The sequence below is a fragment of the Mauremys reevesii genome, linkage group 4 (assembly GCF_016161935.1).
Source record: "Mauremys reevesii isolate NIE-2019 linkage group 4, ASM1616193v1, whole genome shotgun sequence".
NCBI classification, from domain to species: Eukaryota; Metazoa; Chordata; order Testudines; family Geoemydidae; genus Mauremys; species Mauremys reevesii.
The window spans coordinates 141,401,515-141,540,607 of NC_052626.1; the positions used below are offsets into that span (position 1 = coordinate 141,401,515).

At 57.7% G+C, this 139,093-nt stretch overlaps 5 protein-coding genes across 12 annotated transcripts in view; 2 read left to right on the top strand and 3 right to left on the bottom strand.

The window, feature by feature from the left end:
- Window positions 1–8,278: 8,278 nt before the first annotated feature.
- LOC120405025 (bone marrow proteoglycan-like) lies at window positions 8,279–25,635 on the bottom strand. Of its 3 annotated transcripts, none has more exons than XM_039538212.1 (6): window positions 25,587–25,635; window positions 24,803–24,874; window positions 24,146–24,321; window positions 23,413–23,547; window positions 8,948–9,059; window positions 8,279–8,466 (listed from the first exon to the last, which is right to left on the bottom strand). In XM_039538212.1, the coding sequence occupies exons 2-6, from the start codon at window positions 24,861–24,863 to the stop codon at window positions 8,408–8,410; spliced, it is 543 nt and encodes a 180-aa protein (XP_039394146.1). In that variant the 5' UTR covers window positions 24,864–24,874; window positions 25,587–25,635; the 3' UTR covers window positions 8,279–8,407. The 3 variants fall into 3 exon arrangements, with proteins under 3 accessions (XP_039394146.1, XP_039394145.1, XP_039394144.1); XM_039538210.1 differs by lacking the exons at window positions 8,279–8,466; window positions 8,948–9,059 and adding exons at window positions 22,120–22,372; window positions 22,772–22,883; XM_039538211.1 differs by lacking the exons at window positions 23,413–23,547; window positions 24,146–24,321; window positions 24,803–24,874; window positions 25,587–25,635 and adding exons at window positions 9,531–9,665; window positions 11,111–11,292; window positions 11,735–11,818.
- Window positions 25,636–32,825: 7,190 nt separating this feature from the next.
- On the top strand, window positions 32,826–36,149 carry LOC120404982 (bone marrow proteoglycan-like). Its single transcript, XM_039538116.1, has 6 exons — window positions 32,826–32,909; window positions 33,587–33,661; window positions 34,069–34,244; window positions 34,739–34,873; window positions 35,417–35,528; window positions 35,913–36,149. The coding sequence occupies exons 2-6, from the start codon at window positions 33,607–33,609 to the stop codon at window positions 35,969–35,971; spliced, it is 537 nt and encodes a 178-aa protein (XP_039394050.1). The 5' UTR covers window positions 32,826–32,909; window positions 33,587–33,606; the 3' UTR covers window positions 35,972–36,149.
- A 658-nt stretch (window positions 36,150–36,807) lies between these two features.
- Window positions 36,808–74,181, bottom strand: SLC43A3 (solute carrier family 43 member 3). Of its 3 annotated transcripts, none has more exons than XM_039538586.1 (13): window positions 57,473–57,577; window positions 52,428–52,666; window positions 51,791–51,920; window positions 49,531–49,577; window positions 48,436–48,512; window positions 44,134–44,226; window positions 42,254–42,393; window positions 41,498–41,643; window positions 40,239–40,421; window positions 38,848–38,967; window positions 38,358–38,544; window positions 37,999–38,122; window positions 36,808–37,459 (listed from the first exon to the last, which is right to left on the bottom strand). In XM_039538586.1, exons 2-13 carry the CDS (start codon window positions 52,615–52,617, stop codon window positions 37,304–37,306), a joined length of 1,593 nt encoding a protein of 530 aa, XP_039394520.1. In that variant the 5' UTR covers window positions 52,618–52,666; window positions 57,473–57,577; the 3' UTR covers window positions 36,808–37,303. The 3 variants fall into 3 exon arrangements, with proteins under 3 accessions (XP_039394520.1, XP_039394518.1, XP_039394519.1); XM_039538584.1 differs by lacking the exon at window positions 57,473–57,577 and adding an exon at window positions 73,935–74,181 and having other exon boundaries at window positions 36,812–37,459; XM_039538585.1 differs by lacking the exon at window positions 57,473–57,577 and adding an exon at window positions 62,889–62,989 and having other exon boundaries at window positions 36,812–37,459.
- A 31,440-nt stretch (window positions 74,182–105,621) lies between these two features.
- RTN4RL2 (reticulon 4 receptor like 2) lies at window positions 105,622–113,027 on the top strand. Its single transcript, XM_039533658.1, has 3 exons — window positions 105,622–106,231; window positions 109,753–110,240; window positions 111,186–113,027. The coding sequence occupies exons 1-3, from the start codon at window positions 106,201–106,203 to the stop codon at window positions 111,978–111,980; spliced, it is 1,314 nt and encodes a 437-aa protein (XP_039389592.1). The 5' UTR covers window positions 105,622–106,200; the 3' UTR covers window positions 111,981–113,027.
- Window positions 113,028–130,109: 17,082 nt separating this feature from the next.
- The window catches only part of SLC43A1 (solute carrier family 43 member 1), a 17,693-nt gene continuing 8,709 nt past the window's right edge, over window positions 130,110–139,093 (bottom strand). For 3 of the 4 annotated variants that reach the window (XM_039539102.1, XM_039539103.1, XM_039539105.1), the window contains 8 exons: window positions 138,727–138,905; window positions 135,239–135,385; window positions 133,679–133,714; window positions 133,146–133,284; window positions 132,722–132,863; window positions 132,425–132,498; window positions 131,906–132,029; window positions 130,110–131,016 (listed from right to left, as the gene is read on the bottom strand). In XM_039539102.1, the coding sequence (XP_039395036.1) occupies window positions 130,822–131,016; window positions 131,906–132,029; window positions 132,425–132,498; window positions 132,722–132,863; window positions 133,146–133,284; window positions 133,679–133,714; window positions 135,239–135,385; window positions 138,727–138,905 (1,036 nt within the window). In that variant the 3' untranslated portion in view covers window positions 130,110–130,821. The remainder of the gene's footprint in view (window positions 131,017–131,905; window positions 132,030–132,424; window positions 132,499–132,721; window positions 132,864–133,145; window positions 133,285–133,678; window positions 133,715–135,238; window positions 135,386–138,726; window positions 138,906–139,093) is intronic. The other variant, XM_039539104.1, reaches the window with a different exon arrangement.

The window sequence follows — 139,093 nt, forward strand, 5'->3', positions numbered from 1 at the left end:
GGGGTGCTGGGTGTTTGGAGGTTGGAGGCTTTAGGGAGTGCGGGGGGCTGTAGATGACGGGGGAGTACACTGGGTGTGGGGGGTGCTGGGTGTTTGGAGGTTGGAGGCTTTAGGGAGTGCAAGGGGCTGTAGATGACGGGGGAGTACACTGGGTGTGGGGGGTGCTGGGTGTTTGGAGGTTGGAGGCTTTAGGGAGTGCAGGGGGCTGTAGGTGATGGGGGAGTACACTGGGTGTGGGGGGTGCTGGGTGTTTGGAGGTTGGAGGCTTTAGGGAGTGCGGGGGGCTGTGGATGATGGGGGAGTACACTGGGTGTGGGGGGTGCTGGATGTTTGGAGGTCGGAGGCTTTAGGGAGTGGGGGGGGGCTGTAGATCATAGAATTGGTTGGGACCTCGAGAGGTCATCTAGTCCAGTCCCCTGCACTCAAGACAGGACTTATCTAGGCCATCCCTGAAAGGTGTTTGTCCAACCTGCTTTTGTTCTCCCCGGGTCCTGGTGGCTCCGGATCCCTGGGCTCCTCCTCCAGAACGGAGCTGCTCTGCTCGGCTGGTACCTCCTGCTCCAGGACACCTTCAGCAGGGAGGCAAGAGAGACCAATGGGCCCTTCCAGCCCCATGGTGCACCCCAGACCGCAAACGACCGGGGAGAGGAGAGATGCCCCCATGGCTGCAGGGACCAGGGGGTACAATGGCAGGGGCTGGGGGGCACCTACACTGGGTCTGGGTCAGAGACAAAGCATGGCTGGGGGTCAGTAGGAGATGGGGGACCCAGGTGCCAGGACAGAAAAGAGTGGGGGTCAGAGGACCCAGTGTCCAGAATGCAGTGGGGCTGGGGGTCAGTGAGAGCACACGTCTGGGGATAACTGAGCCCTGTACTGTCCGGGCTGGGGTCTCACCCAAGCCTATGGGGCCCATGCAGTAGCCCTCTGTAGGGGGTCCCCTTTGGGGGCAGTGGCCTGTGGGTCAGGCTCCCCCCAGGGCTGAGTGAGGGGCTCCATCCAGGGGGCGCCAGGACTTACAGAGACAGCGACTAGAGACGGCCCCCAGCAGGGCAAGCGCCAGGAACAGCTTCATCCCAGGCAGACCTTGGGGGAGACACCATGAGACAGATTAACACCCCCTAACCCACATACAGCTAGTCACTGCCTAGAGCCACCCCCCGTGGAGCCCACACTGACCCCCCCAGCCTGGAGCCCCCCACCGAGCCCAGACTGACCCTCTGCACTTAGTGCCCCTCCCGCCTCACCTCTCATCTCTGACTTCCTCCTCCAGCCACCACTGCCCCTTATATTGGGCTGGAGCAGGAAGCTGGGGATGGGGAAAGAGCCACTATCAGCTCCCAGCCCCTTGTGCTTCCTGCCCCCTGCACCCCACGGCTTGTGACACCCCCACACCCAGCCTTGGCTGTGACCCAGAAGCTGCCCATGTCTCCTCCTAGGGGCCATCATAGAACCATAGACTATCAGGGTTGGAAGAGACCTCAGGAGGTCATCTAGTCCAACCCCCTGCCCAAAGCTAGCTGCCTCATGTCGCTCCCAAGGGGCCACCAGTGGGTAGGTCTACAAACAAGCTGTCTTCAAAGTGCCCCCAAGTCCCCACAGACCATACGGGGTTCTGGGTTCACCCGTGTGACGTTACTGACATAAACTGTGACCGTATAGATCATTGTCGTAACCACTGTTATATATTTTCAGTGAATATTGTACAAAAGTTGTCGTGTGAGGTGTCTATGGAAAGGTTATGATTTGCTGGTTATGATTAGGCTGTCTGTATGTGTGTATCATTACTGTAGTTGAAGTTATGAATATTGGCTCTGTACTTGTATCTCAATGTGTTTTGAGTCTAAGTAGCCTCAGTGAAGCATTTGGACAGCTTCTTGAGAAGGGACTATTCTCAGGAAGTGCCCAATCAAGAAATACTTAACTGACAATGGAGTTTGGGAGACGCCAACCCACATCTGAGCTTTCCTGGGAACTTCAAACTAACATGTAAACAATGGTGTCGGCCTGTAAAGAACTGAGTCATGCAAGGACATGTGACTTGCCCATGTGACTCCAAACTCCATCTTGCGGCTGTGATTTCCAAAGTAAGAAGGGAGGGGTGTCCTTCCACATGGCAGAAGGTATAAAAGGCCTTGAAAACCCCTCTATTTTGTCCTCAATCCGGCTTCTGACCTCTGGAGGAACCTTCCTACAAACTGAAGCTCTGAACAAAGGACTGAGTGACCCATCCCAGCGGGGGATGTACTCCAGAGACTTGATTTGAACCTGCAGCTTGTTCTATCACTGCTACCAGCCTGAGCCAAGAACTTTGCCATTACTGTATGTAACTGATTCCATTTAACCAATTCTAGCTCTCATCTCTATCTTTTTCCTTTTATGAATAAACCTTTAGATTCTAAAGGATTGGCAACAGTGTGATTTGTGGGTAAGATCTGATTTGTATATTGACCTGGGTCTGGGGCTTGGTCCTTTGGGATCGGGAGAACCTTTTTTCTTTTACTGGGTTATTGGTTTTCGTAACGATTTGTCCCCATGACGAGTGGCATTGGTGGTGATACTGGGAGACTGGAGTGTCTAAGGGAATTGCTGGTGTGACTTGTGGTTAGCCAGTGGGGTGAGATTGAAGTCCTCTCTATCTGGCTGGTTTGGTGCCTTAGAGGTGGAGAACCACCAGCCTGGGGCTGTGACTGCCCTGCTCTAAGCAATTTGTCCTAAACTGATACTCTCAGAAGTGTCCCACCAAAGGCAGCATCGTTACACCCCCCTCCTAATGGTAGCAGAGTGCTGGGCTCCCAGCCACTCGGGGACCCACTGTAGAGAGGCCCAGGATATAAAGGCTGGGCTAGCAGGGGGCTGTGGCTCAGGAAAGAGGGTCACCGGCAGAGCTGGTGCTGGGGGAGGTGCCCAGGGCTAGTCTAGTAGGGGGCTGTGGGTCTGGACTGAGGGGCACCGGCAAAGCTAGGGGGCAGGAGGAGCCAAGGGCTGGGCTAACAGGGGACTGTGGGTTGGGACTGAAGGGGAGCAGCAGAGCTGTTGGGGGGTGGGGAGCTCAGGGCTGGGTTATAAGGGTGTGGCGGGTCGGATTGAGGGGCACCAGCTAAGCTGTGGTCAGGGGAGCCTAGGGCTGGGCTAGCAGGGGGCTGCGGGTTGGGATTGAAGGGGAGCAGCAGAGCTGTTGGGGGGTGGGGAGCTCAGGGATGGGTTATAAGGGTGTGGCGGGTCGGATTGAGGGGCACCAGCTGAGCTGTGGTCAGGGGAGCCTAGGGCTGGGCTAGCAGGGGGCTGCGGGTTGGGATTGAGGGGCATCAGCTGGGCTCTCCGCAGTTCACCGCGGTGGTAGAGGGTGCATCCAAGAGGGATGGGCTGGGCTGGCTCTGAGGTGTGGTGCTGAGCTGGGGGAGGGAGGGGCTGGGACTGAGGGGCATTGTGTGAGCCGTGTGGGACCCTGACCCTGGGATCTGACTCCAGACCTGGTGTCCCTGGTGTTCTGGGCAGGGGGCAGCAGTGGCTGGGGGCCCCTGCTGTAGGTGATGCCAGGGACTGTAGCGGATGGTCCGAATTGGCCCTTCAGGTCTTAAATCCTACAGCCCTTTGATCTGACCTGGAGCCGCTCAGGAACCAGCCCCGGCACAGCAGCAGCCTCTGCCCAATGCACTGGGTGCCCAGCTGTGGAGGGGAATGTCACACACATCACAGCAACTCAGTGGGAGCCGCCCCAGTGGGAGGTTGGGGTCAACAGAGCTAAAGATGCTTTACACCAGCTGGGATCCGGCCCATTGACCCCAGCTGGGCTGATGCCCCATTTTGTCAGATGCGGGATTCTGGGGCTGACACGTCCCTTACAGCGCCAGTGTAGTTTGTGATTTGGCCAATTCCACAGCCTGAAGGATGGGGAGGGGACTGCCTTCTCTGGGGGCCTCAACACACTCCCCCCCACCCTCGGGAAACTCCCCCAGCAGGGAGAGTGCCACACTGGTCAGTGGGGCAGGACCCTGCCTGGAACCAGGCAGCATAGCACAGCGGGCAGTGGGCTGGAAGGACCCAGCTCATTGACCTGGCAATTCCTCAGTGCCCAATGCCCCAGGGTGCTGCGTGTCAGAGGCACTTCGGCAGAGCTGTGGGGTGGGGGAGGCCAGGGCTTCAGCTCAGGACTGAGAAGCGCTGCTGTCAGTTGCGTGCCCCTGCTCTCCTCTCCCCACACACATCCCCCTGCCCCTCCCCCCAGGGTCAGCCGGGCACTGGCTCAGGGCGTCCCTGCAGATAAGCATCTCCCCACCGTGCTGGGCAGGTTTCACAAGGTCATTTCACACAGTAACGGCCGCGCTGGGACCCCGCACCTGAGCCGTCCTGATAACCCTGGAGCCGTTTCACCGCAGGCCGCAGTGCTGGGTGCCTGGTCACAGGGAATGGGGCAGCAGCCAACGGGCTGGTGCCATCTACTCTCTGAGTGCCAGTGTTGGGGTTCCCTCCCCTGCCCCTTGGGGGCAACCTCTCAGAGCCAGGGATCCCCACACTGCCATGGGACCCTGCCCAGTGGGGCTGGGACTGAAGTGGGGCGATCACCCAGAGCCTGGCGTGTGGCCCTTCCTTGCCTGCGGTGAACAGGGGCGCTGGGACCCCTCAGCCTGGGGGGGACTGGCCAGTGCTGAGCCCTGGGGCACAAATGTGCTTCCTCCATTTCCCATAGTGTCCCCCAGCACACACACACTTGGCACTGGTGCCCATGGCAGAGTTCATCTGGCCCTGTGAGCCCCATTTCCAACCCTCTGGAGAACGTGGAGGCCTGGGGGCACCGAGTGGAGGCTGAGTGGGGCCTCTGCTGTGGAGCTGCTGTTAGTCCCAGCAGAGCTTCATAGACTCCAAGAGCAGGCAGCTCATTGTGCCCTCTGTCTGCGCTCCTGTGTCACACCGGGCACCGGCCCTGCCCAGGGGCTCCTGCCTCCCGCCCCGACCGAGCCAGAGCGCAGCCTCTGGAGGGAGACCCCAGTCTGGACTGAAAGTATCTGAGTGACGGAGCATCTCCCTGTTCCCCCCAGGGGAGTTGTCCCCAGGGCTGTGAGTGCCGGGGTTACCCCTGCACCTCCCAGCACCTCCCCGGTGAGTAGCCTGCTCAGGCTGGGCCTTGGCCTGGTGCATCCTGGGAGAATCGTCAAGCAGGGAGGTTAAGATGGGGTTTAGCTGGCTCAGTGGGCAGTACAGCAAGTGGGAGCCAGGACACCTGGGTTCTTCACCTGGTTTGCACCCACCTGTGATGTCACCATGGGTCGGTCACATCCCAGCCCTGTGTCTCAGTTTCCCCTGCCCACCGTTCTCCATATAGACTGTGAACTCTTTCACCTAGGGGCTATTTCTTGCTTGTTGTATATGCAGCACCCAGCACAATGGGGCCTGATCTCGGTCAGGGTCTGGGCAGTACCCAGCACCCAGCAGTTACAGCTCTCCATGGGGTCCTGTGTCCAGGCTCCTGGCAGTGCCCCTGTTCTTTGCCAGGCCCCAGGCTTAGCTTTTCCCCAGGGCAAGTTTCGCAGCTCTCTGAGCAGGCGCCTTCAGGCTGCAGAACCCCTACCCCCTCCCCATTTCGCTCTGTGGGGCAACAGCGAGTGAAAATGCTGCCACTGTTTAGAGCTTCCTGTACTGAATGGAGGAGAGCTTGGCTGCAACTGCTTGGCAGATCTGTGATGGTGACATGAGGTGCCCTGAGGAGCAGTGCCCCTCTAAGGTATATGTGAGCCACTCTCCCTGTTCCCGCCTCCTCCCCCCATGATCCACCAAACAGCCATCACGTGGTGTGGGCTTGGAGTTCCAAGCCTGGCTGGATTTGAACCTGTAATCTAGAGGCCAAGAGTCTTCTATGCCCATTAGTAACCGTGGACTCTTTGCTCCACATGGCCAGCTTGGGTTGAAGGCTGTTATATTCGCCAGTGAGGCCTGGTCTACACCTAAAACTTAGGTCGACTGAAATCACGTCGCTCAGAGGTGTGAAAAATTCAGGCGCGTGCGATACATAGTTAAGGCAGCCTAACCCCCGGTGTAGATACAGGGAGGCTGGTGGAAGAATTCTTCCGTCGATCTAGCTACCACCTCTCGGAGAGGCGGATTAACTCCAGCAACAGAAAATCCCTTCCATCCTTCTAGCAAGTGTCTACACTACAACACTACAGCAGCACAGCGTCTGGATCAGACTGTACCGGCCCAATCAGATTCGCCTCTGTCACCTGGGCAGGGGCAATACTGTGACAGCGTTCAAGGTGGTCAGGAGTAACGAAGCATGTGGGCTTGATTAGCTAAGCTCAGAGGTCGTTGTTCCTACATTGCCTGTTACTAAAACCTTCTCAGAAGCATTCTACAATCCCAGGGATTTACCCCCCACGTCCCTACCCCAGTCACCTTTCAGTGTTAGCAACCAATTGCTAACCGTGCCGAGATCTGACATCTGACAAGAGAAGGGAGAAGGGGGACAATTGTACCAGAGCCCCGTGATCAGGCAGCCCCCCCAGAACGTGTGGCGGGGAAACACCCTTGTTAACACCCTCAACAGTGTCACAGCTCGGAGCCCATATGAGCCCCAGGCAGGAGCAGGCTTGAGGGCCCTGGTTCCCATGTCGCCGGGGGCGGGGAGGGCAGTCGGAGACAGTCATCTCTGCAGCCTCCCCTATGAGCCCCGTGGCCCAGCCCCTGCTGCACTGCACCCCATGAGACACTCTGGCCCCAACACACCCCATCATCTCTATGCTCTCAGGCCTCCCCGACCCGACCTGTGGAGGGGAGACACTCTCTCCACACACGCACAAAGTTTCTGTGGTCTGAGCTAAGCCGCTGACAAACCACAGAGACTAGGTGAGTGTGGATCGGCGCCTCACTCCCACTGCCCTTTGGGTCTCCCTGTTTCCCTGGGAGATTCAAGCTCTATGAGAAAGTACCAGGAATCTTTCAGGGATAAAGATCCGCTCGGTCTCCCCACCCTATGCCACACTGCCTGTTGCCGGTGGCCAGAGATTCTCCCTAAACACATCACAAACACCCTCCCACAGCCCACCCTATGCTGCACACCACCACCATTGGTGGCCCGTCAAGAGTAGATCGTCTGGGGACTCCAGCTTCTGCACGATTATGCTTGGCAGGGTGTTGGGTCTGGCAGCTCTGATCCTGGGCTGGGTCCTGGAGTTGGGTTTCAGAGAACTTCCCTTTGGAGCCCAGTTTCTACAGTGAGTGAAACTTGAGTCCTGCTCAGCTGTACCTCACCCAGTCACTGTAAACGGAAGTCCTACAGAACGGTATTTTTCACCGATCCCAGCCCATTACGAAACAATTCTTCACCCAGTCGGACCCAACCACCTTAGCTGATTTAAATCTTGAAAAATTAGTTATGCAACAGACAGAAACAATCAAAGAACCAGACAGACCCTACAGATAAACAATAGAGAAGTGGGGACCCCAATGGCAAAACAAGAGACTTATCGATCTCACAACCACAACTGCTGCTAAGTGGTTTCTTGCCAGACAGAACATGTTGAACAAGGTTTTCTTTAGAGATCTGACGATCTGTTTCTTTAGCTGGTGATGGTGGGTGCTTTAGGACAGGAGCCTTCTTAACGGCCTGATACTACACTGCTTTGGTGTAATTTAGATGGAAGGGGACGACGTGGCTTTCTGCTTCTTACAGATCTTACAACACACCCAGCACCCCCCACACGCAGTGTACTCCCCCGTCATCTACAGCCCCCCGCACTCCCTAAAGCCTCCAACCGCCGAACACCCCACACCCCCCACACCCAGTGTACTCCCCCGTCATCTACAGCCCCCTGCACTCCCTAAAGCCTCCAACCTCCAAACACCCAACACCCCCCACACCCAGTGTACGCCCCCGTCATCTACAGCCCCTCGCACTCCCTAAAGCCTCCGACCTCCAAACACCCAGCACCCCCCACACGCAGTGTACTCCCCTGTCATCTACAGCCCCTCGCACTCCCTAAAGCCTCCAACCTCCCAACACCCCCCCCCACACACACACACCTCACACACACATCCCTGCATTGCCCCTGGCTCCCTTCTCTCAGACAGATGCCCCCACCTTGGGGGTGAAGCTGCTAGAGCCAAGGCAGATGCTGACAGCCCCAGCCTGGTCACGTCCTTCCCCACTTCCCTCTGGTTCAGCCCCATGGAGCGTGCAGGGCCCTCAGTATCTGGGAGCAGGAAGGAGCGACACCCGGGGGTGATGAGTGAGGGGCTGTTTTATTGTGGGGAGTCACAAGCAATGACCGAGAGCAGGGGATGGGGGCTGCCCCTCCTGGGGCAAGGCTGGGAACAGAGCCGAGTCCAGGGAGCAGGGGCGCCTCCAGCAAGGTGGAGCAAGGAGTCCCAGCAATTGCGGTGTGGGCAGCAGGACCCCCTGGGGGGAGCAGCCCCCTCAGTACTCGCAGATAAAGGGCAGGTGAGTCCCACAGCTGACACTTCTCCAATGACCATCTGGCAGAGAGAGAGGGGTTAGTGCCTGCCCGGCCAGCACCTGGCACCAAGTAAACCCCGGCTCCCCTCGGCCCCAGACCCCGGGGCCCCACTTATCCCCGGCGCCCCCGGCCCCAGATCCCGGGGCCTCACCTATCCCCGGCTCCCCCCCCGGCCCCAGACCCCGGGGCCCCACCTATCCCTGGCTCCCCCTGGCCCCAGACCCCGGGGCCCCACCTATCCCTGGCTCCCCCCAGACCCCGGGGCCCCACCTATCCCCAGCTCCCCCTGGCCCCAGACCCTGGGGCCCCACCTATCCCCGGCTCCCCCCCGGCCCCAGACCCCGGGGCCTCACCTATCCCTGGCTCCCCCCGGCCCGAGGTCCCACCTAGCCCTGTTCCACACACCCCCTCTCCACCCCAGCCCCCAGGGGCCCCCCCAACCCCGGCTCCCCCCGCCACCCCAGCCCCCAGGGCCCCGCCTAGCCCCAGCAGTCCCTGACCTGCGGTGCACAGGACGATACAGTTTTGCCCAGCACGGCTGGGGTTCCCCCTGGCCCAGTTTGTGTAGTTCCAAGGGCTGTGGTCCATCCAGCGGGAGAATGCGCGTCCACCCTGCAAGGGGGGGGGGCACTGGGTAGGATCAGTGTTGCCCCATTTGCAGGGCACCCCAGGGACCTTCCCAAGGGGCCGGGGCCATCTCTTAGCCGGCGGAGTCCAGGGGCTAGAGCCGGGGGCTGCGGGCTCACTGGGTGGGGGGCAGGACACTCCCAGGACACACTGGCACCAGTCTGTGCCCTGGCACTGGCCCCAGGCACCTCATGGGCAGCCAGGGTCAATGGCCCCCAAGGTGAGTCCCGGGCACGGAGAGGGCTGGGACCAAGCCCCGAACTGCCAGAGTCCCCCAGGGCTGGCTCACGGGGGGCGGGCGGGGCTTGGCCTGGGGCTGCCCAGAGCGGGGTCCTGGCTGGAGATGCAGAGCTGCAGTGGGGGATGGGTCATCCCCCCAAAACAGGGAGTTTGGGGGGCCCCGGGCTGGGCCCAAGCCGGGGTGGGTGGAGCAGCAGGGCCAGGCGATCACTTTACCGTGAAGGAGGTGATGCCCCCGACCCACACCTGGCCCCGGTTGGTGTGGGCGCGCGCTACTGCGCGCAGTTGCTCGTTGGCCGATTTGCTGTGGATGGAGGCTAGGTGGCCGCTGAAGATCCGACTGCACTCGCTCTGTGGGGAGAGAGAGGGTGAGGCGCAGCCACAGACCAGCCCACGGCTGCTGCTACATGCACCATCAACGACTGCCCCCCTGTCCTCCAGCCCCACGCACTATCCGCTGCCCCCATTCTCCAGCCCCACACATCATCCGCTGACATCCATCCTCCAGCCCCACGCATCATCTGCTACCCCCGTCCTCCAGCCCCACACATCATCTGCTGCCCCCCGTCCTCCAGCCCCACACATCATCTGCTGACATCCATCCTCCAGCCCCACACATCATCCGCTGCCCCTGTCCTCCAGCCCCACACAACATCCGCTGCCCCCCTCCTCCAGCCCCACACATCATCCGCTGACAGCCCCCCACCAGCCCCACACATCATCCGCTGCCCCCGTCCGCCAGCCCCACCTCCAGCCCCACACATCATCCGCTTCCCCCCGTCCTCCAGCCCCACACATCATCCGCTGACATCCATCCTCCAGCCCCACACATCATCCGCTGCCCCTGTCCTCCAGCCCCACGCATCATCCGCTTCCCCCCGTCCTCCAGCCCCACGCACCATCCGCTACCCCCGTCCTCCAGCCCCACACATCATCTGCTACCCCCGTCCTCCAGCCCCACACATCATCCGCTGCCCCTGTCCTCCAGCCCCACGCATCCTCCGCTTCCCCGTCCTCCAGCCCCACACATCATCCGCTGCCCCATCCTCCAGCCCCATGCATCATCCGCTGCCCATCCTCCAGCCCCACGCACCATCCGCTACCCCCCGTCCTCCAGCCCCACACATCATCTGCTGCCCCCCATCCTCCACCCCACGCATCATCCGCTGCCCCTGTCCTCCAGCCCCACATACCATCCACTGCCCCGGCCTCCAGCCCCATGCACTATCCGCTTCCCCCCTCCAGCCCCACACAACATCCGCTGCCCCCCTCCCCCACCCCCCCACCTCATCCGCTACCCCCCGTCCTCCAGCCCCACACACCATCCACTGCCCCCCGGCCTCCAGCCCCATGCACCACTCCAACACCTCATGAGCCAGCCCTATGCACCATCCAGCGCCCGCCACACCCCATCCTCCAGGACCAAGCACCATTCACCACCCCCACACAATATAAGCCAACCCCACGCATCATCCTCTGCCCCCACACCCTATCCTCCAGCCTCATGCACCATCCACTGCCCCTGTCAGCCATGCCACACACCCTCCACCACGCACACACACCATGAGCCAGATCCATGTACCATCTGCTGCCCCCATGCTCCATCCGCCAGCCCCACACACCATCTACCACCCCCACGCACCATGAGCCAGCCTCATGGCACATTCACTGCCCCGTGCATGCCATCCACCAGCCCCACATCCTATCCACCTCTCCCACGCACCATCTGTCAGCCCCATAGACCATCCACTGCCCTCATGCACCACCTTTCCCTGCCCCCTTTCCCCTCTACTCACCATGGCCCCATGAAAGGTCTGGTCCTTTATCACCACGGTGTAACGAAGCCTCCGGCCCAGTGCACCTCTCCCCATGAAGCTCTTGCCCTCCCCGGGTCCCGGTGGCTCCAGCTCCCCGGGCTCCTCCTCCAGAACGGAGCTGCCCTGCTCGGCTGGTACCTCCTGCTCCAGGGCGCCCTCAGCTGGGTGGTGAGAGAGACCAATGGGCCCTTCCAGCCCCATGGTGCACCCCAGACCGCAAACGACCGGGGAGAGGAGAGATGCCCCCATGGCTGCAGGGACCAGGGGGTACAATGGCAGGGACTGGGGGGCACCTACACTGGGTCTGAGTCAGAGACAGAGCATGGCTGGGGGTCAGTGGGAGATGGGGGACCCAGGTGCCAGGACAGAAAAGGGTGGGGGTCAGAGGACCCAGTGTCCAGAATGCAGCGGGGCTGGGGGTCAGTGAGAGCACACGTCTGGGGATAACTGAGCCCTGTACTGTCCGGGCTGGGGTCTCACCCAAGCCCATGGGGCCCATGCAGTAGCCCTCTGTAGGGGGTCCCCTTTGGGGGCAGTGGCCTGTGGGTCAGGCTCCCCCCAGGGCTGAGTGAGGGGCTCCATCCAGGGGGCACCAGGACTTACAGAGACGGCGACTAGAGACAGCCCCCAGCAGGGCGAGCGCCAGGAACAGCTTCATCCCAGGCAGACCTTGGGGGAGACACCATGAGACAGATTAACACCCCCCAACCCACATACAGCTAGTCACTGCCTAGAGCCACCCCCCGTGGAGCCCACACTGACCCCCCCAGCCTGGAGCCCCCCACCGAGCCCAGACTGACCCTCTGCACTTAGCGCCCCTCCCCCCTCACCTCTCATCTCTGACTTCCTCCTCCAGCCACCACTGCCCCTTATATTGGGCTGGAGCAGGAAGCTGGGGATGGGGAAAGAGCCACTATCAGCTCCCAGCCCCTTGTGCTTCCTGTCCCCTGCACCCCACGGCTTGTGACACCCCCAGCCCCAGCCTGGGCTGTGACCCACAAGCTGCCAATGTCTCCTCCTAGGGGCCATCATAGAACCATAGACTATCAGGGTTGGAAGGGACCTCAGGAGGTCATCTAGTCCAGCCCCCTGCTCAAAGCAGGGCCAATCCCCAGACAGATTTTTACCCCAGTTCCCTAAATGGCCCCCTCAAGGATTGAACTCACAACCCTGGGTTTAGCAGGTACTTAATTCTCTCCAGCTTTTGAGTTTAACTTTTTTCACTCTTTCCTTAAATCACTCGTTTATCTCCAAAATAACACCTTTATCACCTCAGATTTCACCATTTTAAGTATTGTTCCAGGGTTTGCACCTGCACTTACTCTTTTTTCCCCTATGCCACCATGCCCTTTCCTTAGCTTCCTTTTTTTTTTTTTTTCTTTGCTTTGCTTTGCTGCTTTTCTGGGCTGTCCTTTTTTTGCGGTGTTTTGCCATTAGCACCATTGTTTATGCCTAATTTCTTTTTTTCCTCACCTGTATTTCAACATTTTTATTTTTTCTTAAAGGTAGGTACAACAACATTTCTTTAATCCATTCCAGGCCAATGCTCAGACCACTGAGCTCTCCCTCCCCTCCTCATTGGGGGATGGGTCTACAAACCAGCGGTCTACAAAGAGCCCCCAACTTCCCATAGACCATACGGGGTTCTGGATTCACCTCCCTCCTAATGGTAGCAGAGAGCTGGGTTCCCAGCCACTCGGGGACCTGCTTTAGAGAGGCCCAGGATGTAAGGCTGGGCTAGCGGGGGGCTGTGTGGCAGGGCTGAGGGGCACTGGCAGAGGTATGATCGGGGGATCCCAGTGCTGGGCTAACAGGGAGCTGTGGGTTGGGATTGAAGGGAACCGGCAGAGCTGGAGGGGGAGCTCAGGGCTGGGCTAGCAGGGGGCTGCGGGTTGGGATTGAGGGGCATCACCAGGGCTCTCCGCAGTTCACCGCGGTGGTAGAGGGTGCATCCAAGAGGGATGGGCTGGGCTGGCTCTGAGGTGTGGTGCTGAGCTGGGGGAGGGAGGGGCTGGGACTGAGGGGCATTGTGTGAGCCGTGTGGGATCCTTGGCCCTGGGATCTGACTCCAGACCTGGTGTCCCCGGTGTTCTGGGCAGGAGGCAGCAGTGGCTGGGGGCCCCTGCTGTGGGTGATGCCAGGACTGTAGCGGATGGTTCAAATCGACCCTTCTGGTCTTAAACCTTACAGCCCTGTGACCTGACCTGGAGCCGCTCAGGAACCAGCCCCGGCACAGCAGCAGCCTCTGCCCAATGCGCTGGGTGCCCAGCTGTGGAGGGGAACGTCACACACATCACAGCAACTCAGTGGGACCCGCCCCCTTGGGAGGTTGGGGTCAACAGAGCTAAAGATGGTTTACACCAGCTGGGATCTGGCCCATTAACTTGCTGGCAAGTTGACAAAACAAGGAGCAATGGTCTCAAGTTGCAGTGGGGGAGGTTTAGGTTGGATATTAGGAAACACTGTTTCACTAGGAGGGTGGTGAAGCACTGGAATGGGTTACCTAGGGAGGTGGTGGAATCTCCACCCTTAGAGGTTTTTAAGGTCAGACTTGACAAACCCTGGCTGGGATGATTTAGTTGGGTTGGTCCTGCTTTGAGTAAGGGGTTGGGCTAGATACCTCCTGAGGTCCCTTCCAACCCTGATCTTCTATGATTCTTCTATGATTCTGTGATAATGGAGCTATGGCCGATTGACACCAACTAGGATCCGGCTCATTGACTCAAGCTGGGCCGATGTCCCATGTTGTCAGGTGAGGGATTCAGGGGCTGAGACGTCCCTTAAAGCACCAGTGTAGTTGGTGATTTGGCCAGTTCCACGGCCTGAAGGATGGGGAGGGGACTGCCTTCTCTGGGGCCTTAACACACTCCCACCCTTCCCACCCTCAGGAAACTCCCCCAGTTCACTCTACACTGAGTAGAGTGCCACACTGGTCAGCGGGGCAGGACCCTGCCTGGTAGTGGGCAGCATGGCACAGTGGGCAGTGGGCTGGAAGGACCCAACTCACTGGCAATTCCTCAGAAGCCAGTGCCACAGGGTGCTGGGTGTCAGAGGTGCATCAGCAGAGCTGTGGGGTGGGGGAGGCCAGGGCTGGGCTAGCAAGGGCTGCAGGTCAGGACAGATAAGCGCTGCTGTCAGTTGCATGCACCTGCTCTCCCCTCCCCACACACATCCCGCTGACCCCACCCCCCAGGACTAGCCGCGCCCTGACTAGATACGCGTCTCCGCGCCGCGCTGGGCAGGTTTCACAAGGGCATTTCACACAGTAGTGGCCGAGCTGAGACCCCGCGTCTGGGCCACCCCGATAACCCCAGGGCTGTTTCTCCACAGGCCACTGCGCTGGGCACCCGGCCACAGAGAACGGGGCAGACCCCTCCCCTCCTCCACTGGCACTCTCAGAGCCAGGCCCCCCTCCCACTGCCACGGGACCCTTCCCAGTGGGGCTGGGACTGGAATGGGGCGATCACCCAGAGCCTGGCGCGTGGCTCTTCCCTGCCTGCAGTGAGGAGGGGCACTGGGACCCCCGAGCCTGGGGGGGGGCTGGCCAGTGCTGAGCCCTGGGGCACAAATGGGCTCCCCTCACTTCCCACTGTGCCCCCCCCACTGATGCTCCTTGCAGAGTTCATCTGGCCCCATGAGCCCCACTTCCACCTCCCTAGAGAATGTGGGGGCTGAGAAGGGGGGTCTGCCATGGAGCTGCCTTTAGTCCAAGCAGAGTTTCGTAGACTTGAAGAGCAGACAGGCCCATTGCGTCTGTCTGCGCTCCTGGGTCACCGGCCCTGCCCAGGGGTTCCTGCCTCCCGCCCTGACCGAGCCAGAGCGCAGCCTCTGGAGAGAGACCCCAGCCTGGACTGAAAGTATCTGAGAGACGGAGCATCTCCTGTCCCCTTCAGGGGAGTTGTCCCCAGGGCTGTGAGTGCCGGGGTAACCCCTGCACCTCCCAGCACCTGCCCAGTGAGTAGCCTGGTCAGGCCGGGCCTTGGCCTGGTGCATCCTGGGAGAATCGTCAAGCGGGGAGGTTAAGATGGGGTTTAGCTGGCTCAGTGGGCAGTACAGCAAGTGGGAGCCAGGACACCTGGGTTCTTCACCTGGTTTGCACCCACCTGTGATGTCACCATGGGTCAGTCACATCTCAGCCCTGTGTCTCAGTTTCCCCTGCCCACCGTTCTCCCTATAGACTGTGAACTCTTTCGGGTAGGGGCTCTTTCTTGCTTGTTGTATATGCAGCACCCAGCACAATGGGGCCTGATCTCGGTCAGAGTCTGGGCAGTACCCAACACCCGGCAGTTACAGCTCTCCATGGGGTCCTGTGTCCAGGCTCCTGGCAGTGCCCCTGTTCCTTGCCAGGCCCCAGGCCTAGCTTTTCCCCAGGGCAAGTTCTGCAGCTCTCCAACTCTGAGCCGGCGTCTTCAGGCTGCAGCACCCCCACCCCCTCCCCATTTCGCCCTGTGGGGCAACAGTGAGTGAAAATGCTGCCACTGTTTAGAGCCTCCTGCCCCTTCCGGGTGCGCTGCAAGCGGTGGGGCTCTGCAGTGACACACCCCAGCCCATTTGGACAGGCCAGCATTGCGCAGTCACTGGTCCATGGCCTCTGAGGGGCTGTAGGTCGGCCTGGGAAAGCCAGGCTGAAGGTGGAGGGAATTCACTGACAATAAATGCCCAGTGACCTCTGCCTGGTGGGAGCTTGGGCCTGTCCAGAACGGCAAGTCCAGCCAGTCTTAAATATTAGAAAATCAGGAGTCACAGTGTGAAGATAAATGTCCATGTAACCTTAACTCTGCCCCCCGGAGCTGGCTGGAATCACTGGCAATTCTCTGCATGCGCTCCGGCTGCAGTCACTGGGCAGGTGTCACTGTACTGAATGGAGGAGAGCTTGGCTGCAACTGCTTGGCAGATCTGTGATGGTGACATGAGGTGCCCTGAGGAGCAGTGCCCCTCTAAGGTATATGTGAGCCCCTCTCCCTGTTCCCGCCTCCTCCCCCCATGATCCACCAAGCAGCCATCACGTGGTGTGGGCTTGGAGTTCCAAGCCTGGCTGGATTTGAACCTATAATCTAGAGGCCAAAAGTCTTCTATGCCCATTAGTAACCGTGGACTCTTTGCTCCACATGGCCAGCTTGGGTTGAAGGCTGTTATATTCACCAGTGAGGCCTGGTCTACACCTAAAACTTAGGTTGACTGAAATCACATCGCTCAGAGGTGCGAAAAATTCACGCGCGTGCGATACATAGTTAAGGCAGCCTAACCCCCGGTGTAGATACAGGGAGGCTGGTGGAAGAATTCTTCCGTCGATCTAGCTACCACCTCTCGGAGAGGCGGATTAACTCCAGCAACAGAAAATCCCTTCCATCCTTCTAGCAAGTGTCTACACTACAACCCTACAGCAGCACAGCGTCTGGATCAGATTGTACCGGCCCAATCAGACTCGCCCCTGTCACCTGGGCAGGGGCAATACTGTGACAGCGTTCAAGGCGGTCAGGAGTAACGAAGCACGTGGGCTTGATTAGCTAAGCTCAGAGGTCGTTGTTCCTACATTGCCTGTTACTAAAACCTTCTCAGAAGCATTCTACAGTCCCAGGGATTTACCCCCCATGCCCCTCCCCAGTCACCTTTCAGTGTTAGCAACCAATTGCTAACAGTGCCGAGAGGCAGGGCCCCCCCTCCTGACATCTGACAAGAGAAGGGAGAAGGGGGACAATTGTACCAGAGCCCCATGATCAGGCAGCCCCCCAGAACATGTGGTGGGGAAACACCCATGTTAACACCCTCAACAGTGTCACAGCTCGGAGCCCATATGAGCCCCAGGCAGGAGCAGCCTTGAGGGCCCTGGCTCCCATGTGGCCGGGGACGGGGAGGGCAGTCGGAGACAGTCATCTCTGCAGCCTCCCCTATGAGCCCGCCAGTTTATGCAGTGAGTGAAACTTGAGTCCTGCTCAGCTGTACCTCACCCAGTCATTGTAAACGGAAGTCCTACAGAACGGTATTTTTCACCGATCCCAGCCCATTACGAAACAATTCTTCACCCAGTCAGACCCAACCACCTTAGTTGATTTAAATCTTGAAAAATTAGTTATGCAACAGACAGAAACAATCAAAGAACCAGACAGACCCTACAGATAAACAATAGAGAAGTGGGGACCCCAATGGCAAAACAAGAGACTTATCGATCTCACAACCACAACTGCTGCTAAGTGGTTTCTTGCCAGACAGAACATGTTGAACAAGGTTTTCTTTAGAGATCTGACGATCTGTTTCTTTAGCTGGTGATGGCGGGTGCTTTAGGACAGGAGCCTTCTTAACGGCCTGATACTACACTGCTTTGGTGTAATTTAGATGGAAGGGGACGGCGTGGCTTTCTGCTTCTTACAGACCTTACAACACACCCAGCACCCCCCACACGCAGTGTACTCTCCCGTCATCTACAGCCCCCCGCACTCCCTAAAGCCTCCAACCTCCAAACACCCAGCACCCCCCACACCCAGTGTACTCCCCCGTCATCTACAGCCCCCCGCACTCCCTAAAGCAGCGGTTCTCTAACTGTGGGTTGGGACCACATTTTAATGGTGTCACCAGGGCTGGTGTTAGTCTTGCTGGGCCGAAGCCGAAGCTGAAGCCGAAGCCAGAGGGCTTCAGCCCTGGGTGGCAGGGCTCAGGTTACAGCCCCCCTGCCTAGGGCTGAAGCCTTTGGGCTTTCGCTTTGGCCCCCAGCCTAGGGCGATGGGGCTTGGGCAGGCTCAGGCTTCGGTCCCCCTCTTGGGGTCGTGCAGTAATTTTTGTTGTCAGAAGGGAGTCGCAGTGCAGTGAAGTTTGAGAACCTCTGTCCTAAAGCCTCCAACCGCCAACCACCCAACACCCCCACACACACACCTCACACACACACCCCTGCACTGCCCCTGGCTCCCATCTCTCAGACAGATGCTCCCACCTTGGGGGTGAAGCTGCTAGAGCCAAGGCAGATGCTGACAGGCAGCCCTTAGGGACCCAGCCCTCTCTCCCCAGTCTGGTCACGTCCTTCCCCACTTCCCTCTGGCCCAGCCCCATGGAGCATGCAGGGCCCTCAGTGTCTGGGAGCAGGAAGGAGCGACACCCGCGGGTGATGAGTGAAGGGCTGTTTTATTGTGGGGAGTCACAGGCAATGACCGAGAGCAGGGGATGGGGGCTGCCCCTCCTGGGGCAAGGCTGGGAACAGACCCTAGTCCAGGGAGCAGGGACACATGCCTATGGACTGAACTCTAAGGTTTTTCCATGCCATGTGCTGGATAGCTTCTCTTTGGGACAAAGAAAGCAGAGACCACATGGCAAGAGATTATAAAAGGCTGCTGCAGCTCCTCCATCTTGTCTTCAATTCTGCTTCTTACTTCTGGAGGGACTTTGCTACAAACTGAAGCTCTGAACAAAGGACTGAATGACCCATCCCAGCGGGGGATGTACTCCAGAGACTTGATTTGAACCTGCAGTTTATTCCATCACGGCTACAAGCCTGAACCAAGAACTTTGCCATTACTGTATGTTACTGATTCCATTTAACCAATTCTAGCTCTCATCTGGAGTGTCGGAGGGAATTGCATGTGTGACTTGTGGTTAGCCAGTGGGGTAAAACCAAAGTCCTCTCTGTTTGGCTGGTTTGGTTTGCCTTGGTGTGCAAAGGAACCCCAGCCTTGGGCTGTAACTGCCCTGTTCTGAGCAATTTGTCCTGAATTGACTCTCTCAGAAGCGTCCCACCAAGGGTAGCATCATTACAGTCCCTCAGTCATAAAATGCCAAGTACAGTTCTACTGTCCTTGATTCACACAACCAGGATAATAACCCTTTATTACTCCCCGATAACAAAGAGACTGGGGATCCCACGGCAGACAAAGACGCCATTTGGGCCAGCAGCTAGACAGGATGGGGTGAGCCCATGCAAACGAGATCAGCCCCTGAAGTCCTTTTCCACAGCTCACCACCAGATGTCAGGGGAGAGCTCGTTCTGACTCTGCTTCCACATTTTTACAGTGCAAATATTTGGAATAAAAATAATACACACTTTGATTTCAGTTATAACACAGAATACAATATCTGTGAAAATGTAGAAAAACATCCAAAATATTTAATACATTTGCATTGGTATTCTATTGTTAAAGAGTGTGATTAAAACTGCCGTCAATCGCGATTACTTTTTAAATCGTGATTCATTTTTTTGAGTTCATTGCGTGAGTTAACCGTGATTAATCGATGGCTAGTTTATACTCCAGGGGGGTGGGGCAAGCCTGTGAAGATGGGAAATAGGCTGTCTGTCTCTGAGTGTGTCAAGGCTGATTCCGCACTCTGGCACTTAAAAAAGGTAAACTTTATTAAAAACAAAAAGACAGAAAATACATCTGGAACTTAGGCTTTTGCTAGATTTTAAAAGAGCAATTCCAAAAATTAAGCATTTTCATACCTGGTTCAAACCTTACCCAGCATTCCTGCTTATAGCATTGCTGCTCCGAATCTCCGTCTCCGGAGAACGAAAAAGGGAAAGTTTCTTTCCCAGTTTTAAAAAGTTCTACCTTCCCATTGGCACTTTTGGTCAGGTGCCCACTTCCTTTTCTTTATCTGGGGGACTTTTTAACCCCTTTACAGGTAAAGCAAGCAGAGAACAGCTACCAAGAGGGATTTTCCAGATAACTGACTGGCTGGATGTCCATAAAAGGGAGCTAACCCCCCCCCCACACACACACACACACACTTAATTTATCACACGCCCCCCAAATCACAGACGGTCTGGCCAGCCTGGTTCAGGTCGGGTCCACACAAACCGGGATTTCGTCCTGGAGGTTTAGGAAACAGAGTTAATAAGTTACATGCACCTCTAATTTCACTAATAATTACATGAAGAACTAAATTGTACTTTTTACATTTCAAGGACTACAATGACTTAGAATGAAGGGACATTTTTACATGGCTGATTCTGGGAAACTTTCCCAGGACAGTGCATCAGCCACTTTGTTAGAGGCTCCTGAAATGTGTTGGATCTCAAAATCAAAGTCTTGAAGAGCTACACTCCACTGCAGAAGTCTTTTGTTAGTCTCTTTGGCTGTGTGAAGCCACTTTAGTGCAGCATGGTCAGTTGAAATGAAACCTCAGTGGTGGGGACTGGCCAGAGAGGGGCCTTGACCTGGTCTTGGGGCTTGTTCACTGTGACATCATTGACACAAACTGGGGCCGTATAGATCAGTGGCTCTCAATTGTTTGTACTGGGGACCCCTTTCACATAGGAAGCCTCTGAGTGTGACCTGCCCCCCTTATAAATCAAAAACACTTGTTTATATATTTAACACTATTATAAATGCTAGAGGCAAAGTGGGTTTTGAGGTGGAGGTTGGCAGCTTGCGACTCTCCCATGTAGTAACCCCGTGACCCCCTGAGGGGTCCCGACCCCCAGTTTGAGAACCCCTCAACTGAGCAGTGTGAGAAAAGGGCCAGCCTAGCTGGGTGTCTTACAGAGGCGCAGCGCTTCCCACGGCTCCCAGACTGCACCTGGGGTGAGACCCTGTCACAGAAGGTAAGTGGCAGATGGCATCATGCGTATCAGGGTCTGTACAAAGGGGTGCTAAACAGAAGAGCCTCTGCTGTGAGAAATCTCCTTTCCTCAACAAGGGGCAAGTCTCCGCAAAGCTGCTCTTAGCTGAGCGAAATGGCTGGCGCTTCCTGGCGGCGCGGCCTATGGCAGGGGTGTGACTTTATTGATATAAACTGTGACCGTATAGATCATTGTTGCAACCAGTCTTATGTATTTGCAGCAAAGGTAGTCGTGTGAGGTGTCTAAGACAAGGTTATGATTTGCTGGTTATGATTATGCTGTCTGTGTGCATGTATCATTTTTGTATTTAAAATTATAAGTATTGGCTCTTTACTGTCTGTATTTCAAACTTGTGCTCTGCTTCTGGGTGACACCCCAGACAGTTTGGCATCAGCACTGCCTAGCCTGATGATGGCCCATTAAGGACCATCGGCCATACAACTGACCCATTGAGAGACGGCAGATACACCTTATGACTCAGCCTATGGACAGAACGCAAAGGTTTTTCCACGCCATGTGCTGGATAGCTTCTCTTCGAAACAAAGAAAGCAGAGGCCACATGGCAAGAGATTATAAAAGGCTGCTGCAGCTCCTCCATCTTGTCTTCAATCCTGCTTCTGACCTCTGAAGGGACTTTGCTACAAACTGAAGCTCTGAACAAAGAAGTGAATGACCCATCCCAGCGGGGGATGTACTCCAGAGACTTGATTTGAACCTGCAGTTTATTCCATCACTGCTACAAGCCTGAACCAAGAACTTTGCCATTGCTGTATGTGACTGATTCCATTTAACCAGTTCTAGCTCTCATCTATATTTCTTTTTTTTTAATGAATAAATCTTTAGATTTTAGATTCTAAAGGACTGGCAACAGCGTGATTTGTGGGTAAGATCTGATTTGTATATTGCCCTTTGTCTGGGGCTTGGTCCTTTGGGATCGAGAGAACCTTTTTTCTTTTACTGGGGTATTGGTTTTCATAACCATTCATCCCATTACGAGTGGCACTGGTGGTGATACTGGGAAACTCGAGTGTCTTTGGTGTGTCTTAGAGGTGGAGAACCACCAGCCTGGGGCTGTGACTGCTCTGCTCTAAGCAATTTGTCCTGAATTAATGCTTTGAGAAGTGTCCCACCAAAGGCAGCATCGTTACACGGAGGCTGCAGCTCTCAGCTTCGTTCTGGTTGGGCGTTTCTTACCCCTTGGCTTGCTGGGAATGTCCCAGGGGCAGGGGAACCCCAGAACTGGACATGGTCCCCGCTATGGGGCTCTGTAATAGCATCAACTCCCCCTCCTGACTCCATCTCTGGGTGGGGATAACCCCCAGCCCCCTCCCCCCCCCGGCCACCTTTTGTCCGCCCCCACCCCCTCCCGCCCGCCACCGGCCCAGCCCCGTGGAGCATGCAGGGCCCTCAGTGTCCTGGGGCAGGAAGGAGCGACACCCGGGGGTGATGAGTGAAGCACTTTTTATTTTTGATCAAGGGTGGGGGGGGCGCAGACTGCCCCCCCCCCGCAGGGAACTGGGGCAGGGGCAGGAGCAGAGCCAAGTCCAGGGAGCAGGGGCGCCTCCGGCAGGGCAGAGCAGGGAGTCCCAGGCCAGCAGAGCGGTGGGGGCAGCGGGGCCTTGTCGGGGAGCAGCTCCCTCAGTACTGGCAGATAAAGGGCAGGCGAGCCCGGCAGTTCACACTTCTCCATTTACCACCTGGCAGAGAGAGAGGGGTTAGTGCCCTCCCCGCTGGCACCTGGAACGCAACCCCCAGGAAACCCTAGATCCCCTGCCCCAGACCCCCATATCCCCACTAACGCCAGATCCCCTGCCCCACACCCACAGCCCCACCTACCCTCAGATCCCCTGCCCCACGGCCCCACAGCCCCACCTGCCCTCAGATCCCCTGCCCCACACCCCACAGGCCCACCTACCCTCAGATCCCCTGCCCCACACCCCAGAGGCCCACCTACTCTTGGATCCCGTATTCCAGGGCCCCATGAACCCCAGATCCCCTGCCCACAGATCCCCTGTTCCCCTGCCCCAGGGCTCTTGTTCCCTAAGCAGTGAATAGATCCCCACCTCCCCCCTGTCCTGCCCCAGGGGGCTCCTCACCTGCGGTGCACAGGGCGACACACGTTCGCCGAGCATGGCTGGGGTTCCCTCTGGCCCAGTTGGAGTAGTTCCAGGAACTGTGGTCGATCCAGTGGGAGCGCAGACACCGGCGCTGTGAGGGAGGGGGCTGGGTTAGGATCAGTGCTGTCCCATCTGCAGGGTGCACCGGGGAACCTCCCTCCCACCCCCCACCTCTGAGGGGCTGGGACCATCGCTTGGGCTGGGGCCAGGAGCCCTTCATGCATTGGTGGCTGGGGGCCATAGTAAGGGGTTCGGGATTCGCTGGGATGAGGGTCAGGCACTAGGGCAGGATGCACCCAGCATGTGCTGGCAAGAGGCCCCAAGAAGACTCCCAGCCATCTAGGGTCAGCTGGACCCACACCCGAGCTGCCTGAGCCGCACAGGCCCACATCCCAGGGAGCAAGGGGGGTGGCCTGGGGCTGCCCTGAGCGGGGTCCCGGCTGGGCACACACTGAGCCACAGCGGGGGATGGATCCCCCTGTCCGCGCTGCACTGGAGGGGAGGCCAGCCTCAGAGCTGGAAGAGCCTTGATGAGGGAGTCGGAGCGGGGGGGGGGGGATTTCTGGGCCAGGCCCAGGCAGTGGGGGAATGGGGGCAGCAGGGCCGGACACTCTCCTTACCCTGCGGGAGGTGATGCCCCCGAGCCACACCTGGCCCCGGTTGGTGCGGGTACGTGCCGTGCAGCTCAGGCGATGGTTGGTCGCATAGTTGTGGATGGAGGCCAGGCGGCCGCGGTAGCAGCGGGCACACAGCCTCTGTGGGGAGAGGGTGAGGGGGACATGGGGCATCCACCAACTACCACCCCATGCACCATCTACTGCCTCTATGGCCTCTATGTCACCCCTTCATCCCCTCCATGCCCCTATGCTGCCTCCACCACCCCCACGCCTCCTCCACTGCCTCCACCCTGGGAGGTGGGCCTGTGCCCTCCATTACCCCTATGCCACCCTCCACCTCCCCCATGTCTCCTCCACCGCCCCATGCCCCCTCCCCTGCCTCCATGGGCTCATCATCACCCCTATGCCACCCCTCCACTACCCCATGCCCCCTTCACTGCCCCCATGTGCCATCCACTGCCCTTACAGCCCTCTACTGCCCCCACTCCTCCTCCACTGCCCCCATGGGCCCCATCACCAGTGTGCCCCCTCCACTGCCCCCATGCCACCCCTCCACCGCCCCATGCCCCCTCTACCACCAGCATGTCTCCTCCACTGCCCCCATGGACCCCCCCCCCGTCACCTGTGTGCTCCCTCCACTGCCCCCATGGGCCATTCACCAGCTCCATCGGCTCTCACCCCACTTCCTGACCCATCTGCGACTCCTCCCCACCACCAGTGCCCCTCACCTACTCACCTGGGCTTTCCAAAACGGCTGGCAATTGTTCACAATCACATAGCGACAGGTGTGCCCCTCCTGGCCAGGCACTATCATCCTGAAGCTCTCGGTCTCCGTGGGGCACGGTGGCTCTGGCTCCCCAGGCTCCTCCTCGCCCTGTTCGGCTGGTACCTCCTGCTCCGGGGCGCCCTCATCTGAGGGTGGGTGCAAGAGACACCAATTGGCCCTTCCAGCTGCAAGACGCAGCCCAGAGCCCAAACAATCCTTGGAGGTGGGAGCAGATCTAGCTGCCAGGGACACAGGTGTCCGGGATAGAAGGGGTCAGGGTGTCACTGGCGGGTCAGGGGACCCCGGTGTCCTGGATGGAGCAGGTCATAGGATTACTGGGGGGCCAGGGGACCCTGGTGTCCGGGCTGCAGAGAGGTGGAAGGTTATTGGGGGCAGAGGCCCCAGGTGGCCGGAACAGAGTGGGGCTGGGGGCTAGTGAGAGCACAGGTCTGGGGTAACGGAGCCCTGTACTCTGCTTGCTGGGGTCTGACCCAAGCCCATGGGGTCCGTGCAGTGTCTGCTGGGGGGTGGGTGGAGGTTCCCATTGGGGGCAGTGACCTGCGGGTCAGGATCCCCACAGGTTGCGGGAGGGACTGTAGCCACGCGGACTTGGGCCCCAGGACTTACGGAGCTGGCGAGCAGAGACGGCCCCCAGCAGGGCAAGTGCCAGGACCAGGACCAGCTTCATCTCGGGCAGACCTGGGGTGGCAAACCACTGTGAGAGAGAGATAGATTGACCCCCCCATCCAGCCCCCCATCACTGAGCCCATACCGACCCCCCTGCCTAGAGCCCATCCCCCTCCCTCCACTTAGCTCGCACTGACCCCCCTGCACCTAGGGACCTCCTGCCACTGCACCCTGCCCTACCACCAAACTCCCCTGGGCTGGTGACCACCCTCCAACCAACGCAGCCTTTCCCAGCTAAGGTAGGGCTGGGCCAAGCAAGGGTGAAGAAGAGAGCCCAGGGCCTTGGCTCAGCTGGAGGGGGAGACAGCTGAGCTGTCACTCACCTGCCCTGTAACACAGGGACAACGGGGCTATGGGCATCCATTGACTATGGACAGATGGTGGCAGAGAGAACCCAGCATGTGCTGTTAGCCTGTGGAACTCCCTGCCGCAGGATACAAGGGGCTGAGAGTGCTGAGCAGTGCCAGGCCTTTCTTGGCATCACAGCAGCCTCAGGGGCCAACAGTGAGGCCTCATGACCTCAGGCTCCAGGGCAGGAGCTGAGCAGCCCCCAGGGTCAGGCAGGGATCTGCCCCTGCCACAGAGAGGTGAATGATGGCAGTCACTTTCCCAAGGCATCCAGAACTGGCTGCTGTAAGAGCCAGGCTCCGAGCGAGTGACCCCACTCTGGAGCAGATCCCCATCACCACCCATAGCCCCTGGGGTCACCAGAGAACCTCCCCACCTCTGTGATGGCTGTGGGTCCTCAGCGAGCTCCAACGGCTCCAGCCATTTCAGCCCCTTATATTGGGCTGGAGCAGGAAGCTGGGGATGGGGGAAGAGCCATTATCAGCTCCCAGCCCCTTGTGCCCCCCTCCCCCCTGAAACGCACAGCTTGCGACATCCCCACACCCAGCCTGGGCTCTGACCCACTAGATGCCCCATGTCACCCTCTAGGGCCATCGGAGGAGTTTACAAACGAGCGGTTTACAAAGTTCCCCCAACTCCCCATAGACCATAGGGGTCCTGGATTCACCCCCCTGCTGATGGTAGCAGAGAGCTGGGCTCCCAGCCACTTGGGGACCCACTTTAGAAAGACCCTGACTGTAAGGCTGGGCTAGCATGTGCTGTGGGTCAGGAGAGCGGGACACTGGCAGAGCTGAGGCAGAGGGGAGCAAGCAGGGGCTGTGGGTCGGGATTGAGGAGCGCTGCTGTCAGCCCCCCTCCCCCCCCCCGCCCCCATCACCAGCCCACTCTCAGGCCTCGCTCAGGGCATCCCTGCAGATAAGCATCTCCCCACAGGGGCTGGGCAGGTTTCACAAGAGGATTTCACACAGTAACGGCCGCGCTGGGACCTCTGAGCCAGGGGGGCAGGCGGGAGGACTTGCCAATGCTGAGCCCTGGGGCACAAATGGGCTCCCCCTGGTTTCTATAGTGCCCCCCCACACACACACACAGCTGGCACTGATGCCCCTGGCAGAGTTCATCGGGCCCCTGAACCCCACTTCCAACCCCCTGGAGAATCTGGGGGCTCTGGGGTCCCCTAATGGAGGCTGAGCTGGGGGCTCTGCCATGGAGCTGCCTTTAGTCCCAGCAGAGCTTCATAGACTCCAAGAGCCAACAGCCCATTGTGCCCTCTGTCTGCGCTCCTGTGTCAGACCGGGCACCGGCCCTGCCCAGGGGTTCCTGCCTCCCGCCCCGACGGAGCCAGAGCGCAGCCTCTGGAGAGAGGCTGGACAGAAAGACTCCGAATTATGGCTTTTTTCTGCAGGCGGGGGGGCGCCCTGTATCTCAGCAACCCCTCAGGCCAACGACGCCAAATTTGGGTTGCTCGCTCTGCCCTATGCGCCTATAAGGCCCAGCACATTTCGAGCCAATCCACGCCCCGGGTGGATTTTGGAGTACTGAGAACATACACAGAGTTAGCCTTTAACTGGCAACAGCGTCCTGCCGCAAACTACAGCCTGTCTGACACGAGGCTGACAGGAGCGCGCCGCTCAAGGGGCTGTACTGCGAGATCAGAGCGGTGGGACGGGGCCCATCTCCCAATGGGACGCTCTCAGCTGAAGAACACCCCGTGGAGATGAAAACAGCCCGAAGCAATAGCTCTTAGAGGTCTCAGCTGCTCCCTTCATGTTAGCGGGTGCTCCCACCCCTCCGGCCCAGGGCTGCAGAGCCTGTGATATGCATCAAGCGTGCCCAGTCTCAGCTCCTCAGCACTGTGTCCTCGGAGCATGCCCCAAAATGGCAGAGCTTAGACCAGTTTACACCTGCTGTGGCTCATTGACATCAGCTGGAGATCTGGCTGTTTGACACCAGCTGGGAGCCTGCCCATTGGCTCCCCCAAGGGAGGCCTCCATTCTGCCAGGTGGGGGGATTCTGGTGCTGTCACTGTCCTTAAAGGGCCGGCGAAGCCTGTGATGGGGCTGATTCCAAAACCTGAGTCCTGGGGCACCCAGGAATTGTTGCATCCCTCCCCGTATGGCATCAGGGAAAACTCCTGCTGAAAGGACAACTACCCCATTGACCTGTGGGCTGAAGTCTTGCCTGGTCCTGGTTTCAGAGGGGCAGCCGTCTGTATCAGCAAAAACAACAAGGAATCCTTGGGGCACCTTAGAGACTAACATTTATTTGGGCCTAAGCTTTCGTAGGCTAAAACCCACTTCATCAGATGCATGGAGTGGAAAATACGGTAGGAAGAGATATATACAGAGTACATGAAAAGATCGGGGTCGCCTTACCAATTCTAACGAGACAATTCAATTAAGGTGGGCTCTTAGCAGCAGGAGGAAAAAAATCACCTTTGCAGTGGTATTCAGAGTAGCCCATTTCAAACAGTATATCTCTGCCTACTGTATGTTCCACTCCATGCATCTGATGAAGTGGGTTTTGGCCCACGAAAGCTTATGCCCAAATAAATTTGTTAGTCTCTAAGGTGCCACAAGGATGCCTCTTTGTTTCTGCCTGGTACTGGGCACTAAGGGACAGCGGGCACTGGGATTGCTGGGTGGACCTGGCATGCTGACATCTGGCAAATCCTCTGCTCCCAACACCACAGGGTGCTTGCGCATGGGAGAGGGAGTGAGGGACCCTGGTACACCTGGGTGTGGGGGGAGCTCAGGGCTGGGTTAGCAGGGGGCTGTGGGTCAGGGCTGAAGGCAGTCTGCAGGGCTTGGTGTGTATGGAGCTTAGGGCAGGGTTAGCAGGGAGCTGTGGGTCGGGGTGGAGGAAAGTCGGCAGGTTGGGGGTGTGTGGAGCTTAGGGCCGGGTTACCAAGGGGCCATGGGTTAGGATTGAAGGAAGGGTGCAGGTAGGGTGTGTGGGGAGCTCAGGGCTGGTCTATCAGGGGCCATGGGTTGTGGTTGAGGGAAGTCTCCGGGGCTGGGTGTGGGGGGAGCTCAGAGCTGGGCTAGCAGGGGGCCTAGGGGTGGGGGTTGAAGGAAGTCGGTGGGGCTGGGTCTCGTGGGGAGCTCAGGGCTGGTCTAGCAGGGACCATGGGTTAGGGTTGAGGGAAGCTGATGGGACTGGGTGTATGGGGAATCTCAGGGCTGGACTAGAAGGAGACTGTGGGTCAGGGTTGAGGGCTGGGAGTGTGGGAAGCTCAGGGCTGGGCTAGCAGGGGGCCATGGGTTAGGGTTGAGGAAAGTCTCCGGGGCTGGGTGTGGAGGGGGGCTCAGGGCTGGTCTAGCAGGGGCCATGGGTTGGGGTTGAAGGAAGTCTGCAGGCCTCGGTGTGTGTGGAGCTCAGGGCTGGGCTAGCAGGGACCTTTGGTCCGGGATGAAGGCAATGGACAGGGCAGAGTGCGTTAGGCGCTCAGGACTGGTCTATCAGGGCTCTGGGTTGGGGTTGAGGGAAGTCTTCGGGGCTGGGTGAGTGGGGAGCTCAGAACTGGGCTAGCAGGGGGGCGTGGGTTGGGTTTGAGGGAAGACCGCAGGGCTGGCTGTGCGAGGGAGCGTGACAAACATAAGAATTGTCTGTAATAGTTTTCTCAGGAGCAGGCATCTCCATTCCCCCGTTGGCCTTGGCATGGCCACCCGCTGGGTGCCAAGGGGTTCTCATTCTCCTCCTGTCACAGAGCCATAGTCACGAGGCCTTTGGGATGGTAGCTGGCTGTGGTGGTAAGAATACGCCATGACGAGCTGGCTGCAACTATCACTTGCCAACAGAGTCAATGACCACAGCCAATGACTGACTGTACCAGCCAGCGGCCCCAGCAGGAGGAACGAGTGTAAAACCCAAGTGCCTCTGGCTATGATCCAGGCAATCACAAAGGGGCCCAAGGCAGCGAAGGGTCCCCTGAAAGCCAGATCTGGCTCGCCTGGCATCAGCTGCTCCGTCCTGCTCACTGTCCTCCGTACAGCGTGACCTGGCAGGTAACATATGTGGGAGCTCACTGGTAGGGGCCCTGGAGTTCCTGTTGGAGCCCCCCGGGACAAACACCATCATTGCTTCCGGCAACTGTACCTAGATGGATGGAATCTGTCTCCCTAGCCGCGTCTACACTGGGGGTTAGGTCGGCCTAGCTGTGGCGCTTGGGGATGTGTGCTTTTCTCACACACACACAGACAGACAGACACACACACACACACACAGGCGTAGCTAGGGGGATCTAAATTTGGGGAGTAGGCCTGGGTGAGCTCAGCAGGGGGCCCTGGACTGGAGGGGTCAGGAACCAGCATTATCAGAACAAGGTTCCCAGACACACAAGAGCTCGGCTTGGGACAGAGGCTGTGTCTACACTACCCAATCTGTGCCAACACAGCTCCCAGGGTAGACACAGCATAGGCCAGTGGAGGAGCCTTTCCTGCTGCTGTAGGGATGCCGTCTCCCTGAACGGCATTCGCTGGGCCAACGGCAACACCCGTCCATCGACGTAGCTGAGTCCACTCTGGGGGTTGTGCCAGCACAGCTGCACTGGGTTCTCTGATGTAGCTGTGCCAGTGTTTTAAGACTAGACCAGGCCTGACTGGCAAAGGGACGTAGCGAGCCAGAGCCACAGCGTGAATTCAGTGTCTGTGCCAAGTGAAGCTGGCCCGCCTGGGGCAAGGCTGCCCAGTGCTGATGCGAACACAGGACGCGGTGAAAAGCCTCTGCACCGGGCAGCACTAGCGGGGAGAAGGAGGCTAGAGCCGTGTGGCCTGTCCGTGGGGAAAAGCACGACCCCTTGCGGGGGCTGGGCAGGAAGAGGCAGACCCAGGAGACCGGGGATGGGGCATAACATATACCCTGTGAATCCGTGACAGGGAGCCCAGGGCTGGGGTGTGCGGGCTGGGATTGAGGGGCACCGGCAGAGCTGGGCGTTTGCCTAGGGACGGGCTAGCAGGGGCTGCGGGTCAGGACTGAGGAGCACTGTTGCCAGTCACAGCCTCCATCCCACCCCCATCACTGCCCTGCTCTCCGGCCGCACTGGCTCAGGGCGTCCCTGCAGATAAGTATCTCCCCGCCACGCTGGGCAGGTTTCACAAGGGCATTTCACACAGTAACAGCTGAGCTGGGACCCCGCGTCTGGGCCGTCCTGATAACCCCGGGGCCGTTTCACCGCAGGCCGCAGCGCTGAGCGCCAGCCACATGCCCCCTGAGTGTCAGCATTAGCATCCCCTCCCCTGCCAGCACTCCCTGGTAGTGTTGCCAAGCCTCCAGGATTGCCCTGGAGTCCCCAGGAATTAAAGATTATGTCATGTGATGAAATCTCTAGGAATTCATCCAACCAAAGTTGGCAACCCTGCTCTCTGGGCCCCCTCCCCTCAGAGCCAGGGAACCCTCCCCACATTGCCATGGGGACTCAGGAGCTGTAAACATGCCCCTCAGAGACTGGCGGACCCGGGGTCGAGCTGCCCAGCGCCCTGGCACCAGCCCTGTGCAATGCTGCTATCAGTGCCCAGACCAGGCTGTGGATTGTGCTATGACCTGGCCTGGCCTGACCCCGTCCTGTGCATTCCCACCGCTGCCAGCTCCAGCCTGCCCCAGCCATGGCACAACCTGCCCATGCCCCTGTCTCTGCCCTGGTCCCCACCCTGCTCCCTGGCTCTAGCCTGGCGCAGAGGAGCTGTGAGAACTGGGGCAAGCAGAGAGCAGGGCCTGGGGCCCATCCCGGGATATAGGGGATGGGGGGACAGTCCCATGCAAGGCAGGGGAGCAGTGGGGCTGGCCATGGTGGAGGATGAGAGACAGTCCCATGCAGGGCTGGGAGGACAGTGAGGCCAGCTGTGGTAGAGGATGGGGGCACAGTCCCATGCAGGGCTGGGGAGCAGTGGGGCTGGCCATGGTGGAGGATGGGAGGACAGTCCCATGCAGGGCTGGGGAGCAGTGGGGCTGGCCATGGTGGAGGATGGGAGGACAGTCCCATGCAGGGTTGGGAAGCAGTGGGGCTGGCCATGGTGGAGGATGGGGGACAGTCCCATGAAGGGCTGGGGGGGGCAGTGGGGCTGGCCATTGTAGGGGACAGGGGCACAGTCCCACGCAGGGCTGGGAGGACAGTGAGGCCAGCTGTGGTAGAGGATGGGGGCACAGTCCCATCCAGGGCTGCGGGGTGGGGTGGGGGGGGCAGTGGGTCAGCCCTGGTGGGAGCCTGGTTAGTTTTAGTAGCATCCTTAGACCCACAAGCGGCTGAACACCCTCAGTAGCCCCCTGTGGGTGTCCAGGGTGTTACCCTGCCCAGCCCCCTCCAGCAGGGGTGTCTCCCCCAGAGATGGCCCCAGGCCTCAGCACCTGTTCCCACCTGCGCCCCTCCCCAGACTGTCCCTCGGGGATCCTGCTCAGAGCTCTGCAGCCAGCAATATCCTGCCAGCCCATCTCACTGGGCCCCCGCCAGCTCCCAACCAGCCCATGGAGCCCAGCCACAGACGCTCCCCCCAGCTCAGGGGCAGCTGCAGTGGGGTGCAGCTGCTCTCACCCCCAAGGAGTCACAGGGAGCCCCAGGAATCACATGGAGGGCTAAGATCCCATAAGGCCTTTGACTGAGAGGCAAAGGCCCTAGGCACTGTCATGGCAACAGGAGCTGGTCCAGCCACTCAACTCTCCCAGCCCCACGCACCCTGGAGCAGGAACTCGAGCTGGGGGATCATTTCCTCCCAGCCCTGGGTTCTCACATATCAATTACTGAGATCAGAGTCCCTGATGGAGTCGGGGTTGCGGGGGGGGGGGGGGAGTTCTGGGCCAGTCCCAGCGCCCCTGCTCACCGCAGGCAGGGAAGGGCCATGTGCCAGGCTCTGGGTGATCACCCCACTCCAGTCCCAGCCCCATTGTGCACCGTCCCATGGCAGTGGGGAGGGTCCGTGGCTCTGAGGGGCTGCCCCCAGGGAGTGCTGGCAGGGGAGGGAACCCCAACGCTGGCACTCAGGGAGTAGATGGCACCAGCCCGTTGGCTGCTGCCCCATTCCCTGTGGCCAGGCACCCAGCGCTGTGGCCTGCGGTGAAACGGCCCCGGGCTTATCAGGACGGCCCAGGTGCGGGGTCCCAGCGCGGCCGTTACTGTGTGAAATGCCCTTGTGAAACCTGCCCAGCGCGGCGGGGAGATGCTTATCTGCAGGGACGCCCTGAGCCAGTGTGGCCGGAGAGCAGGGCAGTGATGGCGCGGGGGGGCTGACAGCAGCGCTCCTCAATCCCGACCCACAGCCCCTGCTTGCCCAGCACTGGCTCCCCTCTGCCTCAGCTCTGCCGGTGCCCCTCTCTCCTGACCCACAGCACATGCTAGCCCAGCCTTACAGTCAGGGTCTTTCTAAAGTGGGTCCCCGAGTGGCTGGGAGCCCAGCTCTCTGCTACCATCAGCAGGGGGGTGCATCCAGGACCCCCTATGGTCTATGGGGAGTTGGGAGCGCTTTGTAGACAGCTTGTTTATAAACTCTGCCAATGGCCCCTAGGTGGCAACATGGGACAGCTCGTAGATCGGAGCCCAGGCCGGGTGTGGGGATGTCACAAGCTGGGGGGTGGGGGGAAGGGGGACGCACTAGGGGCTGGGAGCTGATAGTGACTCTTTCCCCATCACCCAGCTTCCTGTTCCAGACCAACATAAGGGGCTAGGATGGCTGGAGCTGTCGGAGCTCACTGAGGACCCACAGCCATCACAGAGGTGGCGGGGGGTCTTTGGTTGACCCCAGGGGATATGGGGGGTAATGGGGACCTGCTCCAGAGTGGGGTCACTCGGTCAGGGCCTGGCTCTTACAGCAGCCAGTGCTGGTTGCCTTGGGGAGGTGCCTGCCATTATTCACCTCTCTGTGGCAGGGGCAGATCCCTGCCTGACTCCAGGGTCTGTTCAGCTCCTGCCCTGGAGCCTGAGATCATGAGGCCTCACTGTTGGCCCCTGAACCTGCTGTGATGCCCAGAAAGGCCTGGCACTGCTCAGCATTCTCAGCCCCTTATATCCTGTGGCAGGGAGTTCCACAGGCTAACAGCACATGCTAGAATTTTCCTGACTGCTTCTGCCCATAGCCAATATGTGCATGTCCCCCTTGTCCTTGTGAGTGAGAGCCCCTCTGCTCCCACATAGAGGCAAGGCCCCAGGTTCTCTCCATCCCCCTTGGTTGGCCCAGCCCTACCTTAGTTGGGAAAGGCTGCCTTGGTTATGGGGTGGTCATCAACCCAGGGGAGCTTGGTGGTAGGTTATGGCTCAGTGATTGGGGGGTCCCTAGATGGGGGGATCAGTCTGAGCTAAGTGGAGGGAGGGGGTAGATTCTAGGCAGGGAGGTCAGTCTGGGCTCAGTGATTGGGGGGTCCTGGTGGAGGGGTCAATCTGTCTCTGTCTCACAGCCCCCCCAGATCTGCCCGAGATGAAGCTGTCCCTGCTGCTTGCCCTCCTGGGGGCCATCTCTGCTCAACAGCTCCGTAAGTCCTGGGGCCCATGGCTACAGCCCCTCCACCACTCTATGGGGAGCCTGACCTACAGCCACTGCCCCCAGCAAGCACAGTACAGGGCTCCGTTACCCCAGACCTGCGCTCTCACTAGCCCCCAGCCCCACTCTGTTCCGGCCACCTGGGGCCCCTGCCCCCAATAACCTTCCACCTCTCTGCAGCCCAGACACCAGGGTCCCCTGGCCCCCCAGTAATCCTATGACCTGCTCCATCTGGGACACCAGGGTTCCCTAACCCCCCAGTGACACCCTGACCCCTTCTATCCCGGACACCTGTGTCCCCGGCAGCTAGATCTGCTCCCACCTCCAAGGATTGTTTGGGCTCTGGGCTGCGTCTTGCAGCTGGAAGGGCCAATTGGTGTCTCTTGCACCCACCCTCAGATGAGGGCGCCCCGGAGCAGGAGGTACCAGACGAACAGGGCGAGGAGGAGCCCGGGGAGCCAGAGCCACCGTGCCCCAAGGAGAGCGAGAGCTTCAGGATGATAGTGCCTGGCCAGGAGGGGCACACCTGTCGCTATGTGATTGTGAACAATTGCCAGCCATTTTGGAAAGCCCAGGTGAGTAGGTGTGGGGCACAGGTGGTGGGGAGGAGTCGCAGATGGGTCAGGAAGTGGGGTGAGAAGCCCATGGAGCTGGTGAATGGCCCATGGGGGCAGTGGAGGGAGCACACAGGTGACGGGGGGGGGCCAGGGGGGCAGTGGAGGGGGCATGAGGCGGTGGAGGTGTGGCATAGGTTTAATGGGGGGCCCATGGATGCAGTCGAGGAGGTGTGGAGGTGGTGGAGGGGGCATGGGGTGTTGAAAATGGGGGCCCCTGGATGCAGTAACGGAGGTGTGGAGGTGGTGGAGGGGGCATGGGGTGTTGAAGGGGTGGCATAAGGGTGATGGGGGGCCCATGTAGACAGTGGAGGAGGCATGGGGACGGTGGAGGGGTTGAAGGGGTGACATGGGGGGCATAGGGGCAGTGGATGGTGCATGGGGGGGTGGCGGGTGGATGTGACTCTGTGCCTGGACACTGACTGCCCCATGTCCCCCTCACCCTCTCCCCACAGAAACAGTGTGCCCGCTGCTACCACGGCCGCCTGGCCTCCATCCACAACTATGCAACCAACCAGCGTCTGCAGAGCATGGCACGTACCCGCACCAACCGGGGCCAGGTGTGGATTGGGGGCTACACCTACCGCTGGGTAAGGAGAGTGTCCGGCCCTGGTGCCCCCGTTCCCCCACTGCCTTGGCCTGGACAAGAACCCCCCCACACACACCCCGACTCCATCAGGGCTCTTCCAGCTCTGAGGCTGGCCTCCCCTCCAGTGCAGCGCGGACAGAGGGATCCATTCCCCACTGTGGCTCAGTGTGTCCCCAGCTGGGACCCTACTCAGGGCTGTCCCAGACCACCCCGTTTGCACCCTGGGAGGTGGGCCTGGGTAGCTCAGGTGTGGGTCCCAGCTGACCCCCAGATGGCTGTCAGTCTCCCTGGGGCCCACTGACCTTGTATGCCCATGAGGTGCCAGGGCTGGTGCCAGGGCAGAGACTGGTGCCAGCAAGTCCCAGGTACTTCCCAGCAAATCCAGAGCCCCTCACTGTGGCCCCCGGCTGGCTCCAATGCAGGAGCAGCTCCTGCCCCAGCCCAACCGATGGCCCCGGCCCCTTGGGGGCTGGAGGGGAGGGGATTTCCTGGGGCACCCTGCAGATGGGACAGCACTGATCCAACCCCAGCCATTTCCCCACAGTTCTTTCATGTGTACCCCCGCTGGGTCGACCACAGTCCCTGGAACTACTTCAACTGGGCCAAAGGGAACCCCTGGCGCTTTTGGAAATCGTGTGTCGCCCTGTGCACCACAAGTGAGGAGCCCCCTGGGGCAGGACAGGGCGGAGATGGGGATCTGTTCACTGCTTGTGGGAATAAGAGCCCTTGGGCAGAGGAACCGCGGATCTGTGGGACAGGGGTCCAAGGGCAGGTGGGGCTGTGGGGCCGTGAGGCAGGGGATCTGAGGGTAGGTGGGGTCATGGGGTGTAGGGAAGGTGGGGCTTTAGGGTGTGGGACAGGGAATCCATGGGGAGGTGGGGCCATGGGGCAGGGGATCTGAGGGTAGGTGGGGCCGGGGGTTTGGGGCAGGGGATCTGGGGTTAGTGGTACTATGGAGGTCTGGGGCAAGGGATCTGGGGTTTGCTGTGGGCTGGGTGCCAGGTGCCAGCTGGGAGGGCACTAACCCCTCTCTCTCCCAGGTGGTCAATGGAGCAGCGTCAGCTGCGGGACTCGCCTGCCCTTTGTCTGCGAGTACTGAGGGGGCTGCTCCCCCCACGGGGTCCCACTGCCCCCACCGCTCTCCTGGCCTGGGACCCCCACTCTGCTCTGCCAGAGGTGCCCCTGCTCCCTGGACCCGGCTCTGCTCCCAGCCTTGCCCCAGCTCCCCGGGGGGGCAGCCCCCGCCCCTCGCTCATTGCCTGTGATTCCCTGCAATAAAACAGTGCTGGACTCATCATCCCTGGGTATTGCTCCTTCCTGCCCCGGGACACCGAGGGCCCTTCCTGGGGCTGGACCAGGGCAGGGGGAGGGCAAGAGGTGGCCTGCGGGGAACGGGGCAGGGGGTTACCCCCACCCAGGGATGGAGTCGGGAGGGGGAGTTACCGCTGTACCGGGCATTAGGGAGCCCACTAGTGGGAACTGCGTCCAGTTCAGGGGTACCCCCGCCCCCGGGACATTCCCAGCAAGCAAAGGGCTCAGAAACGCCCAGGCTGCAACCCTGCCATAGGCCGCGCCGTCAGGAAGTGCCAGCCATTTCGTTCAGCCAAGAGCAGCTTTTGGGGGGACTTGCACCCGGTCTGTGCGCTCCGTCCCGGGGAGGAGATTTCTCACAGCAGAGGCTCTTCAGTCTGGCAGGGGCTGGGCACAGGCGTGCACCAAATTCAGACCAGGAACAGGGGGCATGTTTTTAACATGGAGGGTATCTAACTCCTGGATCCTCTTCCCCTGGGATGGTGGGTTCTCCAGTGCCTGGGGGGCACCAAATTAAAACCGGACGTCTGTCTCAGACAATAAGCCACGCTGGAGCCCCTGGGGGGCACTGGGGGAGGTTCAGGCAGTCAGACAAGATGGGCACAAGTGGGGCAGAGCGGGCCGGGGCCTCCGGTGACCTCTGGAGAAAGCTAAGTGCAGAGCTGGGTTAGTTCCTCGCTAGCGTTTATGTGATTTCAGGGAGGAAGGCGACGGGGCGTCCCATTCCCTCGCTTTTACAAAGAAGCACAGAAATAAAATCTCTGTAGTAAAAGAGAAGGAAATGGGGGGATTGAAATACACCCTGCCGATAAGGGGAACTGTAACACACTTCCCGCCCCCGCTCCCCCCGCCGCGCACCCTGGGCTCAGGGAGAGGGAAAGGCTGGATTTATACCGACCGGACTGTACAAAAACCTAGAAAATCAAGTATCTGTAAAAATAACCCAAGATGACCCACCACCCTGCCGCTGGAGAGGAGCGAGTGCCTGGCTGGCTGATGGTGACAATGCTGGGCTGGAGGGACACAGCTGCGGATTGGCTGGGGCTCAGCCTGCACTGCTAATTCCCTTTCCTCATTCCCTTTTGGGGGGAGCAGCCCCTGAAGATCCCTGCTGGGGGGGTCAGATGGAGGACTCCACCCCAGCCTTGGCCAGGGTCAGGGAGGGTGAGTCAACATGTCGCTTTTCCTGCTCCCTCTCCCGGCGCTGGCACTCCCGCAGCACCACCAGCGGACTGACGAAGGCCAGGAGGGTGACGACGATGAGGCCAATGTTCACCTGGATGGGAAAATCAAGTTCTGAACAACACAGAAAGTGGGGGTCAATAAAGTTCCCCCAGGTCCGGTATGGGGCATCCCCTGTCTCTCACTGCAGGGTGTCAATAAAGTTCCCCCAGGTCCGGTATGGGGCATCCCCTGTCTCTCACTGCAGGGTGTCAATAAAATTCCCCAGGCCCTGTATGGGCACCCCATCTCTCACTGCAGGATGGCAATAAAGTTCTCCAGGCCCCAGACGGGGCACTCTCCGTCTCTCACTGCTGGATGTTAATAAAGTTCCCCCCCAGGCCCTGTAAGGGGCACCCCCTGTCTCTCACTGCAGGGTGTCGATAAAGTTCCACCTCACCCCAGATGGGGCACCTTCTGTCTCTCACTGTGGGGTGTCGATAAAGTTCCACCTCACCCCAGATGGGGCACCTTCTGTCTCTCACTGTGGGGTGTCGATAAAGTCCCCCCCCAGCCCTGTAAGGAGCACCCCCTATCTCTCACTGCAGGGTGTCGATGAAGCGCCCCAGGCCCCAGATGGGACAGGACACTCACATAGAAGGGGTCGTCGCTGAGCGGTCCCTTGATGAGTGCGAAGCAGGGGTACTGGAGGAGTGACACCACGGCTGACAGGCCCATCACCAGCCCATATAGCTTCCCGAAATGTTCCAGCGGGAACCTGTGGAGAGCCGACCCAGCGGGGCGGGACGGTGTTACAGATGGGGGGGCACTGCTGTGAGACAGGCCAGAGGCGTACCCTGCCCCACTGTCCATTGCAGGGCATCTCTGTGCCCTGCCAGCCCTCCCCTCCATTTCCTCCACCCCAGCTCTGCACCCCCGCCCCACTGGTAGCCCCCTGCCCCCTCCATGTCTAGGATCTTCCCTCCCCCAGCCCGTGCCCTTGGGTGACTCACGCGATGGCCAGGAAGGCGGCGTTGCCCCCGTACAGGAAGGAGCGGCTCAGCACCTGCAGGATGAAGGTGGCGTACTGCACGGGCAGCACTGGCACAGAGGCGCACACCGAGAAGGCTACGCACTGCAGCACCGTCACAGCCAGCGACAGGATGCAGGAGCGCAGGTCCGCCAGGGAGTCTGAGCCACCTGATAGACAGGAGAGACGCTGGCAAGAAGCAAGGGAGAGGCATGGGGCACTGCTGCAGGGAAGCTCGCAGCGCCAGGGTTCCAGACAGGCACTGCTGTGGGGAAGCTCGCTTGTGCCGCGGTCCCAGATGGGCAATGCTGTGGGGAATCTTTAAGCACCGCGGTCCCAGATGGAAACTGCTGCGGGGAAGCTCACAGCACCAGGGTCCCGGATGGGCACTGCTGTGGGGAAGCTCGCAGCACGGGGAGGAGCAGCAGTGGGCAGAGCTGGGTCCAGCAGCTGGTGACAGACGGGGTGATTACCTTTGGCACTGCCATCCTTGCTCCTCCCGTGCTTGTGCCGGTCTAAGATGAGCCCATTCCAGGGGGCACACAGGACCCCACAGAGCTGGGTGAAGGCGAAGGCATTGGTGTAGGTGCTTACTGGGAATAGAGACAGGGAGCAAAGCACACTGCTTGAGACTTCACCCCACACGCCCTGTTCACTTCCTGATCCACTGGACGGGAGGGTGGCCTGTATTGGCCAGGCACTCCTGGGTCCCACACTGAGCCCTGGTGACCTTGGCCAAGCTACTGACCCTCCCCCTGCCTCAGTTTCCCATGGGTGACAATAGTACCAACCTCGTCAGGTCATTTGAGATGCTGGGCAGGAAGGGCCAAGGGTTTGTACCTATTCCAGCCTCCCTCCCCTCCTCTGGAGCCTTCCCCATTCCCCACTTCAGTTCTCCTCACTCCATCCACACCAATAAGTACAATCCATTCATCAGACAGCAGGGGGCAGAACTGCCCAGCTCAGACACCGCTGCCTACTCCAACTCCGTCCCACCCCCAACCTTACCTACAAAATCTCGCTCCTTCCCGCCTGCTCCATTCCCTCCGTCCTTCCCTCCATCATCTCTCTCCATCCCCGCCTGCTCCATTCCCCTGTTCTTCCCTCCATCATCTCTCTCCATCTCGCCTGCTCCTTTCCCTCCGTCCTTCTCTCCATCATCTCTCTCCATCCCCACCTGCTCCATTCCCTCTGACCTTCCCTCGATCATCTCTCTCCATCCCCACCTGCTCCATTCCCTCTGACCTTCCCTTAATCATCTCTCTCCACCCCCGCCTGCTTCCTTCTGTCCATCCTTCCCTCGATCATCTCTCTCCATCCCTTCCTGCTCCATTCCCCTGTTCTTCCCTCCATCATCTCTCTCCATCCCGCCTGCTCCATTCCCCTGTTCTTCCCTCCATCATCTCTCTCCATCCCCACCTGCTCCATTCCCTCTGACCTTCCCTTAATCATCTCTCTCCATCCCCGCCTGCTCCATTCCCCTGTTCTTCCCTCCATCATCTCTCTCCATCCCCATCTGCTCCATTCCCCTGTTCTTCCCTCCATCATCTCTCTCCATCCCGCCTGCTCTATTCCCGTTCTTCCCTCCATCATCTCTTCCATCCCCGCCTGCTCCATTCCCCGCATCCTTCCCTCGATCATCTCTCCCCATATCCACCTGTTCCAGTCCCTCCGTCCTTCCCTCCATCATCTCTCTCCATCCCCGCCTGCATCATTCCCGTTCTTCCCTCCATCATCTCTCTCCATCCCAGCCTACTCCATTCCCTCCATCCTTCCCTAGACCATCTCTCTTCCCCTCTGCCCTATTGTTCCGTTCTCCCCCTTCCCCCGTACTCCCAGCTGTGGCAGGCTGGGTGCCCCATACCTAGCACGGTGTCATGGGCAGCCAGGTGCTCCAGCATGGGGTTGAGGGTGCCGATGAAGAGGTAGTGCCGCAGCTGCATCACCGATAGCCACATGAGGTGCCAGAAGAAGAGCTTGGAGAAGACACAGGCCCGGAAAGACATGCCAGGGGGCTCTCCATGGCCGGGCCTGGCCCCCGACTCTCCTGGGGATGGACACAGCGCACTCAGGATTAGCCCTAGGTCTGGAGGGGCTGGGGTGAGGGAGGGGGTGTAGTTTCAGAGTGGGGGCCTGTGCCCAGGCGATCCAGAGAGAGAGGGACGCTGCCGGGGCCCTGAGGGGAGCAAGTGCCCCGAGGCTGTGAAGGCTGGAGACAGAATGAGGAGGGAGAGCAGGGATCAGCTCCCGGCCCTGCTGGTTCACCCCAGCCCAGCCCAGCCCAGCTGGCAGTGGCTGTCCACCCTGGGATCCTCCACAAACCATCCCCCAACCTCCCCCGCGGGCTCCTGTGCTCGGAGGTGCCTGCCTAGGACAGGGCCGACCCCAAGGAGCCCAGAGAGGCGCCTGTGCCCGAGTCTGGGCGGTGGCTCCGCTGCCCTGGACACAGCCCTATGGTGGTGGGCACCTCTAGGGGAACGGTGTCTGCCTGGGACCAAGAACAAAGGGCTGGGGTGGAGGTCAAGGGGGGCGCGGGGTTAAATGTGGGCTGCTGGGAGCTGGAGTCTCTCCTGGACCGGGCCAAGAGCGGGGTCGGAGGGCTGGGGCTGCCCAAGCTGGCCCCTGCTTTAACTTTCCGTTCTCTCCAGGTGTCGCAGCGCTGGCTAGTCCCTGCAGAGGCTGGGGGGGCTGCCCTGCTCCCCTTGGGGGCACAGGGCTCTCCTTGCACCCATCGCAGGTGGAGTCGCCGAAGGGAGCACGTGGCCTGCAGCAGGGGTGCTGGAGGCGCTGAGGTTTGCGCCCCAGAGACAGTGGGGCTGAGTGCCTTACCCCAGTGACAGAGTGGGAGCCTAAAAGGGGGGAGGTCCTCCAGGGACTCTCCCAGAGCACCAGACCTGTGGATCTGTGAGGGGCTCACTGGAGTCCGTGGGGCACTTTGGAGGTGGAGGGGCATTTGGGGGGGGCTCACCGGAAGTCATGGGGCGATTCAAGGGTGGGGGAGAATTTGGGGGGCTCACTGGAGGTCATGAGTGCTGCAGGGGTAGAGGGGGATTTGGGGGGCTTGCTGGGGGGGGCCCTGGGAGGCAGAGGAGGAATTCGGTGAGGGGACTTGGCCAGCCCTACCTTTGCCCATGAGGGCTTTGCCGGCATCGGCGCCTCCCGGGCCTGGCTCCAAGTACGGGTCGCTGGGCTCGTGGGCTCCATCGCCCAGGCCTGGCCGCTGCTCCTCGTGGGTACGGTAAGAGCACCCCTGCCTCCGGCACCTCAGCCTGTGTGGACACAGCGAGCCAATCACTGCCCGCCACAGCCCAGGGCAGGGCCAGAGACAGCACCCACCCAGGCCCACCACTAGGACCAGTGACCCCCATGCAAGAGCCGAGGCTCCCCAGCACCCACCGGTGCTCCCCTGCAGCACAGGAGCAGCCCCGAGACAGCATGGCCTGGGGGCCAGGGGAGAATCGCTCCCAGGGGTCCGGCACCGCCCGGTGCTGCCATGGGGCTGAGCCCCATTTACCCAGCAGAGCCTGTTCCCTGAGAGAGGGCAGCGAGGGTGCAGTGGGGTTACGAGACAGACTGCGATGGCAGCATCCATGGGAAGCAGATGTGGGGGCAGAGAGCCCAAACGGAGGATGGAGAGATCCACAAGTAGCAGATGTGGGGTGGAGGGGCCCATGGGAGGCAGAGGTGGGGACAAAGAGGTGCATGGGACACAGATGGAGGATGGACAGGGCAAAGACACCTATTGGAGGCAGACGAGGGGTGATGGGGAGCAGAGGGCCCCACAGGAGGCAGATCGGGGATGGAGGGACCCATGGGAGGCAGATTGGGGGGGTGGAGGGACCCATGGGGAGTGGAGGGTGGAGGCAGAGGGTGACTCACCCATATGTGTATCCTGGGGGCAGCGGGTAGGGGATGTGCCACCTAGGCATCAGGAAGAAGGTGCGGGTCAGGTGCCAGGCACTGCAGGCCGAGAGGAAGAGGAACATGTCTCGCAGGGTCAGGCTTTGCTCGTACAGCAGCTGGGGGTGAAGGAAGTTGTCAGCGGGTGCATACGGGGCCAATCTGGATTCAGTGACCTGTATTGTTCTTAGGGTGGCTCCCAGAGGCTGCAGCCAGGATCAGGGCCCCTGGTGTGCCAGGCCCTGCACAGACCCCCACCGAGACCCGGGCCCCCCATGTGCCAGGCTCTGCACAGACCCCCACCGAGACCTGGGCCCCCCGTGTGCCACGCCCTGCACAGACCCCCACCGAGACCCAGGCCCCCGTGTGCCAGGCCCTGCACAGACCCTCACCGAGACCCGGGACCCCCGTGTGCCAGGCCCTGCACAGACAGGCCCTGCACAGACCCTCACCGAGACCCGGGACCCCCGTGTGCCAGGCCCTGCACAGACCCCCACCGAGACCCGGGCCCCCGGTGTGCCAGGCCCTGCACAGACCCCCACCGAGACCCGGGCCCCCGTGTGCCAGGCCCTGCACAGACCCTCACCGAGACCCGGGACCCCCGTGTGCCAGGCCCTGCACAGACCCCCACCGAGACCCGGGCCCCCGTGTGCCAGGCCCTGCACAGACTCCCACCAAGACCCGGGCCCCCCGGTGTGCCAGGCCCTGCACAGACCCCCACCGAGACCCGGGCCCCCGTGTGCCAGGCCCTGCACAGACCCCCACCAAGACCCGGGCCCCCTGTGTGCCAGGCCCTGCACAGACCCCCACCGAGATCAGGCCCGACGCAGACACATAGCAAGGGACATCCCATGCCTTGAAAAACTCACAGTCTAAACAGAAAAGTGGAAACTGAGGTACGGGGAAGGGAACTGACTCAACCTGCCCCCCCACCCTCGTGTGTCAATGACAAGGCCAGGAATAGCACCCACATGGCCTGATTTCCAAACCCGTGGTTTAACCATACCCACACTTCATCCTGCCCTCATCCCAACAGCCCAGCAACGGACTGCCCCCCCCCCCCCCGAGTGGCTCCGGCTCCCTTCACACGTCTCAGCACAGGGCTGGAAGATCATCACGGGATTAATTCTCTCAGCCGGCCCTCGCTGCAGAGACACATTCCCATGCAGCACATAAACCCCATGGCAGCACATGGCCTGGAGGAGAGATGGGGGGAGAGGAACAACTCACAGCCAAAGCCAAGGGAAAGAACATGGAAGTAGTGGGAGTCTCCACAGCTAGGATCTATGCAGTGCCCTGATCTCAGCTGGGGCAGGGCCTGTCTGTCGCTGTGTGTCTATGCAGGACACGATGGGGCCCTGATCTCAGCTGGGGCAGGGCCTGTCTGTCGCTGTGTGTCTGTGCAGCCCCCGGCACGATGGGGCCCAGATCTCAGCTGGGCCGGGCCTGTCGCTCACTCTGTGTGTATGTGTGTGCAAAGCCTGGCACAATGGGGCCCAGATCTCAGCTGGGGCAGGGCCTGACTCTTACTGGGGCTGGGTGCTGGCTGAGCTCAATCCTGCACAGGCGAGGCCAGTCTGGGGGGGATCGGAACGCAGTGCGAACCCCAGGGGTGTGCAGGAAGGGTGAGAAGAACCTGAACATTTGCCTGTCACAAGGTTTAGGAGGTGGCTGTATCTAAGGAACTCCTTGCTTAATGGACCCCAAATCTGCACCTCTAACCCTGCCCTCGGCCCCCATGGAGCAGAGCTGGGGTTTCCAGGAGGTGGTCTGCCCCACCCTTCCCACCCTCCCTATTGCTGTCTCCTCCAGCCACCTCCTCTCCCCACGGCCCCCCGAGCTAGGGCCCAGGGGCTCACCTTGACCACAAGGAAGACAGCAGAGGATGAGTCGAAGGCCCCATTGTAGAGGGTGATGATGGTCGAGCGGTGCTTCCCAAACAGGTTCCCCACCTGGAGGAACGATACCCCCCCACACACACCCAATCATCATAGAACCATAGACTATCAGGGTTGGAAGGGACCTCAGGAGGTCATCTAGTCCCACCCCCTGCTCAAAGCAGGACCAATCCCCAACTAAATCATCCCAGCCAGGGCTTTGTCAAGCCTGACCTTAAAAACCTCCAAGGAAGGAGATTCCACCACCTCCCTAGGTAACCCATTCTAGTGCTTCTCCACCCTCCTAGTGAAAAAGTTTTTCCTAATATCCAACCTAAACCTCCCTCACTGCAACTCGAGACCATTGCTCCTTGTTCTGTCATCTGCTGCCACTGAGAGCAGCCGAGCTCCATCCTCTTTGGAACCCCCCTTTCAGGTAGTTGAAAGCAGCTATCAAATCCCCCCTCGTTCTTCTCTTCTGCAGACTAAACAATCCCAGTTCCCTCAGCCTCTCCTCATAAGTCATGTGCCCCAGTCCCCTAATCATTTTCGTTGCCCTCCGCTGGACTCTCTCCAATTTTTCCACAGCCTTCTTGTAGTGTGGGGCCCAAAACTGGACACAGTACTCCAGATGAGGCCTCACCAATGTCGAATACAGGGGAATGATCACATCCCTCAATCTGCTGGCAATGCCCCTACTTATACAGCCCAAAATGCCATTAGCCTTCTTGGCAACAAGGGCACACTGTCGACTCATATCATCAACACCACCCAGGGCACCCCAGTCCTGTCGGGCCACAGGGAGCATGGGATGGGGGCTGATTGAGCACTAGGGGGTCTGGGACCCACAGGGAGCTGGATGGGGGAGGGTGGCACCATGTGGCCTGGGTTGCCTGGGGAGCTGGGCTGCAAGCTCCTGGGGGACCCTGCGGGGTCAGATTTGTCCCAGGAGTCTGGGATGTGGGACTGGCACTGTGGGCTATGGTGTCCCTGTGGAATTGGGCTGAGAGGGGCACTGTGGGGTTGGAGATCCCCCAGGGAGCCAGGTTGGAGGTGCTATGGGGGCTGGGGTCTCTAGGGAGCCGAGCTAAAGGAGGGCCTGTTCTCTGCCTCCATTACTCAACTGGCAGCAGTTCTGGCAGGGCAGCTGGAGCTGGGGCATCTGCTCCCGTGAGGATGCCCTCACCCCCAGCTCTCTGCTTTTCTGCAGGGGGCTCTGATTCTATACACTATATATAAGTGGGATTTTAATCGGATTCGTGCTAACACAAAAAAGAACAAAACAATCATTGGTGGCCCCTGCTGACACTGATTTTGTCCCTGTTTCTGAAGCTTTCACACTTCAAGTTTAATTAATTTTTTTCAGACTTTCAGTTGCTGGAGACAGGGGTGTGAATTGGTGGCACTAATCACCGGTTTCCAGCTGCTCATGGTAGCACTGCACGGTGGAGGTCACGTTTGAGAAGGAACGCTAAGTTAGAAAGAGAGAACATTGTAAGCAAGCTACCCAAATGTACAAAACTATTTCTCTGCTAGTGCGGCTTCAAAATCAGCTTCCAAAGATGCCGGACCAACTTGCTCCAAAAATGATAATCACAGTGAAGCTATGGCTATGAACTTGTTCCCTCAGGAGAGGTCAAAAGAAAGGACAAGCATTCCTGAAATCCAGGACAAATGTCATGATGAAAGAGAAGACCCACTTTTCCTACCACCTGTCCGAACAGAAGGCGGAGAGACAAGTCGTGATAAGGAGGATAAAGTGGCCATTAAGACAAACGAAGATCTGGAAAAATGGCCTTTGATAATGGAGGAGTTTTGCACGCAGCGTATGGAGGAAGGTCGGCGCTATTTTTTAACTGCATCCTGGAGGGAAGTTTTAAGGCTTGTTGTGACAATTAAGCTTCTCACTGAAAGTGGTTTAACATTTAGAGGAAGGAGGGACATTATCGGCTCTCCTGAAAATGGAAATTATCGAGGTATTCTTGACACTTTCGCCCAAATATGATCCGTGTCTACGTGAGTGAGTTAAACGCTATGGAAACATCCTACTTGTTGAAAACACTCTGCGATGAGTTCATTGAGCCAATGGGATGTAAGGTTTTGGAATTCATTGTAAGTGAAGTCAAAGAAGCCAAATACTACTCTTTGATCACAGATTCAACTCCTGATATCACTCACGTTGAACAGTTATCTGTCATTGTCCGATATAGCTTACACGGTGCCAGATATGAGCGTCTTGTTGGGTTTATACCTGTCAAAAGCCACACGGCAAAGTCACTCTTCCAGCCCTTGGAGTCCTTATTGGACACAAACAACACTGCTACTGAAAACTGCAGAGGTCAAGCCAAAGATAATGCAAGTTACAGGTCTGAAAAGTATGAAGGTCTTCAAGCTCAGATCAAAAGACTAAGCCCGCTAGTTGGGTAGGTGCCATACACAACTCATTCTCTGAACGTAGTTGGAACGTGTAGCATTGATGCTTGCATTGAAGCCATAAACTTTCTCTGTTTTGTTCAGAAACTAAATGTTTTTGGGGTTTTTTGCAGCATCGCCCAGGCGATGGCAGCATCTGTGCAAGAAGCTTACCAAGAGTGACCAAATAACTCTCCTTGTCCAGAAAACCCTGCCAGACAGGAGCTGGTCCTGTCAGGCTGAATCTTGTAAAGCAGTGTAGTGGACCGTGAGGACATTCAATGTTGTTTCAAAGAACAATGGACAACGCCGAGGAAACCAGTGGAACTCAAAGGGAAGCGCAACCATCTGCACCTTATGAGTACCCTGTGGAATGGGATATTAGAAAGGTTGGACAAAACTAGCCTAAGGATTCAAAAGCCAGGCCCGGGTCTTGTCATCGCTGTTCATTTGCTGCCTTCCTTGCAAGAATTTGCCACAAGCTTCCGATCTCAGTTTGACTATTTTGAGATGCAAGCGAAAAGAATTGGGAAGTGAAGGTGATGAGTCCTTCATGAAAACCACAAATGCACTGTAACACAAATACTTCCAGATGGCAAAAGTGAGGAAGAAGGCAATTGGAAGTTGAGAGCTTTTCTCCTCTCCGCCACAAGCTAAGCTGGGAACTGAAAAGAAGAAGTGAATGTTATGCGGAACTGTCATGCATTGCAGCACTGCTCGACGCTTACCCAAATGATCTACAACCTCAGCTTGTCCACGAAATGGAGCCGTGTTCAGCGGTTGTAAGATACTGTGATGTGCAGGATGCGAATGCTCCTGAAATCATCACATTTTTGCACGAGCAAGGCCTGAGTAACGTCTTCCCGACTGTTTGCATCACATTGAGGCTGTATTGGGCTGTGCCCATTGCCAGCTGCAGAGCAGAGCGAGCGTTCTCGACGCTTGCCTTCATAGATAATCATCTTCCGCCAACGATGGCAGAAGCAAAGCCCAGAGCTCTCGCTATGATGGCAGCTGAATGGAATGCATTTCGCACGCTGCCGTTTGAGGGTACAATCGCTGAATTTTGCGGCACCTAAAGCTCGCAAGATGCCAGTTGAAACGTTCGGCCTTTCATTTGACTCGCACTGTTCTGTGTTTATTCAGGTGGTACATACCCTGCTCAGCATCTTCGCTTTTCTTTCTGTGTCGCGACCTGGGTGGGCCTTTCGCTGGGGCCGTCTCAGTGTCCCCTCCTTTTCCAAAGTTCTCTCCCTGCTTGGGGACCGTACTCCAGCTTTCCAGGGGTCTCCCACTTCAGGGGACGTTCAGTCTCTGAGGCTCCTTATAAAGGTCTGATTAATAGATGAGGGTCCAGCACGGCTGGACCCTGGGTGTCCTGTGATGATGAGCTTACCCTGGATTTCCTACGTCCATGTGGGCAGCAGAAGCTTGTCAGGTGTTCCTTCTCTCCGCTCTGTAGCAGGAGAAAGCTGCCTTTCCTCTTGGCTGCCGCCCCGTCTGTGCCAAGCTCCCCTTTTAACCTTGCGGCCTCGGGCTCTGCAGCTGGGCCAATCCAATAGCACGTGAGACCAGAGTTGCTCCTGAACCTCGCCCAGATCGGGGTGGGGGCATGTCCCATCCCAGCCCTTATTCAGTCATGTACAGGACTTGTTGATTGCCTCTAAAAAACATTAGCCCTGGGCCTCCAATCTCATCAATCCAGCCTTGCTCTCCCCAGGGGGACCAATAGGAGGCAGAAAACCCACCCCCTCTCAGTTGGTTCCTTCCTCAGTGCCCAGCTAGAGATCCCTCGGCCATTGCCTGGACAGCTCCCGCCCCATGGCTGACACCCCCAGGAGAGCCCAGACGGAGGGGGTGGGAGGGTCAGACCTGCATGTTGGTGAGGATGAGGAGGATCCCGCCAATGGAGAGCAGACACATAGCCGGGAAGAGGATCAGCGCCGTGGCTGCAGGGGACACACAAGCACCGCATGTCAGGGAGTGGCACACCACAGACGCACCATACAACGCACACGCCAAGGCACTGGGCACACACACAGACAGCGAGTGCAACATGCACACACACAGGGACATACACTGTCGGGCTTCTTAACAAGCCCCAGTGAGTGTAACACATACACATACACAATCATGAGATATAACAATTCCTAGCGATTGTAGCACACACATGCCCATCCGGCCTCATAACAAACCCCAGTGAGACACACACACACACAGAGTCAGGTCTCATAAAAATATGCAGCGTAACACACACAAAATTAGGCCTCATAACAAGCCCCAGAGAATGTTACACACAAACATACACACACCCTGTCAGGCCTCGTAACAAGCCCCCGTTAGTGTCACACACAAACACACACACACACACACCCTGTCGGGCCTCGTAACAAGCCCCCGTTAGTGTCACACACACACAAAATTGGGCCTCGTAACAAGCCCCAGCGAGTGTCACACACACACACACACACACACACACACAAACACCCTGTTGGGCCTCGTAACAAGCCCCAGTGAGTGTCATACACACAGAGACCTTGTTGGGCCTTGTAACAAGCCCCAACGAGTGTCTCACACACACACACACACAAACACCCTGTTGGGCCTCGTAACAAGCCCCAGTGAGTGTCATACACACAGAGACCCTGTTGGGCCTTGTAACAAGCCCCAGCGAATGTCTCACACACACACACACACAGAGGTAGGTGCCCAGCCACACTCGCCCAGAGGGGTGTCCACGCCATGTTGGATCAGGACTGGCCCCCTCTGCCCAGCAGGAGGCAGAGCTGCGCCCAGTCACAAGCGGAGGCAGAGTTCCCAGCCCATTGGGGGCGCATCTGCATGGAAGGGCTGGGTCCCCTCAGTGCTGCCATGAGGGGCAGATCCTGGCCCTGCTTGGTGCCCCAACCCCAGCTCGGGCCATCAGGAGGTGCCCTGCCCCATCCCACCCACAGGCAGAGGCCTCACCTGCCGTGGAGAAGGCAATAAGCAGCATGCCGCCGGTGTAGAGGGATCTGAAACACACAGACACAGGGCCATGCTGGGGGAGCAACCGATGGGGGGGCAGCGGACACCCCCTCTCCATTGCGGCTTCTGTCCCACGTGGGGGAGCTACAGCTCCCATCGCAGCTCCAGGGGTGGGGGGAGCAAGGGAGGGGCTAGCGGAAGGCAGCGGTGGGAGCTAGACACTTGGGGTGCAAGGGGGGCAGGGAGGGGGAGTGGAAGGAAGAAGGGGAGGGTAATGGTGGGGAGGGATGCAGGGAAGTCAGGGAGGGAGGGGAAGGAGGAAAGGGGACAGGGAAGGATGGGGGTCAGAGGCAGGATTTAACCCCACAGTCAAGGTGGTGGAGGGCAGGAGACAGGGCTGGGAGGAGGGCCCAAGCCAAGCCAGGAGCTGCAGACCAGATACCACAAGCACTAGTTGCACCCCAGGGAATGCTGGGAGCAGTAAGAGCGGGTTGGGGGCGCACGGCAAGGCACGCTGGCGGGAGGGATGGAACAGGCGACCCTGCAAGGCGGCTGGGGCAGAGCTGGGTTGGGGGCATGGGGCTACTGCTGGGTGTTGGCAGCCAGGGCACAAATGGCCACAGCATGGCCCTGAACACTGGGGCTCGGGCCAGCCAGCTTGTCTGCACTGGGAGACTGACCCCAGTACTGCACCACTCTAAAGAGTGAAGAACCAGATCCCCCAGGGAGTTACCCCCGTCTAAGGACAGCACCAGGATTAGAATGGTAGAGCCTGACTGGTTAATATACCTGGGCAGACCTGCCCTCAGTTAATGCCCTTCCTGGATGGGATAGATAGCTGGATGGATAGATGGGGTGTATGTAGATCGATCGATCAATGGATGGATAGATAGATGGATGGGTGGGTGGGGTGTAGTCAATACATGGATGGATTGGGTGTATGTAGATGGATGGATAGATGGATGGCTGGGGTGTATGTGGGTGGATGGATGGAGTGTATGTAGATCGATTGATCGATGGAGGGTATGTTGATGGATGGATGGATGGATGGATGGATGGATGGATGGATAGATGGGGTGTATGTAGATCGATGGATGGATGGATGATGGATGGATGGATGGATGGATGGATGGATGGATGGATGGATGGATGGATGGATGGATGGGGTGTATGTGGATGATGGGAGGGAGGGATGGGGTGTATGTAGATGAATCGTTGGAGGGTATGCGGATGGATTGATGGAGGGTATGTTGATGGATGGATGGAGTGTATATCAATAGATGGATGTACGGATGGGGTGTATGTCAGCCCAGGCAGCAGGCCTTTGCTTTGACTGCCATGGGCTGTGGGGCTGGCCCACAGCGTCCTGGTGAGGGAGCTCAGCTGAGCGGGAGGTACTGGAGCTGCAGAGCCCCGGAAGCAGGAGCCCCAGCTCTGCAGCAAGGACGGGAGGGAACAGCTTGTGGGAAGCCAGCAGCGAGCACTTCCTTCCGGGCGCTTGTGCAACCTCAGCAGTAGCCTGCTGACTATGCTCTGGGGTGCAGGGAGTTAGCCCGGAGCCAGCTGCACCAGCGCCCCCGGGCCCAGCCACATACAGGATCTGCTGACTTAGCCCCTGGCCCGTTAACAGACACTAACTCAGCCAAGGAGAAACGAATGAGCTGCAGATGCCCTGGAGCCCTAAGGACAAGGGAAAGCTGTGGGCAAGGGCCTGTGCTGGGGGGGCTGAGCCTGTGAAAGTGGTGGGGGAGGGTTGTGCTGGGGGGCGTGGTCTGAGGGGCTGGCTGCTACAGGCACTGATCCGTGGGCCCAGGCAGGGGGGCTGCCGGGGGGAGGCGGATGGGCTCACTGGATAACCTGGGCCAGGCGTGGTCCCTGCTTGGTGTCCCTCATGTTCACCGCATTGCGGTGAGAGTGAGGAAGAGAAACAACCAAAGAAAGAAAGAGTGGGGAGGGATGGGGGATCCTGTCCCGGGGGACCTTCTCCCCTCCCCGCAACGCCACGGGGTTTATCCCCCACACACACACTCGCCAAACCCATGGAGATGAGGCCTGGCTCCGAGGGGAGAGCGTCCCATCCCCCACCCCTGGGTCCCCAGGGAGCCTAGGGGAGGGGTCCCGGAGGGGATGCAGTTCGGGGGAGGGATCCAAGAGGAGGGTCCGAGTGGCGGGGGGTAAGGGTGGCGGTGGGGGTGGGACAGGGGACCAGCGGGAGGGGCCCACGGGGTGGATCCCTGGGGCCCCCCGCCCCCGCACTCACATGGCCAGCAAGCGGGCCGGCCTGGTGCCAAAGCGGTCGAAGATGTAGCCGGTGGGGCAGGCCATGAAGTTGTTCATGAAGGAGCCGACAGTGAAGACGAGGGACAGCTGCTCGTCCTGTGCCCGGCAGTCTGGGGAGAGCCTGGCCTGAGACACTGAACTGACCAACCCACCCCCACAGCTCCCACAGACCCCCCCACCTGGATCCCAACACGCATACGGGACCCTAACATGGATTCACCCACAGACACGGACCCCCTGCCCTGACACCCCATCCCCTCCCCTACACACATCCCCCAGCCCCGATACCCTCTCCTCACCCCACCCATGGCCCAAGAGGGTGTCTAGGGGAAATGGGTGGCACTGGGCCGGGTGGGGAGCTCAAGGTGGGGAACCAGAAAGGGAAGGAATCTTAATTTAGGGATATGCAAATGAGACAATGCATAGTCCTGAATATGCAAATAAGGGTGTTGCACTATTTGCATATTCTCATCAGCCTTCTGGCCCTGGTGCAGCACCTGAGATGGGGACATCCCCCTATCCCCCCCGGCCCTGCATCACTGCTCCTCCTCCCTCCAGCACCGCCGACTCCCCTGCAGCTCTCCCCGGTGCCACTCTAGTGCTGCCCCCCGCCATACCTGGGCCCTGCGTGCCATTGCCCGTGCCGTTAGCCGCCGGCACACACAGCTCCTCGAAGTAGCGCATGTCCTTGAGCACGTACACCAACGAGGCCCAGCCGAAGATGACGCCGGTAAAGCACATGCATTCCAGCAGGCCCGAGAGCAGTGTGCCCAGCCGCTTGGCTAGTCCCGCGCCCTGCTCCTCCATGGCACCCTGCCCGCTTCCCTTCTGCTCCTGGGAGGGTCCCTTTCTGAGCCTGGAACCACAAAGAGACACTCCAGGAGGTCAACGCTTTGCAGAGACAGCCCATGCCCGGTGCTGAGATGCAGCTGCTTCTGGGGAAGGGGGTGGACCAGATATTAATACAGGATTCCCCCACCCAACACTGAGATGCAGCTGCCTCAGGGGGAAACCTATCTCCTAATATGGAGGCGAGGAAAGAAGTTGGTAAAGTCCAGGAGAGGAACAGTCAAATGTAAGCACCCCATTGAAACACAACACATGGAGGCAAGCACCTGCATATAGACAACGTGCACAAGTGCTTATACACAGATGCTAGACATCTAAACACTAAGCTGGGTGAACCCGAGTGCCTGGCATTAAAGGAGGCTATTGATGTAACAGGCACCACAGAAACTTGATGGAATGAGGCTAACCACTGGGACACAGAAATACCAGGGGACGAAATATACAGGAATGAGAGAGCAGGTCGTGCTGGTGGGGGAGTGGCACTGTACGGGAAAGAAAGCACCAAGTCAAATAAAGTAAAAATCTTAAACAAATCAAACAGTTCCACAGAATCTCTATGGCTAGAAACTCCATGCTTGAACAATGCGAGTACGGCAGTAGGGATATACTACCCACCATATGACTGTGAAATGTTCAGGGACATCAGGGAGGCTAAAATACCAGAAAACCCAATAGTAATGGGGGATTCCAACTTTCCCCATATTGACTGGGTACATGTCACCCAGGTCAGGATGCAGAGATCAGGGGCGGCTCCAGGCCCCAGCACGCCAAGCGCGTGCTTGGGGCGGCATGCCGCGGGGGGCGCTTTGCCAGTCGCTGGGATGGCAGCAGGCAGGCTGCCTTCGGCGGCATGCCTGCGGAGGATCTGCTGGTCCCGCGGCTTGGGTGGACCTCCCGCAGGCGTGCCTGCGGAGGGTCCGCTGGTCCCACTGCTCCACCAAAGCCGCGGTACCAGCGGACCCTCCGCAGGCACGCCTGCGGGAGGTCCACCGGAGCCGCGGGACTGGCAAGTGGCAGAGCGCCCCCCGCAGCATGACGCCGTGCTTGGGGCGGTGAAATGTCTAGAGCCGCCCCTGGCAGAGATAAAGTTTATAGACACCATAAACGACAGCTTCTTGGAGCAGCTAGTCCTGGGATCCACAAGGGGAAAGAGGATTCTTGATTTAGTCCTCAGTGGCACACAGAATCTGACCCCAGGGGTGAATACAGCTGAACCACTGGTAATAGTGACCATAACATGGTTAAATGTAGCAGCCTTGTAGGGGGGAAAATACCAAACAATCCACCATACTCATATGTAACTTTACAAAGGGGAACGACGACCTAACTTTACAAAGGATGGTAGTTAGATGGAAATTAAAAAGAGCAGTGCCAAGGGTAAAACGCCTGCAAGCTGCATGGAGATACTTACAAACACCATCCTCGAGGCTCAGACAAAACGCCCCCCAAATCCAAACAGATGGCAGGAGGGCTAAACAGCAGAGTAATGGAGACGTCTAGCGGCAAAAGTAAGGAGCATAAACTTTGGCAAATAAAATGTGAAAGTCTAACAGGACGGGCCAAAAAAGGATTTAAGAAGCAACTTGCTAAAGATGCAACAACTAACAGTAAAAAGTTTTAAGTACACCAGAAGCAGGAAGCCTGCCAAACAGTCAGTGGGGCCACTGGACAACAGAGGTGTTCAAGGAAGACGAGGTCGTTGCAGAGAAACTAAATGAATTCTCTGCATCAGTCTTCACTGCAGGGGATGTGAGGGAGATTCCCATACCTGGGCCATGCTTCTTAGGTGACAAATCTGAGGAACTGCCCCAAATTGAGATGTCAGTAGAGAAGGTTTGGGAACAAATTGATAAATTAAAAAGTAATGGCCCCGGGACCAAGAGTTCTGAAGGAGTTTAAATATGAAACTGCAGAACTCCTAACCACAGTATGTAACCTACTGCTTAAATCGTCCTCGGTACGAGATCACTGGAGGATAGCTAATGTAACACTGATTTTTAAAAAGGGCTCCAGAGCACTCCTGGCAATTACAGGCCACTAAGCCTAACTTCAGTACCAAGGTAAATTGGTTGAAACTTTAGTAAAGAACAGAATTACCAGACACACAGCTGAACACGATTTGTTGGGGAGGAGTCAACACGGCTTTTGTAAAGGGAACTCATGCCTCACCAATCTATTACAATTATTTGAGGGGGTCAGCAAACACGTGGGGAAGGGTGACCCAGGCAATATAGTGTATGTGGATTTTCAGTTTACCTTTGATAAGGTAACCAGGGACTAAGGGAAGGTCCCCTCATGGATCAGTAACTGGTTCATAGATAGGAAACAAAGGGAACAAATAAATGGGAAGTTTTCACAATGGACAATAGCAGGGTCCCCCAAAGGTCTTCACCGGGACCAGTTCTGTTCAACATATTCATGAATGCTCTGGAAAAGGGGTGAACTGTGAAGTGGCAACGTTTGCAGATGCTACAAAATTATTCAAGATAGTTCCATCCAACGCTGACTGGGAAGAGTTACAAAGGGATCTCCCAAAACTGGGTGACTGGACCACAAAATAGCAGATGAAATTCAATGTTGATAAGTGCAAAGTAATACACATTGGAAAATGTAATCCCACCTATACGTACAACATGAGGGGGGTCTAAATTAGCCGTTACCACCTAAGAAAGAGATCTTGGAGTCATCATGGATCGTTCTCTGAAAATGACCACCCAGTGCACAGCAGGGATCAAAACGGCTAACAGAATGTTAGGAACTATGAGGAAAGGGATAGATAATATGACCGAAAATATCATAATGCCGCTGTATAACCCAGGGTGTGCTCACAGCTTGAATACTGTGTCCAGTTCTTGTGGCCCCATCTCAAAAGGAATGTGTGGAACTGGCAAAGGTTGAAAGAAGGGCAACAAAGATGATCATGGGTATAGAACAGCTTCCATACAAAGACTGGGGCTGTTCAGCTTAGAAGAAACGACTCAGAGGGGATATGAGAGAGGGCTCTAAAATCATGAATGGTGCAGACAAAGTGAACAGAGACGTGTTAATTAACCCTTCACACATACAGAAACCGGGGTCACCCAGTGAAATTAGTAGGCAATAGTGTGACTCTGTACCTCAGGGGAACACCCTGCACCCCCATGTTCATCTTTATAAAATGATTGTGTGGTGTCCAATGCAAAGTGTGTCATGTTGGGTGTCTTCGAAAGGCGCATGATGCACTGAGCATGGTCATTATAGTGATATTATAGTAATTGTTACAGTAATATTATAGTCATGTTATAGGTTATAATTTCAAGTACATAGTTATGCGGCTGAAAATGTATCCTCATGGCTTAAAGCAAGCCCAGGCAAAAACTCTCCAAGAACAGAGAGGCAGTTCACACCTCATCAGGGCAGGTATGGGACAAACCCAGCCCAGACTCACAGGAACAAAGGACACTGGCCTGGGCAGCAACAAAATAATTTGTTGGACTCTCGAGTGAGTCACCCCTGTTCCCTTGGCCAGATTGGGACTGCGATGAGGAAATGCTCACCTGACTCTGGGGGCGGGAGGGAGCCAAGAGGGAAGAAAGAACAGGATAAAAGGAAGACACATTTTCCATGCTCTTCCTCTCTCTTCCACCTCCATCTACAGACATCACCACCAAGCGACTGAAGCGCTGATCAAAGGGGAGAGCCTGGCTGAAGAGCAACCAGCCAGCGTGTGGTGAGAAGCATCTAAGTTCGTAAGGGCACTGAGAGTGTTATAATCAGCTTAGAATGCGTTTTGCTTTTATTTCATTTGACCAAATCTGACTTCTTGTGCTTTGACTTATAATCACATAAAATCTATCTTTATAGTTAATAAATTTGTTTTGTTTATTCTACCTGAAGCAGTGTGTTTGGTTTGAAGCGTGTCAGTGACTCTCCTTGGGATAACAAGCCTGGTACATATCAATTTCTTTGTTAAATTGATGAACTCATATAAGCTCACAGCGTCCAGCGGGCAGAACTGGACACTGCAGGTTCCTAGGGTTGTGTCTGGGACCGGAGATATTGGCTCGTGTCATTCGGTTGCACAATCCAAGGAGCAGCTTACATGCCAGAGGCTGTGCGTGAACAGCCCAGGAGTGGGGGTTCTCACAGCGGAGCAGGGTAAGGCTGGCTCCCAGAGTCCAGGATTGGAGTGACCTAGCAGATCACCTGTCCAGATAACACCAGAGGGGAACGTCACAACAGGTTTAATAAAAACAAGAGGCAGGATCTTTTCACACAGTGCACAACTAACCTGTGGGATGCAGTGAAGGCCAAAAGTACACCTGCCTTCAGAAAAGAATGGCTAAGTTCACAGAGGATAGATCCATCAGTGGCTATTAGCCAAGATGGTCAGGAACGCCAGCCCGTGCTCTTGGTGTCCCTAAACTTCTGACTGCCAGAAGCTAGGTGTGGAAGACGGGGTGGATCACTCAGTCTTTGCTGCTTTCTGTACAATCCCCTTGAAGCTCTGGCACGGGCCACTGTCAGAGACAGGACACTGGCAGTATGGACCATGGTCTGACCCAGTGTGTCAACTCTTATGTTCTCTTATATTCTTATGGAACGTAGCAGCTGTTTACAGATGGAGCCACCACCCAACATTGATATGCTGCTACCACTGGCTATTTGTAGATCACTCTCTCGACCAGTGCTGAGTTATGGCTGCCTATGGGGTGAGCAGTGGCAGCTGTTTACCAGCCACAGCACATCACCACGCAGGGATCACTCACCGAGCACTGCAAAGCAGCCACCTCTGGGGTGGTGCGTAGCAGCTGCTTATACAGAGATCCCTTACCCATCACTGCAGGGAGACCACGCCTGGGGTGGGGTACAGCAGCTCTTTATGCAGGGGTTCCTTGCCCAATGCAGCGGTGCAGCTGCCTCTGGGGTGGGATGCAGAAGCTGCACTGAAACAGCGCACAAGAGCTGAAGGCTGGATGCATCCAGCTGGAACCACAGGGAAACTGAGTATGGCAAATTAGAATTAACCCTGTGGGAAACAGGCCAGTGCATGGGGGCAGGTCTTGTGAAAAATGCTACTGGATCCTCCATGCCCTTGGAAAGTTCAAGAGACCTTGGTAGCATTGGGATAACACTGTGTGAGGACAGCACCGGCTACTGATCCTCTGCCCCGCTCCCTGCAGCACAGCGCCCCCTAGTGCCACACTAGGGCATTGGGGTCAGCACAGACTGTGTGAGGACAGCACACCCCACTGAGCCCCTGACCCGCTCCCTGCAGCACAGCGCCCCCTAGTGCCACACTAGGGCATTGGGGTCAGCACAGACTGTGTGAGGCCAGCACACCCCACTGAGCCCCTGACCCGCTCCCTGCAGCACAGCGCCCCCTAGCACCGCACAGGGGCACTGGGGTCAGCACTGACTGTGCAGGGACAGCTCCTCCCTGCCCTGCTCCCTGCAGCCCAGCGCCCCCTAGCTCTCAGGTCTGCACTGACTCTGAGGGGAGTGTGCCCCCTATTGAACCATTTGGGTTTCTCCCAGTCCCCCATCCCAGAGCTCCCCCCACTTAGTGGGAGGCCTGGGGGGGTCAGAGCAAGTGTCACTTCCCCGGCAGGGACGTCTGCATTAGCTGCCACCTGCACAGAGCCAGGGGCTCAGTAGGGGACACGTGCTGAGCTCAGCGCAGACGACTGGGGAGGTGGGGAAAATGTGGGCCATGGATCAGGGAACCAATAAAAGCCTCCCCCTCCATCTCCCACGCTCCTCCCCCCTCCTCCTCGCTGTGCTTCTTTGTCCAGCCTGGGCTGTGTTGGGGGCTCCGGCACTGCGCCCAGGCTGGGGGGGAGCCAGTTGGGTTACTCCCTGCCCCCCAGTGCCGAGAATCGGCGCCTCGCCCTGGGCAGGATGTGCTCTGGGGGCAATAAGGGCCTGGCTGGTGCTGGCCGGGCGCGGGAGCCAGCGCCTTGAGTACTGGCAAGAACAATCCTGTCAGCAGGATTTTAATGCTGAGCTAGGAAGGACGCAGGGGTCATCGGGGACAGGGCCACGGGCAGTGATTTATGGCATCCCCAAGGGACCAGTTCCCACGGAGCGCTGCAGGGCTGGAGCCCCTTGGCAGGGTGACCCGGACTCAGCACTCCAGGACTCCGGTGGGATTGTAGAGACAGAGCTGGGGGTTAGAGGCAGAACAGCCCAGGGTCTAAATCACTAGCCTGCTGCTCAGGAGACTGGGTCTAGTCCTGCCTCTGCTGGGTGCCGGTGGGCAAGTCACTGCCCTGCTCTGTGTCTCCGTTTCCCCCTCTGCCTTGGCTATTTGGATTGTGAGCTCTTTGGGGCAGGGCCTGACTCTCACTGTGTCTGTGCAGCACCTGGCACAACGGGGCCCTGATCTCAGCTGGGGCAGGGCCTGTCTCTCACTGTGTCTGTGCAGCACCTGGCACAATGGGGCCCTGATCTCAGCTGGGGCAGGGCCTGTCTCTCGCTGTGTGTCGGTGCAGCACCTGGCACAACGGGGCTGTGATCTCACCTGGTGCAGGGTCTGTCTCTCACTGTGTCTGTGCAGCACCTGGCACAATGGGGCCCTGATCTCTGGGTGATACTGAAATAGAAATAGCAGCCAAGTGGCAGATGCCCTCAAATCCCAACAAATTGTCCCCACTGAATCGTTTACCCTGAGCATTTCCATCAGCCCCAGTCATGGGGGATCCGTGTGCAGGGCTGCGACCAGGAGGCTGGTGGGAATCCAGGCAGGGCCACCCACACAGTGCAGTTTGTGATCCCCGCTTGGGGACTCATGTGATGTAGCGACGCGGCACAAACACAGCGATCGCCAGCGCCAGGAGGACGGGGTCTGGTGGGAAACCAGCTGTTTGTGCCAGCAGAGCCCCTGGCGACTCAAAGGGACCAGGAGCAGGGCGGGGCTGGAAAGTGCTTCCATAGTGCCAGGGAGAGGGGTCACAGGATGCCCTGCTACCCACCCACCCATCGCCTCACCCTCTATCTATCCCATATGCACCTGCTAGCCTTCCACCCGTCTGTTCGTCTATTGCATCCGCAGCTTCCAACCCCACACTCTGCACCTGTCCTGAACTCACCTTCTGTCTATCCATCCAGCCCCCCACACACCCTCTTTCTTCCCATCTGTCTCCCTCCCTTCATATGAGGCTCATCACCACAGTGTCTGACCACAGTATATACACCAGAGGGTAGGAAGAGGCTGGTGTATAGATAGATAGATAGATAGATAGATAGATAGATAGATAGATAGATAGATAGATAGAGGGGGGGTGTGGGGATAGATAGATAGATAGATAGATAGATAGATAGATAGATAGATAGATAGATAGATAGATAGATAGATAGAGGGGGTGTGTGGGGATAGATAGATAGATAGATAGATAGATAGATAGATAGATAGATAGATAGATAGATAGATAGATGTCCCAGCCCCTAGGTGACAGTCTTCCCCAGCTCTGGCCTCTAGACTGGGGGTGCACGGGTGACTCACTAATGGCACGTTGTTGTACTGAAGCCTGTTCCTCTCAGCTGTGGGTGGTGGGAAATGTTATAAATAATCATCTGCATTTCTATGGCAGCGCCACATGCCACTCGCCAGGCGCTCCCCCCTCCCCCATGCATGGACCCACATCCCCTGGGGATGTGCCTGCTCCCCAACTTCCAGAAGGGGAAACTGAGGCACAGCCAAGGGCTGTCTCACTCCAAGCTACACACCCTGGAGTGAAGGCCAGATCCCCCTCAGCCTTGACCCCCCCATGCACCCTGTGTGAGTTGTCATGCATATGTGTGACACAACTGCCATGCAGCCTGTGTGAGATGTCACATATGTGTGTGATACAACTGCCATGCAGTGGGTGTGCGGTGTCATGCATGTGTCAGACACACATGCCATGCAGCACCTGTCAGGTGTTACACATGACTCCCGTGCAGCATGTGAGATGCCACATGTGTGTGATACAACTGACATGCAGTATGTGTGTGAGGTGTCACACATGTGCAATGAGACCCTATGTAGCATGTGTGCGACACAACAGCCGTGCAATGTGTGTGCGACATGTCAAATGGATATGTGTGACATGACAACCAGGCAGTGTATGTGACATACCCCCTTGCAGTATGTGCAATACAACCCTATGAAATGTGTATGCGCAATGTCACATGCATGTGTAACAAGACAACTGTGAAGCCTGTGTGTGACACAACAGCTGTGCAAAGTGTGTGGAGATTAGATAGATAGATAGATAGATAGATAGATAGATAGATAGATAGATAGATAGATAGATAGATAGATAGATAGATAGATAGATAGATAGATAGATAGATAGATAGATAGATAGATCCTATCTATCAAGGGTCAGGGTGGATTCTCCATCACTGATGATTTTTCAACCAAGAGGGGCCGGTTTCTAATGATTTGGGTGCAGGTCTCTGGCCTGTGTTATCCAGATCAGACTAGATGATCACAATGGTCCTGTCTCGCTTTGGAATCGCTGTGTGTATAACACAGCAGCCACGTACAGTGCCTGACACCAACCCACGCAGCATACATGTGACATGTCGCTTGTGTAACCCGACCTCTCTGCAGCATGTGCACCCGGGATTCTGCGCTTGCTGTCACCACCAGGGGCCCTGCTTTGCCCCAGGGCGAATGCCCACCCAACTCGCAACCCCCAGCTTTCCCTGCCAGGAGCAGCCTTCCGCCCTGGCACAGCCCAAGAGACACAGCGTGCATTGCCCTGGGGGAGGAATGGCAGTGTCGGGACCAGCTGGCTGCCAGCCCCCCACTCCCTACGTGGGTCACTAGGCATCACTGCTCTCTGCCCTTGCACATGCTCTGAGCTAGACAGACACAAACCCAGGGGCGTCCTCCCCACTTCCCAGGGATTCTGAGTTCCCACACATGGGGCAGGGACACGAGGGTCAACTGCCCCGTCCCCATCTGCCCTGGCTGGGGCACAGGATCAGCAAGCATCCGGGGGGGGCGGGGGGGCTGGGAGGGTGATGACATCAAGGCACTGACCAAGGCGTGGCCTGGCTGCCCTGCTCCACCTGCAACCCAGCCCTCCCTTGGTGTCTCTCCCACTTACCTGCTCATCTACCAACTCCATACATACCCCTCCATCTAGCCATCCATCCACAACACTCCATCTACCCATCCACAACACCCCATCTATCCATTCATCCATCCGCAACATCCCGCCTATCCATCCTTCTGCAACACCCCATCTACCCATCCGCAACACCCCATCTACCCATCCATCCACCTGCAACACCCCATCTACCTATCCTTCTGCAACACCCCATCTATCCATCCATCTGCAACACTCCATCATCCATCCATCCATCCACATACACACATATCTATCTGCATACAACCCTCTATCGAACAATCTGCATGCACCCATCTATATATGTGCAGATATCTCTATCAATCTATCTGCATACACCCTATCTATCTCATGCACACCCTTTTCTTTTTCTTTCTTTCTTTCTTTCTTTCTTTCTTTCTTTCTTTCTTTCTTTCTTTCTCTGGGAACCTCCTTAGCAGTAATGCCTCCCCCTCTCTCCGCCCTTAACTCCCCATGCCCTTCCCACACTGTCTGAGTCACTCATCCTTAGCAGCAGCCAGAGCCACCCACCCCTCCCCCCACATCACTCACGATGCATCTGTTTTCTCTTAGGCTATGTCTACACTAGCACTTTTGTCCGTAAAACTTTGTCACTCGGATGTGAAAAAACACACCCCTGACCGACATACGTTTCACCGGCAAAGGCACCGGTGTGGACAGCGCTGTCGGCGGGACATAGCTACCGCTGCTTGTTGGCATTGGTTTAATTATGCCGGCAGGAGACTCTCTCCAATGGGCACAGAACAGCTGCACGGGAGACGTTACGTGGTGCAGCTGCTGCAGTATAGTGGTGCTGCGGGAAGGTCCGTAGTGTAGACATAGCCTGAGCCACGTCACCAGCTAAGTATTTCCAAAGCCCCCCACGCCCCTGCCCCTCGCCGCATCCACTCAGCCCTGTGTTGTGCCCCAGGTGCCTGGCCGGGCTCTTATGACATCTGGGGTGGAGGGTGTCAGGCAACAGGGCAGCAATGCCAGAGGGACACAGCCTACCTGACCCCTGCACAACCAACACCCACCTCCTCTACTCTTGCCCCTCCTCCCACAAACCTCTGGCAGGCTCAGTGGGGAGGTGGGCCCCTCACAGAGCAGGTGGATGGGGAGACTCACCGTGGGTCACCAGCTCAGGAGCGGGGGTGTTGGCACTAGACTACCAACAGCATGAGAGCGCAGCAAGGAAACTCCAGGGCACACCCTCTCCTTCCTCTCCCCTCTGTGCCTCTCCCCAGCTCCACCCCTGCCTCTGCCCCTTCCCAGGAAACAGATGTTGGAATGAGCACTCACTGCTCGCACGCACACATGCTCATGCATGCACACAACATGCACACACAGCACACACACACGCATCTGTATGTGCACACGCAGCACACATGCACACACATACATACAGCCAGCATGTACACACATACACTTCACTCATACATGCACACACATACATACACCCAGCATGTACACACATACACTCCACTCATACATGCACACACACGCACATACATGCTGCATGCACACACAACACGCACACACACACACTGTTGCAGATCCCTGCAATCCCCACCCCCAATGCCCAGTCGCTCTCAGGGGCTGTCACAGGGCGCTGTATGAAAAAGGGGTTGTCCCTTTTGCATGTCATGACATTTTATCAGACACTGAACTGCCTCTTCTTGCATGGCCATCAGGTGCCAAAAAGTCCTCTGTACCGCCCTTGTTCGCCTGCTGTACCCTTGGCAGGGCCAGTGTACAGCCCAGGAGCTGGCAACCTTTCAGAAGTGCTGTGCCAAGTCTTCATTTCTTCACTCTAATTTCACGTGCCAGTAATACAGTGTAACGTTTTAGAGGGCCTCTTTCTAGAAGTCTATAATATAGAACTAAACTATTGTTGTATGTAAAGTAAATAAGGTTTTTAAAATATTTAAGAAGCTTCATTTAAAATCAAATTAAAATGCAGAGCCCCCCGGACCGGTGGCCAGGACCCGGGCAGTGTGAGTGCCACTGACAATCAGCTCGCGTGCCGCCTTCGGCACCTGTGCCATAGGTTGCCTAGCCCTGGCATAGCCCTTGGCCTCCCGGCTAGGGCTGACAATAGCAGTCTGGGCAGGGGAGAACAGTCTGTATCAATGATCCCCAGCTGTAAAGCCTAGTGGCAAGCACGGGCTGAGAGTAGGGGAACCCGGATCCACCCTACTCCACTGGGTTCTGACCAGAGCTTAATTTGTGCCAGGGCTTGGCAGTGCTGAGACCCAGCACATCTGGGCCTGGCAGTTCACAGCCCCAGCACCTCTGGGCCTGGCAGTTCGTAGCCCCAGCACCTCTGGGCCTGGCAGTTCACAGCCCCGGCACCTCTGGGCCTGGCAGTTCAGAGCCCCAGCACCTCCGGGCTTGGCAAAAAATTGCTTGAGCCCCGGCACAGGGCCGCCCAGAGGCGGAGCAAGTGGGGCAATTTGCCCCAGGCCCCGCAGGGGCCCCCACAAGAATTTTTCGGGGGCCCTGGAGCAGGGTCCTTCACTCGCTCCGGGGGGCCTGGAAAACTCTCACGGGGCCCGGGCCCCCGGAGCTTCTTCCGCTCCAGGTCTTCAGCAACAATTCTGCAGCCCCGAAGACCTGCGGCAGGGGCTCCTTCCATCCCGGGACCCGCCGCCGAAGACCCCAAGCCCCCTGAATCCTCTGGGCGGCCCTGCCCCAGCATATAATTGCTTATGCCCCAGCACCTCTTTAATTACAAATAAAGCACTGGTTCCGACTCAGGGTCCTGTAACGTATTCAGGTGTCAGCTCCCAGTGCATTCTCTGGGTCACTTCTTACCCTTGAGCCTCCCACAGGTTTGTCTTCCCTGGGCAGCGGCTTGGCGTCTCCGTCGGGCTCCATAGCTGGTGGAGCCTCTGAGGGGTAGGCTAGGATATCCCCCTCGGCAGTCTGGAGAGCTGACAGCTCTTCAGCAGGAGCCTGCGGCGTGTCCATCCTCCTCCTCAGCCAGGCCCGACTGAACTGACCAGTCGCCTTTTATTTGTTCCCTCCACCAGGAGCACGCGCAGCAGGGACGAGAAGGCCTCCTCTGCCCAAAGTGATTTGTTACCCGCCTCCTGACCAGTGCTGGGTTTATACACCCTGTCACACATCCTCCCACTCAAGTTAGGGCTGGAGTCACCCCCTCTCCCTCAGCATTCACACGAGCCCTACCCAGACCATGAAGGACCTAGAACTCGTAGGGCTGGAGGGAGAAGTAACACCTCATAGCCCTGGCGTTGGTGTCCTTTGTGGAGTTAATGCACCAAAAGGGTGCATGGTCGGTGATGAGCTGGAAAGGGCACCCCAGCAGGTAATACCATAGGGCTTCAACTGCCCTCTTGGCTGCCAGGGCCTCTTTTTCGATTGTAGAATATTTCGTTTCATGGGGGACTAACGTCCTGCTTTAGTAAAGTATGGGGTGGGCCTCCCCATCCCGCTACCGGGATGGAACAGGACTGGTTCCTGGCTCGACTGGCCCTTTAGGGCCTGGAAGGCTTGTTCACACTCCTTTGACCACTGTACTTTTCATGGCCGGGAGTTTTTCACCTTATCTGTAAGGGGCACAGCTAGGGCGGTGAACTCGGGCACAAAGTGCCTGTAGTAGCTAGTCAGCCAGAGGAACTGCCTCACCTGCCTCGTGGTCATGGGCAGTCTCTCAGGGCTTGGATCTGATTCACAAGCAGATGTAACTGACCCCGTCCCACCATGTACCCTAGGTATGTCATCTCCCTTTGCCCTAGGTGACATTTAGCTGGGTTTGCAGTTAGCCCGGCTTCCCGGAGTGTTTGCAGCACTGCGGTGAGGTGTCATCGATGATCTTCCCAGCTAGTACTGAAAATCGCAATATCAGCAACATAAGCTGCTGTGTACCGGTTATGAGGTTGCAGCAGCTGGTCCGTTAGCTATTGGAAGGTCGCTGCGGTCCCATGGAGTCGGAACAGCATGGTTATAACCTGGAAAAGGAGTGGCAAAGGCGGTTTTCTCCTGTGATGTTGGGGTCAGGAGAATTTGCCAGTATCCCTTTGTCCAGTTCAGCAAACCCTAGAGGTTTGAGCAGCTTGGGGCATTGGGTAAGCATCAAAGTGCAAGACAGCACCAACTTTCTGAAAGTCGATGCAGAATCTCATTGACCCAAATACAGCCGGTCTCCTCCACTCCCTTCAAGACTCTTCTATAACCCCCAGGGCCAGCATTGCTTTGAGCTGCTCTTGAATGACTACCCACATCTTCTGGTGTATTGGCTGATGATAGTCTTCGACCCTCTGCCCCGGGCTGGTGGCTATGTGATGGTATGTTAGGTTCATGCATCCAGGGCAGGATGATAGCATGGCTGGAAAGGATTGGACCAGCTGTCGCATCTACTGCTGCTGCTCTCCACTGAGATCACATATGATTGACACAGGAGTCGGATCGGATGAGCCTAATGCTATTTGCGCCAATTCTGGTTCGGAGTCCTTGTGGCACCTTAGAGACTAACACATTTATTTGGGCATAAGCTTTCGTGGGCTAAAACTCACTTCATTGGATGCATGCAGTGGAAGATACAGTAGGAAGATATATATACACAGAGAGCATGAAAAAATGGGTGTTGCCATACCAACTGTAACGAGACTAATCAATTAAGGTGGGCTATTATCAGCAGGAGAAAAAAAACTTTTGTAGTGATAATCAGGATGGCCCATTTCCAACAGTTGATAAGAAGGTGTGAGTAACAGTAGGGGGGAAAATTAGCATGGGGAAATAGTTTTTACTTTGTGTAATGACCCATCCACTCCCAGTCTTTATTCAAGCCTAATTTAATGGTGTCCAGTTTGCAAATTAATTCCAATTCTGCAGTTTCTCATTGGAGTCTGTTTTTGAAGTTTTTTATTGGAGTATTGCGACTTTGAGGTCTGTAACTGAGTGACCAGGGAGGTTGAAGTGTTCTCCGATTGGTTTTTGAATGTTATAATTCTTGACGCCTGATTTGTGACCATTTATTCTTTTGCGTAGAGACTGTCCAGTTTGGCCAATGTACATGGCAGAGGGGCATTGCTGGCACATGATGGCATATATCACATGGGTAGATGTGCAGGTGAATGAGCCTCTAATGGTGTGGCTGTTGTGATTAGGTCCTATGATGGTGTCACTTGAATAGATATGTGGACAGAGTTGGCAACAGGCTTTGTTGTAAGGATAGGTTCCTGGGTTAGTGTTTTTGCTGTGTGATGTGTGGTTGCTTGTGCATATTTGCTTCAGGTTGGGGGGCTGTCTGTAAGCGAGGACTGGCCTGTCTCCCAAAATCTGTGAGAGTGAGGGATCATCCTTCAGAATAGGTTGTAGATCCTTGATGATGCACTGGAGAAGTTTTAGTGGGGGGCCGAGGGTGACGGCTAGTGGTGTTCTGTTACTTTCTTTGTTGGACATGTCCTGGAGTAGGTGACTTCTGAGTATTCTTCTGGCTCTGTCAATCTGTTTTTTCAATTCAGCAGGTGGGTATTGTAGTTTTAAGAATGCTTGACAGAGATCCTGTAGGTGTTTGTCTCTGTCTGAGGGATTGGAGCAAATGCGGTTGTATCTTAGAGCTTGGCTGTAGACAATGGATTGTGTGGTGTGTCCTGGATGGAAACTGGAGGCATGTAGGTAAGTATAGCGGTCAGTAGGTTTCCGGTATAGGGTGGTGTTTATGTGACCATCGCTTATTAGCACTGTAGTGTCCCAGAAGTGGATCTCTTGTGTGGACTGGTCCAGGCTGAGGTTGATGGTGGGATGGAAATTGTTGAAATCATGGTGGAATTCCTCAAGGCCTTCTTTTCCATGGGTCCAGATGATGAAGATGTCATCAATATAGCGCAAGTAGAGTAGGGGTGTTAGGGGACAAGAGCTGAGGAAGCGTTGTTCTAAGTCAGCCATAAAGATGTTGGCATACTGTGGGGCCATGCGGGTACCCATAGCAGTGCCGCTGATTTGAAGGTACACGTTGTCCCCAAATGTGAAATAGTTGTGGGTGAGGACAAAGTCACAAAGTTCAGCCACAGGTTTTTTGTGACATTATCGGGGATACTGTTCCTGACGGCTTGTAGCTCTTCTTTGTGTGGGATGTTGGTGTAGAGGGCTTCTACATCCATAGTGGCCAGGATGGTGTTTTCTGGAAGACCACCGATGGATTGTAGTTTCCTCAGGAAGTCAGTGGTGTCTCGAAGATAACTAGGAGTACTGGTAGCATAAGGCCTGAGGAGAGAGTTTCATTATAGTTGGTATGGCAACACTCATTTCTTCATATTCTCTGTGTATATATATCTTCCTACTGTATTTTCCACTGCATGCATCCAATGAAGTGGGTTTTAGCCCACGACAGATTATGCCCAAATAAATTTGTTAGTCTCTAAGGCCTGGTCTACACTACGGGGTTAGGTCGAATTTAGCTGTGTTAGGTCAATTTAAAAATGACTGCGTCCACACAACCAACCCCGATCCGTTGACCAAAAGGGCTCTTGAAATCGACTTCTGTACTCCTCCTCTGCGAGGGCAGTAGTGCTAAAATTGACTTTGCTGGGTTGAATTTGGTGTAGTGCCAGGGCCGGTTCCAGACCCTAGCGCGCCAAGCGCGCGCTTGGGGCGGCATTTTGCCGGCAGGGCGGCAGGCGGCTCCGGCGGACCTTCCGCAGTCATGCCTGCAGGAGGTCCACCTGAGCCGCGGGACCAGCGGACCTCCCGCAGGCATGACTGCGGAGGGTCCGCTGGTCCCGCAGCTCGGGTGGACCTCCCGCAGGCATGACTGCGGAGGGTCTGCTGGTCCCGCGGCTCGGGTGGACCTCCCACAGGCATGACTGCGGAAGCTCCACCGGAGCCGCGGGACCGGCGACTGGCAGCGCGCCCCCTGCGGCATGCCACCGTGCTTGGGGCGGCCGGATTCCTAGAGCCGCCCCTGGGTAGTGCGGATGCAAATCAACGGTATTGGCCTCTGAGAGCTATCCCAGAGTGCTCCATTGTGACCGCTCTGGACAGCACTTTGAACTCCGATGCACTAGCCAGGTACACAGGAAAAGCCCCCGGAACTTTTGAATTTCATTTCCTGTTTGGTCAGCATGACGAACTCAGCAGCACAGGTGACCACGCAGTCCCCCTATCATCTCCATCCCTGAGCTTATCGCAGAGTAGAAGGCGAAAAAAACGACATGTTTTCCTAGCTCATGCAGTCCTCCCGCACTGATAGGGCACAACATAATGCATGGAGGCATTCAGTGGCAGAGGCCAGGAAAGAATTAAGTGAGCGCAAGGACGGGATGCTGAGGCTAATGGGGGAGCAAACGGACATGATGAAGCATCTGTTGGGGGAGCAAACGGACATGATGAAGCCAGGGCCGGCTCCAGCTTTTCTGCCGCCCCAAGCGGCAAAAAAAACCAACAATCAGCAGCACTTCAGCTGCAGCTCAATCGTGCCCCTTCATTCTTCAGCGGCAAGTTCTTCACTCCCTCTCTTCCTCCTCAGCAGCACTTCGGCAGCAGCTCAAAGAGGATGAGAGGGACTGAGGGACCCGCTGCCGAATTCCTGCCGAAGACCCGGAGGTGCCGCCCCGATACCGGACAGAGCGCCGCCCCTTTATATTGGCTGCCCCAAGCACCTGCTTCCTTCGCTGGTGCCTGGAGCCGGCCCTAGATGAAGCGTCTGTTGGAGCTGCAGGAAAGCCAACAAGAGCACAGACCCCCGCTGCATCCATTGTATAACTGCCTCCCCTCCTCCCCATGTTCCATAGCCTCCTCACCCAGACGCCCAAGAACACGGGAAGCAGGAGGCTCCAGCCACTCCACTCCAGAGGATGGCCCAAGCAACAGAAGGCTGTCATTCAAACAGTTTGATTTTTAGTGTGGCTACAATAAGCAATGTGGCCTTGTCCTTCCCTCCTCCCCCACCTGGGCTAATTTTTAATGAATAAAGACAGAATGCATGGTTTCAAAACAGTAGTTACTTTATTTCGAAGGGGGGGAGGGTGGTTGGCTTACAGGGAATTGAAAATCAACTAAGGGGTCGGGTTTGCATCAAGGAGAAACACACACAATTGTCACACTGTAGCCTGGCCAGTCATGAAACTGGCTTTCAAAGCCTCTCTGATGCGCAGCGCGCCTAGCTGTGCTCTTCTAATCGCCCTGGTGTCTGGCGCGAAACGATTGTCTGCCGTTGCTTTCATGGAGTGAGGGGAGACTGACAACATGTCCCCAAAACTACCCACGACAATGTTTTTTGCCCCATCAGGCATTGGGAGCTTAACCCAGAATTCCAATGGGCGGCGGAGACTGCGGGAACTGTAGGATAGCTACCCACAGTGCAACACTCCGAAAGTCGATGCTAGTCACGGTAGTGAGAACGCACTCCGCCGACTTAATGCGCTTAGTGTGGACATACGCAATCAACTGTATAAAATCGATTTATAAAAATCAACTTCTATAAAATCGACCTAATTTCGTAGTGTAGACATACCCTGAGGTGCCACAAGTACTCCTCGTTCTTTTTTGCTGATACAGACTAACATGGCTACCACTCTGAAACCTGTCACCATACAAGGCACTGAATTTAACTGCATGAAGTGGAAATCCATCAACTTCATGAAAAAACTCATACAGATACAGACAGACATCATCTTCCTTTCCAAATGCAAACGGATGGACTGAAGGTAAAAAATCTGTTACAATCTACATACCACACAGACTATGCTGAGAGATTGTGCCACACACTCGCAAAGAAATTGTGGAACCACCTGATCAACATCCTATACAGCAAGCAGGGAAAGATTAAGAATGAGCTCTCAAAACTGGAGACTCTCATAAAAGAACAACCTTCCACACAAACGTCCTCGTGGCTGGACTTTACAAAAACTAGACAAGCCATTTACAACACACACTTTGCTTCTCTACAAAGGAAAAAGGATGCTAAACTATCTAAACTACTACATGCCACAAGGGGCCACAACAATGGTCCCCTTAACTCATCCAACAATATTGTTAATCTATCCAGCTACACTCTTAGCCCGGCAGAAGAGTCTGTCCTATCTCGGGGCCTCTTCTTCTGCCCCTCCACCCCCACAAACATGATACAGTTTTGCGGTGACCTGGAATCCTACTTTCAATGTCTCCGACTCAAGGAATAGTTCCAACACACCTCTGAACAGCACACTAACCCACAGAAACCTCCCTACCGACACTACAAAAGGAAGGATTCTGCATGGACTCCTCCTGAAGGTCAAAACAACAGATAGGACTTCTACATAGAGTGCTTCCGCCGACATGCACGGGCTGAAATTGTGGAAAAGCAGCATCACTTGCTCCATAACCTCAGCCATGCAGAACACAACGCCATCCACAGCCTCAGGAACAACTCTGATGTCATAATCAAAAAGGCTGACAAAGGCAGTGCTGTCGTCATGAATAGGTCAGAATATGAATGAGAGGCTGCTAGGCAGCTTTCCAACACCACATTCTACAGGCCTTTATCCTCTGATCCCACTGAGGGTGACCAAAAGAAACTGCACCATCTGCTCAAGAAACTCCCTGAAAAAGCACAAGAACAAATCTGCACAGACACACCCCTAGAACCAATCCATCCCCAAACACACCCCTCCATCCAACCGTCCATCCCCATACACATCCCTCCATCCATCCCCCTGCACACCCCTCCTGCCACCCATCTGTCCCCAGACACACCCCTCCAGCCACTCATCCATCCCCATACACATCCCTCCATCATAGAATATCAGGTTTGGAAGGGACCTCAGGAGGTCATCTAGTGAGTCCAACCCCCTGCTCAGAGCAGGACCAACCCCAACTAAATCATCCCAGCCAAGGCTTTGCCAAGCCTGACCTTAAAAACCTCTAAGGAAGGAGATTCCACCACCTCCCTAGGTAACCCATTCCAGTGCTTCACCACCCTACTAGTGAAAAAGTTTTTCCTAATATCCAACCTAAACCTCCCCCACTTGAGACCATTGCTCCTTATTCTGTCATCTGGTACCACTGAGAACAGTCTAGATCCATCCTCTTTGGAACCCCCTTTCAGGTAGTTGAAAGCAGCTATCAAATCCCCCCTCATTCTTCTCTTCTGCAGACTAAATAACCTCAGTTCTCTCAGCCTCTCCTCATAAGTCATGTGCTCCAGACCCTTAATCATTTTTGTTGCCCTCCGCTGGACTCTTTCCAATTTTTCCACATACTTCTTGTAGTGTGGGGCCCAAAACTGGACACAGTGCTCCAGACAGGGGCGGCTCTAGCAATTTGGCCGCCCCAAGCACAGCGGCATGCTGCAGGGGGCGCGCTGCCGGTCGCCGGTCCCGCGGCTCCGGGGGACCTCTTGCAGTCATGCCTGCGGGAGGTCCACGGGAGCCGCGGGACCAGCAGACCTCCCGCAGGCATGACTGCAGAGGGTCCGCTGGTCCCGCGGCTCCGGTGGAGCATCTGCAGCCACGCCTGCGGGAGGTCTACCCGACCGCGGGACCAGCGCACCCTCCGCAGTCATGCCTGCGGGAGGCCCGCTGGTCCCGCGGCTCCCGTGGACCTCCCGCAGGCATGACTGTGGAAGGTCCGCCGGAGCCGCCTGCCGCCCTGCCGGCAAAAGGCCACCCCAAGCGCACGCTTGGCGCACTGGGGTCTGGAGCCGGCCCTGGCTCCAGATGAGGCCTCACCAATGTTAAATAGAGGGGAATGATCACGTCCCTCAATCTGCTGGCAATGCCCCTACTTCACCCATTCATGCCCATACACACTCCTCCAGCCACACCCATACATCCTTCCATCCACCCATATACAGACCCCTCCTGCCACCCATTCGTCCCTATGCACACCCCTCCATCTACCCATCCCTCACCATACACACTTCTCCAACCACTCTTCCATCCATCCCCATACACATCCCTCCATCCACATATCCATCCATCAGCATACACACCCATCCAGCCACCCATCCTTCCATTCCCAAACACACCCCTCCAGCCACCCATTCTTCCATCCACACACACAGCCCTCCACACGTCCATCCATCCCAACACACCCCTCCTTCCACCTATTCTTCCATCCCCATACATGCCCCTCCAGCTATCCATCCATCCCCATACACACGGCTCCATCCCCATACACACCCCTCCAGCCCCACCCCTCCAGCCACCCATCCTTCCATCCATCCCTCACACACCTCTCCAGCCACCCATCCATCCCCACAGAGACCTCTCCATCCATCCATCCCCATAGACTCCCCTTCCACCACCCATCCTTCCATCCCCATTCACACCCCTCCAGTCACTCATCCTTCCATCCATCCCCCCTACACCTCTCCAGCCACCCACCCACAACCTGGGCCATCTGTCACTGTGCCTCTCTCCCATCCCATGCCTCAGTTTCCCCATCTGCGGGGATAATGGTAGTGACCATTGGAAGGCACTTTGAGATTTACAGATGGAAAGCACTAAAGATGAGCTAGGTAGTGTTACAATCTACGTAAGAACGGCAGAACGGCCATACCGGGTCAGACCAAAGTTCCATCTAGCCCAGTATCCTGTCTACCGACAGTGGCCAATGCCAAGTGCCCCAGAGGGAGTGAACCTAACAGGCAATGATCAAGTGATCTCTCTCCTGCCATTCATCTCCATCCTCTGCCGAGCAGAGGCTAGGGACACGATTCCTTACCCATCCTGGCTAATAGCCATTTATGGACTTAGCCACCAGGAATTTATCCAGTCCCCTTTTAAACATTGTTATAGTCCTAGCCTTCACAACCTCCTCAGGTAAGAAGTTCCACAAGTTGACTGTGCGCTGCATGAAGAAGAACTTCCTTTTATTTATTTTAAACCTTCCTTATCCACTTTCTCAACATCACTCATGATTTTATATACCTCTATCATATCCCCTTAGTCTTCTCTTTTCCAAGCTGAAGAGTCCTAGCCTCTTTAATCTTTCTAGTGCTAGAATATCTTTTTTGAGGTGAGGAGACCACATCTGTACACAGTATTCGAGATAATCTACCTGTCTATCCCGACACACCTAACTCCATTTTCATGCTGTGCCCCTCACCATGGCTCCTGTGCAGCTCAGCCCCTAGGACTTGCACCCCAGCAGATTCTCCCAGGCTCCAAGCCTCTCAGATGAGACAACCCCCACACACACACATTGTATGTGGCAGCTGACACTTACCAAAGCCAACTTCTACTCCTCAGCGCTACGCTGCATTGCTCCGCATCGGGTCAGGATCAGCCGGCCATCCCCTTCTCCCCACAGAGCACTGCTGCTGGTCTCTGCCCTGGCACCGGAGCCCGGCCCCACGCCCCACTAGGAGCCTCCCGCTGGGGGAAAGCTGAAATCCTGGCCAAGACTTTGGACCTTAGTCCACGTTTATTTCTGTCCATTAACAACCCTCAGTGAGGGCTCCTTATCTCCGGGGTCGAAATGTCCAAACAGTTACATCCCCGGGGATGCTGGGAGCTGCCAAACATGAACTCCTGCCAAGCGCTCGCAAGCTTTCGAGACGGCTGGAGCCTCACGCCTTCTATTTCCATGGGCCAGTCCCCTCTATTTTTAGACAACTCAGCAGGGTACATGGAGGCACCGGCTGGGTGCTGGGCTGACAGCAGCTGCTCCCAGCCGCTGGGTGAAAGTAATTTTGACCCAGGGTATGAGAGACATTCGGGGAGCGAGCAGGCAGTTTATGGAGGACGAAAGAGACTAGCAATAAAGGTGGCAGTATGGCCTAGTGGGTGGGGAGCTGGGCTAGGATTCAGAAGACCAGGGCTCTAGTCAGAGTTCTGCCTCTGGGCGAGTCACTTCCTCTTGCTGTGTGCCTCAGTTTCCCCAGCTGTACAATAGAAATAATGCTATTGACCTGCTTTGTAAAGTGCAGTGAGATGGAGGCATTATGATTGGAAAGGGAGCATTGACTCAAGCCCCTTTAAGGGTCTGAGCTCATCCAGCAAACCTGTGCCACAACATCCGTGCGGCTAGCTTTAGCACGCCTGACGTGGGCTGGGAGGTTTGCTCCCAGCTGCAGCCCAGATACACCCCGTGGGCTCTGAGGTAATGGATTTGGCTACAATGAAGGATGTGATCGAGTCACATGGCATCATTTTCCCGCCTTCAGAGGGAAATTCCCAAGCCAAGCTGATCCTGGGGGTAACTCACCTGATATTGGCTGGGATATAAGGGATGGTTTCATAGAATCATAGAACTGGAAGGGACCTTGAGAGGTCATCTAGTCCAGTCCCCTGCACTCAAGACAGGACTAAGTATTATCTAGACCATCCCTGACAGGTGTTTGTCCAACCTACTCTTAAAAATCCCCAATGATGGAGATTCCACCACCTCCCTAGGCAATTTGTTCCAGTGAGGAACCACTCTGACAGTTAGGAAGTTTTTCCTAATGTCCAATCTAAACCGTCATTGTTGCAATTTAAACCCATTGCTTCTTGTCCTATCCTCAGAGGTTAAGAAGAACAATCTTTCTCCCTCCACCTTGTAACAACCTTTTATGTACTTGAAAACTGGTATCATGTCCCCTCTCTGTCTTCTCTTCTCCAGACTAAACAAACCCAATTTTTTTCAATCTTCCTTCATGTTTTCTAGACCTTTAATCATTTTTGTTGCTCTTCTCTGGACTTTCCCCAATTTGTCCACATCTTTCCTGAAATGTAGCACCCAGAACTGGACACAATACTCCAGCTGAGGCCTAATCAGCGCGGAGTAGAGCGGAAGAATTACTTCTTGTGACTTGCTTACAACACTCCTGATAATACAGCCCAGAATGATGTCTGTAATTTGACCAAGTTTCCACTTTTTGTAGGACTCTTTTTGGAGTTGTAGATCATTGAAGATCTCCTGGTTAAGCCAGGGTGGTCTCTTGCCACACTTCCTAGCTTTCCTACACAGTGGGATAGTTTGCTCTTGTGCCCTTAATAACGTCTCTTTGAAAAACTGCCAACTGTTTTCAATTGTTTTTCCCCTTAGACTTGCTTCCCATGCAATGTTCCCTACCAGCTCTTTGAGTTTGCTAAAGTCGCCTTCTTGAAACCTATTGTCTTTATTGTGATGTTTTTCCCATCAGCTCTAATACTGCAGCCTCCTGGCCTGATCCCTTCCCACACACGTTATTCCATGACTCATCACTAGAAAGGTCCAGAGCTTCCTAGCCAGGCACTTGGGAATCTGCAGAGCCCGAACACCCAGCCAGGACCTTACTGCCACCAGCCGTCCCATCTGCCCCCTCTCCCCCCGCCCCCACTCCTGATCCCAGACCAAGGATTTCAGTCTTCTTCCCTCACAGCCAAATTCCTCCAGCCCCCCGTGCTCTGGGCTCTTTGTGGAGCCAGTCTGGGGAAAGGATGCAGGGTCCATACAGTGACAGGCTGGATGGACAGCCAGGCTCATCCTGGAGGAGCACCGAACGGCTGGGCTCTGAAACAGATTGACAGGGATAAGCCCACTGACCCACTAACAACACAGAGCCAGAACTATGGGTCTGGGAATCAGATAGACAGACAGACAGACAGACATTAATCCCTCCACAGTTAAGGCTGAAGCTATTTCTCAAATCCTTCATCTTCCCCAATGCCAACCTAAGCTGGTTATGCAGACGTCGTGATGGGGACAGAATTCCTTGTGGAGGACTAGAGGAGTGTCTGACCGGCTGGTGGTAGCAGGGGTGAAGAGATTATACCAGCTAACTCTTATTCACTCTGGGAAAATTGGTCACAGGTTTTTTTTGTTTGTTTGTTTTGTTTTGCAACTTGTCACAACCCCAAAAGAGAATCACTCACAAAAATCAACCTGCCCCTTCCGAAGAGTCCTTAACAAATAGAGGGGGCAGGCAGGCAGGTAGGGGTGGGTGTGTGTGTGTGTGTGTGTGTGTGTGTGTGTGTGTGTGACCATAATCATACCAAAGCACCGGTATTCTCAATCTCTCTGGGACTTACGCCGCCTCCCTCACCATAGCCTCTGAGTACCTCACTGTTCTCACGTACTGAGCCTTCCAACACCCCTGGGAGGCAGGGCTGTGACCCCCATTGCACAGAGGGGGAACTGAGGCACGGGGAGGCCAAGCGATGCACCAAGGTCCCATTGGTCATCCGGGGCACAGCAGGGAATGGAACAAGTCCCAGGCTAGAGCCTGCAAGATTATTCACAGGAATCGAAGTGTAACACACTTTCCAACTTTATTTTATACAGATTCAGTTCTTATCCTCAGTGGGGCCCAATTCCCAGCTGGTGTCAATCAGCCGTAGCTCCACTGGAGCCAAAGGGCCAGACCCCCCAACTGGTGTCAATTGGCCGTAGCTCCATTGGAGTAAATGGGGCAGATCCCAGCCGGTGTCGATCAGCAGTAGCTCCATTGGGATCACTGAGGGCAATTGACACCAGCTGAGACTCTCTTTCAACTCCATGCGTGACATCATGAGAACAAGCGGCTGTTGTCTGGGCTGGGAGCCCAGAGCAGCGCTGTTGTCTGGGACGCCTTGTTTATCCATTAGCCCTTTGATGGCTGGGCACCACACGCACCTCCCTTGCTCTAGGGTGTCATGTTTCTGGGTCATTGCCCCACTGGTCTCACGGAGAGAGCGCTCTCAATTCTCTAGCGCTCCGACTCCTGGAGCCTCGTCCATCAGCAGGCTCTCACGCAGAGATCCCCCACCTCTGGGGGGGCGGGGCGGGGGCGAGATCCCAGCTCCCCACCCCCTCCTGCATCTCCCACACAGATCCTGCTCTCTGGGGTAGCAGCGCCCCCATCTCTTCTCTAGCCACTTCCACCCAGACACCTTTGCCCCCGTTACTGCATTTAGCCTCCCGCTCCGTGGCGTATAGGCAAAGCTATGCCCATACAACAGCCAGCGAGTCAGCCCAGAGCCCAGGGAGCACTGAGCTCTCCGATCTAACCACTAGCCCAAACTCTCCTCTCGGAGAGCTGTCTGCTCTCCAACCAGGCAAACATGGCCGGGTCAAGCAGCCTCTGTGCCATCCAGGCACTGGCTAAAGGGGGAAATTGACCAAGCAGGATAAACCATTCCAGAATAGCGCCCCCTGTGGGCTCTCTGTTGCAGAATCAATATTCTGGATTAATTACTCCTCTTCCTGAACAAAGTCTATTTTATTCTGGACTGGGGAGTCCACATGGAAGCAGCTACTCTGGAAGGGCTTATGCTGCTTCATTTCCCCATGGAGACCAGGCCTGATCCAGAGAGAAGGGGCTCGAGCCAGAGGAGACGCTGCCTTGGATGGGCTTCTAACAGGGAGAGGAACTGACTGGAACCGTGAGGATAGTGGGGAAGGCAGGACGCCACGAGCCAGGCATTCAACAGAGAGCGGTTAGATCCCAGCTGGCGCAATGCAGGGCGGCTTCACTGGGACCATGTCGGGCCAGGCGAGTGTGGGGCCCCTGGAAAGCACCCAGGTGTTAAAACCCGGCAGCGAGGTGGGAAGGCTGGGGGAGCCCAGAATCAGGGCAGGGGGAGTTCTCGCCCTATACTGCCCTGGTAGCGTCAGGGAGCTTTGCCTGCTGCCTGGGACGGAGCAGGCCCTGTGGGGCTGCTGCAGGTTACCGGGGCTGAGCGGTGGCCTGGGGGCCCTGCACTGGCCTGCACTGCCAGTAGGACTGGAGGGAAGTGATCAAACCTAGCAGGAGGCCTGCAGGGGACTGATAAGGGCAGCAAAGATAGAGCCACTGTAAGAACCGAGGGGCTTAGAACTGGGGTCTGCAGGGGGGGGGGTCAAGGCAGGTGTTGCTTCCTCATTACCACCAGGGGGGTCACCCAGGACTGCTCCAAGTCATATGGGGAGGCTAAGTCCTGCAGGAAGTTCTGCCCTAACGGGCATGAGCGACAGCTCTGTGATTGTCTGACTGGCCAGCACTACCCATATCAACCAGGAAGCCGGTCCCAGGAGTTGGCTGAGTGGCCTGGGTGCTTCTGCCTTAGTCCTGCCACAATACTCAGCTCCTGACTCTGACCTGCGGTTTCCTGCCTTCGGCTCGAGACCATCACTAGCCCGGCGGCCGAACCCCGTTCATGACTCTGACTTTAGGGTTTTAGGGACCCCGGCAGCCCCCACTGCCCCAGGCTACCCACGCCCCGGCCCAGCTAGCATGAGCCAAGCTGGGAGTGGACCCCAGCGAGGCCTTCGAAACCGACAGGGCCCGGGGGGAGAGCAGAGTCCTGAGGCGGTGTGTGTACAATTGCGTAGCTCCATCAGTGCATACACTGTGCGTGGGGGGGACTGTGTGCAATGTGTCGGGAACAGAGGCGGAGATAAGGCAGCAGCTGCGGGGGAGTGGGTGGGGTGGCCGGAGGAGCAGAGGCCGCTGGAGATAGCAGCAGGGAGGGGCTTGAGGCAGGAGCCTGAGCTGGAGATAGGTGCAGAAGGGGATTAAGAAAAGCTGGGGCGACAGGGGCAGAAGGGTCTGTAACCAGTCGAGGACACTCCCACCATTCCCCTGCTGTCAGCCAACAGCTGGAAAACCCACTCAGCTTACCCCCTTGTGTGCCAGGTCCACATCGACCAGTCGTCTCCAACCTTTTTATGACCAAGATCCCTTTTTGAATCTAAGGGTGACGCAGGATCTACCCCCCCTTCCCCAAAGCCCCGCCCGGCTCACTCCATCCCCCGCCCACACCACTCCATTGCTCACTCTCCCCCACCCTCACTCACTTTCACCAGGCTGGGGCATGGGCATGGGCATGGGCATGGGGTTGGGGTTGGGGAGGGGATGCGGGCTCTGGGCTGGAGCCGAAGGGTTTCTATTCTTCCAATTTTTAAGATTTTTTTTTTAAAGTAGGAAATTAGATGTAAAAACCAATGTTAAAAGAACATTATGGTTACAAGGCCAAGTGCTCAGAACTGAGCACACCCTTAATGGTTATGAGTTATGGGTCGTAGTGTAGTGTTCTGGATCCCCAGCCACGGACAAGGACCTCGCCGTGCGAGGCGCAGGGGCGCCAGAACAGTGTGAGTGCAGGGCCTTCGGGGGGAGGAGCAGAGCCGGGGGCAGGGCCACAATCCGGGCATCAGTGGCCCCCCTCTTCAAGGGAGCGTCCCGCACTCCTCGCTAAGCACCATATAGACACAGAACAACAAGATGGACCCTGCCCAAAACGCTCACAATCAAAGTACAGGACAAGAGACGACCGTGGGATACAGGTGAATGGCCAGATCGTGGCAAAGGAGCGGGATTTGAAGGTGGCTAATGAGATGGCTTAAGGGACGTTGGCAGTGAACTCCTGCCAGGAGTGAGGGGAAGGGGGAAGAAAGCCTGAGAGTGCTTCATTGAAAATGTAACTAGTGGGCAGTGGAGCATCACCCCCTCGACAGCGAATGAGAGATGATACGTCGGGTGGGGATAGACCATGAAGGGCCTAGAACAGGGGTCCCCAACGCAGTGCCCGCGGGCGCCATGGCGCCCGCTGGGGCATCTAAATACGCCCGCATCGTGGCCGGTGGACGAGCAGCTGCCGAAATGCCGCCGAAATTCGGCGGCGACACCTCTGGATGATGCCGCTTGCCACCGACAAGCAGCAGCATCCAGAGGCATCGCCGCCAAAATGCCACCGAATTTCGGCGGCATTTCGGCGGATGCTCGACCGCTGCCACGGTCCTTCGTCTGGCACCCGCCAGACAGAAAAGGTTAGGGACCACTGGCCTAGAATGTGAAGGCAATGTGTTGGATGTGAAAGGGAAGGGGAAGCCGCTGGAGGGGTGCAAAGAGAGGGGTGACATGGTCAGATCAACGGGCTAGGGAACTGAACGGATATCAGCAGGCCAGGATTGCATGTGTCACTGCTACAGAGAAGGAGGGTGCCATGACTGGGACACTACATGACAAGAGCTTAGGGTGCAGATGGATAGGAAGGGCTGGATCTTAGAGAGGTGATACAGAAAAAATCTGCAAAACTTAGCCACAGCCTGGATGGGAGGACCTAGAGAGAGGTCTGAGTCGAAGATGACACCCAGGTTACCAGTCTGAGTGACAGGCAGGATGGTGGCATTGAAGACGGGAGATCGCAGGGAGAGCTTGGGAGGGGAGATGAAGAGTTCTCTTTTAGCCATGTTGAGTTTGAGCGGGCGGCTGGATATCCAAGAAAAGATGTCAGACAGAGGGGCTGAGATTCTAGTTTGGACAGACGGCAACAGGTCTGCAACAGAGAGGTAGATCTAGGAGTCAGCAGTGTAGATGTGGGAGTTGAATTACCGGTAGGTTTCAGAGTGGCAGCCATGTTAGTCTGTATCTGCAAAAACAACGAGGAGTCCTTGTGGCACCTTAGAGACTAACACATTTATTTGGGCATAAGCTTTTGTGGGCTAAAACCCACTTCATCAGATGCCTGGAGTGGAAAATACAGTAGGCAGATATAAATACACAGCACACGAAAAGATGGGAGTTGCCTTACCGAGTGGGGGGTCAGTGCTAATGAGACAAATTCAATTAGGGTGGATGTGGCCCATTTCCAACAGTTGGCAAGAAGGGGTGAATATCAACAGAGGGAAAATTATGTTTTGTAGTGACCCAGTCACTCCCAGTCTTTATTCAGGCCTAATCTGATGGTGTCAAGTGTGCAAATTAATTCCAGTTCTGCAGTTTCTCATTAAAGTCTGTTTTTGAAGGTTTCTGTTGAAGAATTGCCACTTTTAAGTCTGTTATTGAATGTCCAGGAAGATTGAAGTGCTCTCCTACTGCTTTTTGCATGTCACAATTCTTGATGTCTGATTTGTGTCCATTTATTCGTTTGCATAGAGACTGTCCGGTTTGGCCAATGTACATGGCAGAGGGGCATTGCTGGCACATGATGGCATATATCACATTGGTAGATGTGCAGGTGAACAAGCCCCTGATGGTGTGGCTGATGTGGTTAGGTCCTATGATGGTGTCCCTTGAACAGACGTGCGGACAGAATTAGCAACACGGTTTGTTGCAGGGATAGGTTCCTGGGTTAGCGTTTCTGTTGTGTGGTGTGTAGTTGCTGGTATTTGCTTCAGGTTGAGGGGCTGTCCGTAAGCGAGGACTGGCCTGTCTCCCAAGGTCTGTGAGAGTGAGGCTGCTAGGTAACTCTCTGACACCACATTCTACAGGCCATTACCCTCTGATCCCACTGAGGGGTACCAAAAGATACTGCAACATCTGCCGGATTTCGATCAAGCATTCTTAAAACTACCATACCCACCTGGGGAAGTGAAGAAACAGATTGACAGAGCCAGAAGGGTACCCAGAAGTCACCAACTACAAGACAGGCCCGACAAAGAAAGTAACAGAATGCCACTAGCCATCACCTACAGCCCCCAACTAAAACCTCTCCAGTGCATCATCGAGGATCTACAACCTATCCTGAAGGACGATCCCTCGCTCTCACAGAACTGAATTAATGTTTGCGGATGAGATTATCCAAAGTTATGGTGTAGAGGGAGAAGAGACACAGCCCTGTGGACCCCCACAGAAGGCTGGAGGGGGGATCCTTTGAAGGACATGCTGAAGGAGTTACTAGAGAGGTAGGAGGAGAACCAGGAGAGGACAGGGTCATGGAAGCCAGAGGAGCAGAAGATCTCAAGAAGTGCATGGTCAACAGTGTTAAAGGCAGATGACAGGTTAAGGAGGATGAGGCTGGAGTATGGTTCTGAGCTTTGTCTAGGAAGAGCTCAGGAGAGACGGTTTCAGTGGAGTGCAAGAGGCGGAAGACAAGTTGAAGGGGTTCTGGGATGGAACTGGAGGAGAGGAGCTGCAGAAAGCGATTGTAGACAGTGCATTCAATGGCAGCGGGAAGGGACATGGGGCAGTAGCTGTAGAGGCCAGCGGGGTCAAGGGTGGGGTTTCTGAGATGCCTGGCTTCAGCCAGGGGGCTCTGGCGGTGGGCTCTGGACTTCAGCCCCCTAGGATGGCACAGCTCCAGGCTTCAGCCCCCCTCTCTCCCTCAGCTCCAGCTGTGGGGCACTGGCTCTGGGCTTCAGAGCAGGGCAGTGGGGTTTCAACAGGGCCAGCCTTACTGGGGTGCCATGGTTGAGAGGCAAGGAGCAGGTTGAGCCTGGGTCTGGAGCTTGGGACAATGGGGGGCGGAGGAAGCAGTGGAGTCTGGGAGGCTGGAGGAGGAAGCAGGAGCCCAGGCACCAAAATACAACTGTAATTTATTTTTATTACTGAGTTTGCAAAAAAAAAAAACCCTACATAAATACATTATAATGATTTAGACATGGATATGTGCATATTTATTTGTTTTTCCTAAAGCTAATTACCGGTAAGTATTTTAGGAAAATTTGTCAGAGCGGCCACCAGCAAGAGTCGTGGCCTCACTCTGAGGCCACCAAAAATGTGTTGTGAACCCCTGGACTAGAGCATGTTTGTAGTGTGGAGGAAAGAGCCAGAGGAGAAGGGAGGGGATGGGAGTGGGGGTGAGGGAGATCAGGAGATGGGATGGGGTCACTGGGGCAAGTGGAGCGGGTTAGAGGAGGAGAGCAGGTGAGAAACCTGTGCCGGGGAGAAGGAGGATGGAGTTGGAGGGGGAAGGGAAGGCAAGCCGAGGGGATGGAGACACTCACGTGGTATTTCATCAGCGTTCTCTTGGAAGAAATGGGCGCCATTCTGTGCAGAGAGGGCAGCGGAGGCAGGAGTTGAGGGGCTGAGACAAAGGCAGGCAGGATTCAGTGGAGCTGGAGAAGCGAAGCTGTTCAGCTAGGGCCATGGCTGAACTGAAAGAAGAGAGGATGAATCTGCAGCGGGGGAGGCCAGCCTGCTCTCTGGATTTCCACCAGAGACGACAGCAGGAACGGAAGAAGTGGGTGATGGGGCGAGCCAGGGCGGACCTTGCAGGGGGACAGAGGGTAGGTGTCCCTTAATGACATGATCACGTGCTGGTTTTTTTCCACAGGACCCCGGCCCTGGTGACGAACCAGGGCTGTGCAGGGAAGGGGGCTGCAAGGCCCCTGCCTCGTTTGTTGCAGAAGTTGGGAGGTGTGTTGTGCAAGAGGCAGATGATTGGGTGTGGGGCAGAGAAGGGAGGGTCTCATGGCCAAGGCAGCTCAACGCCATCCTGGAGACCTGGATTCTAGCCCTGTCTCTGCAAGTCACATACACCAAACTGAGCACTCCCAGCTGCACCGGACATCAATGGCGGCTGCCCTCTGAACACACAAAGTGGCTACCTAGCACGAAGTGCGTGGGAAAGTCAGGGCCAGGCGTCTCAAACTGGGCGCCCACAATTAGTGGCGACGGATGGGTGACAATTTTGGCTTTGATCTCAGCGCCCCACCTGCAAAGTGGGGATATGCCCACACCCTCGCCTCCCACAGGGACAGTGAAGATGGGGTCTCTAGTGACTGTGCAGCTCTCCAGTGCTATAGTGACAGGCACCATAGAAACGCTCACGAGGAAATTAAAAATTCTGTCTTCAGAACCGGGTTTGAATAGAGGGCAGTCAATCAGACCTGGGGTCATGCACCGAACAATGAGGATACAAAGAAATATTGAACAAGCCCCATCCATCTTGTGCACTGAATGAGGCAGGGGCCCTGTGAAAAAAACTCTGTGATCATGTAATTAACGACCTGATCGTAATACACAAGAGGGGTGAATTTAGATTGCTCTGGCATCCTGAACTTTGGCATCTCCTAACTTGGCAGTGCTTGACACTGCAACCTCAGTGTTCTTTTAATGTAGCTGTTTCAAACAAAATAGCTCGATCGATATGTTTCTCATGCAAGAGAATTTGGCTCTTTAGAAAATAACACACAGCTTTTCAGAGAAGCTTCTGATAAAGAGCAGGAATACATTATTTTGTATAAGAAATGTTTTATTATCTTTTCGATCATACTGCCCATGTAAACACAAGGTATTAGCTACATCACACAACGTGCAAACCCAATACCACTAGCAGAAGCTCCCACCACCCCACCGTTTCCTCTCCACTTCAAGAAGCTACATTACAGTAATGAATTCAAATGCCCGAAAGACAATATTCTCTGCTGCTCCTCAGACTGCTGAGCACTAATGCAACCTCATGCGGCCATTTATGCCAGTGAAAAGCAAGTGCAAAGTAGATGGATGTTCACACGAGTGAAAAGTGACACCAGTGCTATGAGAGTGCTGAGTGGAAATGAATAACTGAGAAGCCGGTAGCTGAAAAGGCTTACAAGAAATAGGAATAATAATTACAATAGACCAGGAGATCTGGTCTGGTCTGGTCTGGTCTGGGGGAGGGAGAGCTCAGTGGTTTGAGCATTGGCCTGCTAAACCCAGGGTTGTGAGTTCAATCCTTGAGGGGGTCATTTGGAGATTGGTCCTGCTTTGAGCAGGGGGTTGGACTAGATGATCTACTGAGGTCCCTTCCAATCCTAATAATCTATGATTTGAGGAGCATCTTTGGCTATTTGAAGCTGATCAACATGAGTCTCACCACCCAAGAATGATTAAGATTCCAACAAGCACTTGTGAAACATACCAGCTTATCCAATCAAATTAATGAACAGTGCTCATGGTACCAAACAAAGTCCCATTATAATCTCTTTGCTGGCTAGATCTCCACTAATCAGCTGGCATAAAGCACAACTGTCACTGACAAAGAAGATCTAGGCCCCTGCCACCTTGGTAAAGCAGGAAACATTCACAGGATTCTCTTCCAGTAGTGAGAGACATCAGTGTGTTGGGGCCTCCGGGTCTGGACAGATTTGCTCCACCATTTCCTATTTTCATAGAATCTCAGGGCTGGAAGGGACCTCAGGAGGTCATCTAGTCCAATTCCCTGCTCAAAGCAGGACCAAACCCAACTAAATAATCCCAGCCAGGACCTTGTCAAGCCTGACCTTAAAAACCTCTAAGGAAGGAGATTCCACCACCTCCCTAGGTAACCCATTCCAGTGCTTCACCACCCTACTAGTGAAAAAGTTTTTCCTAATGTCCAACCTAAACCTCCCCCTCTGCAACTTGAGACCATTACTCCTTGTTCTGTTATCTTCTACCACTGAGAACAGTCTAGAACGCTTTCAGAGTTGTTTGAGAATTAAACGGCTCTCTCTAATCTTGGTCCTTTGGCCTCACTGGCTCAAAAAGGCAAATACTTGTTATGCAACAGTTCATAGATCGCAAGGCCAGAAGGGGAGCCGGCAGCTGCGACAAAGTGGGGATTGTTTGTAATGTTTTTATGAATGCCAGGCATGGCAGTGACTCACTTGTCTAGCGACTGCTCCCCACTGGGTGCAAAAAGGTTAAACAGCTGTTCCTGGGGCAGAGCAAGGGACAGGAGGGGGGGTGTCAAACAGCCAGGTGGGGAGCTTAAAGAACTAGCTGAAATTAGGGTGACCAGATGTCCTGATTTTATAGGGACAGTCCCGATTTTTGGGTCTTTTTCTTACATAGGCTCCTATTACCCTCCACCCCGTCCCGATTTTTCACACTTGCTGTCTGGTCACCCTAGCTGAAATGGACTCATAACAATGAAGGATCCGGCAAGACAGTGGGAACCCCAAGGGTCGGGGACATACTAGCAATCAGCAGTCAAGAGGAAGCAGATCTCCCCTCACCTCTCTGCACAGAAGCAGAGCAAAAGCCTGGAGCTGGAGAACAAAGGATTAAGTGCAGGGCCAGCAGGTCTCACCTTGGACTGACAGACAGGGGCAGCTCTAGCCATTTCGCCGCCCCAAGCACAGCGGCACGCTGGGGGGGGGGGGCACTCTGCCGGTTGCCAGTCCCGCGGCTCTGGTGGACCTCCCACAGGCGTGCCTGCGGATGCTCCACCGAAGCCGCGGGACCAGCAGACCCTCCACAGGCGTGCCTGCGGGAGGTCCACTGGAGCCGCCTGCCGCCCTCCCAGCGACCGGCAGAGTGCCCCCCGCGGCATGCCGCCCCAAGCACACGCTTGGCGTGCTGGGGCCTGGAGCCGTCCCTGCTGACAGACAAAGGGAAAAAAACTAAAATGGATTCAGCAACGGCTTAGCTGGGGAGGGCCTCATGCTGGCCAGTCTGAACTCTAGCTTGGGGGTTCTCAAAGTGGAGGTCATAGAAGATCAGGGTTGGAAGGGACCTCAGGAGGTATTTAGTCCTGCCCCCTGCTCAAAGCAGGACCAATCCCCACACAGATTTTTACCCCAGCTCCCTAAGTGGCCCCCTCAAAGATTGAACTCACAAGCCTGGGTTTAGCAGGCCAATGATCAAACCACTGAGCTCTCCCTCCCCCCCTCAGGGGGCTGTGAGGTTATTACATGGGGGGGTCGCTATTACATGCGAGCTGTCAGCCTCCACCCCAAACCCCGCTTTGCCTGCAGCATTTACAATGGTGTTAAATATGTTTAAAAGCGTGTTTAATTTACAAGGGAGGTCACACTCACAGGCTTCCTCGGTGAAAGGGGTCCCCAGTACAAAAGTTTGAGAACCACTGCTCTAGCTCGACCTTTGCTTCTCTCTGCTAACCCGAGGCCTTGAAATGCTGTGCACCAGCCACAGACCCTTGTTCGTTTTGCAAAGGCTGCCCCGTGTCCCTGCACTCAGGAGCACTGATCTCTGAGGAGGGCAAAAGATCTCTGCCCAGGATGCCTGTCTCTGTTGGACTTGCTGGGCAGAGCTCACTGCATGCAGCAGGAGGGCCAGGTACTTACAGACTGTGAGCAAGTCACCTCTGAACCATTCAGATAAGGTTTTGGCTCATTCAGTTGCCCTATTAGCTGGGTGAGTGGCAAAAATACGAAACGAATGGTGCAAAAATGAATGTTTCTCTGGGGTTCCAAGAGGAGCCAATTATTCCTCATTTGATTCTGGCATGTTGCTTTTCTGGGCTGTTTTTAAAGTGTCAGCGCAATTAAGAAGGTGGAATCGGTGCTTTTGCATCTCTTAGAGCGTGAGGATTCTCACGTGGGAATTTTGCTTGCTGAGCGTCAGGGCTGGCTGCTAAGATGCTTTGTTAATAAATGGGCCTTTGAGTGGAAACTCACCCAGGTGCAAGGTGGGTGGAGACTGGGTGGAAACTCATGCCAGGGAATCCACACTGCTGCAAAGTGATTATCACGTGGGTGGAAATACACACTGGTGGAGTGAGGCCACAAAGGGGGAGAAATCGACACCAATACAAACAGGGTGGATGTTCACACCGGTGCAAGATGAGCGTGAACTGGGTGGAAATTCACACTGGCGAATCCACAGCCTTGCAAGGTGGGTGGAAATTCACACCGATGCAGAGGTGGTGCAAACTGCTACCCGTTGGGTTCAGCAGCTTTCCATCCCATCCTGCACTGGTGTAATGACAAGGTGAGGGGCAAGAAATGGTGAACCAGGTGCATCCTCGGGCACAGCTCTCACTTATCCCAGTGTATTTTTGGGGGGTGCGTCCCAGGAGGCCCCTCCAGATTTACAGCCCTGGATCACAGATCAGAATCTCCTCCTCGGGTGTGAGTTAATTCTGGGACATCAGTCCCTCGCTGCCTTTCTATCGTGGGTTCCCATCTGGGAGCAGGGCCGAGGGCAGCTAACCCTGCCCCCGTTGAGGTGCAGTTCTTGCTCACTCATGGATCTCCTCTTCCCCTTGCATTGACGCCACTTGCGGGACAATTCCGCCATGCATGTGGGGAAGTGCCACATACATGTGCACACGCCTGTCTACACATGGATGGCCGTTCTTCACAGGGCCATTGTGGATCGTTCTGAGCCATGAGCAAAGCAGGGAGGAGCTCTTCACATCCAGGAGTGGGGAAGGGGCTGGACACGGAGATTTAGGCCACATCAAAACTTGGGAACACAGCAACAGCCAGGCTGGATCTGACCCCAGCCCCATCTTGCCCAGTCCCCAACACCGCCCAGCAACAGCTGCTTCCCAGGAAGGCACCAGGACCCCACAGTCACAAACCTGTCACGATCCCAGTGCCCCATGTTGGGGAAACACAGATATGCTCAGACATGCCCATCCCCTGTGAGCGCCACCTTCCTGATATTTCACCGAAAGGGGCTGGGCGTGGCCTCTGCCAAAAACTAAGAACCTACTGGTTAAGAATGGAAGGACGGCCAGAGTGGGTCAGAGCAATGGTGCAGTGTCCTGTCTCTGACCGTGCCCAGTGCCAGGTGCTCCAGAGGGAATGAACACAACAGGGCAATTATCGAGTGATCCATCCCCTGCCGTCCAGCCCCAGCTTCTGGCAGTCAGAGGTTTAGGGACACCCAGGGCGTGGGGTTACATCCCTGATCATCTTGGCTAACAGCCACTGATGGACCTATCCTCCATGAACTCAGCTAGTCCTTTTCTGAACCCAGCTGTACTTTTGGGCATCACAGCATCTCCTGGCAACGAGTTCCACCGGTTGCCTGTGCGCTGTGTGTAGAAGAGCTGCCTTACGTTTGTTCTAAACCTACTCTTTGGTTGTCATGGTTATTGTGGGATGCACACACAGGAAAGAGTCTAAGGGTGTGTCTATATGTACCGCGCTGCAGCGGCATAGCTGCTCCGACACAGCTGCACTGCTGCAGCGCATCTAGGGGAGACGCTCTGTGCCGATGGGAGAGAGCTCTCCGGTCGGCATAAAAACCCACCTCTGCAAGCGGCAGGAACTGCATTGGCAGGAGACGCTCTCCCCCCGACACAGCGCTGTGCACATCAGCCCTTATGCTGGTGTAACTTCTGTTGCTCCAGGCGGTGGCATATTCACCCCCCTGAGTGACATACGCTTTCCCAACACAGGCTGTAGTGTAGACGTCGCCTTACGAGTCAGGTACCGTGGAGAATAGTGTGGCCAAAGCTGCTGGACGTGAAACTGGCCACCAGGCGGGCGGGAGCGTTCTCAGACCTAACGCAGAGTGAGAACTGCCATCTTTCGCTCCAGCCTAGCCAGGTGTTCACAGCCTAGACGGAGGCCGGCTCAGGCCTTTACAAAGCTCAGAAGAGCCCAGGAAAAAGGACCCTGACTAGTGGGCCCAGCAGGGGCGAGCTGAAGTTAATGAAACGCCCTGGTTGGGAAAAGAGACGAAAGGTCTGGAGCTGTAGAATATGGGAAAGGAGGCATCCGTTATGGAGGGGCACTGTCCGCCCGCATGAGCATCTCATGCAGAAAGGAGCCCAGCTCTCGACTGGCCAATCGCTGTCCATATGGACTGACCACTGGGTGAGAAATACCTTAGCAGGCGAGGCAGGAACTTGTTCCTAAGGAGGGGCTCGAGAGGCTGCTTTCTATTTTTGGTTTATCTGCAATAAGATGTTTCCGATCCTTCCGCTCACGTCTGTTTGGAGCTTTATCTTAAGCTCTGTCACATAAACTCCTAATTGGTTTTACTGCAGACGTGGCTGGTGCTGGGTGCCAAGGAGAAGCTAGTACGCTGCGCGGGGGGCAGCGAATCCATGGGCATTGTGGTGTCCAGAAGTCAAGGGCCTGGGCACTCAGTGGGATGCAGGGTGGGGGGGTGTACAGACATGTTGGGGGGACTGACGACTCCATAGATTTAGCCACAGGGTATGTCTGCTCTGCCCCAAGGCCCCATGTAGGGAGCCCTAGGGCTGAGGTGTGTAAATTGTTAGCCTGCGGCAGAGAAGAACAGGGCTTGCGGAGCCCACAGTGGCCACCAGCCAGTGGTCTGGGGACAGTTTTCTCCAGTGGGCACAGACAAGGCTCCCTTGTAGCTGATTCACACTGCACCCCCTGGGTTACCCCAGAAGTGTCACACTTCCCTCCCCAAGGGAAGTCCCCTCCTGCCCCCCAGTCCTTAGAGCCTGGTTCATGCCTGGAAGCAGGTGAGAGCCCTCCCCACAGCACCTTTGGTAAACAGAGGGGAGATGACCTCACACGGCGGGTGGGTGGCTAGAGAACACAGAAAAATCTCTGAAAGTCCCATGGAGCTATGGACGATTGGCACCAGCTGGGATCTGGCCCACTGAGTCCCATGGAGCTACGGACGATTGGCACCAGCTGGGATCTGGCCCACTGAGTCCCATGGAGCTACAGACGATTGGCACCAGCTGGGATCTGGCCCACTGAGTCCCATGGAGCTACGGACGATTGGCACCAGCTGGGATCTGGCCCCACACCCAGTCCAGCCCATTCCCACTGTCCCTGCCTGCGGCACGAAGGGCACAGCCGGTCTGGCACGGGCTTTCCCCCCTACAGTGCCACTCCCAGCACAGCACCAGGCCAGAGTCACAGCCAGGACCAAAGCAACAGATGTAACTGTCCGGTCAGGGTCCCCGCCCGCCCGGCCCAGCTGGGGTGATGCCAGCCTGCCCCACCGGGCTGCCTGCTCCATCAGCAGCCCCTTACTTCCAGGACCTTCTCCAAGCCCCACTCCGGTGCCCAGGGCTCCCTCCACCCCCAAGCTGCCCCCTTTGTCTCCCAGCCTCTGTGCGCTCCCCGGTCTGCCCCACCCGGGACGGCAAAGCCCCCGGCGGCCCCTGCCCCGTGGATCGGCGGCGCGGGGCTCCCCCGGGGGGCGCACGGTGCCCACTGCCTGGAGAGCCCGGCGGGGGCCAGCCCGGGCCGTGCCACGCACTCACCGCCCGCCCCGCGATCCCCGCGGCTCCTGCTATCGCCGCCCGCTGCCGTCCCGCGCGGCCACACGGGCAGCCGCCGGCCGGGCCGGGGCGTCTCCTCCGCCCAGCTGGCCCCGGCGCCGCAGCATCCCCGCCGCGGGGAAGGCGGCGGCAGCTCGGCGGGGGACTCTGCCGGGCGGCCAGCAGGGGGCGCCCCGGGACCGCCAGTGCCCCGTGCGCTAAGGAGGGAGCTGAGTCCGGGCCTGCAGGGACCGGGGTCATGGGCCAAGGCTGGGGCGGGTTTGGAGTTAGTGGGGCCCTGTGCGCATTTTGGGGGGCGGGGGGGGCTGGGGACCCAGCCAAGAAAAAGAACATTCTCCCTTATCCCCCGTTTTCAGTCATTTTTCCTTCAGCCTCCTCCTATATTGTAATAGGAAGGGCAGGGAGTTGGGGTGCGGGAGAGGGGTCGGGCTCTGGGAGGGAGTTTGGGTGAGGGGTCGGGCTCTGGGAGGGAGTTTGGGTGCGGGGGGCGGGCTCTGGGCTGGGGCCGGGGGTTGGGGTATGGGTTGGGGTGAGGGGTACAGGCTCTGGGAGGGAGTTTGGGTGAGGGGTGCGGGCTGTGGGGTGGGGGAGGGGGTTGGGAGGGGGTGAGGGGTCGGGCTCTGGGAGGGAGTTTGGGTGCAGGCTCTGGGATGGGGCAGGGGGTTGGGGTATGGGATGGGGTGAGGGGTACAGGCTCTGGGAGGGAGTTTGGGTGCAGGCTCTGGGATGGGGCAGGGGTTGGGGTTGGGATGGGGTGAGGTACAGGCTCTAGGAGGGAGTTTGGGTGCAGGCTCTGGGATGGGGCAGGGGGTTAGAATATGGGATGGGGTGAGGGGTACAGGCTCTGGGAGGGAGTTTGGGTGCAGGCTCTGGGCTGGGGCCGGGGGGTGGGATGGGGAGAGGGGTCGGGCTCTGGGAGGGAGTTTGGGTGCAGGCTCTGGGCTGGGGCAGGGGTTGGGATGGGGTGAGGGGTACAGGCTCTGGGAGGGAGTTTGGGTGCAGGCTCTGGGATGGGGCAGGGGGTTGGGGTATGGGATGGGGTGAGGGGTACAGGCTCTGGGAGGGAGTTTGGGTGAGGGGTGCGGGCTCTGGGCGGGGGCAGGGGTTGGGATGGGATGAGGTGTCGGGCTCTAGGAGGAATTTGGGTGCAGGCTCTGGGCTGGGACAGGGGGTGGGGGTGCGGTAGGGGTCAGGGGGGCAGCGCTTACCTTGGGCGGCGCGGCTCCCAAAGCGACTGGCACATCTCTCTGACAGCAGCTTCTAGGCAGGGGGGTGGGCGGTCTCTGGCCACAGTTCCCAGCCAATGGGAGCTGCGGAGTCAGCGCTCAGGTTGGGGGCAACACGCAGAGACACACCCACCCCAGCAGCTGCAGGGACATGCCAGCTGCTTCCGGGAGCAGCACAACATGGAAGGAGGGAGGCAGCGTGGTCAGGGAGCCACCTTAGCCCTGCTGCACTGCTGCTGGCATATCTCTGCCTGCCCCTTGGGGGGAGGGGGGCAGTGGGTCTCCGTATGCGGCTTGGGGTGGGAGGGGCCACCGGCCACGGAGTGCAGGCAGCCCTGCCTTCCTGAGCCCTGCTGCGCCGCCAACCGGGACTCAGGGGCAGGTTGTCAGATGAGATTTGTCCTGCATTTTGGAGGGGCCCATTCTTGGGGGCCCCATGCCGCCGCACTGTTTGTTTCATGGTAAATCCGCCTCTCAGTGAAGGTGACTGTGCGCACCTATCCCCAGAGCATGGTTCCTATCCATGGACCTCGCCATCCCCAGAGCATCGTCCGTCCATCTGTCCCCAGACCCACTGGCTAGCTAGTCATCCAGACCCTCTCACTAGGGTGAGTTGATCACAGTCTATAAGTACCTACATGGGGAACAAATATTTAATAACGGGCTCTTCGGTCTAACACCATCCAAGGCTGGAAGCTGAAGCTAGACAAATGCAGCCTGGAAATAAGGGATCATTTTTAACAGTGAGAGTAAATACCCATTGGAACAACTTACCAAAGCTCACGGTGGATTCTCCATCACTGACATTTTTTAAATCAAGAGGGGCTGTTTTTCTCAAAGCTCTGCTCTGGGGATGATTTGGGGAAGCTCCCTGGCCTGTGTTAGCCAGGAGATCAGACTAGCTGATCACAGTGATCCCTTCTGGCCTGGGAATCTATGATAGATAGATAGATAGATAGATAGATAGATAGATAGATAGATAGATAGATAGATCGGGACAGGTGCAGAGTGTGGGGTTGGAAGCTGCGGATGCAATAGACGAACAGACGGGTGGAAGGCTAGCAGGTGCATATGGGATAGATAGAGGGTGAGGCGATGGGTGGGTGGGTAGCAGGGCATCCTGTGATCCCTCTCCCTGGCACTATGGAAGCACATTCCAGCCCCGCCCAGCTCCTGGTCCCTTTGAGTCGCCAGGGGCTCTGCTGGCACAAACAGCTGGTTTTCCGCCAGACCCCGTCCTCCTGGCGCTGGCGATCGCTGTGTTCGTGCCGCGTCGCTACATCACATGAGTCCCCAAGCGGGGATCACAAACTGCACTGTGTGGGTGGCCCTGCCTGGATTCCCACCAGCCTCCTGGTCGCAGCCCTGCACACAGATCCCCCATGATTGGGGTTGATGGAAATGCTCAGAGTAAATGATTCAGTGGGAACAATTTGTTGGGCTCTGAGGGCATCTGCCACTTGGCTGCTGTTTCTATTTCAGTAGCACCCAGAGATCAGAGTCCCATTGTGCCAGGTGCTGCACAGACACAGTGAGAGTCAGGCCCTGCACCAGGTGAGATCACAGCCCTGTTATGCCAGGTGCTGCCCAGACACACAGTGAGAGACAGGCCCTGCCCCAGCTGAGATCAGGGCCCCGTGGTGCCAGGTGCTGCCCAGACACACAGTGAGAGACAGGCCCTGCCCCAAAGAGCTCACGCTCCAAATAGCCAAGGCAGAGGGGGAAACGGAGACACAGAGCAGGGCAGTGACTTGCCCACCGGCACCCAGCAGAGGCAGGACTAGACCCAGTCTCCTGAGCAGCAGGCTAGTGATTTAGACCCTGGGCTGTTCTGCCTCTAACCCCCAGCTCTGTCTCTACAATCCCACCGGAGTCCTGGAGTGCTGAGTCCGGGTCACCCTGCCAAGGGGCTCCAGCCCTGCAGCGCTCCGTGGGAACTGGTCCCATGGGATCCATATCTATCTAACCCTTTGTCTAGTTCCATATACAATCATCTATCCAACTTTCTGTCTATCTCATAAGCCTCTATTTATGGATCTATTCCCCTGATCCATAGAGATCCATTTATCTATCACACCTCTTTACCCAGCTGCCTGCCTGTCTACTAAATGGCAAAAATCTTTGTTACTGCCCTGTGACGATTGCCTGTCTATCCCTCTTGCCCTCCTGGAACATCAAGTTCAGCCAAACTTAAACATCTGAAAACCAGGAGCTACAGCGTGAAGGTAAACACCCATATAACCTTAACTCTGCCCCCCGGAGCGGTCTAGAATCACTGGCAATTCCCAGCACACACTCCAGCAGCAGTCATTGAGCTAGGTGTTGCGGTACTGAATGGTGGAGGGGTTGTCTGGTGCAGCTTGGCAGAGCTGTGAGTGTGACCTGAGGGAGCGGGACCTCTCAAGAGGGGCTGATGAGCCCCTCTCCCTGGCCCCTGTGTGTGATCAAAGGAAAGAGGTGTGTGGGAGGGACACCTCTGGGGGTTAGCCAAGGTTCTGGGATGAATCACTTCCACCTGGGGAAACCCACCCGAGCCACCAGCTGCTGGCAGTACAGGCGCTCTGCACCACGCTCCATGAGCCCTGCTCTTTCCCAGTGCAGGCTAGCAGCTGACACACCTTGTGACGGTGCACTCTATATGATTTTATGAAAATATGCTAATGAGTGTGACTATAATGTGACTGGAATATGCTCCATGCAAAAGGTCTCTGGTAAGGTATCATTACAAAGCTTCTAATCTAGTGAGTGTGGTCATCCTATTTGTATAAATGTGCCACTCTTGTATCTGAAACTAGGAATATGAACTATAACTCTGAGGGCCTATTGTAATGATGCAAAGTGTGAGCCATCAATGGTGGTTTGGAATCTTGATGGCTCCCATCAACCAGGACAATTGACTGTGGATGGCTCTGTTTGCAGGCAGGCCTTCCTGTGAGTCAGGCTAGGACGAATGAAGGCTTGGGGTCTTACAGTGACATGTGATCATGTCACCTGAACTGTATCAGAGGGGTAGCCATGTTAGTCTGGTTCTGTAGAAGCAGCAAAGAGTCCTGTGGCACCTTATAGACTAACAGACGTTTTGCAGCATGAGCTTTCGTGGGTGAATACCCACTTCTTCGGATGCAAGCAGTGGAAATTTCCAGGGGCAGGTGTGTATATATAAGCAAGCAAGAAGCAAGCTAGAGATAACGAGGTTAGATCAATCAGGGAGGATGGGGCCTGAACTGGAATCCATCTAACCTGGTGCTTTTCCATTTTGAAGGAGGGGTGGTAACCCAGAGAGGGACAAAGGATTCCTGCCTTGTGCAAAAGAGATAAGGGGGTGGAACAGAACAAAGGGGGCAGCCATCATGAGAAACCCCCTAGCTACCACCTGAGCTGGAACAAGGGCTGTACCAGGGGAAAGGATTGGGCCCAGACTAGGAAAGCGTCCAGTCTGTGATAGAAACTTATTGAAACGTCTGAGAGTGAGATTTTATCTGTATTCAGTTTTCTTCCGGTACTAGACTTAGACTTGCGTGTTTTATTTTATTTTGCTTGGTAATTCACTTTGTTCTGTCTGTTATTACTTGGAACCACTTAAATCCTACTTTTGGTATTTAATAAAATCACTTTTTATGTATTAATTAACCCAGAGTGTGTATTGATATTTAAAAGCCCTTTTAGAACTAGTTGTCCCTCCAGGAACAACCGGTTCTAAAGGGGGCTTCTAAATTTAACAACCGGTTTGCGATCCGGTGCGAACCGGCTGCAGCTCACCACTGCCTCCATCCCATTAGTAACTGATTCACCAGGTGCTGGAAGGTGGCAGGTGCCCCCTTGAGACCAAAAGGCAGAACCAGGAACTCGAAGAGCCCTATTGGGGTGGTGAAGGCAGATTTCGCCCTGGCCTCTGGTTCCAAAGGCACTTGCCAGTAGCCTTTGGTGAGATCCATGGTAGTGAAGTACCGGGCACCCCCCAACTTATCTAGGATCTCGTCAGTCCTAGGCATGGGGTAGGCATCAGACACAGTGATGGCATTAAGCTTCCGATATTCCACACAGAACCGGATCGACCCATCCTTCTTGGGGGCCAGCACCATGAGAGAGGCCCGGGGCTGGAGGACGACTGGATCACCCCTAAAGCCAGCATGTCCCCAACCTCTCTCTCCAGGACCTAGGCTGCTTTCCCAGTGACCCTGAATGGGGAACACCTGATGGGAGGGTTGGCTCCCATCTCCACCCAGTGAACAGCCGGGTTCGTGAGCCCAGGTCAGCTGGAAAACAGCTACCAGTATGAATGCAGCACCCCTCTGATGTCAGCCTGCTGGGCAGGTGTTATCTGGTCTGAGAGGGGAATTGATTCCAGTGAGGGATCAGCCCCAGCCTCAGGAAGGAGACCCACCAGGGGATCTTCTCCCTTCTCCCACTGCCCACACACACAGCCAGCACCAACTTCTCCCTGTCCCAGTGTGGCTTCATCATGTTACACGGTACACCCGGGGGCTGTGTGCCCAGTTGGACAGGTCCACTACATAGTTCACCTCATTTACCTGTCTGATGACCTTGAAGGGGCCGTCCCAGGCAGCTTATTCTTCCTCACGGGGATGAGAAACATCACCTGGTCCCCGGTAGCACAGGAGTGCTGAGCAGTCGTACCAGACCGTCTGCTTCCTTTGTGCCCTGGCTAGGTTTCCCCTGGCTAACCCCATGAGCTCAGCGAGCTTTTCCCGGAAGGTCAGGACATGCTCCACCACTGATTCTCCATCCGGAGAGGCCTTCCCCTCCCACTCGCCCCTCATCAAGTCCAGGGGTCCCCTCACTCTCTTCCCATACAGCAACTCGAACGGGGAGAACCCTGTGGATTCCCGGGGCACGTCTCTGTATGCAAACAGCAGGTGGGGTAAATTCTTTTTCCAGTCCTGCGTGGAGCAGGCAAGGCCACCTGGAAAGATGTGCTGCAACCACTGCACACGTCACCGAGCAAACAGGAAGGGGACTTTCAAACTTCCAAAGGAATTTATGGGGTGGGGATGACGGTTGGTCACCTGAGGGCAGGGCAGTAGACTTCAAACCGATGACCAGAGAGGCGAGAACAGGAATTGTGGGACACCTCCCGGAGGCCAATCGCAGCGCTGTAATCGACCACGGTGTCTACACTGGCACCGCAGCGCTGTAGCCCCGGCGCAGAAAGCTGTACGGCTCTCGTTGGGGTGGCTTTTTTACAGCGCTACAGCTGCACAGTTTCTGTGCACTAAGTGGCTTGGCAGTGTGTACAGCTCGGGGGTTACAGCGCGGAAAGCTGCTTTATTGCGCAGAAACTTGCCAATGTAGACAGGGCCTTTGTAACTCTCCCACCTGCGTCTACTCCAGACAGTAATCACCAGCTGTCGCCAGGGGCATCCCTTGTTCTCACATTGATTGGCTCAGCTCTCAGACCTCCCCTCTTCAGGTGCTAGGTTTCGCTCCCAGGTGTCAGATTTGGAACCCAAGATCCGAGTGTTCCGTAACTCCACAGGTGTTTCCTGGACAAAGATCTCGCAATAACCATGGCAATCAGCTCGACCGTCACTGTCAGCAGAGACCTCACACCATTGGCATTGGGGGGAGGGATAGCTCAGTGGGTTGAGCATTGACCTGCTTAAACCCAGGGTTGTGAGTTCAATCCTTGAGAGGGCCATTTGGGGATTTAGTTGGGGATTGGTCCTGCTTTGAGCAGGGGGTTAGACTAGATGATCTCCTGAGATCCCTTCCAACTCTCATTCTAAAAGCAATTGAATCATAGAACTGGAAGGGGCCTCCAGAGGTCATCTGATCCAGTCCACTACACTCAAAGCATGACTAAGAATTATCTAGACCATCCCTGAGAGATGTTTATTCAACCTGCTTTTAAAAATCCCCAATGATGGAGATTCCACCACCTCCCTAGGCAATTTATTCCAGTGATTAACCACTCTGACAGTTATGAAGTTTTTCCTAATGTCCAACCTAAACTGCCCTTGCTGCAATTTAAGCCCATTGCTTCTTGTCCTATCCTCAGAGGTTAAGAACAATTTTTCTCCTTCCTCCTTGTAACAACCTTTTATGTACTTGAAAACTGGTATCATGTCCCCTCTCCGTCTTCTCTTCTCCAGACTAAAAAACCCCAATTTTTTCAATCTTCCCTCATAGGTCATGTTTTCTAGATCTTTAATCATTTTTGTTGCTCTTCTCTTGACTTTCTCCAATTTGTCCACATCTTTCCTGAAATGTGGCACCCAGAACTGGACACAATACTCCAGCTGAGGCCTAATCAGCGCGGAGTAGAGCGGAAGAATTATTTCTCATGTCTTGCTTACAACACTCCTGCTAATACATCTCATAATGGTGTTTGCTTTTTTTGCAACAGTGTTACACTGTTCACTCATATTTAGCTTGCAATCCACTATGAGTCCCCAGATCTCCTTCCACAGTACTCCTTCCTAGGCAGTCATTTCCCATTTTGTATGTGTGCAACTGATTGTTCCTTGCTAAGTGGAGTACTTTGCATTTGTCCTTACTGAATTTCATCCTATTTACTTCAGACCATTTCTCCAGTTTGTCCAGATCATTTTGAATTTTAATCCTATCCTCCAAAGCACTTGCAACCCCTCCCAGCTTGGTATCATCTGCAAACTTTATAAGCGTACTTTCTATGCCATTATCTAAATCATTGATGAAGATATTGAACAGAACCGGACCCAGAACCAATCCCTGCGGGACCCCACTCATTATGCCCTTCCAGCATGACTTTGAACCACTGATAACTGCTCTCTGGGAACAATTTTCCAACCAATTATGCACCCACCTTATCGTAGCTCCAGCTAGCTTGTATTTCCCTGGTTTGTTTATGAGAAGATCATGGGAGACTGTATCAAAAGCCTTACTAAAGTCAAGATATAGCACGTCTACCACTTCCCCCCCTATCCACAAGGCTTATTACCCTGTCAAAGAAATCTATCAGGTTGGTTTGATATGATTTGTTCTTAGCAAATCCATGCTGACTGTTATTTATACCTTATTATCTTCTAGGTGTTTGCAAATTGATTGCTTAATTATTTGCTCCATTATCTTTCTGGGTACAGAAGTTAAGCTGACTCGTCTGTAATTCCCCGGGTTGTCCTTATTTCCTTTTTATAGATTGGCACTGTATATGCCCTTTTCCAGCCTTCTGGAATGTCTCCCGTCTTCCATGACTTTTTAAAGATAATTGCTAATGGCTCAGATATCTCCTCAGTCAGCTCTTTGAGTATTCTAAGATGCATTTCATCAGGCCCTAGTGATTTGAAGACATCTAACTTGTCTAAGTAATTTTTGACTTGCTCATTCTCTATTTTAGACTCTGATCCTACCTCATTTTCACTGGCATTCACTATGTTACATGTCCAATCGCCACCAACCTTCTTGGTGAAAACCGGGAAAAAAAAGTAATTTCCACATTTTCTGTTATTGTCTTTCCTCCCTCATTGAGTAATGGCCCTACTCTGTCTTTGGTCTTCCTCTTGCTTCTAATGTATTTGTAGAAGGTTTTCTTGTTTCCTTTTATGTCCGTAGCTAGTTTGATCTCGTTTTGTGCCTTGGCTTTTCTAATTCTGTCCCTACACACTTGTGTTATTTGTTTATTTTCACCCTTTGTAATTTGACCAAGTTTCCACTTTTTGTAGGACTCTTTTTTGAGTTGTAGATCATTGACGATCTCCTGGTTAAGCCAGGGTGGTCTCTTGCCAGACTTCCTAGCTTTCCTACACAGTGGGATAGTTTCCTCTTGTGCCCTTAATAATGTCTCTTTGAAAAACTGCCAACTGTCTTCTATTGTTTTTCCCCTTAGACTTGCTTCCCATGGGATGTTACCTACCAACTCCCTGAGTTTGCTAAAGTCACCTTCTTGAAATCCACTGTCTTTATTGTGCTGTTCTCTCTCCTACTATTCCTTAGAATCGTGAACTCTACCATTTCATGATCACTTTCACCCAAGCTCCCTTCCACTTTCAAATTCTCAACTAGTTCCTCCCTATTTGTCAAAATCAAACCTAGAACAGCCTCTCCCCTAGTAGTTTTCTCCATCTTCTCACGTAGATGTAATATTCCTGCCAGCACACATGTGGACATCTGTGTCCAGATCTGTGAAGCACATCCGGTCTGCCTCATTGCCGAACGTCGTGTCAGTAGCACGCTATTCTCCTCCAGCCCCCTATCACTCACCCCCATGTCCACCATCCCAGTGCCTGACCCCTCCCTTCCACCTCTACCTAACCCCCTCCTCTCCCCTCCCCTGACCCCCAACTCTCTCCTACCCATCCAGCTCTATGTATCCCCCTTCCTAGAGTCCCTCCCTTCACTGAACCCCAAACCCTCTCCCACTATTCCCACCTATTCCTCCACCCCCAATCACCTCTCAGCCAACATTTGCATGTTTTTTGGGGGGGATCAAAAATAGTGCCAATGCCTTCTGAATATTTAGCAGCCTTCCGATTACATTTCCGCCCCCCCCCCAATCAAAACCCTGTGCCCATCTTGGAGCAAGGTGCCTCCTTTCTTCAGTTCAGATTTCTGCCCAGGGCAGAGCTGAACTCTTAGTGCCTGGGTGACACTGAGATTTAGCAGCCACAACAGTCCCCCCTTGAGCCGCTCACACACAACAGAGCACAGCCACATTTCCACCCCCTTAGCCGCTCTCTCCGCAAACGCACAGCACTATCCGTTTAGGCCATGCCTACACTAGTATTTATGTTGGCTAAACTTCTGTCACTCGGGGTGTGAAAAAAACACACACACATACCCCGAGCGACATAAGTGTTGCTGGCATGAGCACTCGTGTGCACAGCGCTGCGTCGCTGGGAGATGCTCTCCTGCCAACAATGTTACCGCTGCTCATTGAGCTGGTTTTATGACGAGCTGTCTTCTGTTGGCATAACACGGCTACATGAGCGCTCTGACAGCGGCACAGCGGTGTCGGTACAGGCAGCTGTGCCATTGTAAGCTTGTAAGTGTGGACGTGGTCTTAGCCCTGCTAGGCATGCACTTAGCTGGAGAACCAAACCCTTTGACTCATAACATTGTAATGTGATTTCTCTGTGCTGGGGGTACCGTGCACTCAGTTGGGGTAACTCTAGAGCATTTGAGACCCTGGTGTGGTGATCTCAACTCTGGTTTGATCTCCAGCTAGCTACAAAAAAAAATTGACAAAACAAGTCAACTTTAAGACAAGATTTTTTTTTTGGCTGTATCTAAGGACCCCCAGGGTCAATCTGCCACCACATCGCCTTGTGATCTCCTCAGACCTCATAAACGAACCAGCTATGGCCCTGGCTCTCCTGGAATGGCAAACCTCCAACAGACGGTGGGAAATTGGAGAGGGGTTAGAGAAGAGCCCCAAGAATGATTAAAGGATTAGAAAACCTGCCTTCTTAAATGTCAGCTGGATCACGACAGTTAGGCAGCAAATGGTTAATTTATTATGAGACGTTTCCGTATGTTTTGTGATGTTTGTTTTTTCTATACATTTTTTTCTAAAAAAATAACAAAACCTTGAAAAGAAGAAAAAAGAAATGTTATAGTGGTAGACTGAAGGCGTTCAATATAGTTTAACAAAGAGAAGGTTAAGGGGTGACTTGATCACTGTCACTAAGTATCTACATGGAGAACAAATATTTAGCAACAAGCTCCTCATTGTAGCAGAGACAGGTCTAAGCTAATCCAATGGCTGGAAGTTGAAACTAGACAAATTCAGGCTGGAAACAAAGTGCAAATGTTTAACAGGGAGGGTAATTACCCCCACTGGAACAATTTAGCCAGGGTCCGGGTGGATTCTCCATCACTGACCATTTTTAAGTCAAGATGGGCTGTTTCCCTAAAAGCTCTGCTCTGGGATTGATTCTGGGAAGCTCCCTGGCTGCGTTACTCAGGAGGTCAGACTAGATGATCAGAGTGGTCCCTTCTGGGCTTGGACTCTCTGAGTCTATGAAGTAACCCTCAATTTGGCTCAGTAACTGAACTCTGCACCACCACCACCCCACCGGGGGACACCAAATTTCCAGGCAATCTGAGGATATGTGGCCCTCAGAGCACTTACAAATGTTGAGCTGTAAACAGAATGCTGGTCTTAATCTTAACTACAGCAGCGCTGGTGCTCCACGGCTGCCTGTCTGCCCGCCTAGCTATTAAATAGCAAAACTCTTCGTTAATGCAGAGTGGTGCATACCCGGTGCTATCTCCTGCCTTTACAGAACATTGAGTTCAGCTAAACTTAAATCTCAGAAAACCCGCAGCTACAGTGTGAAGGTAAACGCCCCTGCAGCCATAACTCTGACCCCTGGAGCCAGCTGGAGTCGCTGGCAATTCTCTGCATGCGCTCTGGCTGCAGTCACTGGGCAGGTGTCGCTGTACTGAATAGCGAAGGGGTTGGCTGAAGCAGCTTGGCAGAGCTGTGATTGTGATGGGAAGTGCCCTGGGGGGGCTGTGCCCCTCTGGGGGTGTATGTGAGCCCCTCTCCCTACCCCCCATGTGTGTGATCACGGGAGCGGTGCATGTGCACCTGGGGAGAGCCGATCTGCCTCATTTCAGCGCTGAGTTGTGTACGTTGCCTCACCAGTGGGGCACAGGGGCATCTTGATATGGGGATTGTCAGCAGTGAGGTGGGAGCTGGTGGGAGCTGTGGGGTTAATGAAGGTTAAGTGAGCGTATGGTGTTAGAGAGCATCATGTGCATAGGCAATCAGCTATCAGTCCAGCGATCCATCTGTCTCAGGGGTTCTCAGACTTGTACATAGCAAGCCTCTGAGTGCAACCCCTCTCTCCACCTACATCAAAAACACTTGTTTATATATTTAACACCATTATAAATGCTGGAGGCAAAGTGGGGTTTGGGGTGGAGCCTGACAGCTCATGACCACCTGAGAGGTCCCAACCCCCAGTTTGAAGAACCCCTGATCTATCTCCATAGCTATCCATTGATTGATCTTTCTATCCAACTATGTCATGTGCACATCTGTCCATCCCTTCCACCTCAAACATGACAATAAATCTACCGACCCCATACAGCTGTTTTTCTATATGAACTTCTAACTGTAGCATTCACACACACCCCTTACAGCCCCTCTCTCTATATTGAGCTATCCCATACATGTCTGGATGTGTCCAGCCCTCACCTTGTGTTGAGACAGGGGTCAGAGCCCTGGGTCCTCTCAGATCATAGAATATCAGGGTTGGAGGGACCTCAGGAGGTCATCTAGTCCAACCCCCTGCTCAAAGCAGGACCAATCCCCAGACAGATTTTTACTCCAGTTCCCTAAGTGGCCCCCTCTTGGACTGAACTCACAAGCCTGGGTTTAGCAGGCCAATGCTCAAACCACTGAACTATCTCTCCCCCTCAATGCTAGCATGCTATTGCACTTGGGCCTTTCCCATCTATGCAGAGACCAGGCCATACCTGCCCTGGTGCCAGGGGAATGGCTACAGTGCCAGAGGCTGTGGGTCCCCACCATCACACACACCCCACCTTGCCCCTGGGGTGCCCAGCTCCACAGCCTGCTCCCCTCTGGTGGGCAGGGGGAAGGCAGCATGAGGCTCTGCGTGTGGGGGTGAGGACATCTCTGCCCCACACAAGGCTCCCAAAGGATGCTGGGAAGCAAGGGGATTTTATCTCTCACAATTAACCCACTGGGGGCCAGACATGCAATGGGGGTGTGTGGAGAGGGTGAGTAGCTATGTGGGGTGGGGGCACAGTGGGGGTGGGGTATGCCAGAGGGGGTGGCACAGTGGGGAGTTGGGTGTGCTGCGGGGGGTGGGTAGCTCTAGGGATGGGGGGCACCGTGGGGCATTGGGTATGCTGGAAAAGGGGGCATGGAGGGCATTGGGAAGCACCCAGCCTCTGCATGACCCATCCCTGCTTGGGCCCCTAGTGCATTGTGGGTCCCCCTTGGGCACGGAGCACATGGCCAGCAGCGGATGACAACCCCCTGAGTCAGCGCCCACCGCCCACCCGCACCCGCAGCGTCTGTCTCTCCATCTTGTGATATTTCGCTCCCCGGGAGATGCCGGAGGCAGTGCAGCAAACAAATCCTGCGCCAGCTTGTGCCGCAGCAGCCTGGCATAGCCCACCAACCCAGCCCCCCGCCCCCCTGCCCAGTCCCAGGCAGCATGGCCATGGGCGGCGAGGCACACACGGCCCTGCCAGCCACAGGGCACAGCTCATGGTCCATCACCTCCCCGGGGCACAGACTGCTGGGCTGGAGTGGGGGCTGGAAGTGTGGATCCTGGCACTGGTGCCACAGGGCATGGATCCCACTGGGGGGGGGGCTGGGACTGTGAATCCTGGTGCTTTTGCCCCAGAGCATGGAGCCCATTGGGGGCCTGGGAGTGTGAATCCTGGTAGGTGCCCCTGGGCATGGATCCCTGTACTTCCAGCTGGGCACATGGCTCCAGAACTGCCCTGACACGGCAAGATGAGCGGAGAAGGGGGGCAGGGTGGGCACAGGGCCGGAGTTGCTGGTTGGTTTCCTGGGAGCGTGTTGCCTGTTGGCAGACGAGTCCCTGGCAACGCCAGCACCAGCTGGTGCCCATTCCCAGTTCTCTGCAAGCGGCTTCTCCTCCCCCTCCCACCCAGCTCTGCTCCCAGATGTGCCCGTCAGAGACCCAGAGCAAGGGAGGGGTTGGATGGGGGGGGGAGGAATCCCTCTCTTGGCTACTCCCACTTCCCACCTTAAGCCCCGCCTTCAGCCCCCAGCTCCCTTGCCCTGCTAGACGGCGAGCCCAGCCCCCAGGCTGGCGGGCTCAGGGGGCAGGGAATGGGGCACAGGGCCTTTCCCCTCTGTGGGGCGCTGGCTCTGATCCCACCCAGAGCAGGGGACTGGCTGGCTCAGGGCGGTGGGGAATGGGACGTGGGGCCTTTTCCCTGTGGGAGCGCCGGCTCCCATCCGCCTCGCGGTGATGCCCCCGCCCCAGGGATGGGGGGAGCTGGGGAGCGGTGTCCTGCCCACCGATCTCGCCTGGTGCGAGGGGCACTGGCTGCCCCGCTCCCCGCCCTTTGTTGGCATCTGGAGCCCAGAGCCCTTGGGCTGCCCCCGGCGGGGCGGGGCGGGGCGGAGCCCGGCCCTTCACGGGTTAAGCGGCGGCCCCGCGGCAAGGGGAGGAGCTGCCGGGCCGGGATAAGGCTCCGTGGCGCGCAGGGCTCATTTCTCCCCGCGAGCGGCCGGGAGCGCAGCGTAGGGAGCCCGGAGCGCAGCGCCCGCGCCCCCACCGGCATGAGGCCGCCGTGCGCTCGCTGTCGCTGTCGCCGGCGCAGCGGGGGCTAAGGCGGGACGGTGCCCTCCGAGGGCGCCGGGTGCCACCGGGCTGAGCGCACCGGGCACCGGCATCGAAGCGGGCTGTGCGCTCAGCGCCCCTGGCCAGGCGCGGGCACCGGGCTGAGCGCACCGAGCTGAGCGCACCGGGCACCGAGCTGAGCGCACCGGACTGAGCGCACCGGGCACCGGCATCGGAGAGCGCTGTGTGTGGAGTGCCCCCTGCCCAGCCTGGGCACCGGCACCCAGCCGAGCGCCTGAGACCCCAACGCCCGGGCACCCGGGAGCCCTGCGGACTCGGCACTGGACTGTGGCCCCCTGTGCATTGGGGCTGGGCTGGGCTTTGGCAAACACCCCGTCCGGCTGGATCGGCGCGGGGCACCTGCGCGCTGCTGGCCGGGCGCCACTGAGGCTCGGATCTGCCCCTGCCCTGCTCCGGCCATCTGCCCTTCTGCTCTCACCTTGGCAACATGCTGCCCCGGCCGGGCCGCCTTCTGCACGGTAAGCGCCATCGCCAGCTGGCTCCGAGGCTTCACCCCCGGGCCCGGGGGGGCAGCTTGGGAGCTGGCTTGGCAGCACGGGGAGGATGGGGTGGCGCTGAGGGGTGGTACCAGGTGGAGGGCAATGCTGGGGGGGGCTCGGATGGGGCGGTGTCGGGGGGCAGGATACAGTGGCCTGGGGGAGGGGGACACGGACAGGACAGTGCTGGCAGGGGGAGAGGGACAGTGCTGTGGGGGTACAGGTGAGACATTGCTGAGTGGGGCACACAGCACCCTTGGGGGGCACGTGACAGGGATGGAGGTAACAGTGCCCAGGCACTGACAGCACAGCTTCCTGGGGTGGGGTGGGGGCACCAGCACCCTGGACGGGCATGGCAGAGGAGAGCCGGGGGGACGGTGGGAAGGTGTGGGGCAGCTGTGGACAAGAAGGTGCCAGGGGGCAGCAGGACACAGATCGTTGGGTGCATGAGCAAGACAAGCCCTGGGGTGGGTGGGGATTGTTCGTGCCCTGGCCTGCGGGGTGCAGGGCAGTGTGATGGGGAGGGGGAAGCCAGAGCAGCTCAGTCCACACTCTGACTCCCCCCACCCTGCGAACCCAAGGACGGGGAACGGGGGAGCTGAGGCCAGGGGCGGTGCCACCCTCCTTGCCACGCACCCAGCTGCTTAGTTACCTGGGGCGGGGGGCAGGCCAGGGAATGGGACATGGGGCCTTCCCCTCTAGGGGGCGCTGGCTCTGATTCAGCCATGGACATGAGGGGCTGGCTGGTTGGGGGGTGTTCTCCCCGACCCCCAAATTCACGGATCTGGTGGGAGGAGTTCCAGCTGCGCCCCCTGCAGGACAGGTCTGGGGTGGATGGGGGGCATGTTCTTCTCTGGGGTATTTGGTGCCCAGGGGCTGGTGACTCCAGTGCTGACTCAGCTGATGAGAGGGGGAGTGAAACAGATGGGTCGAGGGAGGGGACAGATGGGGAGGGATTGGCAGGGGGGATACGAGGGGGCGAAGCGAGGATCAGAGCACGCAAGGGGTGGGTCTGGTGGTGCTGCCGCCCTGGCACTGGGGGGTGGGGGTGGCTTGGCAGCGCTGCCCCCTGCTGGCCTGCTCCTGGTGCCCCAGGCGACTGGTGCCCATTCATAGCCATTGCATTAGGGAAGAGCTCCCGGCGCAGCCAGCAGCTTATTTTGGGGGTCTTAAATTATGGACAAGCACAGAGCAGCTCCCAGCAGCACGGAGCCCCCTCGCCTGCATCACTCGCTGCGTCACCACCCCACAGGCTACCTGCCAGCCTTTGCCCTGCTGGGGAGGGGGGGAGGATGCTCCTTGGGTATTACCCCCCCCCTTCAGCTCCCTAGAGCCTTCATCCTCACCACCACGCTCCTCTTCTGGGGGGGGGGGGAGCCCTCAGCTGTGGAACCTTCTTTGCCAGCCAGCTGCCTTCTCTTAGGGCTCCCCCCTCCACATCTGTCTGAGCGTCTGATCCTATGGGGACCACCCCTCACCTTGATTCCCATCAGCAGCCATCTCCGTCCCCACCATCCTCTTTCTCCGTGGGAGGCTGGACTGCTCCCCCAGGCCTTACACCTGCAGTTTCTGCCCCTTCATTTCCCCTCCCCTCCTTCTGATCCCCCTTTGATCCCCCCTTCCCCCCGGGGCTCACTGCCCTGGTGTCCCCCCCACCACCAGATTCTGTACCCGCCTCCCTGCTCCCCTCTTTCCATGGCCAAGTGCCATGTCCTGGGGACCCTGCTCCCCCAGCTCCGCCTCCTGGGTCGGTGGTTCCCCTGTTGGCTGGCCAGATGCTCAACAGGGCATGAGCTGGTGGGGCACAGACCCTGCCCCAGCCCTCAGCAGGGGAAAGAGGGGGGTCGGGCAGCCACAAGGGAGCTACCTACAGCCAGTGCCTGGGTCACTGCAAAGAGCCAAGACCGTGGCTGGAGGCCTGGAGATCTGGGAAGGGCCTGGGGCATATGCCTGGGCTGGCATCTGGGGGGCTGGCATGGGGCCCACTGGGTAAGCAGGAGGGGAGAGGTGGCAGCTGTGCCAAACCCCCACCCACCCCGGAGCCAGGCGCTGCTGAGGCGGGAAGGCTGGTGAACTGCAGACTGGGTGAGGGGTGCTATCCCGGCCTCCCTTTGAGGAGTGGAGTCGGCCTACAGTGAGGGACCCCTGCCCACTGGCTGGTAGCAGGGAGTGACTGGAGGGGGCAGCCAGCGCGGGCAGGTCTGAGGGTTTGGGAGAGGGGGATCTGAGGGGGGAAGGCTGGGGGGGTTGGGGCAGGGAGACGAAATAGGGCAGGCCTTGAGGGAGACAAGCCCAGGGGCACAGGCAGAGCAGCCCTGCTGGGCACACACCATGCTGATGTCTGTACAGGAGTGTGGGGGGGGGGGGTAGGCTGAGAATCTTCCAGCCCTCCCCCCACTCCCTCGACCTGCACTTAGAGAGAGCCACAGGCCTGAATTATGGATGAGTCTCCTTGGGTTACAGCTGCTCAGCCGGGGGCGGGGGCCCAGAACGGCCCCCCAGGCACTGGGCATGGCTGGACTCCTGCCCAGCCCCAGAGGAGTGCTAAGGAGGCAGTGCTGGACCAGTGCTAAGGGGACGCTGCGTAATCCTCGGAGCAGGACTAAGAGATCAGAATTTGGCTCCTCCAGTTCCCCGAGAGAGATGGGAAGTGCCCCATACAGGGCCTGGGGAACTTTATCAGCACCCCTCCGTGAGAGACAGGGAGTGGAGCTGGCAAGGAAAGCTCCTAGGAATATCACACTGGGTCAGACCAATGGTCCCTCTAGCCCAGTGCCCTGTCTGCCAACATGGGCCAATGCCAGGTGCTTCAGAGGGTATGAACAGACCAGGGCAATTATCGAGTGATCCATCCCCTGCTGTTCAGTCCCAGCTTCTGGCAGCCAGAGGCTAGGGACACCCAGAGCATGGGGTGATTGGGGTGACCTTGGGGAGCTCTATGACTGTCCTGTACCTGGGGGGTCTGTGTGGGGGAGGTCCTGCCTGTGTGAGTGTGGGGATCTCCCGCTGAGTGAGCTATAGAGTCTCAGCCCAGCAAGGTCACTCACTCCCTCAAGCCCAGCAGGGGTGTGGCTGGAGCTGCCTTGTGGGGAGAGGAGCACGTGTGGGTCCTGAGTGGGGAAGGGGAGAGGAGGAGGCGGCGGAGGTGGTGTGAACAGGAATGGCAGCAGCTTGTGTCACTTGCTCTGGCGTCAGCCGCCCACCTACACACGCTCTGGGCACATGCATTTGCACATGGGACACACGCACAGAAGTGTTCACACAGGCATGTTTGCTGCCTGGGGTCAGGAGCACCCATGGCCTCAGGCCTGGGAATACCCACTATATACGGGAAGGTGCCCACAGGACCCCCCCCCCCACACACACACACACGGGATCACGCACATGCTGGCTTGGGTAGGAGAGCATGTGGGGGGCAGGGGCGTGGCCCTGGCTGGGTGGAGGGGGGGCTCTGGTGCACTGGTACAACAGCCCCTCTCACCTCCCGCCTCTCTGTTTTGCAGGCTCCGTCACTCTCCTCTTCTGCCTCCTGGTGCTGCTGGTGACCTTGCCCCCGGGGGTACCCACCTGCCCCATGCTGTGCACCTGCTACTTCTCCCCACCCACAGTCAGCTGCCAAGCCAACAACTTCTCGTCGGTGCCCCGGGTGCTGCCCCCCAACGCCCAGCGCCTCTTCCTGCAGAACAACCTGATTGGGGCCCTGCGGGCAGGCACCTTCGGGCCCAGCACCGTCACCCTCTGGCTGTACTCCAACAACATCTCCTCCATCCAGCCCGGCACGTTCCGCCACCTGCCCGCCCTGGAGGAGCTGGACCTGGGGGACAACCGCCACCTGCGCAGCCTGGACCCCGACACCTTCCGGGGGCTGGAGCGGCTGCAGTCCCTGCACCTCTACCGCTGCCAGCTCAGCAGCCTGCCCAGCACCCTCTTCCGCAGCCTCTTCAGCCTCCAGTACCTGTACCTGCAGGAGAACAACCTGCTCTACCTCCAGGTGGGTGGGGGCAGGGAGCCCGGCCAGCTCGGCCTGGGACACTGGCTGGCTCCGGGGTGGGGAATGGGATATGGGGCCTTTGCCCCCTAGGGGGCACCCGCTCCAGCCCTGCTGAGCTGGGGACTGGATTCTCTGGGCTTAGGCTGAGATCCCCACCTGTCCTCTGGCTGGGAGTCCAGCTGCCCGGCCGACGTCACGCAGCTCCCCTCCCCCACGCTCCTGCAGGCAGGCTGGGGGGAGCAGAGGGGCTCTTTGGGGCCTTGCCAGCCAGCTACTCTCAAACCACAGTCCATCCGGCCCCGGGCGCTGCGGCTCCTCCACAGCAAGGAGCAGCCCGGCCCTGCAGCCTGCGCGAGCGGGGGGTGGGGAAGGCGAGGAGAGGGAGTCCCTGCCAGACAGCACTGCCTCCAGCATAGCATGCCCTGCCCTGCAGAGATCACGGGGCTGGGAGCTGGGTGGTGAGGGGGCAAAGCTTGTGCCACGTCATCTGACTTAACTACCCTCCCTCCCTCCCTCTCACTGTCATCTCACCCCTCCTCCAACCTCTCTCTCTCCATCCATCCCTCTGTGTCCTCTCTTCCTCTCCTCCTGCTGTCCTTCCACCTCCCTCCATCATCCCTGGCTCCTTCCTTCCATTCCTCCCCCTCCTCCACCATCCACCCTTCCCTTCCTCCATCCACCTTCCTTCTACCCGCATCTATTCCTCCATCCATCTCTACCCCTCCTCTCTCCTTCTTTCTACCCTCTCTCTGTCCATCTGTCCTTCCTTCCATCCCTCCCCTCCTTCCTTCTACTCCCTGTCCATCTATTCCTCCATGTATCCATCTCTACCCCTTCTCTCCTCCTCTCTCCCCTCCTTTCTTTCTTTTTTCTACCTGGCTCTCCGTCCTTCCCTCCTCCCCTTCTTTCTCCCCACTTGCCATCCTTCCCACCTCGATCTCTCAGGACGACCTGTTTGTGGACCTGGCCAACCTGAGCCACCTCTTCCTGCACGGGAACAAGATCCGTGTGCTGTCGGAGCACGTGTTCCGGGGGCTGGGGGGCCTGGACCGGCTGCTGCTGCACGTCAACCGGCTGCACTCGGTGCACCGCTGGGCCTTCCGGGACCTGGCCAAGCTCACCATCCTCTACCTGTTCAACAACAGCCTGGCGACGCTGCCGGGCGAGACGCTGGCCGAGCTGCCCTCGCTGGAGTTCCTGCGCCTCAACAACAACCCCTGGGCCTGCGACTGCCGCGCCCGCTCCTTGTGGGCCTGGTTCCAGCGCGCCCGCGTCTCCAGCTCAGATGTGGCCTGCGCCAGCCCGCCTGAGCGCCAGGGTCGCGACCTGCGCCGCCTGAGCCAGGCTGATTTCAGAGACTGCCCCCCGGCCAATCACGCCCCAGCCCGGCCGGCGGGGGGCACCAAGCCCAAGTGGGGTGGGGAGGCCGAGGCGGGCCGGCCCCACAGCAACAGCTCCTCCAACCACCTGTATGGGCTGGGGGAAGCCGGGGCGCCCCCTGCCGACCCCTCCTCCTTCTACCGGGACCTGCCGGCCAGCGACATCCGCAGCCCCAAGTACGACTCCCCCACGGAGGTGGACTACTGGGCCGGCTATGGTAGTGAGGAGGGCCGGCTCAAGGAGGGCTGCACCGGGCCCGGCTGCTCCCCACTGGACTCTGGGGCCTGTCGGCCAGGTATACTGCCCGCAGCCCTCCCCCCACTCCTGCTGCTGCTGCTGCTGGGCCCCCCTGGGCTCTGACCAGGCCCCACCAGCCTGCCCCGGACTGAGCAAGAACAGCGACTATGGGAGGACAGGCACTAAATAATGCCCCCCATGGCACTGAGACTGAGGGGGGCACCCCTGAGCCCCCCTTCTGGGACTGAGCCTGCCCCGTTTCTCTCCACACACACCTGCCCTTGTGGGCAGCTGGCTAGTGGAAATGTGGAGTTTGGGTAACGAGTGCTTTCCCGATGCCCAGGGGGTTCCTGCTGCTTGTCTGCTTGTGGAGGGGAGCCCACCACTGCAAACAGGACCCCCAAGGAACCCTCTACTGGCACCCCCAACTTCCCTCCCCATTGGGCCCCTAGACCTCCAGGAACCCCACCCCCAACACCCCCATCTTATCCCCCCCCAACGGACCCTTCCATGCTAGCCCCCAACCCCATTGACATTGCTCACTGCCCCCCACCCCGCACCATCTCTCCACCCTGGGCAGAGCCCCCTCCCACTCCTATGTGACAAGCTGTGCAGGGAGACCAGCTGTTGGATGCCTCCTGCCCCCAGGGGTCCACAGCATGGCCCCAAGGAGTTAGGGCCCCCTCCTGGGGGGGGGGGAATCAGTGCCCTTCTAATCCCCCCACCGTCCCCTCCAAGCCACACCACCCCCTGCTCCCACATGCCCTCAACTGTCCCCCCCAGCTCATTGCCTGCACCCCTATATCCCCACTCCAAGAGAGAGAAAGCAGTGGCCCCTCCCTCCCACCCAGTGCACCTCTCCAACCCACTGCCCCCAGCCCCTTCTTTCCCTGCCCCACATGCCACCCCCACCTCTTCTCCCCCCCCCATCTCCATGTTCCTGGACTGGCCCTCAGGGCTGGAAGCTCGTTCCTTCTCCCCCTCCCTTCCCTGAGTCTGGTGGGATCCACCCCCCACCCCCAAACCCTGCTCTGCGGCTCTGACCTTCCCCCCGCCTTTACCCACACGTCTGATGCTGGATGTTTTTCTGCTGCTCGCCCCGCCCCCCTTCTAACAAGCAAAAAAAAAGGGGGGTTGGAAAATTATTTATTAAAATTCTATTATTTTAGACCCATTTGTCAGACTTAGTCACTCGGGCGCAGCTGCTTCGGAGTCCGGTTCCTGAGCTTGGCGGCTCCTGCCCGGGCTGCACAGGGGTATTCAGATGGCCGGCTCCCGGCTCGCTCTGGATCCCATCTCAGGCCAGGTGCCAAACCCAAGACTGGTGGGTCTGAGTCCTGATGGGGGAGGTGCCCTCCTTACCAGCTCCTCATGCCAGCTGGCAGAGATTCCCCTCTCTCTCCCCCCCACTCCTGCAGAGCAGGCACAGACTCAGCAGGCAGAGGAGGGGAGTGGCTCTGGCAGCTTTTGGTCGCTTGCCCCCAAAATCTCGGCTCTCATTTCAAAACAGCAGCTTCTGCCTCCTGAAGCTGGCGATGATTTGGGGGGATCCTGGTGGCCCCCCACCTCCCTGCCCCTTCTGCCTATCCCCATTGCAGGCTCTTGCTCTCAGCATTGTAGAGAGAACCCTGCAGCGGCGTGACACATGCGTGGTGCTGCCTGAGCCTGCAGCCAGCCTGAGCTGGGGGTTTCCCTTTCAGCTGAGTAGGCTGTTAACTCTGGAACCCACTGATGATGATCACACTGCAACTGACATGAACTTGTGGGGTGCTGCCCAAAGCCCCCTGCCCGGCATCCACCTTCAGGGGCCTGGCACACTTGGACCCCATGTTCACTCATGTTCTCTTGCCCCACGGCACTTCTGTCTCCCCATTATTGGGGTTAGGGGTGGGGGCAGGGTGAGCGTGAGGTTGATCACGGGGTGGGGGTGGTCACATGGGGATGGGGGTTAGAGGTCAGTTGCTGGCGTGGGGTGAGGCGGGGTCAAGGCAGGGTCTCCCCAGAGCCCCGGGCTGTGGAGGTGTAGGCAGACCTGGCGCTGCGCTGGGGGTGGGGGCCCTGCCTTTCCAGGTCATGTCATTCTCCTCATGAAATATTCAGGGCCCCTCTTGCAGAACAGCAGCACAAGCCAGTGAGCAAGGTGGTGTGCAAGAGCCTCCCGCAGGGCACCCGGCACTCCCTTCCCCCACCCGCAGCCAGGGCCGGCTTTATGAACGGCGGGGCCCGATTTGAATACCCGGTGGCGGTCCGGGGCTTCGGCGGCACTTCAGTGGCGAGGGGGTCCGCTCCCGGTCTTCCACAGCACTGAAGGACCCCCCCACTGCTGAAATGCCGCCAAAACCCCAGAGTGGACCCCCCTCCCCGCCACCAAAAAGCCGCCAAAGCCCCAGAGTGGATCCCCACCCTGTTGCCGAAATGCCACCAAAGCCCCGGAGCAGACTCCCACTCCGCTGCCGAAATGCCACCAAAGCCCCGGAGCGGACCTGCCTCCCCCCCTTGCTGCTGAAATGCCGCCTAAGCCCCAGGTGAGTAACCGCCCCCCCCCAGCCCCCGGGTGAGTAAAAAAAAAAAAAAATTAACAGATGCCTAAGGCGCGGGGCCCCCTTAGGCGTGGGGCCTGATTTCGGGGAATCGGCTTAAAGCCGGCCCTGCCCGCAGCCAGGGGGCGCCTCATGCCACATGAGCCCCAGTCCCACCCCTGCCACTCACGCGGCTCAAGGGGGCCTGGCCGGCCATGGGGGGAGAACAGAGCCCAGCCCAGAGCAGCCAGGGGACACGGCGGGAGGTGTCCGCTTTTGTGTTTACAAGAGGAGTTAAAGCTGCACAGGGCTGGGACCGGCTCAGCCTCCCCTCGGCAGCTGGCTGGTGTGAGCCATCACGTGAGGGGCTCTAGCTTCTCTCCTCCCTCCCCCTCCCCAAAATAACCCCTTGGCTGAGGGGCAGCTAAAGTAGCTCAGTGCATCTGTATCTCTCCGCACTTCCCTGCTCCCCCATCTCCATCTGTAATGTAGTTAAAAGTGTACAGAGGGAAACTGAGGCACAGAGAGGCTCTGTGTGCTGACACAATTACCCTCCCCGCCAGGAAAGTTTTCTGAAATGATGCCCCTGAGTGGGAAGCTAATGGGAACGGCGTCTAACCAGAGGGAGTGCTGCATGCCTGAGTCTGCAGGCAGCCTGAAACAACAGCTCTAGCATGGGTACTAGCCACCCTTATTCATCACGTGGTAGCTGTTGACTCTGGAGCCTACTGATGACCCTTGTGGTGCCAACCCAGTGAAATATGGCTCTGCTTCTGATCGAAGTGAGCGAGGAAGCAGAGGAAAGATGGAGAGAGACTCATTCTCCTGGGGATGGGGCTTGGTTTGGGGGGCGGGGCTTAGAAGGATGCAGCTCAACTGCAGTGCAGCGTGGTGAAGTGGTAAGAGAGGTTTGCCCAGCCCCTGCTTTGGGAGCCGCTGCCAGCCCCAAATTCACTCCCCCTCACCCTGTCCCTCCCACAGTGTCACACTCTCCTGCACAACAGCTGCGAACACACATGCAACTGAAGGGGGGGAGGCAGGCCCTTTAAATCAGGTGGGGGGAGGAAGGCACCTGAAGGCAATGTGGCTGGTCCTTTAAAGGTGGGGGGGCATGGGCGAGGCAGCTGGGAAGGATGGGGCTGGCCCTTTAAAACAGTGAGACAGGATGGAGCTTGCAACTGGGGGCCAGGCCAGGCCCAGCGCCTGCCAGCAGGGCGCGTAGCCACGTACCATGGGGAGCAGCAGTGGGGCTCTGGGGTCCCTGGAGCACCCCAAAGCTGCCCAGTGCCCGCTGCAGGTCAAACTCGCTGCCACTCAGCCAAGCCCGTCACTGCCCAGCTGGCGGCTCATCTCCAGAGGCTGGGCGGGCGCCGGCTGTGCAGAAACGCCTGGGAAACGTAGCGGGGACAGGGAGACACATAACAGTAACACAAGGCCCCAAGGCAGCTCTCCATGGCTAGGTTCTCTGGCAGGCCGAGCCCCGGGAATAACCTCGCTGCAGACCCACGAGCCGGGAAGGTGCGACAGAGCTGGGAGCATTCAGGATCAGCCCAACAGGCAACGTGGACTCCTGGGTTCTATTCCTGGCTCTTCTGCATGACTTCAGGCAAGTCGCTTTCCCTTCTGGGCCTCAGTTTCCCCTCCCACTCCTTATCTGTTCAGGCTGTGAGCTCTTTGAGGCAGGGGCTGGCTCTCATTGTGTGGCTGGGCAGCGCCTGGCACAAAGAGGACTCTGGGCTTGGCTCAGGTCCGTGTAGCATCCAGCACAACAGGGACCCCAACCCTGATGGGGGGCTGGGCAGCACCTGGCACAATGGAGGCCCTGATCTTGGCGGAGGTCCGTGGAGTGCCTGTCATTGCGCAGTGCCCCGGCATGACAGGGGCCTGATTTTGGTTGCTGCCTCTAGGTGCTACAAATAGTAACGTTCTCTCCATGCCCTGTGACAGGAGCGAGCCGGGCAGCCTCTCCCGGGGGTCATCGGGGAATTTGGCCTCCTGGCCACAACCCACTGGGCAGCCATGCGATCGCCCATTAGTGACGTTCCAATGTAATGGCTTGAACAGCTGTTGGCCGGGGGGATCAGGGGGATTAAGTGGCAGGAAAGCAAAAGATAAACATCTTCAATGGTTTTATCTCTTAAAGCCTAAGGCTATTAGAGAGTACGGACACGATTCAGGGAGACGGCAGCACCGGAGGGATCCCCATAGCGCAGCAGCTGGTGGGATGGGCCAGGGGTGCTGATCAAAGCTACGGTCTCGCTGCCTGATGGGACCAACCCCCCTGTGGTAATGCCAGGGGGGTAGATCCACCCTGCTGGGGCTTGGCGAGGGAACAAGAGCCGTAGTGCAGGACCAGCCCAGCCAACACCCCTCGCTCACGCCCCAGAACATCTCCAGTTGTGAATGCAGCATGGTGCCTGCCCACCATGCTGGGGTGGGTCTCCCCTGCCCTACGGCGCCAAGCCAGGTGGTCTAGAGGGGCCAGGGCAGAGGGGTGACTCAGAGAAGGGGGGAGCTGGGAGCCTCTTAGCCCGGCAGTGTGGGTCTGTGCTGGCAGCGGTGGGGGGATGGGTGAGGGAAAGTGGCCCAATGCACCCAGCGTCTGAGCTGGAGAGCCAGCACATGGGGCTGTGTGATGCCCATCCAGGGGGTCTGAGGAGACAGGCAAAGGAAGAGCAGGTATTTAGCTTAACAAAGAGCAGGTTATGGGGGTGACTTCATCACAGCCTAAATGTACTCACATGGGGACCGGATATTTACTAATGGGTTCTTCAGTCTAGCAGGGCAAGATCTAACCCGATCCAATGGCTGGGAGCTGAAGCGAGACAAGTTCAGCCTGGAAATGTTTACCAGAGACAGTAATTAGCCATGGGACCCACTTACCGAGCCTCGTGTGCTGGGTTCTCCAGCACTGGCAATGTTGCAATCAAGAGAGGCTGCTTTTCTCAGCTCCGCTCTTGGAATGATTTGGGGGGCAGGTCTCTGGCCTGTTATACAGGAGAGCAGACGAGAGGATCACAATGGTCCGGTCTGGCCTTGGCATCTAGGAGGGAGCCAGGAGTCCAGGGAGTCAGACCTTGGGCTGATCAGGTATCAGAGTCTGCGCAGCAGAAGAAACCAGCTGCAACTGGACAGCACATGGGGGTGCCCATGGCTGGGGGTGCCATGCCCAGTGTAACAGGCTGAAGGGTAGGAAAGAGACAGGCCCCCGGGGCAGACCCATCCCACCTCCCCCCACGACCAAGTCACGCACTGCAATAAGAGTCAACCCCCCTGCTCCCAGTGATCATCTCTGTGCCCATGTGTCCCAGGGTTGGGCCTGCTTTCCCCTCCTCACTTCTGGAGAGGAGCCGCTGCATTGGGGAGAAGCCCACCACCGCCCTCCGCTGGAGGGGAGCAGAGATGTGTGTCATGGGCCCCATACGTCTCCCAGCGTTCGACGAGTCCCAGATGATCCCAGTGCTGGGGAGTGGGAGGGGCACTCTCTGGGCAGGGGGCACTGGCAGGGCAGGTTACAGCCAGGCACTCCCTGTGTCTGGCCCAGATTCCCAGGCCCCCTGTGCCCAGAGCACAGCACCGCGTGTGACATCACAGCAGCTCACTGACCCACTTTCCAGCCAGTCAGCGAGCCCCACGAGCGCCAGGTCTCTGGGATGCAGGGCACTTCCCGCACGCACCGATGCACACACACAATGATACACACTGACACACACACAGTGACATGCACGCACACACCGATGCACACGCACTCACGATCCGCCCAGAAACATTAGATACACATGCTCACACACGGAGAGACATGCAATGGGCACTGCTGTGGGAAAGCTCACAGCACCATGGGCAGGCTGGCACTGCTGCGGGGAAGCTCACAGCACTGTGGGCAGACTGGCACTGCTGTGGGGAAGGTTGCAGCACCATGGGCAGCTGGCACTGCTGCAGGGGATAATCGCAGCACCATGGGCAGGCTGTCACTGCTATGGGGAAGCTCACAACACTGTGGGAAGCTGGCACTGCTGCGGGGAAGCTCACAGCACCATAGGCAGGCTGGCATTGCTGCGGGGGATGATCGCAGGCAGCACTGTAGGCAGGCTGGCACTGCTGTGGGGAAGCTCACAGCACCATGGGCAGGCTGGCACTGCTGCGGGGAAGCTCACAGCACTGTGGGCAGGCTGGCACTGCTGTGGGGAAGGTTGCAGCACCATGGGCAGCTGGCACTGCTGCAGGGGATAATCGCAGCACCATGGGCAGGCTGTCACTGCTATGGGGAAGCTCACAGCACTGTGGGAAGCTGGCACTGCTGCGGGGAAGCTCACAGCACCATAGGCAGGCTGGCATTGCTGCGGGGGATGATCGCAGGCAGCACTGTAGGCAGGCTGGCACTGCTGTGGGGAAGCTCGCAGCACTGTAGGCAGGCTGGCAGAGCTGAAGTCTGTAAGGTGACCCATGCCAGCGGCTATGCAGACAATGCAGGGGGTCAGATTACAAGCATGAATGTTTAATGCCCCACGGCCCTGTCAGACCTTCCGAAACCCTAGAGGTGCCACTCACCTTACAATGCCCCCCCCCACGATACAGCTGGGCCCTTCCCCCCACAACCAGGCAGCTGATCCCCACCCCACCCCCCCCCGCCGCCCACCTCCAACCGCCTCCGTGATTCATTGCCCCTCCTCCAGCTTCTGGGCTCTCCCGATCCTATCTCTGTGCCCCCCGCCTCTGGGCCCCCAGATCTTGTCTCTGGGCCCCCTCCCCACAACCTCCCTACACAGGGACACAGAGAAACCATTTTGCCCCAAGTAACGGGGGACGGGGGCAGTAGGGCCCAGCCTGCCCAGAACATAGCCAAGGGCCCCTCTATCCCCCCCTTTCCCTCGCTCACCATCCCCCATCTCGCTCCTGCCCCCCTCTTGCAGGGTGACCCCTGGTCTTGCGGGCTCAGCTCTTTCTCTTCCCTGGGGACAGTCCCTTCATCATCCTGCCCAGATCTGCACACCAAGCCTCGCCTGTCCTCCGCTGTCCCGGGCACACACCTGCCTGCCCTCCTCCCGCTGGGGAGCACAACGGCCTGGCCCCACACACCCCCACAAAGGAGATGAGGGGGAGTTAATCCTTCCCATGCTGGGGGGGGCGCGTACCAGGAAGAACCCTTCCCTCCAGGGGTGGGGGGAGCAGTCAAAGAAGAGGGGATCCCTTTGGGGGGGAGAAGACCTGCTTCAGTTATTGATGCTATTTGATGCCTGACCCCCCCCCCATGACCTTTGGTGCCTACCCCATGCACCCAGACCACCCCTTGCCAGTGTGCACCTGCCTGCTCAGTGTGGGGAGGGCGGGAGGAGAGGCACAGGCTGGAGAAACGGGGGGCAGGCACAGGGGGAGGAGAGATGTCCCTAGGACACTGGAGTTTACACCCCACAGTGACACCCATCTCGGAGCGATCAGCTCTGGCTCTGTGCAGACTCAGGCAGCATGTCAGTTACACACAGGGCTGTTCACACCCCTCCCAGCAATGGGCTCAGGCTCTCAGCAGACTCAGGCAGTGTGTCAGTTACACACAGGGCTGTTCACACCCCTCCCAGCAATGGGCGCAGGCTCTCAGCAGACTCAGGCAGCGTGTCAGTTACACACAGGGCTGTTCACACCCCTCCCAGCAATGGGTGCAGGCGCTCAGCAGACTCGGGCAGCATGTCAGTTATACACAGGGCTGTTCACACCCCTCCCAGCAATGGGCTCAGGCTCTCAGCAGACTCGGGCAGCGTGTCAGTTACACACGGGGCTGTTCACACCCCTCCCAGCAATGGGCTCAGGCTCTCAGCAGACTCGGGCAGTGTGACAGTTACACACCCCTCCCAGTGATGGGCTCAGGCCTTGTGCAGCCCCAGGCAGGATCACTGCATCGCTCACACCGGGGTCACAATTTGATGCGTTTCCCGAAGGCGAGGAACTTGCTTCTTCTTTTTTTAACTGCCAGCGGAGCTGGATGCAGACCCAGGAATCCTGGGCTGGGGCTGCAGCTTGGTTCCTCAGCACCTGAGCCTGAATCCAGAGGCCCTCACCTAAGGTGATGGACGTGTGGGTGGGGCAGCTGCATCTCCTCCCTCCCTTGCCCTGTCACCCAGGACCTGGGCCTGGCCGGAGCGAAGGCAGGGCCATGCCGGGAGCCGCGCTGAGGTGGGTGCCCCGACCCAGGATCCCAGCCGTGCAATGGGCAGGGTGTGCTGGGCAGGTGGGGGTGAACCCAGGGCACGCTGGTGGGCACTGTCCTCCCCCCTCCCCCCCCTCCTGTGGCCCCATGCGGGGTAGGAGGGGGTTGGCAGCCCCTGAAGTGCCCACTTGGCACATGCAGGCCCCTGCCCTCCTGCTGTGATACTGCCTGGTCCCCACTGTCTCCCCTGCCCCCTTTTGTGCCCCTCCCTCTGCCCTCCCACCCCCTCAGCCGCCCCCCCTCCTGTGGTGCAAGCCCAACACCTTGCCAAGCAGTTTGCAGCCCTGACTAAGCGAGAACCTCCCACTCCCAGCGCCTGGCCTGTGTTAACCCTTGCCTGACCCCACTCCAGCTGTGCTGCTGGGGGGGTTCCCTTGCTGGGAAGGGGGTGCGATGGCACAGAGAGCTCGTGGGGGTGCTGTGCCCCCCCTTCCCAACCAGGACAGGGTACGCTGGGGGGCACGGGCAGAAAGCGTCCTGAAGACTTAGCTGGGGAACCGTGGAGGGGGCGGAGGGAGCCATGTGTATGTGGGGCAGGGTTTTCCCCCTGGCAGAGCTGCACCAGGGCCCCCCAGTGCCCACTGGCAGGGCAGTGCCCAGAGGGGTCAGATCCCCTGCTCAGGGACCCCTATCTCGATGGCCCTGGTGCAGTGAGGATGCTTGGAGGGGGCAGCCTCAACCCCTGGATTCTTGGGGGGGCAGAGGGGTGCTTGGGGGGCTCAGCCCAGCTCCCTGGCTTCAGTCCTACCTCCGTGATCCCTTTGCCATGTTCCACCCAACACGCAGCCCTTTCGCAGCATCTGCTGGCTGCCAAAATCAGGTTGTTTTCCCTTTTCCAGCCCCTCTCGGTGCCTTCATTTGCTCATCGCTGCCTCCTGCCCCCATGCCAACTTCGGGGGGAGGAGTCCAGCCCTCCCCCCCAACAACATCTGGGCCCTTCCCCACATGTCCAAGCCCCTCCCCTCCCAGCCACCTTCCCGTCCCAGCCCTGCAATGAGCAGTCGGGAGTCTCTACGGGAATGGGGTCCCCTTGCCGCACCAGGGCGGGGGTTGAAGGCAGACAGAGCGGGGGCGGGGGCCATGCTGCTGTGAGGGAGACCCACCACCAAGGCTGCTCTGCCCCCCAAGGGCACAGGGGCCCGTCCCAGTGTCCTGGGCATTAGTACCCAGTGCTGCTCACCTCGCCCTGCCCTGACTGCAGCTGGTGCCCGTCTACACAGCAGCCAAGTGGGAGATGCCGTTCCTGGTCCCTGCCTGCCAACACCCACCTCCGCTGGGCCTGACCCCTCAAGGGTTAATACTGGGGGCTGCCTTCCCAGGGAACCAAGACAATCCAGGGGCGGGGTGGGGTGTCCTGTGGCCTGGAGACCCAGCCCGATCACCCCCCTCCCCAGGAGGGTCAGTTTCCTCGTGCCCCTGCTTGGAGAGAGACCACACCACGCATGTGGCTGTGCCAGCCCCAGATGGGGGGGGAGGGCTGGGGCCCACACACTGACCCCCCCAGCCCCTCCCCACTAGGCCCATGCCCCCCCTCGGGTGCCGGGATTAGAAGGGGCGCAGTCCAGCTTCTTCTAATAATCTTCCCGGCAAGGGGAATTACTTCCTCCTGCAGGGATTAACATGGGCAGGGAGAGGGAAGCGAAGGGCTCTGGCTGGGCTGGGGGGGGGGCGGAGGGGGCGGTGTGGGAAGGGGGACTGCCCCGATTGCCTGGCTGCCTCCCCACGGCTCTGCTGCAGAGCGGGGAGTGTGGCATGGTGCCACGCCCCGGGGTGGTCTGTCCCCGACAAGCAACATGGTGCTTCCACTGCCAGGCGGGCGGCCCAGTGCTGACCACTTGGGCTGGGCCTGAGGCTGCCGGGTGAGACCCCCCCCACACACACCCCTCCCCCAACTGGTGTCTGTGCTCCCCAGGGCTGCGGCATGGCAGCCCCCTGTGCCCATGGGAAGGTGGCCCACCCCGGTCTGTCTGGAATGGTGCTGCAGCACCACCGGCTTGACATGCACCCGCTGGCATCCACAGCTTGACCCATGGATTGAGTGGGCACCAGCCAAGCCCCTGCCCCTGGCCAGCCGGTGTTGTGGGTGGAGATCTCACTGGGCAGCCAGCCACTCATGGCCCATTGCTCCTGTCCCCTGCTCCCACGGGCAACTGGTTCTGTGCCCCACCCCCAGTGGGCTCTGGGTACAACTGCCCTGGGAAGAACTGGGACAGGATCCTGACCTCTCGGCACGTGAAATAACCTCAGTGCGAGACAATGGTGAGAAGGGTCGTATAACACGAGGGGTCACGGTGGGGGCAGCCACCCCTAGTGTGGGGGCACAAGGCCTAGTGAAACCCAACCAGTGGGAGAGGAGTGGTGTCTAGTGGGTACAGTGGGAGGAGGGGCTGGGAGCCAGGATTCCTGGGTTCTATCATTAGCTCTGGGAGGGGAGTGGGGTCTAATGGATAGAGCAGGATTGGGACTGGGAGTCAGGACTCCTGGGTTCTATTCCTGGTTCTGGCACTGACGTGCTATCTGGCCTTGGGTAAGTCACTTCTCCTCTCCGGGGCCTCAGTTTCCCCCTCTGGCCCATGAGGAGATCAATACTTGCCCACCCCACAGGCAGGACGGGGAGGCTCCTTTCATGGGTATTTGCCTTGGGCCCTTTGTGTCACCCGCCCTCCCTGCAGGTGAGTGCATTAAACCCAGCAGTGAAGCAGGCTCTGCCCTGGAGCCCATCTTTTAACCGCAAACGTGGATCTCACCCCTGGGCTTATTTCCTCGGAGCAGTGCCAGAAAGGGGAGCAGAGCCTTCCCTGCTTGCCCCTGTGGTTGGGGACGCAGCCAAGGTGTTAGTGAGGCCTGCCTGTGCCCTCTTCCTGCCTAGCGAATAGGAGCACCCACCCCATCTGATGGAAGTCTGCCTGCTGCATCTCCCTGCCATCCATTGGCATGAACTGAGATGGCAGCTACCAGCATGGTGCTGGGTTAGAGAAAAGACGTGAAACAAGAACTTCAAAGAAAGAAAGAAAGAAAGAAAGAAAAAGAAACGCTGCGTCTATTAACGTATAGAACCACAGAATATCAGGGTTGGAAGGGACTTCAGGAGCTCATCTAGTCCCACCCCCTGCTTAAAGCAGGACCAATCCCCAACTAAATCATCCCAGCCAGGGCTTTGTCAAGCCTGACCTTAAAAACCTCTAAGGAAGGAGATTCCACCACCTCCCTAGGTAACCCATTCCAGGGCTTCACCACTCTGAGTGAAAAAGTTTTTCCTAATATCCAACCTAAACCTCCTCCACTGCAACTTGAGACCATTGTTCCTTGTTCTGTCATCTGGTACCACTGAGAACAGTCTAGATCCATCCCCTTTGGAACCCCCCTTCAGATAGTTGAAAGCAGCTATCAAATCCTCCCTCATTCTTCTCTTCTGCAGACTAAATAATCCCAGTTCCCTCAGCCTCAGTAAATGGCCTTTAGACTCAGCCCTCGCGGATAAATCATATTTCCCTTTGCCCCTCGCTAGCCTGTTCCAGCCCCACGGCTCAAAGCCCTTTGTCATTAACAAATTAGCCACACGACCCTCCCATCACTCCCTTTCGACAAATGCAGAAACTGAGGAACAGAGCAGGGAAGGGACTTGGCCAGGGTCACCCAAAAGGTCAGAGCCAGGAATAGAACACAGGAGTCCTGGCCCCCAGCCCAATGTTTTAATCTTCTTCAATGTATCACAGCCTTGCTCCTAACCCTGATCCTCTTCTGGCAATGGGCAACCCCGCCCCCATCCTTTTTTTTTATTTAGTGTGTGCGGGAGGATTCGGCACCGGGCAGAGAGGGTCTGGGATTGCCATGGGTGCCGGGTGAGGTGGTCTCAGGGCTAGGGAGACTAGATGTTCTGTTTTTAAAGGGACAGTCCCATATTTAGGCCCTCCCGACTTTTTCTTAAAAATGGGCAAATTGTCCTGTATTTTCTGTCGCCCCCTAATCTGTCCTGTCAGGTCCTGCTGCTGGTCAGATCTCTGCTCGCCAGCCGCCTGAAAACCAGTGGCGGGGCAGGGGGGGGTCCAATGGCTGCTGATGTGGGTGGGTGTGCAAAGCTGGTGGCGGGGTGAAGATGTAGCATGTGGGGCCGGCCACACACACACAGACACACACACACACACCCCACTGGTCCGTCAGCACAGCCCCCGCTGCGTGCCAGCTCTCAGCCAGCAGGGCTCCAGCCCCCATCCCGTTTCCAGCTGGCGCTAGCTGCACACTGCGAGCTGCAGTGGCTGGTGAGTGTGGCAGGCGCTAGGCAGCGGCCAGTTACGTGTCGCCTCTGCTGCCCACCCACTGGCCCTTTATGTGCTCCCCCTCTCACTGTTCTCTCCCTGCTTTGCATCCCCCCAGCCCCGCTGCTCCTCCATACCCCCTTGGCAGGGCACCTCCCACTCCCAGCGCTATGCGGAGAACCAGCCCCCAGTTGGAGAGCCCTGCAGCCTGGCCGGCAGACTCCTTCCCCCACTGCCTCTGGCCGGACCAGTGCCCCGGGAAAGCCCAAGACCTTCTGGCCCGGGGGGCTGGCCAGGAGGAGCCGAGCCCTGCATGTGCCAAAGCCCCACACAGCGCTGGCCTGGGGAAGCCCCTCCGCCCCTCAGCCAAGCTCTGGAGTGCTGGTGGGGGAAGCGATTTCCGCCTGTTCACTCCCCGAACCTGCAGGCTCCATAACAGCCCTCCAGGCAGGGGCTTAGCACCCTCTTCACTCCCGCCACCTCCCTGGGCCCTGTCCCAGGGGGCACAGGGCTGCTCCATCCCCTAGACACCTGCTGAGCCACCTCTCTGGCTGGGTTTGTTGAAGCCCCTGCAGTCAGGTTCCCTGGAGCCTGGTGCACAATGCAGCCTTAGGGCTGCAGCCCAGGGGACAGGAAGGGGCTGGGTTATGTTGGTGGCCAGCAGCGGCCTGGAGGTGTTAGCTGCCTTTTGAAACTGTGGGGGCAGGAAGGGACAAGCTGCTTCCAGTGGGGGGGGGAGATGGGGGGGAGAGACACAGGCCAGGTCATCACTCCCTGTCCCTACCCTGTAGCTGGAAGCAGTTTTGATCCCTTCCCTCAAGCTGCTGGCCACATTCTGGTGTGAACCTGGCAGAAATCTGAAGAGCTGCGGTATGAGACCCTGCGTGCCCCCGCCACACACACACTCCATGTGTTGCCTCAGGAAGATGTGGCGCCACGTACCAGGAGAGGCAGGTCCATCCCTGGGGTCCAGCCAAGCATGGAGGGTGGAGAGCACCAGGAAGGGAGAATTGGGTCAGTCGGTCACCAGAGGTGTATGGGAGTGTGTGTGTGTTCCCTCTCCCTGTTTGTTGATTGGGGGGTTGTCACCCCTCCCCATGTGAATCTTAAAGGCTTAAAGATAAGAAGACAAATAAAAAGAATTCGGCTATTCAGTATTTCCTTTTAAGGGGCTCAGTCAGCTTGATGTTAATTGGAACGGTTGCACCGCATAGTTCTGACTGATTACTGTTGAACTCACTCAAATATGAATAATTTTACCAGGTGTCTGGTGTTCAGCTCAGGGAAATCTGCTGAAACCCTACAGAGGGCTGACTGGTGGGGTCACTGGGCCGAGGGCACGGCCTGCGTTACCTCACTGAATTCTCCTTTGATTTTTGGAAAAAAAGAAGAAAAACTAAAGAAATTCTCCCCTCCCTCCCCCCAGGCAAAACTCCTGCTGTTAACCTAGATTTTCCTGCAGGGTTCGGCTGCTCTGACCAGGGCACCGTCCAGCCTGGCTTTGCATTGCAGGAGAGAGAGAGACCCCAGTCCCCCCCCCCTCCCCCCCATGGCATCCAGCAGCTGGGGCCTGCACAGGGGAAGGAAGGGGCCAGGGACCCCACACAGTGCACAGGCTGATACGTGACTGAGCCCAGTGCCAGCCCTGCTGCAGCTGGCTACTACGGAGACACGTGAGAGCACCAGTGTGGGGAAGGGGGGCTGGACCCTCCAGAGCTGCCACGAATGGCACAGGTGCTGGGATTTCCCCACAGAGCTTGGAGAGACAGAGGCTGGCGGCTGCACCCTGACGCAGACCCCAGGAGCCTTACTCCCCCCCACCCACTCCTTCCCTTACCCTGCCTGCTGGCAAGCCTTGCCCTCGGCCGGTGGGTCCATCGTGCTTGCCGGCAGGTCCCTGGCACTGAGAGACGCAGCCCAGCGTGCGGCAGAGTGGGATCCAGACGCCGCGGCTATCATGGCTGGGAGCGCACTGCGGCTGCCAAGATGTTGAGGGAACAGCAACGGGGGACAGAGGCCCTAAACACAACCCCAACTCTGGGCAATCATGTGGGGCTGGGCTTCAGCTCCACCAAGAGGGCCAGACCCCACAGGGGATGGGGCAATAACATCCGTGTCACTGATACTGCAGGGCCCCCACAGCACTTTCCAGGGGCCGTACGCCCTCGGCACGCAAATGCAGCCACCTCTGGCGGGAGGCGCAGCAGCTGTTATTAACACCACAGCAGAAGCATTTAGGCAAAGAAACAGACCAAAGCGCTGCCCAAATGAAACTCCCTGGGGCAGTGAGGGGAGGCAGAAGGTGAATACAGGGCTGGAGTTTCGGGGGGACAGCAGGGAAATGCCCCTGTGCTTTTGGCAAGTGCAACAGGCTTTTCCATTATTGCACCTAGGCCAGGCCTCATTTTTCAGTCTCATCCGTAAGCTAGAACCTAAGATGGCACAGAGCCCCCTAGTGCCACATTGGGGTCAGCGCTGACTGTGAGGGGAGAGCGCCCCCTATCTAGTCCCCCCAACCCACTCCCTGCAGCACAGTGCCCCCTAGTGCCGTGCTGGGGCATTGGGGGCTGCACTGGCTGTGAAGCAAGATCGAGCCCTACAGAGCCCATACCCTGCTCTTTGTAGCATGGCGTAGCCAGCACCCCAGTGGGGCATTGGGGCCGGCCTGGTGTGGGAGGGAAGAGTGCCCCCTACTGAGCCCCCTGTGACAAATATAGGAATTTGTGTCACATTTGTATGACTCAATGTGTGCCTCAGTTTCCCTTGGTGCGCTGTGCGCTGAGTGTAAAGTACAGGAGACCCGAGGTGTCTGGCACACGTAACTGCATGGGGTGACCTGAAGGACTCGTTAAGGGCAGACTGGCACCAGTGCCAATCACTGGCAGAGCCTACAGAGAGAATGGCAACCCCAATGACCCTCCCACCACCACCACCACAGAGCCATGGTTGCCAGTTGTTTTGCTGCACACGCCGTCCCCGGGAAGTGAAGCTTAACCAGGCCCGACCTTGTTCTGACTGGGTGATCACAGGGTGGCAGGAGGCTGCAGCGAGTGGTACGGCCAGTCACCATGGAGGAGCAGAGCCCAGGGCCATCTGGCCCAGTTTCCCGTCTCTAATAGTAGCTGGAAAGTGTAAGAACCCCGCGGGATCTGATGTGGGATAATCTGCCCCCCGCCCCACCCACACACTGGGTCTCATCCTCATCACTAGTAATCAGAGATTGGCTTAAACCGGAGCTCTAAGATCCCTGCCCCAATGCAGGCAGCAGTCACTAAAACTCACTCTAGTCTTGTTACCCACAGAAATGGCCAGTCCCTTTTTGGGGCCCTGCTCTCGGCCTCACTGCAATCTTGTGGCAGGCAGTTCCCCCGGCTAGCGGTGTGTTGTCTGAAATAAGCCTTTCCGCTCTTGTGGTGGGAATTTGCCCCCTTTCCACGTCTCCAACTGTCCCCTTGTGTCAGGACAAGGAGAGGAGCAGCTCCAGCTCTCCCTGTGGTATTTTATAGACTTCCATCCCCTCTAAGGTAACAATCCCCCATCTTTTCAATCTCATCATTGGAGCATGGGTCCAGGCCCCCAGATCATTCTCGTCACCCTTCTCTGAACCCCTCAAGATCTGCACCATCCTTGTGCGGCGCATGGTGTCCGGAGGAGACTGCGCCATCCACTGATATGAAAGCGCTATAATATCCTCACTATTATTCACCATCTCGTTCCTTCGGCATCCTCACAGCTTAGCTGCTCCGACCGTGGCTGCGCATTGAGCAGAGCTCTCCACTGATCTGTCTGCAACGACACCCAGGCCCCTTTCTGAGCTGCAACAGTTATTTCAGACCCCTGGCAGGTGGGACGTGGGGTTCAAATTCTTCCATCTCCCTGCATTGGGCAGACACTGAATTCCAGCTTCCAGCTCTGGCCGTTCCTGTCCCTCTGGGCTCCCTCGCTACGCCTTGGCTGACCTCACGCACTGGGTGTGGTCTCCGTTGCAGCTGCTGCTGCTTTGCCACTCCCCTTCTCTGCCAGCACCCTAAGAACTTAGACACGGGAACCCGTGCAGAGCCGGCAGACCTGGCATTAACCCTCTGCCAGGATGGAACCTGCCTGCCTGATCTTGCTCTCCGATTCCTGCCTCTTGGCCCATTTTTGATCTGGGGTAAGACCTGAGCCCCTGTTCTTTAGACAGCACCTCCTGAGGGGCCTTGTCCTGAGATTCCTGGAAGCCCCAAGAGAGCTGGGATATCACTGGGGTGGGGCCCAGATCCCCTAGACACAATCACTACCAGGCCTTATATTTGCCTTTTTATTTCCTCTGAAACATACAAGCAGAACAATAAATTAAACCCCCCACTGGCTGGAGAGCACCGGCGACGGGGGAGGGGAGAGAGGGGGGTTTACAGAGAGGAGGGGGCAGGGGCCCATTCCCACCCCTTCCTGGCCAACCCCTTCGCTGGTCCCCGGGAAGGGGGGGGCAACACCACAGAGAATGGATGCAACGATGTCTGTGGAAGGTGCCCAACTGTGGTTGCTCCCCGGCGCTGCGATTTCAAGCACCTCCCTTCAGTACTGCCAAGCCGGCCCCTGCACCCATCCCCCGAGGGGTCTGCAGCCAGACTCAGAACTCACCGTCGGATCTGATCCCCCCTTAGTACCAGTTGTGGACATGGCCGTTTGCTCTCTCCCAAATAAGAGACGAATCGGAGCACCTGAGAAATACGCACCCAGCAGCCACTCGCCCCAGACACCTCCCAGGGCCTGGTTCTGCTGGGGTGGGGTGAGATCCACAACCACCATACACAGCGAGACAGCTTATAAAATAGGGGAGGGGAAGCTTGGATCAGCGCCCCAGTGTCAGGAGACAGAGAGTGTCTATAATGGAGGGAACCTTGACCGACCTCCCAGAGTTAGCAGATAGAGGGCATCTTGGTGTGGGGTGGCCTGAGAAGGGAGGGGAAACTTAATCAACACCCCATATTGGCCAATAGAGGATGTCCTAGAAGAGAAAGAAACTTTACTGAGACCCCAGCGTTGGCAGACAGGGGACATCCTAGAAGCGACTAGAAGAACGGCCGTACAGGGTCAGACCAAAGGTCCATCTAGCCCAGTGTCCTGTCTGTCGACAGCGGCCAGTGCCAGGTGCCCCAGAGGGAATGAACAGAACAGGGAATCATCAAGTGATCCATCCCCTGTCGCCCATTCCCACCTTCTGGCAAACAGAGGCTAGTGGCACCGTCCCTGCCCATCCTGGCTAAGAGCCATTGATGGATCTATCCTCCATGAACTGATCTAGTTCTTTTTTGAACCCTGTTAGTCTCGGCCTTCACAACACCCTTTGGCAAAGAGTTCCCCCAGGCTGACTGTGTGGAGAAATACTTCCTTTCATTTGTTTTATCGACAACCCAGCGTGGGCCAACGAGGGACGTCCTAGCAGCAGGAGGAAACTTTGACCCCTCCATGTTAGCTGATAGGCAAAGGCTCAGGCAGGCAGGGCAAGGAGGGGGACGTTACGATTCAAACCCAGGACTCGGCAGCTAGGCAGTTTCCCCATCTATAACATGGGGGGGTGGGATTCTGATACTCACCCCCCACAGTTTGACTGCGGCTAGGTAAGTGCTAGAAATTATTATCCTGAATGCCCTGATCCAGCACCTCTTTCCAAGGGGCACATCTTTATGGGAAGGGCACGTCCTGATTTGGGGCTTAGGAGCGCACCCCGATCTTTGGTTAGTTATTTACAGTCATAGAGCTTTATAAAGTTCCCTGCAAAAATATATAGATCTCTCTCTCTCGATATATATATAAAAAAAACTATTAGAAATTCGACGCAGCTCGGCTATTTCCATGGCTCCCGCGTATTGAAACCTACAAGTGTTTCTTTTTCCTGCTCTTAGTGTCTCATCCCATCTGTTCGGCAATCGGCTGATGAGCGGATCTGGCATTTTGTTCTATGTCACCCACGCTCTCCCCCCCCCGAACCCGTTCTCCAGCCCCCCCTATGCCGCAGTGTCGTCAGCACTCAGCACGCCATTGAGGGCCACGCCGGCCTGGAGTTTGACTTGGGCATCCTCCGCCAGGTCCGGGGTCTCTCCCAGCACCGGCTGGTCCCGGAGCAGGGCGCGCCGGAAGTAGCAGAGGTAGAAGGGCAGCAGAAAGCCCAGGAGAGAGAAGATCAGGAGGCCAAAATTGACCTGTGGGGGGGGAGGGGGATGCAAGGCAAGTGGGAGAGATTTGGAGGGGGGAAAATCAGTGATTTCATCTCACAGCTGAGCTACCCACTCAGTGATTCAGCCACCAAAATATGTTCCTTCTCCACCCCCTATTAATTGCACAGCATGCTGGGAAAGGGGCCCGCGCCGCAGCCCTGCACTCCTCCCCCGGGGGGGCAAGGAGCTCGGACTCCAAGACCTTTTTAGCGCCAACTGGGCAGCTTTGCCAATCTGGACACAGGCACCTGCCTCACCGGGGACTGTCCCACTCCCCAAGCCAGCCAGGCACAAGGACCAGCGCCCCCTAGAGGGGAAAGACTCCCACTCCCCCCCATTGACTCCTCGAGCCAGTCAGTGGCCCCATCCTGGGGTCAGATCAGAGCCAGCGCCCCCTAGAGGGGAAAGGCCCCATGTCCCATTCCCCTCTTCCCTGAGCCATCCTGGTCCTTCCCCGCACTATACCCTTTTCTCCAAGGGCAGGGAGGTCCCTGTGACCCCTTTCAGGATGGTAGGAGGAGCCTGGGTCTAGCCCCACCCCTCATCTCTCCAGTGTCAGCTAACACATTCAACTGGGACAAATGGCACCCTCTGGTCTAACGGGGCCAGGTGCTGCCGCAGAGCCCCCTGCCCAGCCAGGGGAAGGGGCACCAGATCCAACCCCCCCACTCCAGCCTCCCTCACCCCTTGGTGGATCAGCCCCAGAGCGGGGCAGAGTCTAAGTCCTTGGGGGGTGGGGTCAAGCACTGGTATTGCCCCGCCCCTTGCCATATGCTAGCTCCACGAGGTGGGGGCGGGGGCTCCCCAGCCTGAGGTCTGTGGGGAGGGGGATCCCAGGATAGGGTTGGCCCGGGGTCACGGCCCTTTCACTTACCCAGAAGGGGTCGCCGGCCAGGGGCCCCACCACGACCATGAAGAGCGGCTGCTGCAGCAGAGCAAAGACGGCGCTGATCAGCGACTGCAGGCCAGTCAGCGTGCCAAAGTGACTGGACGGGTACCTGCCAACCAAAGGCCAAGCGGCCAATGAGGGCTCTGCCCACCGGGCGCGACTCCGCCCCCACCAAAGTCCTGGGAGTGACCCCCCCCCCTTGATTAGTGACCCCAGATCTCTGCCATGGCCCCAGCAGACAGGAGAATGAGTGGGATCGAGGGGGCAACCCCCCATCTCCCCTCCCGCCTGCCCCACATCCCAGCTGGTTCGTGCCCCTCCCCCCATCAAGAAGGACTGACCCTCACCAAACTCCATCAGCCTTGGCCAGCTGGGCTTGGCCCCCCAGGAAGATTAAGGAGGGAGGGAGATGGGGGGTTGCATCCCCAGCCAGCGCTCCAGGCTCTGGGTGTGGCAGGGGCACACAGGAAGGATGGGGCAAGCGTGGGGGTCGGGGGGACTCACACAGCGGCGTAGAGACTCCCGCAGGCGGAGTGGAAAAAGCCTCGCACCATGGTGTGAAGGACAAAGGTCAAAAACTGCAGAGAGAGAGAGCGAGAGAGCGAGGGGGGAGCATCAGAATGTGGGGGGCACCCCAGGGGATCAGCAGCAGACAGTGACCATTGGGCCTGGGGCACGATGGGAAAGGACAGGAGACTCAGAGTGGCACCAGCTCTGGCGGGCCATGGGGCAAGGGGGAGCGGGCCAGGGGCGGCACCTGCCTGGGGCACCGTGGGGGAGCAGAGCAGGGGCCAGCGGTACCTGCAGAGGTAGGTTATCGATGAGGCAGGTGACCCCGAAGCCCACCAGCAGCAGGTTGGTGAAGGTGAAGGCCCGGATGGCATTGGTGAGCTTCTGGATCTTGCGGTAGCGGGGCCTAGCAGGTGACTTCTCAGCCCCGGCCCTGGCAATGGCAGGGGAAAGAGTCACTAGCCAGCCCGGCGGCGTCCGCACCCCGGGGCATGAGCACCAGGATTCAAACACACACCCCAGTCCCCCCAGTGGGTTCCGTGACCTGGGCCACCAGTGCCAGGATTCGCCCCCCAGCAGCCCCAGTGGGGTCTGCACCCAAGGACACCAGTGCCAGGATTCACCCCCCAGCAGGGATCTGCGCCCCGGGGCACCAGGATTCGCCCCCCCCCCCAGGCTCCCAAGCTGGTTCCGTGCCCCGGACACACATTCTCACCCAGCTGCCGCGGTGGCGCCCGTGCCCAGTGGCCCGTCCACACAGTCCTTCATGCGCCAGTCCATCACGTAGCCGATGAAGGGGCAGGTTATGAGGCAGAGCAGCTGCATGGCCCCGAAGATGGAGGCGTAGAACCCAACTGTCCGTCGGGGAGAGGGTGAAAACCCGGTGCCCGGGCCCCGGCCCCAACCCCACTGCCGGGGAGACTCCCAGGCCCTACCCCCATCAGAGCGGAGACCCCTGGGCCCAGTCCCCACCCCCAGTCTCTGATCAGGGAGGAGACTCTCATGCCCATGCCCTTCCCCATCAGGGGAGAACCCCACACCCAGGCCCCATCCCTCTGCCCTATAGCGGAGAGCACAGCGCCTGGGGAGGGCATCGGTCCATCGGCCACTGCATGTGGGAGACCCCACTCCCACTTCCTGCCCCATAGGGGCCCGGGGCTCCCCAGTCTCTTGGCAGCTCCGTACATTGCCGGAGCTAGCAATGCTGGAAGGGCAGGGCTGGCCTCGGCTACCCCCAGCTGCTCCTACCTGTGTCCTCAGCCTGCTCCATCAGCTCCTCCGGCACTGGGGTCAACAGGGGGGAGAGACACACAGACGGGATAAAGGGCCTGGAGAGAAGGTCCCTGCCCCCATTCAAGCCAATGTCCCTCCAACACCTTCTCCGTCCCACACTCACCTCCAGCTCCCCCTGCTGGCCTCTGCTTCCCCCCTCCTATGCCAGCTCCTCCCTACCCCCCCCCCCAGCCCACCTCGGTCTCCCCCTCCTACCCCAACTCCCCCCGCACACACACACACCCAGCTCCCCTCATGCCCTATGCCCTCCTGTGATGAAGTGATGATTTTCTGAGATATTTCTATGCATTATTCGGTTTCCCTCTGTACTCTGCCTTGCTACTTGTGGGCACAAAAGGATTAAAAGCAGTTCTGGGGGCAGGAGGTGTTGGGTCCCATAACAGTCTGGGGCCTGGCTCCACATCGATGGAGGGTCCGTAAAGCCAGTGGGAGCCCCAGGCGATCCCTGGGACCCTCCTGCAGGCGGACGGGCAAACTCAGCCCTTGGACGACAGACTGAAAACCAGCCGGGCTGAGTTAGGGCAGGATTGTGCTGAAAATTACATTGACACGAAGAGCGGGTGAGTCTGTGGCCAGGAGCCTGCCTCGCTCGGCCTCGCTGGACAGAGCTCGCAGTGGAGCCCAGAGGCGGGGAGGCCGCCTGACTGGCCCTTAAGGAAGAGCGGGGCCCTCGGTGGGGCTCCTCCAAGGGGCAGAGGAAACACCAGGGCACAGTACACACCCTGTGGGTCCATGAGAGCAGGCCCCCACCCAATGCCCCCTCCTGGCCTATGTCCCCCTGTGACCAAGTGGGAATTTTGGTGCTATGTTTATGAGGCGTATCCGTGCCTCAGTTTCCCTCTGTGCTTTGCATTGCTCTGCACACGAGTGCAGAGGTTTAACCAGCTGTTCTTGGGGCAGAGCAAGAGCCATGAGGTGTGTGCGTCCCATGGCTGGCTGGGGTGGTACGAAGGGTCGGCAAAGGACTGGCGAAAACCAACCCACATCAATGGAGCATCCAGCAAGAGAGCGGGAACCCCAATGGCCGGGCTGTTCACCCCTAGAGCCACCAGCCAGGAGAAAGGAGACGTTCCCTCAGCCAAGAAGCAGCACGAAGGCCCCAGCGGGAGAACAAAGGGGAAAGGAGGCCGGCGGCCAGGCCTCAGGGCTGACAAGGAGCCACATGGAGACAGAGGCCATAACAGCTTGGCTGGCTAATTGCAGCGGCGCTGGCCAGGCTGGACTATGGCTCAAGCTTTGCCTCTCTGTGCGAAGCCAAGGCCTTGCCGATCCCGTGGGCCAGGCGGTTCATGTCCCCCCGGTCTGGGAAGGCTGCTGCTGTCGCTGCAGATACCCCTGACAGCACGGCGCCCTGAAAGGCACAAACCTCCCGGCAGCCAAGGAGACAGACGGGGATCGCTGGCGCCCTAGAGGCCATGGGCCTGCCCCTGTGGAACTGGGTGGGGCCTTAGGGGCCAGGGACTGGTGAGAGGCTGGGCCAGTGGATCCATGACACGCTCCCCACCGGGCCCTCACCGTCTTGGCTGCCGCCCGTCACCTGGAACTCCAGCATCTTGTTCATCGCTGCCATGTAGAAGATGATGCGCAGCTGGGTCATGCCCATGGTGATCAGGCTCCACAGGAAGATGGGGGAGCAGACGCTGCGGCGGAAGGGGATCGAGTCTGCAGGCAGGGGCGAGGGAGGGGGAAGGGAAGGAGGAGATGTCACTGTCAGCCCCAGACAACCCCCACACCTCCTCCACCAGACATGATAGTGCCCCCCATCAGAGACCCCATCCCCCGACAGCCTCAGCCAGAGCCATCCCCAGGCTCCCCCCCTCCATCAGAGACCCCATCCCCGACAGCCTCAGCCAGAGCCATCCCCAGGCTCCCCCCCTCCATCAAAGACCCCATCCCCCCGACAGACTCAGCCAGAGCCATCCCCAGGCTCCCCCCATCAGAGACCCCATCCCCCCGACAGCCTCAGCCAGAGCCATCCCCAGTCTCCCCCCATCACTGACCCCATCCCCACGACAGCCTCAGCCAGAGCCATCCCCAGGCTCCCCCCCCATCAGAGACCCCATCCCCCGACAGCCTCAGCCAGAGCCATCCCCAGGCTCCCCCCCTCCATCAGAGACCCCATCCCCGACAGCCTCAGCCAGAGTCATCCCCAGGCTGCCCCATCAGAGACCCCATCCCCCCGACAGACTCAGCCAGAGTCATCCCCAGGCTCCCCCCCTCAGAGACCCCATCCCCGACAGCCTCAGCCAGAGCCATCCCCAGGCTCCCCCTCAGAGACCCCAGCCCCCGACAGCCTCAGCCAGAGCCATCCCCATGCTCCCCCCATCAGAGACCCCATCCCCACGACAGCCTCAGCCAGAGTCATCCCCAGGCTGCCCCCATCAGAGACCCCATCCCCGACAGCCTCAGCCAGAGTCATCCCCAGGCCCCATCAGAGACCCCATCCCCGACAGCCTCAGCCAGAGCCATCCCCAGGCTCCCCATCAGAGACCCCATCCCCGACAGCCTCAGCCAGAGCCATCCCCAGGCGGCCCCCATCAGAGACCCCATCCCCGACAGCCTCAGCCAGAGCCATCCCCAGGCTCCCCATCAGAGACCCCATCCCCCGACCGCCTCAGCCAGAGCCATCCCCCGGCTCCCCCCCGCCATCAGAGACCCCAGCCCCGACAGCCTCAGCCAGAGCCATCCCCAGGCTCCCCATCAGAGACCCCATCCCCGACAGCCTCAGCCAGAGTCATCCCCAGGCTCCCCATCAGAGACCCCATCCCCCGACAGCCTCAGCCAGAGCCATCCCCAGGCTCCCCCCATCCGAGACCCCAGCCCCACGACAGCCTCAGCCAGAGCCAACCCCAGGCTCCCCATCAGAGACCCCATCCCCGACAGCCTCAGCCAGAGTCATCCCCAGGCTCCCCATCAGAGACCCCATCCCCCGACAGCCTCAGCCAGAGCCATCCCCAGGCTCCCCCCATCAGAGACCCCATCCCCACGACAGCCTCAGCCAGAGCCATCCCCAGGCTCCCCATCAGAGACCCCATCCCCGACAGCCTCAGCCAGAGCCATCCCCAGGCTCCCCCCATCAGAGACCCCATCCCCCCGACAGCCTCAGCCAGAGCCATCCCCAGGCTCCCCCCATCAGAGACCCCATCCCCCCGACAGCCTCAGCCCGAGTCATCCCCAGGCTGCCCCCCTCAGAGACTCCATCCCCCGACAGCCTCAGCCAGAGTCATCCCCAGGCTCCCCCCATTAGAGACCCCATCCCCCCGACAGCCTCAGCCAGAGTCATCCCCAGGCTGCCCCCATCAGAGACCCCACCCCCACAACAGCCTCAGCCAGAGTCATCCCCACTCTCCCCAGCCACGGCAGCTCTCATCACCACCCTACAAACAGACAGCAGCGTCTGTCACTGCCCACCTCTGCTCTCGCATGTGGGAAAGGTGAATCTCAGCACGGTTGGATTCCTGGCTTCTACCCCGGCTCGGGGAGGGGGGGGAAGAGGGAGGAGTGGGGTCTAGTTGCAGGGTGGAAGTCGGGACTCCTGGTTGTAGCCCAGCTCTGGGAGGGCAGTGGGATCTAGTGGTTAGAGCGGGCGAGGGTTCTCGGAGCCAGGACTCCTGGGTTCTCTCCAAACTCGAGCTCAGTCTAGCAGCTGTGCAGGAGGCTGGCCGCGTGGGTGCCTGGGGGCTCCGCCCCCCCGGGGGTTAGGGCCGCCCCAGATCCCGCAGGTAGAACCCAGCGGGACTTAGCGGTGTCGGGCGCTACGGGCCGGGAAAGTGCAGGTCCCGGATCCCGCCAGCAGGTGGAGCCAGACACCCAGGCAGCGCCCCGCGGCCTGCAGAGCCACTGCCTGATGCGCGAGGTTCCCGGCCTTGCACGGGGCAGCTGCCGGGCCATAAATGGGCCATAAATCGGCCGGTGGGTTGGGGGCACGGCTAGCCCCGCCCACACACCGCCTGCTGCTTCAGGCTGCACCCCCCTACATTCCCCTGTTCCCCCCCGCCAGCCTGGGGGAGCCCTGCACCCCCCTACCTTCCCCTGCACCCCCCCCAGCCTGGGGGAGCCCTGCACCCCCCTACATTCCCTGTCCCCAGCCTGGGAGCCCTGCACCCCTACATTCCCCTGTCCCCCCAGCCTGGGAGCCCTGCACCCCTACATTCCCTGTCCCCAGCCTGGGAGCCCTGCACCCCTACATTCCCTGTCCCCCAGCCTGGGGAGCCCTGCACCCCTACATTCCCCTGTCCCCCAGCCTGGGGAGCCCTGCACCTACATTCCTGTCCCCTGCCTGGGGCCCGGCACCCCCCTACATTCCCCTGCACCCCCCCCAGCCTGGGGGAGCCCTGCACCCCCCTACATTCCCCTGTCCCCCCCCAGCCTGGGGGAGCCCTGCACCCCTCTACATTCCCCTGCACCCTCCCCAGCCTGGGGGAGCCCTGCACCCCTCTACATTCCCTGTCCCCCCAGCCTGGGAGAGCCCTGCACTGCACCCCCACCAGCCTACGAGAGCCCTGCACCTCCTACATTCCCCTGTAGCCCCCAGCCTGGGACAGCCCTGCAATTCCCTACAGTCCCCTGTACCCCCAGCTTGGGAGAGCCCCACACCCCACTGCACTCCGCAGCCCCACACCCCACTGCACTCCGCAGCCCCACACCCCCCTGCACTCCCTCACACACACTGCTCCCCTGGGGGGTATCAGACACCCTGAGCCCCTCAGACACTCTTGGGTGGCCCTGTCACACTGCCCTCCTCAGGGAGCTCTGCCCCCCACCTTGGCAAAGCCCTTCCCCCTATACACCTTGAACCTTCCCCCCACACACACACTCTGGGAAGCCCAGCAGCCCCCAAACCCTGCCCACCCAGGGTGCACACAGCCCAGCAGGGGGCGCTGCAGCAGGACTGCAGGGCGCTGCACCCAGAGACCCTGCCCCCTGCAAGGTACCCTGAGCTCTGCCCCCATGGGTGCTGGGTCCAGCTGGCACCCTGAGTCCAGGGGGCATGTGACACTCACACTCGGCAGGGATCGTGGCCCCGTGGCACAGGTCCTGCGTCGATGTGCAAAGCTCCTTGCCCTCCTGCGGGCACGGCCCCTTCTGGCTCAGGCGCTGCCCCACGGTGGTGACGTGGGTGTAGAACCGATCGCCCGTCACCCTGTGATCCAGTGCCAGCTCGCTCAGCTTGATCTTCTTCCTGACCCAGGGAAAGGGGGGTGAGAGGAGAACCAGCACCCCCTGCTGGGGGAGACCTGCCACTGCCCCCATAGCGCCACCTGCTGGGGGAGACCTGCCACTGTCTGCTGGGAGCTCCCCCCACAGCCAGCGCCCCCACCCTGCTCCCTACAGCGCCCCCCTGCTGGGAAAGGCTGGCGCTCCCCCACC

Coding starts and splice junctions, on each gene's coding strand:
- RTN4RL2 (XM_039533658.1), top strand. CDS start 106,201: ATGCTGCCCCGGCCGGGCCGCCTTCTGCACG. Junction 106,232..109,752: donor GCCGGGCCGCCTTCTGCACG/GTAAGCGCCATC, acceptor TCTGTTTTGCAG/GCTCCGTCACTCTCCTCTTC. Junction 110,241..111,185: donor ACAACCTGCTCTACCTCCAG/GTGGGTGGGGGC, acceptor TCGATCTCTCAG/GACGACCTGTTTGTGGACCT.
- SLC43A3 (XM_039538586.1), bottom strand. CDS start 52,617: ATGGAGGAGCAGGGCGCGGGACTAGCCAAGCGGCTGGGCACACTGCTC. Junction 51,921..52,427: donor CAATGGCACGCAGGGCCCAG/GTATGGCGGGGG, acceptor GGCTCTCCCCAG/ACTGCCGGGCACAGGACGAG. Junction 42,394..44,133: donor CTGTCTTCCTTGTGGTCAAG/GTGAGCCCCTGG, acceptor CTTCACCCCCAG/CTGCTGTACGAGCAAAGCCT.
- LOC120404982 (XM_039538116.1), top strand. CDS start 33,607: ATGAAGCTGTCCCTGCTGCTTGCCCTCCTGGGGGCCATCTCTGCTCAA. Junction 33,662..34,068: donor CATCTCTGCTCAACAGCTCC/GTAAGTCCTGGG, acceptor ACCCACCCTCAG/ATGAGGGCGCCCCGGAGCAG. Junction 35,529..35,912: donor TGTCGCCCTGTGCACCACAA/GTGAGGAGCCCC, acceptor TCTCTCTCCCAG/GTGGTCAATGGAGCAGCGTC.
- LOC120405025 (XM_039538212.1), bottom strand. CDS start 24,863: ATGAAGCTGGTCCTGGTCCTGGCACTTGCCCTGCTGGGGGCCGTCTCT. Junction 24,322..24,802: donor CGTCTCTGCTCGCCAGCTCC/GTAAGTCCTGGG, acceptor ACCCACCCTCAG/ATGAGGGCGCCCCGGAGCAG. Junction 8,467..8,947: donor TATCGTCCTGTGCACCGCAG/GTCAGGGACTGC, acceptor TCTCTCTGCCAG/ATGGTCATTGGAGAAGTGTC.